This window comes from Pelobates fuscus, chromosome 2 (assembly GCF_036172605.1).
Source record: "Pelobates fuscus isolate aPelFus1 chromosome 2, aPelFus1.pri, whole genome shotgun sequence".
NCBI classification, from domain to species: Eukaryota; Metazoa; Chordata; class Amphibia; order Anura; family Pelobatidae; genus Pelobates; species Pelobates fuscus.
In genome coordinates, this window is record NC_086318.1 from 178,537,373 (window position 1) to 178,681,551 (window position 144,179).

Below are 144,179 nucleotides of genomic sequence, written 5' to 3' on the forward strand. Positions count from 1 at the left end.
TGCGTATGTTGCCTTTCAGAACATAGGGCTGCCCAGGAATGAAAATTACCCCCATCATTATATACTACTTGCAAAAGTAAAAAACCCAGGGTCAAAATGGGGTCCAGTCTTTTTTCAATAGCCACTTAGTCATAAACTTTGTGCAAAATTAGTGTTCATATTAGTTTTTTGCATTTTTGACACACAAACAGCACTTTCACTAATTATATCATCACCATTATACATTTTAGTGCTCTAAAACACTAATATTTGTGTTCAACAATGTCTCATAAGTAAAACAGTACCTCCCATGTATAAATATTTTATGGGATTTTGGAAAGGTAAAGGGTCAAAGGGGTATAGGGCTTGCCCGTTTCAGCCTTCATAGCCGGAAATTTTATAACGTGATTTCCTGAACCTCTGTCGAATTTGAAAGAGTGTGGCAGCCTGGGTAATAACATTTACCTCATCATGGCAAACCATTTTCAAAAGCAGGCAACCCAGAGTATTTCAAATGGAGTATTTTGAGATGTTTGGTTAAGCCACTTTATCACAAATGCAGACCCTATTTAGTGGTTCATCTTTTATTTGTGCTTGTTCGCACACATGAACTCCATTTTCACATTACATTTAATAACCCTCATATGAGTTACATAGTTACACAGGCTGAAAAAAAACATGTGTCCATCAAGTTCAGCCTTTCAGTTATTGCTGTTGATATAAAAGAAGGCAAAAAAAACAGTTTTAAGTAATTCCAATTTTGCAACAAATAGGGCAAAATTCATTCTTGACCCCAGAATGGCAGTCAGATTTATTATTGGATAAAAAAGCTATTACCTCACAAATTAATAATTATATCCCAGAATATTATTTTTTTTAGCAAGTATGCATCCAGTTGCTGTTTAAACATCTGTATAGACTCTGATAAAACCCATTCTTCAGGTGAGCATTCCATATCCTTATTGTTCTTACAGTAAAGAAACCTTTTTTTTGCCTTAGACTAAATCTCCTTTCTTCTAGTCTAAATGCATGAGCTTGTGTCCTATGTATAGTTTATGAACAGATTTCCAGACAATGGCTTGTATTGGCCCTGAATGTATTTCTATAATGCTATATTTTCCCCTCTGAGGTGACTTTTAATTGTGTTAACCTTTATTCATAACTAAAATGTTCCATTATTTTTTATTAATTTTGCAGCCCACCTCTACACTTTTTCAAGTGCCTTCTAAAGAACAGGTGTCTTACTGGTTTTAGCAACAGCTGATAGATATTGCACATTCTTACTTCGTTTGTTATCTATAACAATTCCCAAATCCTTCTTGTGTGCTGCTACACCTGATTCACTACCATTTAGGGTGTAAACTGCTTGTGCATTCTTTACTGCAAAGTGCATAACTTTTTTCTACATTAAACTTCATCTGTCATTTCAGTCCCCAGTCCCCAAATCTATCTAAATCAGTCTGCTGCAAAGTAATATCTTTCTCACATTTGTTTACTATCTGCAAACAATGAAACATGACTTTCAATGCTTATTTGTAATATCATTTTTAAATATATTAACCCCTTAAGGACAGCGGGCGTCCTATGCCGTCCTTAGAGACCTGACTCTAAACGCCGGCGGGCTGCATAGCACATCCCCGCCATCCTTTCTACTTACCAGGTCCCAGGCGATCCCACGCGGGCGGTCGCGGTGTGAGGACTCACCTGGCATCCCAGGGAGTCCCCCTGCTTCCCTTCCGGCCCTCCTGGGCCATGTGATCGCGAGGTCCTTGCGAAGACCTCACGATCACATAGATGGCATAGTGTCAGCAGTGCCAGCAGGGGGAGTGCCTGTAATTACAGGTACTCCACCTGCTGCCTGTAAAAAAAAAAAAAAAAAAAAAAAGATTAATACAGTGTAAAATGCAATTATATGTACTTAGATCATATATATATATAAATATATATTTATTATATATATGATCTAAGTGTATATATATATACACATATACATACATACACATATATACACATACATAGAAGCACACATATTCTAAACTCCCTACTGGGATTGTCTCTAAAACAAGTCGTTGAGGAGCCAACTCGAAAAGAGGCCATACTAGATTTAGTGTTAACAAATGGAGATTTGGTATCCGATATTACTGTAGGTGAAAGTTTAGGATCCAGTGACTGAGTCACACCACACAAAAACAAAAGTTTTAGACTTTAGAAAAGCAGACTTTTCTAAAATTAGATTATGTGTAAAGGAGTCATTATCAGACTGGAGCAATTTAAATTGAGTCCAAGAGAAATGGGATTATTTAAAAGTTGCACTACTGAAGGCAACAGAAAATTGCATTAGGCTCGTCAGTAAAAGAAAAAATTCAAGAAACCACTGTGGTACTCCGCAGATGTGGCTAAAATAGTAAAAAACAAAAAGTTTGCATTTAGTAATTATAAAAAAAAACAGAGTGAGGAAGACAGAATGATCTATAAGATTAGGCAGAAAGAGGCTAAGCAAGTTATAAGAGCTTCCAAATCACACACAGAAGAGAAAATTGCACAGTCAGTAAAAAAAGGGGGACAAAACTTTTTTTAGATACATAAATGAGAAAAGAAAAGTAAAACAAGTATCAGTTAGATTGAAAACAAAAGAAGGAAGGTATGTAGAAGAGGATAAAGGTCTAGCTGACTGACTCAATGAATATTTTTGTTCGGTATTTACAGATGAAAATGAAGGAAAGGGACCTCAGTTAAGAAAAAGGATAACTGAGTCATTTATTACACGTGAGTATACAGAGGAAGAGGTTCTATTTCAACTGTCAAAAGTAAAGACAAATAAGTCAATGGGACCTGATGGAATACACCCAAAGCTATTAGTGGTGTACTAGCAAAACCATTAACAGATTTATTTAACAAATCATTCATAACAGGAGTAGTCCCAGAAGATTGGAAGTTGACGAATGTTGTGCCCATTCACAAGAAAGGTAATAGGGAGGAGTCGGGCAACTATAGGCCAGTAAGCCTTACTTCAGTAGTGGGGAAAGTGATGGAAACCATGTTAAAGGATAGGATTGTTGAACAACTAAAAACACATGGATTTCAAGATCAGAGACAACATGGATTTACTTCAGGGAGATCATGCCAAACTAATCTTATTGATTTTTTTGATTGGGTAACTAAAATTATAGATCAGGGTGGTGCAGTACACATTGCTTACCTAGATTTCAGTAAGGCTTTTGACACTGTTGCACATAGAAGGCTTATCAATAAACTACAATCTTTAAGTTTGGATTCCAATATGGTTGAATGGGTAAGGCAGTGGCTGAGTGACAGGCAACAGAGGGTTGTAGTCAATGGAGTATAATTGAAGCTTGGGCTTGTCACCAGTGGGGTACCTCAGGGATCTGTACTTGGACCCATTCTCTTTAATATTTTTATTAGTGATATTGCAGAAGGTCTTAATGGTAAGGTATGTCTTTTTGCTGATGATACTAAGATATGTAACAGGGTTGATGTTCCAGGAGGGATAAGCCAAATGGCTAATGATTTAGGTAAAGTAGAAAATTGGTCAGTTGTGGCAACTGACATTTAAAGTGGATAAGTGCAAGATAATGCATCTTGGACGTAAAAACCCAAGGGCAGAGTACAGAATATTTGATAGAGTCCTAACCTCAACATCTGAGGAAAGGGATTTAGGGGTGATTATTTCTGATGACTTAAAGGTAGGCAGACAATGTAATAGAGCAGCAGGAAATGCTAGCAGAATGCTTGGTTGTATAGGGAGAGGTATTAGCAGTAGAAAGAGGGAAGTGCTCATGCCATTGTACAGAACACTGATGAGACCTCACTAGGAGTATTGTACGCAGTACTGGAGACCGTATCTTCAGAAGGATATTGATACCTTAGAGAGAGTTCAGAGAAGGGCTACTAAACTGGTTCATGGATTGCAGGATAAAACTTACCAGGAAAGGTTAAAGGATCTTAACATGTATAGCTTGGAGGAGAGACGAGAAAGGGGGGATGTGATAGAAAGGGAATCAACACAGTAAAGGAGGAGACTATATTTAAAAGAATAAAAACTACCACAACAAGAGGACATAGTCTTAAATTAGAGGGACAAAGGTTTAAAAATAATATCCGGAAGTATTACTTTACTGAGAGGGTAGTGGATGCATAGAATAGCCTTCCAGCTGAAGTGGTAGAGGTTAACCCCGTAAAGGAGTTTAAGCATGTGTGGGATAGGCATAAGGCTATCCTAACTTTAAGATAAGACCAGGGACTAATGAAAGTATTTAGAAAATTGGGCATACTAGATGGGCCGAATGGTTCTTATCTGCCATCACATTCTATGTTTCTATGTTTCTCATGTACAGGTTTTATGCTGTTTTCAAAAGTTACACAGTCCAATATTTGGCTTGTGTTTCAGTTTTTTTACATTGAAATTCGTCAGATTGGTTACGTTGCCTTTGAGACCATATGGTAGCCCAGGAATGAAAATTACCCCCATGATGGCTACCATTTCCAATAGTAGACAACCAACGGTATTGCAAATGGGGTATGTCCAGTCTTTTTTAGTAGCCACTTAGTCACAAACTCTGGCCAAAATTGGCGTTCAAATTAGTTTTTTGCATTTTTCACACACAAACAAATATTAACACTAAATTTGGCCAGTGTTTGTGACCAAGTGGCTACTAAAAAAACTGGACATACCCCATTTGCAATACAATTGGGTTGTCTACTATTGCAAAATGTATGCCATCATGGGGGGTAATTTTCATTCCTGGGCTACCATACGATCTCAAAGGCAACATAACCAATCTGGCGAACTTCAATGTGAAAAAACTGAAAAATGTAACATGCTATATTTGACCCTGTGACTTCCCAAAACACCATCAAACCTGTACATAGTGGGTACTGTTTTACACGTGAGACATCGCTGAATACAAATAGGTGTATTTTATTGCAGTAGAAGCAAACAGTATTATGACATTCACAGTTAAAATGTCATGTAGAACTAAAAAATGTTTTACAAAATCTTATTTTCTCAAATATTTTTATATTTTATTCATATTAAATTATGTTTCACACCTAAATATTTGATGTTAAATGAAAGCCCTGTTTCCCCTGAATAAAATGATACATAATAAGTGTGGGTGCACATAATATGAAAGAGGTGAATTAAGCCTGAAAAGACATATAGCGCAAAGGTTTTGTTTACGATTTGTCTTGAACGTGAACATTTGGCTCAGTCCTTTAGGGGTTAAATAGAAGAACTCTGAAAGACACCACTTACCACTTTTGTCCAGCCACTTTTTTGTTTAACATTGTTTCACAAATATAACAGTACCCCATGTACCAGTTTTCCAGGTTTTTTAAAGAACTAACATGGCCAAATATATTAGATGCCCATTTTAAAGTTAGACCACTATACACCCTGTTCCAAATTATTATGCAAATGATATTTTTCTAATTTACCTAAATAATTGATGTAAATAACAGTCAGCATAATTCTCATGTTATCAACTATTAAGAGTACAATTCAAATATTATTGCACAAACCTCTCTAATTTTTACATTTTTTTTAAACATAAAAAACTTTCAATGCACTGTTCCAAATTATTACGCACAGTAAGTTTCAAAACACTTTATAGGTTGTAAAGAGCGGAAAATTGGCATTTGTTGTGTTTGCAGCATATTTACTGAAATCAAAAGCTATTTCAATCAAACTTATAACAACATTTTAACTTTTTAAACATTTTAACATAGGACCCCTTATTTGATAGCAGCTTCACAAGTCTTGCATCCATTGAACTTGTGAGTTTGTGGACAGTTTCTCCTTGAATTTGTTTGCAAGATGTCAGAACAGCCTCCCAGAGCTGCTGTTTGGATGTAAACTGCCTCTCACACTCATAGATCTTTTGCTTGAGGAGGCTCCAAAGTTTCTCAATAGGATTGAGGTCAGGGGAGGATGGAGGTCACACATTTAATAAAACAAAATACAACATATCTTGCTATTGAATAATAAAAATGCAACATTTTTAAAACAGAAATAATAAAAAATCAACATCCACTCATACCATAATAATGGCCAAAATATTAACTTAAGGATGTATTTACTAACAGTGAACTGGAAAAATGTGCCACCTAAGATATTTTGTCCTAAATTTTGTGAATTCCTTTCAGTTTACAACAATTCACTGTTTAATGCATTAAGTACTGTTCCATTAGGTGGTAGAAACATGTGCATTTACAAAATTAATTGTTATACCCAAATTGCATTTGAAGAATATACTGATAAATCAAAGTAAGGTTTTATAGCTCAATAAGTAAACCGATTCACTAATAAAACTGAATAAAGAACATAAAAATGACAAAAATTTAGCCAAGAAATGTAACCTTGATTCATTAAAAACGAAACTTCAGTGAACTGAAAACCAAATTGCAAAATTCAGGCTTCTATAAACAAGCTGTAAGAACAGTTGAGTTGGCGAATATTTCCAAATCAGGTAGTTAATCCTATATTTGGCCATGTGATTTATAATTTACTCAATGTCTGTGCTTATTAAATAAATCCATAATCACCATATTTATATATTGCATTTACAAGGTTCATATGTATGCATTCATATGTAATGTTTGCTTTGTGTGTGGTTTAATAATGGCTACAGCATTACCCCTCCAATTTTCTCCCACTTTCCATTATTCTCTTTCTCCTATCCAATGTATGTTGACCTGCTATTATAAATTTAAATAAACATACAACTTGGTTCTGAATAACCCCAGGCACCTAGTGTTTTGTTTCTGTTTGTTTGTCTGTTTTTCTCATCTACATTACCTACACCTGAATACACACCCCTAGTGTTGCCTAGTAAATAATAAAAAAAAAAACAGAGCATTCATATGAGCCAGAAGCCCAGCAGATACCTATGTGAAAAAATAACTCAAATGTCAGTGGTCCATGGAAGGTTTTGTATAAGACATCCAGTATAAAACCTCTCACATTATATTTAGAGTCAATAAAAGAAGGTCATGGTCATGACCAGGGATAGGCAACCTTTGGCACACCAGATGTTGTGGACTACATCCCCCAGAATGCTCTTATACCCATAATGCTGGCAAAGCATCATGGTATGTGTAGTCCAAAGCATCTGGAGTGCCGAAGGTTGCCTATGCCTGGTCATGACCATTCAATGACCATCCAGTCTATTTAACCATTTAAAGTTCAGAGGTCAGGCTGCATTTCTCAGACATAAGTCATTTTGTGAACTGATTATTTGTACGTACTGTGTATACTGAGTAATTTTAGACTTCCTATTCATATTTCCTTAGTTTCAACGAAACCAAAGAGTTTCATCTCTGTTTGTGAGATGCTTCCTCATTTGACCTCCTTACCTTATAGAGTTTTGAATACCATTGTTAAGCTTCAGCAGGAGCCCGCTGAGGGACCCCACTAATTTAGAAGATAAAAGCCTAAAAGTATAGTATTGAAGACAAGCAAGTAAGAAAAAAAAGCAACTGCTACAAATGTTTTGTACTATAAATATGGCATCTATAAATGCTTACAAATATAAAAATCAGAGTAAATAATATGGTCTAATGTATGTATAAGAATGTAGGTTCCTAAGACAAATATTATTTAGATGATCAACTACAAATAAATCTATTTGACAGTGTGTTTGAAAGTATGTGAAAAAATAAAAGATATTGAATTTGTGCTTGTGCGCTAGTTTGAGAAGGTGTGAAAGATAACAGTACTACATGCTTAAAAGAGTAAAAGGTTTAACTCTTATCTGAATGGAACATGAAAGCACATATTTGCTGTAAATGTCAAGTAAAGATGTTAAAGATAAATGCAGTTATATAACATTTCTATAAGATGTGGATACGTACGCTGGTACTCTGGAATTATTTTTGCTACTCCTGAAGAGCTACTTAAACATATTTTAGAAAGTGACTAAACCTGCACAGATAATAATAACACAACTAATATTAATAGCAATTACAATATTCAGAGGTAAATAAGATGAAATCATTATCCAAACTTCTCAAAGATGAGTAAACATCCACTAGAGTTATTCTGGTTGTGGTATGCTAATACGAAACACTGTACATATAAAAAGACTTTTAATGCACAATGTTCATGCATAGACCACTGTAAATACTTTTCATTTACACTTTACATCAGTTGTAATGGCTAAAATGGATCTGCAGTAAGTATTACTAATTTGGTCCATTAACTTACTTTTATCTTCAACAAGCAGTGTTTTTTGTTTAACCCCTTAAGGACCAAACTTCTGGAATAAAAGGGAATCATGACATGTCCCACATGTCATGTGTCCTTAAGGGGTTAAAGTAACAGCACAAGGACTATTGCCATAGCCAGACGTGTACCTAGGTTAGATGACACCTGGAAATATATATTGGCATCACCCCTACTTCTAGACTTTATAAAAAAAAAATGTTTCTCACTATGAACCCCACAACCACCTTTATTTAGAAAAATTTAACGCGCATACATACAGTTATATACAGACATTCATATTCACACAAACACATTCATATACATACACAGACTACACCCAAACAGAGACACAAACTAATAAACAGACTCGTACTCATATACACAGACTCATGTACACAAACACACATTCATATTCACACATAGACTCTCAAACACACATACTTAAAGGAATACAAATCTGTATTCCTAACCTTATAGTGCCCCTGTCCCTAGTAATATCCAGCCCCATTCCGCTGGTCTGAAGAAAAAATATTTTAAAATCATTTTTTACTTACCTGTTTCCAACTATAAAACTCCCTCAATACTGATCACTGCCTCTCCTCCTGCAAAATCATCGAGGCGGCATGGCTTCGTCCTGTGATGGTCCAATCCAATGTTCCACATAGATGAGGACCTGATGTGCATGCGCGCCAAGCTCTATGCATACATCCAATGATTCTCATAGGCAGGTACAGAATTCTATACTGGGACTGTATCCCCGGAGTCTAGTGTTTTTTCTGCTTGGATCAGTTTCCGTACTACTTTTTTACTACTTTCTTACAGTTTATATCTGGGTGTGTGTGTATCTGCAAGTCTGTCTGAAATCTATATGCGTTGTGTCTGTACGTCTCTATCTATGTGTCAGGCATGTATGTGAGTATGTGTGTGTTTCAGTGTGTATGGGTAACTATGTGCCAGTTTGTATCTGTGTCAGTTTGTGAAGTGTATGTGTATATGTACATACATCAGAGCATTCAAATACCAACACTATACACAGATGCATGCCTGCTTTTAAATGGCAACACTACATACGAATACACAACTGCATTATTATGACAACATTACACACAATTACAACCCTCCATACAAATATATGCTTACATTAAACCCACAAACATTGCACAGTGTTCACAAATACAACCCTGCAAGTATAGGCAAATTGTAGATACCAAGCTGTCAAAGCATTATGGGAGATGTATGACAGATGGGGATCTGCCTGTGCCCCCCTTAGAACCAAGGCCCTCTCTACATTAGTTCTGTCACTGGTTATTATTACATCACGGATCATTCTAGGAATTAAATGGATAATTTATGCACCATAACCACTACCAAGACTGGCACAACCATATGGCGGCACAGACAGATACCTAAGGGTCTGTATGGGTCACTCAATGCATATTGGCCTCATAGACCATGCTAGATGATCTTCTTTATCCTCTACCAGGTCTGACAGGAAGCTGCTCGCTGGGAGAAACGGGCAAATGTCAAACCAGGTAGGGAATAAAGAAGATCCTCTACTGCAGTCCACATGGCCATTCTACAAAGGAGAAGAGGGGGGAAGATACACAGACAGGATGGAAACTGGAAAAGACACACACAGAGGAGCAGGCTGAGGGAGCAAAAGAGAAATGGAGTTGATGTTGAGAGGCACACAGAGGGCTGGGATAGGAGAGACAAAGTGCTAGTGAGAAAGAGATACATAGAGAAGCTAGGGAAAGGGAAGAAAGAGACATACAAATGGTATGGGGAAGAAAAACACAAAAGAAGCTGGGGAAGAGACACAAAAAAGGGACTGGAAGGAGAAAGAGACACACATGGGACCTGGCACATAGTCACACAGACACACACAGTTACAGTTACACACATACATGCATATGGAGTCCAGTCAAACAGATTCCATCAAACTGCAAACTTTTTAGTGGAATAAACACAAGATAATAATGTTTTGGCCAATAAAGATGACCTTTCTCAAGTCATATCATCATTAAATTACAAATTCATATAAATATCCCCACCATCAGTGCAAAATGTCCTTCCCCTGATTAAATTACAAAATAAATCTACCTGTGAAAAAAAACTCTTTGATGCTCAACCCCACATTGAAGAAACATGCAGCACATGACGGCAATCCTCTTTAGGTCACTGTGACAAAGCTGCTGTACCCCAAATAAGTACCTCAGTCAGGTCAGCTTCCTCTCTGCTACTCTGGAGCACATCAGACCTATCTCAGATGGCTTCTTGCACTGGACCAGGCTGCAGCTCTCTTCCTCCAGGCAGGTATCGTCCCCTCTACCTTTGCCTCTTCTGTTCCTCTCCCAGGCAGGTATCAACACCTCTGCTTTCAATGTGTACAACTGCTGCCTTTACAAAGACATTTGTGGCTTTTTTTTTAACGTGTCCCAGGAATCAGGGACCAAAGCAGCCAACCAAAAGGTCCAAACTATGGAAAAACACATATATACAGATGCAACTGGTCATTTTTCTCCTAATTTTCCTAATATACAACTCACAACTTATTGCATTTTTCAGTTAATGTAGGTGTTCTGAAGTCAATATCCTGTCCCTGAATGCTTTTAAATGTAAACACTTACTTTTTCAGACAAAAGGCAGTGTTTACATTGCTGCCTGGTGACACATCTAGCGACAGTTACTCAGACAGCCGCTAAAGGTGCTTCCTGGGTCAGTGCTTCACACTGTGCAGCACCTATGTTAATGTTCCCTATACGGATGCATTGATTCAATGCATCTCTATGAGAAGTTAAATTGGCGCAGTGGTATTTTGCAATGCATGCGCAATAGTCTCCAAATGCTTTCCTATGGGGTAGCATTGGATTGGCTGAGATCGTCAAGATTGAGTATTTCAGGGATGGAGGTGGGGCCAGCCATGGCATGGGAAAAAAGGTAAGTAAAAAAAAATCTTCCCATGTGATTGGAGGGAACACACACACTCACTGACCGACACACACACACACCCACAGACATAAACTCAGACTACCTAACAGACAGACAGACACAGAGATAGACACTCAGACTAACACTCTGACAGACACACACACTCACAGACATACTCACAGACACACTCAGAAAGACTCAGACAGACTCACACAGACACACACACTCACTCACTCTCAAGTAATTACTGTTTTATTTAAATTTAAATCCACCCAGGCTCCCTACCTTTAGAGAGCTGGAGTGGATATGCTTTCCCTGGGGTCCAGTAGGGCTAGTGTCAGCTCCCTTTCGCGCACTGTTTAGTGAACCGGGGGCCAGAGTGATATCATTACCTGCTCCCGGCATCACTGCAAGCCGCGCAAGGAGAAGAGGAGGGAGATTACATCTAAGACACTTAGCCGCCCGTCTCCCTCTACTCTCCATTACCTGGCCGCTCCCCTCTGTCAGCCGCCCACCACCCTCCCACAGCTCTCCATGGGATGGCACCCCCACTCTCATGGAACTGAAATCAGATACAGAAACTCCCGAACACCGCTGAACTTTCATCATCGCCTGCGTTCGTTTCTCTTCAGTTTAGAAGGGTACTGTTTGGTGGTGTTCATCTAGATGAAGGGAACAAACTCTAGGGTAAGACTACTGACACTGTTCAGTAGTTTGTTCGTTTGCAAACTACCGAACTAGACCGGCCGCACAGCCTAATTCTCTGGAACTGTTTTGGGCATTAAATCATGCGGTCAAACGAGACTTCCAGTAATTTCCTGAACCCCTGCTCTGATCTGGGTGATTTTTGGATATGTTGTTTACCCAGATCAGGGCTATCAGGGGATGTGACATTTATGGGGATATGTTAATGTGTTGAGGTGTTTTATAGACTTTGTATAAATGTGTGTTTTTTCTGTCTCGGGATAATTACGTTATTGTATTATCTACCTTAATTGTATCACAGGCAGAGGGGAGGGATTGTGTACTGTGTGTGGGAGTGTCGTTCATTGTTACACTGTTTTTATTGGCTTGCATGTTTTGTGTCCTGTGCCCAACAAGGTCCACCTGGGCGTCAACCTTGTTGGGAAACTTGTATAAAAGGCCAGTGTGTCGCATTAAACCAAGAGAGTTCCTGCTTGACCCTCCACACGTAGTCTTGTCTCATGATTGGAGGGGAACTGCTATAATCACACTGGAGATTGCTATATTCTGTATACTCCCCTGGGTTCTAATCACTAGCTCTTCTAAGAGCTGTTCATGTTACGCTCTCTAGGAGGAGAGGTCTTTTCCACACGGTTCTGGATGTCAGAGGTTGATCCAGGGTGGAAGGAAGACGGCGAGATTCCAGTTAAGCTACGGCGGTTGTGGAGTCTGTGGTGCTTGTGGTGCCCGGTGCGGTGCTTATAGTCCTTGGCGTCAGCTAGGAAGCATCCGTTGACGGAGGTGCCCAGTCGGGGTGCCAGGTGATACGTCACATATATATATATATATATTTATTTTTAATATAATACACATATATTAATATACATTTGTGCAAACATATAGATGAATAATACTCCCACAAATTACCAAATCACATAGATAAAGCAAAACTATATATATTTTTTTTTATTCAATCTGTTATTTTAAATTTTTAAAAAAAACAGACATAGACAGACACATGGATTTTTAATTAATGGATACTCACTGGCACACACACTGGTGTGTAGTCACTGATGCCCACACATACACATACTGACATATACTCTTCAACAGACACTAGCACACAGACAAACTAATGCTGCATCCCATACAAACACTGGAACGCAATCACTAATGCATACATACTCCCTGACATACACACACATTGATCCATACTGACACACACATTGATCCATACAGACACACACACTTCAAAAATACACACACTCACAAATACACCCTCAAATATACACACACTCTAAAAATGTGTAAAATTAACATGAAATACCTGGGTGCCACTGCCCACTGAGCGTACCTTGCTCCTTGAAATGATCTTTATTCAGCTCCTTCCTCCAGCTCTCTCACAGGCCTCCCTGCCTGACAACACTTTACACACAGGAAGCAAAACTTTAGACGACCTGCGTGGGCTGTCCTGCTCATCCTGATTGCATCCTGTGTGTGATGGCTTTCAGGCAGGGACCGGGACTGCCATCCTCCCTGCACTTACTCCAGACAGGAGTTGCTCATTGTCTCACTCGCGAGCAGCATTGAGTTCAATTTCAAGTTTAATTTCCAGCACCTGCTGCTTGCGAGTGGATAAAGGAAAGTGTTTTCTAGAGGTGACCTATGCTCCTCAGGCCCCCAATGTGAGAGTGTGTGTACTGGGTGGGGGTAGGAAGAGCTGCTGAACTGTGCGGCTCCAAGTGCCACGGCCCACCGTGAAATTTCCAGGTATCCCGGTGGGCCAGTCCGGACCTATTTTTAGATAATCCACCTGGTAGGCTTATTGTATCATCTGTAGACGCACTGCTGTCACCTATAGCTAAGATCCTAAACTGAGCTTTAAGACCATGTCTATCTCATGTAAACTTATTTGTGAAGGACACATCAGAGGTGTTAAAAAAATGGGAGCAGGTAGAATACAATAAGGATACTTGGCAAGTGACATTAGATGTCACAAGCCTGTATATGTCCATCCAACATGAGGAAGGGATGTCAGACGTAAAAACAGAACTAGAGGTTTTGGATTTATCAGAAGATAGCTCTAAGTTCTTGATTGAATTGTTTAAGTTGGATCTTTCAGAAAATTACTTTTTGTTGGTAGATAATTTCTATTTGCAACTGAAGGGAACTTCTATGGGCTATAATGTGGTACCCACATACGCCAACATTTGTATGTGTCGATGGGAGAAAAAACATGTATATGCACATGTTTTGTTTGTACAACGTGCCAACTGTTGGTGGTGCTACAATAACGATGTGCTGGTGTTGTGGAGTGTCACATTTGAGTTCATACTTTTATTTTATGATTTTCTCAATCAGGTTCATGTGGATTTTAAGTTCTTTATATAACATGATTTCAATAGGATCTCATTTCTAGATACATTGGGGGTTATAAATAATAATATAGTAAAACTGAAATGCAAATACATTTTTTTTTTTAAACACTCAAAAAAGAGGACTGCGTAAATTGTTACCTAAATTAGTGGGTACATCTTCCAGTTGGGCAATGTCTTCTATAGTGACTTTAACTATCCCTTGGAGTTTTCTTATGGAGTGTGATGGTAGCTTTATGTCTGTTAAGTAATACATTCGATGTCAGAACACTCTTTATGACACAATGCATATACTGTAAATATTAGTAAGGTTTCTTTTAACCCAATGATCTCCAGTCATGTGTTTTTTTGTAATACTTTGTGGGAAGATTAGAGAGTTTCATGCTGACAAGGCACTTTCTATACTCAAATCGCCTACTAAACATGCTTAACAGTCAAAATGAGATTGCTAGTCAAGCCAAATAGAAAACTTAACATATTTTACACAATGAAATTCAGTGTGAAACGTTGAATCACCTGCCTGTACGGGATTATGCAATAAACTACAAGGAGAATTTTCATTATTAGGACTAGTGCTGCCTTTCATATGTTGTTTCTATCTGTGACCTGGATAAGCACCTGGCCAAAACGTAAATATTAATATTGTGTGTGTGTGTGTGTGTGTCTGTGTGTGTCTGTGTGTGTATATATATATTTATAATGTTTTACTTTTTTTGCACAGCATGCAGTAAACTAATTAGTAAAGGACTAATTTCAACAATGAGTCAATTCTGAATATAAATTTAGCCTGACATCTACTACTCTGCCGTGAGCAGTCTTCAATCAAAACATTTAAACATTTAAATTTAGAAAGAAATGTCATATTAACTGTCCCTAATTGGTACACACTTGAATTGTCCTCTAAGTGCTTGTACTTAATACTTAGAATCACACGAACGTTGATTAATGTTCAATGATTCATAAAACATATTCTTATTATTTTTAGAACAATAATATGTTTCTGCCTTGTTAGCAGCAGGACGTGCAGATAAGTACATGTTAGAAGAAACAAAACTAAATTAAAAACGGAACACTGTAAAACAATGCAAATACAACTGTTGCAAGAAAAAAGAAGGGTGGGGAGTACTACTTCTCTATCTTGATTAGAATTTCCAGTGTAAATCCCCAGTCAAGGCTTAAAGCCCCTCCTCTCATCAGTGTGTGATTAATAGAGGAGGGGATTACCTCACTACACTCTCCCAGGCAAGCTCAGCACCATCAGCACTCTGGAGGCCAATCTGCAGCCTGGGGCTCAGCTGCCACTGCAGTGTGACATGAGAGTCCCCGTCCCTGAGCCCAGGCAGCTGCATTGCTAGCAGCCCAGAGCCCAGCCTGGCCAGCCCACAGCTCCCTGCCACTGACACCCGCAGCAAGAGCCGTGCCAATGGGCAACCTCCTCAACGGGGTCAGCTTCAAGGAGCCCACCACAGTTGAGGACTGCGATTCCACCTGGGAGACGGACTCCGGGGGGGAGGAAGAGGAGGAAGCCGAGCACGGAGAGCGAGCAGACGGCAAGCAGGAGGAGAAGGCGGAGAGCGGCGGTGCGGATAGTGCAGCTGAGGAGGGCACCGGGGAGCTGTCCGGCGGGGCAGACGGGAAAGCTGGCCAAACGAGAGAGGGTACAGCGAGCCCATTGGCAGAGCAGGTACAGCACTCAGTGTGTGTGCCACATGGCACAGGCTGCCCGAAACACCTTGCTAAAGCTCTTGGTGACATGGGGGGGGGCTTGTCCTGGCTGGTCTGCTCCCACTAGGACATGGGAGATACATGTTGTAACATGCTGAGTGGTAACCTGTCATTATTAGTGGAATAGAGCATCATTCTATAATGGAACACTCAGGGGCATTGGTTAAATCCAAAATAGTGATGTACTGCATGGGAAAGGATATTGGGGTAAAATAAGTAGCACTACAAATATCTATCCATCCATTTATCTATCTATATTTCTCTCTGTATCTATCTATCTATCTATCTATCTCTCTGTATCTGTCTGTCTATCTCTATGCTTGCACAGTTATAAATGAACTGCTAGTTATATAGTTTTCACAGACAGGAATTGAGTTCCTCAGACCTGGGTTTAGTTTCTTTGTTGTTTAGAATAAAAGCTGGATGTCAGTGCTTTATCTCAATGCATTACATGATGGTTATAGGGTGAAATACTGCTCACGTTTATTTATTTACATTGCTCATGTAATCCATTGCCAGAATTTCAAGGCTATTGGCATTGCTGTAGATACATTCTCTTAGTTTAGGAGAAATAAACAGCGTTTAATAAATGTAGCTTGGTTATAGTTACTCGAACTCTGCCTATGACTTGGGCTGGTTTTCGGACTCTGTGTAGATGATTCTGGTAAATTGCATCACATGCGGAACTACCCGGTATATCTAATCAAGTCCTTACTCATTGACTTCATATGGCTACATGCAAACTTTATTCATTCATCTTATGAGGGAATCTGAGGCTATAAATGCCATAAACTCAAAAGTGTGATTGTCAGTTAAATGTTTGTTCTGGGGTCACTTTCTGACACAGCTGCTCATTTTGTATGCATTGTGATAAATGCTTACTGATTGGAAATTAAAACAAGAAGCCACCATTACTTTAAGTAGATCACTCATTGAGTACTATAATAGCCACTCCCAAGAATGTTAAAAAAAAAAATAATCCTATATTTTTCCTTTCTTTTTGCATTTTAGGTTTATAGAAATTCTACCAAAGATTTTATTTAGAATTCTGCTTTAAATTCATGTAAATGTATTGTTTTTTGGTATACTGAAAATACTTACAAACCTATAATACTATATGCTGTTTGAAAAACAAACAACAATAAATATGATTTGTGTTATGTTTGGTGACATAACATAATGGTGCTGGATGACAAAAAACAACAACAATTTGCGTATTTATTGACAGTAAATGATTGCAAGTTTAAATGGTGATTTTGAATTTGCAAATGTATGCCAAATACCAAAGTTTGGGGTTTAGCCAAGTTGAATAATTTTTCAATACAGCTGTTTTTGACAAATTTGACAAAATTAGTATACTGTTTATAGTTTACGTTCTTATTCTTTTTTTATATTATTATTATTATTATTATTATTATTATTATTATTATTATTATTATTATTAATATTTATAAAGCGTCAACAAATTTGGCAGCACTTTACAATATATATGTGCCTCAAATCAGACAGATTGTAATTGTGTCTCTTTTCTGTTAAAGATATTCCTAATGCCCTTTCAAAACTGAGACATTCTGTTGAATCATGTGGCCTTTCACAACATTACATAATGGAACTTGTATCAGAAAAGAACAAACATATATTAAATTACAAAGCAGTAGAACCAAGTATGAGGATTGTAGAGACATATTAAATACAATGGCATAGAACTTCCTAAAAATTGTAATCACCAGTGGAAAAATAATCAGCTTTGTTATTATGAAAGGGGTATAAATTTAATGTTTGTGTATTTTTTTTCTGCATATTGCATATTATTGTTTGCAAAGTTTTGTTGCAGTGGTACTCTTGAAAAGTTAAAGGCTATGCATAACAAAGTAATATAATTGAAGGAAAAAAGTCCATCAAGTTCTACTTTTGAGAGAAATTGTAAGGAATTCAAAACAGACAATTTGGAAAAATATTCCCAAAGGTAGTTATGCTTTCTTTTCTGCTGTATGGTCCATAATTTTAAATTAATAGTAACTGCAGCACCGGATGCTGACCAACAATCCAGACTGGATCGAATAAATTGCAAAATCAGTTTATTCCTCCCAAACAACAATTAAAAAAAAAAAAAAAAGTCAAGCAGTGCACAAAAGGGGACACAAAGAAACAGAGGTGCTAACGCGTTTCATGCCGACAAGGCTCTTTCTTTATCGGCCCGAAACATATAAGAGTCTCTCTCTGTGACCCAATTTGTTAACTATTTAGCCCTTTTTTATTTTAATGGTTGATCAAATAAATTGAATTTGCCATTTATTTGATTGAGTTCAAATATCTGTTCTTCGGTTAGGACTCAGTGCTGCAGTTACTATTGGTTTTCAGTGGGGGGTGGGTAGAACTACTTTTTAAAATATTGTGAACAATGTCCAGATTTTACAGTACAAATTCCCCTCTACACTACTGAACGGTTTTGCACAATTCGAACAAGAGCATTCGGACTAAATATTGTATAACTGACTTAATTTTAACTGGTTTTATCCAGTTTACCTAATCTTCTATTGACTTGACTCCAGGATTATTAACATACTAAAATCACTTAATTGTACAGCGTTGATCATTGCATTGCAGAAAGAATGTCTGCAACCACCTATGGTTGTTTCTGAAGATTCACCTTTCTAAAGGTTACATTTATTCTGTTTATTGATATTCCAGCCATGGTATGGTTTGGATTATAAATAATAAACCTTTTAAATGGCAGTGTTGAAGCAAGAAAGGTTGTAATAAATAATGCAAATGTTATATCAAAGTTGCAGTGCTATTTAAAATCCTGCTAAACATTGACTAATGACCATTAGTGATGTCCCGAACAGTTCGCCAGGAACCGTTCGCCAGCGAACATAGCGTGTTCGCAGTCGCGAAAACGCGCAATGTTCGGTCCGCCCCCTATTCGTCATCATTGAGTAAACATTGACCCTGTACCTCACAGTCAGCAGACACATTCCAGCCAATCAGCAGCAGACCCTCCCTCCCAGACCCTCCCACCTCCATGACGAATAGGGGGCGGACCGAACATCGCTAGTGTTCGCGACCGCAAACACGCTATGTTCGCCAGCGAACGGTTCCCGGCGAACTGTTCGGGACATCACTAATGATCATGATCGTTTTTTAGTTTGCTAAATATTCAAAGCAATTCTTGGCAATTCTTAGATTTTTTGCTGGGGCAAAATTACTCATTGATCAACTTGAATGAGATCTGAATTGGTGCTCAACTGAGCCCATCCACAGAATTCCACAAACACTGCCTTAACATGGGGCAGACTAGGGATTGGATTCTCTTTGCAGAGGAAGGGTTTACTTATACTGAATTGTAATTTTCACATAGATGTCAATGGAGGAATTGCTATTATTAGTAAGCACTGTTAAGAGAATCCAGCCCATTGTGTTGTCATAAGTCTGTGAAAACATTTCAATGATGGACTTTATGGAGGTATGGATTTTATGGAGGTGTAGGGATTATTGTGCAGATATGGAAAAACTTCTGTCATACAAGATTGTGGGAGTTAGCTTCCTCTTGGTTAATAGGAATACTGTGTAAATGGACACTATAGGCACCCAGACATCTCATTGAAGTGGTCTGGGTGCAATGTCCCAGTCCCCCTTAGTCTTGCAATATAAATCATCAATATAAATCATTGCAATTCTAGTGAAACTGCAATAATTGCATTGCGGTACTAGGACTTCCTTCAGTGACTGTCAATCAGACAGCCACTAGAGGCACTTCCTGCTTGCTAGGTGACTTTTGCTTGCCTAACTGACGATGGACGGCCTAACGCTCTGCATGAGGACATCCAGCATAAGTTAAATCTCCATAGGAAAGCATTGCAGTAATGCTTTTCTACAGGGAGGGCCTAATGTGCTCACGGCACTCGCTGCATGTGCGCATTTGTCCCCGACCCCCTGTCTGAAGACGTCCAAGGACACAGACTATTGACCCAGTGCTAAGGGAGCTCAACGCTGCAATCAGGTTAGTACAGAAAGGGTTTATTGACCCTTTCTGAGCCGGGAGGTGAGGGGGGGTGTGAGGGAGGGGATCCAGAGAGAAGTATAGTGTAAATTTTACAGCTTTGTATTCCTTACTCTATAGAATCCGTATTCCCTTCCAATGCTGTGCATAGGTGAGGGAATGGGGTGTAGGATAGTAACCAGTCTTTCCTTGGTAGATATTAACATTTTTCTTGCAACACTCTCAACACTTTCTACCACCCCACCTGGGAGCTGAGGCTAGGCTCATGGCTGCCCAGGAAAGCGCTCTGTGTGGGCATATCCACTGGAGAGAGAGAGAGACATGTGCCAGCAGGGTATCTCTGGAACTGTGAGTCGGTCTCACAGCTGCAGAGGAAGTCCGTGCCGACCAATGGGAGTAGGTGCGCCCATTCAAATTGGGTTCGAGACAATCTCCTGGTTGGTCGGCGTGAGAGAGCGTTGTTTGGTCGCTGCGTAGCGCAGATGACCAATCAGAGAAGCAGTGCCCGTTCAAATGGGGTTTTGCTCCCCTTCTCCTGATTGGGCGGTGAAACCCCCCCTCCTTCCCGAGCACCTATTGGTGCAACCGGGTTTCACGTCCTTTCTTCTGATTGGGCAGTGAAACCCCTCTCCTCCCCAAGCACTGATTGGTGCAGCCGAGTTCTGCACCCTTTCTTCGGATAGGAAACTCCTTTCCTTCCCTGAATACTGACTGGCGCGATTTGGTTTGCGCCCTTTCAGCTGATTGGTTGTTGCTTGGTTTATTCGCTGGACTAAACCAAGCAACACCATGGAACTTATTTCAGGGAAGTACAGAGCCTCGAGCCCCAGACTTTCAACGCTGATATCTCGGGCTCTGTACATCCGATCGCCCAGCTTTTTGCAGGAATCCCAGATGGGACCCGGAGCACCGAACCTCAATGTGTACCCCCCCCCCCCGAATGTAATGTGTTTTCATGTGTATCCCTGTGTACTGTTGGTATCTCCCAGGGTGAGATGGCTATCTGTAACCCAGCCCCCTCCTGCCTGGGACTAAGGGAAGTGTATTGTGTTGAATGGAGACCCCCTGCATAAAAGAAACCTGTTTTTAAAAAAAGTTGTTTTTTTCACAATATTTTAACCTCCAAATCTGTGTGTTGTCCTGTTATTGAAGGGAAGGAAGTCTGCTGTTCCAGCTTGCAGGGGATGCAATGGGGGAAAGTCATAGTAAGGATTAAGAGCTTCCAGGGCTGAGTGTCGTCTCCGCCTGAGAGCACATAGAGCTAAGTCCCCTAACCATGTAAGAGTTCCTGATCGGCTGAAGGAAGGGGACTAGCGGGAGCAACCGGTCAGGTTATCGAGGCGTCCCATTACAATTATATTTCAGAGCCCAGCAGAAAAGAGATCCTATCAGCTCTGTTAATTAACTCCTCACTTGGAGTACACGGGCCATAATGATGGGCGTCGTCTGGTTAAATGAGGGGATGGACCCAAAGTTAATTAAATAAAGAACACATTTACTTTCTTATTTAAACTTTTTACTACTGAGACTGTTTGCAGTTGTGTGCTTAGTGTATAACTGACTGAGTGAAAATCTTTTAAAATGGAATAAGGAATGCAAACATTGGCTAAGCATTTTTTAAAGTGGCTTTGTCACCTTAACCCCTTTTTTATTATTATTTGATCTATATATTCACGTTTTTCTTTCTTTTTATGAAGTTAGAAATTAGGAAAAGTTGGGACGTTTTGTTATGTATAATTATTGAGTTGGCAAAACATGAAATGGCGTAACTTTAGTTAAACTCCACTTTCTTTGTCTAGTCTGTCCGAGATACTCACCTCCTCACAGTGTCCTTTCTTGATGTGATGTCATTGAGCTATGAACAATACAATACACAGCCTCTAATAAAAAAAAAGTTTAAATTTTTACAGCACAGTTTGTACTCTAATCACACACAGGAGGCTGCTACGGGCCCTCATATATATATATATATATATATATATATATATATATATATATATATATATATATATTATTAATAGTTTTTGGGGTGATTTGTTTCACATTTTTTTCATATTTCCACTCATAATAATTTATACACATCTAGTGCAATTAAATAAATAAGAACTCAAAATAGATTCATATACCAGTTCTGATTGTTAAATGCCTGATATGTCTTGGATCTAAATGAATGTTTGGTAGTTAACTTTGAGCTTATACACACTCCCACACTAATGCTAAACCAACCATACCCCTTACCCAATTTTTAAACTAACTCTACCAGTATATGTACCCTAAACTTACCCTTAGACTTAAACCTACGCTATCCTTAACCTTAAAACAACATTAACTGAAAACTAGCATTATCCCTTACCTTTGTCTAACGCTAACTGTAACCCTATAGATAACCTTACCCTAACACTAAATCTAGCTCTAATCATACCCCTAAATCTAACCTTAATTCTACTCTAACCACACCATTAACAGTAGCCCCAATGAAACCCTGTGCTAAAATAAATTCTGATATCACAAGATGGTTTTCCTAGTTAAAACAATAGATAGCCATCTACTGGCTGTTTTCATGAAAGGCGAACTTCCAGGGTACACCTGTGGGTCCCTGGTGTGAGCGAGATTTAACCCTGTTCACAACAAAACTGCAGAGTGTTCCATGCCGTCCTAAAGGTATTAAAGCCCACTTTGTTTTGCAGTGAATTTTGTCTTAATGACTCTAATAAAGTTAAACTGTTTGTTTTTTGAATGCCTGTGGGGGTCCTCCATTCTTTCTTCCCCTGTGTGTTTTAGAGAACATTATGTGGCTAATTTCTATATGCTTTTATTGTGGACAGCAAGTGGTGGAGAAGAGATGAGCTGTCCTTAGGAATGAAAGCTTCTCCACACTTGCCAGTGCAACAATTAATGTGAGGAGAAATAAATTAACTTTATTGAGAAAGACACCAGTTTGGTAAGCCACTGTTCCAGACGAACACAGGTGCAAGTAATCTTAAGCTGACTGTATCACTGTTGCGGACCCGACAATACCACAGTCTATCGGGAAAGTTCCCAGTGACCCATGGTTCTGATAGGCTGACATTGAGGCCAACCACCAACCACCTGCTGCCCAGAGGCAGTAGCCTAGGTGTCTCTGAAGGGAATCTGGCCCAGAGCAAATACCTTCACTCATTGAGGGTAGAAAACTGGGATGGGAGAATAATATACTAGTAAATTAGGTTTATTCACTAGACTTGAATTGTAGCAAAGTATTATCCAGATTACACATTTGAGGCTAAAATAACTGATTTTGAAATTTCTCTTAACTTATTTATAGTCATAACTTCCCTATTTCATCCTACATTTTGCAATTCAGATAGAAATTGGTACAAATAGACAGTGTTGTAAATGGAAATGTCCTTGAGAGGCCTGAGTAATGACTGTGCTAGATATTAAAGGAAAATGAAGGAAACCACAAAAGAGACAATAGTGACCCCCTTGCAAGATCCAACACTGGAACTCAGAATTTCACTTTAAGTAGTATAATGCTCCAAGGCAACTGAACTGCACTTAAAGGACCACTATAGTGCCAGGAAAACATACTCGTTTTCCTGGCACTATAGTGCCCTGAGGGTGCCCCCACCCTCAGGGCCCCCCTCCCGCCGGGCTCTGGGATGAGGAAAGGGTTAAAACTTACCTTTATTCCAGCGCCGGGCGGGGAGCTCTCCTCCTCCTCTCCGCCTCCGATCCTCCCATTCGGCTGAATGTGCACGTGCGGCAAGAGCTGCGCGCGCATTCAGCCGGTCTCATAGGAAAGCATTATCAATGCTTTCCTATGGACGCTTGCGTGCTCTCACTGTGATTTTCACAGTGAGAATCACGCAAGCGCCTCTAGCGGCTGTCAGTGACACAGCCACTAGAGGATTTGGAGGCTGGATTACCCATTTATAAACATAGCAGTTTCTCTGAAACTGTTATGTTTATAAAAAAAATGGGTTAACCCTAGCTGGACCTGGCACCCAGACCACTTCATTAAGCTGAAGTGGTCTGGGTGACTAGAGTGGTCCTTTAATCAAGCTTTCCCATAGACTTGTGAACTATGACCATCAGCTTATTCACCAATAGGTCCTCTTCTATATTAGCCTTCACCACTTGCAATGTAGTAACCTGAACCTTTAACCAACCACACAAAACATGTTTTGTTAAGAATATTTGAATCATGATTTACTTCTATAATTTCAGGATTCTTGGAAACAAATTAAGCTCCTTTCATTGTACATCTGGGAGGCTTCCATACTGTGGACAAGCATGAAAACATCCGTTATCAGAACAGCATTGGGAGCACTTTCAAGAGAACTCCCAATGCGATGCACATGCTTATGAACAATGGTACACCCGGTGATCACTGTTCATTGAGTGAACCAGTGATGTCACAGGTAACACACTAAGGCTAAGGACAGCTTTTGTATATGAAGCCCTAAAATACTACTTCAAGAGTGTTTTTTTTTTTTTTTTTTAAATCCTTTATTCTGGGCACCGAATGCCAACAGGTCCAGTGAAGCAAATCATAAATTCTTTCATCCCTGGAGAAAGAAATGTGGTTTACTGCTACTTTAACCTTTCAAATAACAGTTAAAAATAGAGAGTGCCATGCACAATATAGTGATTTCAGCACTTAAGAGATTATGTGAAGTGTTCAAGGATAAGTGCGAACAGTTAAACTCTCACAGCAATTTTTCAGATTTAACGGATAAGTGGCATGCTTTCTGTTATGCTTTAACATGTAACAGTCATTCCATATCTACTTTTTAGAAAAGTAAACTAAGCTTTGTAGAAACTAAGCCTCCTGACCATAGGGCTATGTATACTATTCTTTTTACAAATTTGTTTTCTGAAGTGACTTATAATATTTGTTATTGTGATTGCAAGCTACATGTTTAAGTAAATACTTGTAGATTAAAATCTTCTATGACCTTTATGAAGATCATCGGTTACCAAATACTGAACATCTAATTATAGACTCATGGACATTATTCCCGAGTTGTCTCTGCCCTGCGAACGTTTTTCACTGAGTGTTAGGACTTTGCTGGATATTGCCACAAAAACATTAGGTAGGTTGATTGAATAGGTTCACACCAATTTTGACAATCCATTTCTATATGGACCTCTAAATGCAAAAAAAGGGATTGCCGTGTCAAAATACAAGTGCTGATCTCCAAATTCTTAGAGTTAGAAGTATTGTTTATAATGTCATAATGTGCTGTAGCCTAATTGACTATAGAAATTCATTTACATGAGTTCCCAATGAACAGTTCTTTTGTGCATATTGCTTTCAGAGGAAGTTGGTAACCTGATTGTGACTGTAGCAGCAAGCATAGCTTTATTATTCTCAACACCATTAAAGGATTACTCCTCCAGTTGTTTGAGCTTGTGTGGCTTACTATTTTGTTACTGAGCCATTATTGCTCCTGTGTGTTCAGACTTGGCAATAATAAAATTTACAGAGTTATTCATTAAAGTGAGACTTGCAGGGAATTAAAGGTAAATTCAATTGTAAAGGGACACTACACTGCCCAAATACAAAAAAAACTAAATCAATATTTAATAGAAATATATATGTAATAGAAACCCCAAATTAAAATGCATGTATTTAATTATGCATTTTTTTCTTTGTGAGTATACCTAAAAACAGCTGACAAAAGCTGCAGATCTCTTTTCTACTGCCTTAGCAAGCCCTCCCCTTCTAACCCTGCCCAGACTTTTTGTAGCTGTCCAATCACAGACTTTGCAATGCAGCTCAGTGACAAGTCTTTGCAAGTCAGGTGCTCTGGGCAATTGCTGACCTATTGCAGCTCTACTGAGCTAACCAAACCAGGAAATAACAGGACCGGTTGTCTGACTCACAGCCAAGGAGTGTAACAAAGTTATTTAATAAAAGTGCACATTTCTATTGAAATGTATACTTTTAAATATGATTCACTGTTTGCACTTACAGGGTTATTACTAAAGTGAGAATTATAAGTGAATTTCAAATCTAAAGCCAGAGCAGCTGAATAGAAAGCATAACTGACTGATTTTTCCTGTTTGGCTATACTCACCTAAAATGTGAATTTTTTTTTCTGAATTCACCTTGAATTCTAACTTTAGCGAATAACCCTGATACAGCGTTTCAGCAAGCTAAAGTGCTGTAGGGGTCTGGAGTATCCTTTTAGTGAATAAGCCTGTTACTATTTGTCAGGGAGATAGCCCGCTGAGGCCTGACAAGGGAGCATGGAGGCGGCCCGCTGACGGAGAATGCAGTCATCAAGGAGGGGAGCATAAAGGCAGGCCACTGTGGGTGAATATGGGCAGGGAGGGAGATGTTATCTTCCTGCTCTCCTTGCTCTGCTCCCTCGCTTACCCTGCAGTGATGCCGAAGGCCGGGATATGACCTGGGATATCACTCTGGTCAAACAGCGCTTCAGCTCTCCCAAAGATAGAGAGGCTGGTTGGACATAAATTGAAATAATATTAAAAAATAATGTGAGCGTCTGAGAAAATGTGTGCGTGTGTCAGGTATCAGTGTGTGTGTCTGTCAGTGAATGTGAGTGTGTGTCTGTCAGTGAGTACGTGTGTGTCAAATCAGGGAGTGAGTGTTTGTGTCTTTCTGTCAGTCAATGAGTGTGAGTATGTGTTTCTGTCGGCTAGTGTCTGTTTAGGTGATTGGCCCCCATCCGATTGCATAGGACAGGTGTGTTTACTCGCCCTTTTTCACAGGCCCTGTCGTGGCTGGCTTCATCTCTAATCTTGATGATCTAAGCCATGCCAATGCTTTTCCATAGCAAAGCATTGGGAGGCTATTGCGCATGTGTGAATCATAATTTCCTTATAGAGATGCATTGAATCACAGTGCCTCTCTATAGGGAACATTCAGCACCTCCATGCAGAGCAACTAGGAATCACGTCTAGTTGGCTGTCTGAGTGACTGTCACTAAAAGTGTTTTAGGTAGCAATGTCTTGTTTACATTGAAAAGCTTGCAGATACAGGATATAGACACCACTACATTAAGCTGTAATGGTACTGGTGACTACAGTGTCCCTTTAAGAATTATATTTTTTTCATTGAAAATTAGGCTTTGTTTTTAAAAAAAACTGTCTACTAACTTTTTAAGATGGCTCCTAGATTCCAAGTAATTTGTCAAGACCTGCCTAACACCTTAGTGTTCCTTTAAAGGTTTTCTATGCCAGCAGTCTGCTCTAATCAGCTGTTTTCCATAGCGCTCATTGCTGATGTCGCAAGATGCATTTTCCTCAAACTATAAATCAGCACCAGTAACATAATGCTCATCCATTTCTGTCTTTCATTTAACTTTGTATCACTACTTTACCATATATATACACGTCTCTTATATATTTATTTATGTGAATACCAATAATAATAATCATAATAATAATTTATGGGTCACCAGCTCTCAGCTTGTTAAATGATATATTATAGCAGACATTTGGCTCTTTTTGAACTATGTCATAATTTTAAACAAAACTAAAGCAATTTAAATGTATGTAATATATTTAAATGTATGTAGTATATTGAAAATATGCAATATCTAGGAGGGGTAAAAAAAATAAAAATGCAGTATTTTCTTTTTGATGGAATGTATGCTTTATGGAAGATTTTGAGGATGAAAAGATCCAATCTCAGCCTTATGGTACCTGTATGGAAATTAAACTCTGGGTTCCATAAATCCATAGATTTACATTAAAAGATATAGAAAACTATTTTTTATTCCTTAATGGTAAAGATTTTGTTCCTCGCTGTGTTTTATCACATCAAAGCAATCATGCATGTAAGGGCACAATATATAAATCTAACAAAGTGATGTTATGTTAGAAATGTGTACTAATAAATGTATGTTTCTTTGCTTCTATCTATTCCTCTGACTATGACCAAACATAAAACTACATAAATTGTGTGAGTAAAACGTTTACCTGATCCATAAATTTTACACATAAAAAGGGATTTTAAGTCTAAAAATCACTGCTGCCATTGACATGAATCACTATTGCTGTATTATATGATGTTAGTATATCTGTTCAATATTTCAGTGGCACTGTGATTTATATATATATTATGTATAACATGTAGTGGTTATTTGCTATATATAGCATGTACTGATTTGCACATAACAACATGACAATGCATACATTTTAGATATTTGTTATTAAGTGTTCTTGCATAGCAAGACCACTTAATGTTATCTCACATATATATTATTATTATTATTATTATTATTAAGTGTTCTTGCATAGCAAGACCACTTAATGTTATCTCACATATATATTATTATTATTATTCTTATTATTCTTATTATAGCCAAATTTGCCACCCTAACTCCTCCCACAGTTTTTACACTACATAGACAAAAATATACCAAAACGTGCAGATTGTTCCCGATCGGATTGCTATTACTTTGTGGAACGTTTCGCCGAATGGTTCACGGAATATCGTCGTTCTTCTGGCGAGATTTGTCCCATAGGAATGAATGGCAAAGCTAGAGTGGGAGCTGTCAAAAGCTGAAAAATCAGGACATGATTTCTAAACTGCCACCACTCCCTCATTTTCAGGCCCACCTACACAAATCTTATATCAAAACGTTCAGCTATCCCTGCTGCCACTAAAAATGTCCACAGCTAAGCCATAGTCCTGATAGTTTTCACAATATGACCATTTGTTTGCAACTCACGCCTTCCATTGACATTCATTGAAACTCCACTCTGCAAAGCTCACATTTGAAGGGCAATTTCTAAACTGCGACTGTGCCTTCATTGTTAATATCTCAGAGACATACTATACATCAAAATGTAGGTCTGGGTCTTGTGATTCTCACAATATAAAGCTCTTCACTATAGGATTTATAGTTTTTAAAATACGACCGTTTGAAGATGGCAACCGCCAAAATACTCTGACCTGTGCAAGGCTGCAGCAGCAAGTGATGTCATAGACAAAGCCTTTTACACCTGCTAATTTTTTATAACTGTATGTTTTAATGTAACTGTGAAGCACTTTGGGCAACAACATTGCAATTAAATGTGCTATATAAATAAATACTAACAGTTACTCCGCCCACTCTAGTTGTAGACTACTGATGGAGGCAAGAACACTTCACACAATTTCCCCAGAAATTGTAGCTTTTCTAGTTATTAAGTGTTCTTGCATAGCAAGACCACTTAATGTTATCTCACATATTTATTATTATTATTATTATTCTTATTATAGCCAAATTTGCCACCCTAACTCCTCCCACAGTTTTTACACTACATAGACAAAAATTTACCAAAACGTGCAGATTGTTCCCGATTGCGTTGCTATTACTTTGTGGAATGTTTCGCTGAATGGTTCTCGGAATATCGTCATTCTTGTGGCGAAATTTGTCCCATAGGAATGAATGGCAAAGCTAGAGTGGGAGCTGGCAAAAGCTGAAAAATCAGGACATGATTTCTAAACTGCCACTACTCCCTCATTTTCAAGCCCACCTACACAAATCTTATATCAAAACGTTCAGCTATCCCTGCTGCCACTAAAAATGTCCACGGCTAAGCCATAGTCCTGATTGTTTTCACAATATGACCATTTGTTTGCAACTCACGCAGTCCATTGACATTCATTGAAACGCCACTCTGCAAAGCTCACATTTGAAGGGCAATTTCTAAACTGCGACTGTGCCTTCCTTGTTAATATCTCAGAGACATACTATACATCAAAATGTAGGTCTGGGCCTTGTGATTCTCACAATATAAAGCTCTTCACTGTAGGATTTATAGTTTTTAAAATACGACCGTTTGAAGATGGCAACCGCCAAAATACTCTGACCTGTGCAAGGCTGCAGCAGCAAGTGATGTCATAGACAAAACCTTTTACACCTGCTAATTTTTTATAACTGTATGTTTTAATGTAACTGTGAAGCACTTTGGGCAACAACATTGCAATTAAATGTGCTATATAAATAAATACTAACAGTTACTCCGCCCACTCTAGTTGTAGACTACTGATGGAGGCAAGAACACTTCACACAATTTCCCCAGAAATTGTAGCTTTTCTAGTTATTATTATTATTCTTATTATAGCCAAATTTGCCACCCTAACTCCTCCCACAGTTTTTACACTACATAGCCGAAAATTTACCAAAACGTGCAGATTGTTCCCGATCGGATTGCTATTACTTTGTGGAACGTTTCACCGAATGGTTCACGGAATATCGTCGTTCTTCTGGCGAAATTTGTCCCATAGGAATGAATGGCAAAGCTAGAGTGGGAGCTGTCAAAAGCTGAAAAATCAGGACATGATTTCTAAACTGCCACCACTCCCTCATTTTCAGGCCCACCTACACAAATCTTATATCAAAACGTTCAGCTATCCCTGCTGCCACTAAAAATGTCCACAGCTAAGCCATAGTCCTGATAGTTTTCACAATATGACCATTTGTTTGCAACTCACGCCTTCCATTGACATTCATTGAAACTCCACTCTGCAAAGCTCACATTTGAAGGGCAATTTCTAAACTGCGACTGTGCCTTCATTGTTAATATCTCAGAGACATACTATGCATCAAAATGTAGGTCTGGGTCTTGTGATTCTCACAATATAAAGCTCTTCACTGTAGGATTTATAGTTTTTAAAATACGACCGTTTGAAGATGGCAACCGCCAAAATACTCTGACCTGTGCAAGGCTGCAGCAGCAAGTGATGTCATAGACAAAGCCTTTTACACCTGCTAATTTTTTATAACTGTATGTTTTAATGTAACTGTGAAGCACTTTGGGCAACAACATTGCAATTAAATGTGCTATATAAATAAATACTAACAGTTACTCCGCCCACTCTAGTTGTAGACTACTGATGGAGGCAAGAACACTTCACACAATTTCCCCAGAAATTGTAGCTTTTCTAGTTATTATTATTCTTATTATAGCCAAATTTGCCACCCTAACTCCTCCCACAGTTTTTACACTACATAGACAAAAATTTACCAAAACGTGCAGATTGTTCCCGATCGCGTTGCTATTACTTTGTGGAATGTTTCGCTGAATGGTTCTCGGAATATCGTCATTCTTGTGGCGAAATTTGTCCCATAGGAATGAATGGCAAAGCTAGAGTGGGAGCTGGCAAAAGCTGAAAAATCAGGACATGATTTCTAAACTGCCACTACTCCCTCATTTTCAAGCCCACCTACACAAATCTTATATCAAAACGTTCAGCTATCCCTGCTGCCACTAAAAATGTCCACGGCTAAGCCATAGTCCTGATTGTTTTCACAATATGACCATTTGTTTGCAACTCACGCAGTCCATTGACATTCATTGAAACGCCACTCTGCAAAGCTCACATTTGAAGGGCAATTTCTAAACTGCGACTGTGCCTTCCTTGTTAATATCTCAGAGACATACTATACATCAAAATGTAGGTCTGGGCCTTGTGATTCTCACAATATAAAGCTCTTCACTGTAGGATTTATAGTTTTTAAAATACGACCGTTTGAAGATGGCAACCGCCAAAATACTCTGACCTGTGCAAGGCTGCAGCAGCAAGTGATGTCATAGACAAAACCTTTTACACCTGCTAATTTTTTATAACTGTATGTTTTAATGTAACTGTGAAGCACTTTGGGCAACAACATTGCAATTAAATGTGCTATATAAATAAATAATAACAGTTACTCCGCCCACTCCAGTTGTAGACTACTGGTGGAGGCAAGAACACTTCACAATTTCCCCAGAAATTGTAGCTTTTCTAGTTCAAAATGTTATTCTCTAATTATTTTTCAGATTAAACAATGTTTATGGTAAGCAGCATGAAAACTTTGCATCATTATAAATATTATGTTGTAGAGCAGAATTATAAAAGTACTGGCATTTTAAACCCCTTTATATTTTCATTTAGCCCTTCCGATACCTATCCCCAAATATAGAAGTATAGCTATGTCCCAGGCATATCTCTCTATGAAATCAAAAGAAGTACAGTATTACCAGTGGAACACACATATGCTCAAATAAACCAAGAAATTCTCATACACCTTTAGTGAGTACCCTTCGCCCTCACAACCAACAGAATATACATACAATATAAGGTGGAGTATCTTCTTGTTTAAAGTGAATTTAAAGTAACCTAGAGATGAAACAAAAAAAGACACATAATGGTGCAATATTGTCTAAATCTCCTATGAATATCAGGGAAGTATGTGGAAATAAACTCACAAAGCAGGAGCCTATAGTGTGAGGCTCAATCTTCCAGCGTTGTGGGATTTAGGTTCCCACTCCCTTCTTTATACTGCCTGGAGGTGATGAATAAGGTGCTGTCCTCTAATTTGTCAAGACCTGCCTAACACCTTAGTGTTCCTTTAAAGGTTTTCTATGCCAGCAGTCTGCTCTAATCAGCTGTTTTCCATAGCGCTCATTGCTGATGTCGCAAGATGCATTTTCCTCAAACTATAAATCAGCACCAGTAACATAATGCTCATCCATTTCTGTCTTTCATTTAACTTTGTATCACTACTTTACCATATATATACACGTCTCTTATATATTTATTTATGTGAATACCAATAATAATAATCATAATAATAATTTATGGGTCACCAGCTCTCAGCTTGTTAAATGATATATTATAGCAGACATTTGGCTCTTTTTGAACTATGTCATAATTTTAAACAAAACTAAAGCAATTTAAATGTATGTAATATATTTAAATGTATGTAGTATATTGAAAATATGCAATATCTAGGAGGGGTAAAAAAAATAAAAATGCAGTATTTTCTTTTTGATGGAATGTATGCTTTATGGAAGATTTTGAGGATGAAAAGATCCAATCTCAGCCTTATGGTACCTGTATGGAAATTAAACTCTGGGTTCCATAAATCCATAGATTTACATTAAAAGATATAGAAAACTATTTTTTATTCCTTAATGGTAAAGATTTTGTTCCTCGCTGTGTTTTATCACATCAAAGCAATCATGCATGTAAGGGCACAATATATAAATCTAACAAAGTGATGTTATGTTAGAAATGTGTACTAATAAATGTATGTTTCTTTGCTTCTATCTATTCCTCTGACTATGACCAAACATAAAACTACATAAATTGTGTGAGTAAAACGTTTACCTGATCCATAAATTTTACACATAAAAAGGGATTTTAAGTCTAAAAATCACTGCTGCCATTGACATGAATCACTATTGCTGTATTATATGATGTTAGTATATCTGTTCAATATTTCAGTGGCACTGTGATTTATATATATATTATGTATAACATGTAGTGGTTATTTGCTATATATAGCATGTACTGATTTGCACATAACAACATGACAATGCATACATTTTAGATATTTGTTATTAAGTGTTCTTGCATAGCAAGACCACTTAATGTTATCTCACATATATATTATTATTATTATTATTATTATTAAGTGTTCTTGCATAGCAAGACCACTTAATGTTATCTCACATATATATTATTATTATTATTCTTATTATTCTTATTATAGCCAAATTTGCCACCCTAACTCCTCCCACAGTTTTTACACTACATAGACAAAAATATACCAAAACGTGCAGATTGTTCCCGATCGGATTGCTATTACTTTGTGGAACGTTTCGCCGAATGGTTCACGGAATATCGTCGTTCTTCTGGCGAGATTTGTCCCATAGGAATGAATGGCAAAGCTAGAGTGGGAGCTGTCAAAAGCTGAAAAATCAGGACATGATTTCTAAACTGCCACCACTCCCTCATTTTCAGGCCCACCTACACAAATCTTATATCAAAACGTTCAGCTATCCCTGCTGCCACTAAAAATGTCCACAGCTAAGCCATAGTCCTGATAGTTTTCACAATATGACCATTTGTTTGCAACTCACGCCTTCCATTGACATTCATTGAAACTCCACTCTGCAAAGCTCACATTTGAAGGGCAATTTCTAAACTGCGACTGTGCCTTCATTGTTAATATCTCAGAGACATACTATACATCAAAATGTAGGTCTGGGTCTTGTGATTCTCACAATATAAAGCTCTTCACTATAGGATTTATAGTTTTTAAAATACGACCGTTTGAAGATGGCAACCGCCAAAATACTCTGACCTGTGCAAGGCTGCAGCAGCAAGTGATGTCATAGACAAAGCCTTTTACACCTGCTAATTTTTTATAACTGTATGTTTTAATGTAACTGTGAAGCACTTTGGGCAACAACATTGCAATTAAATGTGCTATATAAATAAATACTAACAGTTACTCCGCCCACTCTAGTTGTAGACTACTGATGGAGGCAAGAACACTTCACACAATTTCCCCAGAAATTGTAGCTTTTCTAGTTATTAAGTGTTCTTGCATAGCAAGACCACTTAATGTTATCTCACATATTTATTATTATTATTATTATTCTTATTATAGCCAAATTTGCCACCCTAACTCCTCCCACAGTTTTTACACTACATAGACAAAAATTTACCAAAACGTGCAGATTGTTCCCGATTGCGTTGCTATTACTTTGTGGAATGTTTCGCTGAATGGTTCTCGGAATATCGTCATTCTTGTGGCGAAATTTGTCCCATAGGAATGAATGGCAAAGCTAGAGTGGGAGCTGGCAAAAGCTGAAAAATCAGGACATGATTTCTAAACTGCCACTACTCCCTCATTTTCAAGCCCACCTACACAAATCTTATATCAAAACGTTCAGCTATCCCTGCTGCCACTAAAAATGTCCACGGCTAAGCCATAGTCCTGATTGTTTTCACAATATGACCATTTGTTTGCAACTCACGCAGTCCATTGACATTCATTGAAACGCCACTCTGCAAAGCTCACATTTGAAGGGCAATTTCTAAACTGCGACTGTGCCTTCCTTGTTAATATCTCAGAGACATACTATACATCAAAATGTAGGTCTGGGCCTTGTGATTCTCACAATATAAAGCTCTTCACTGTAGGATTTATAGTTTTTAAAATACGACCGTTTGAAGATGGCAACCGCCAAAATACTCTGACCTGTGCAAGGCTGCAGCAGCAAGTGATGTCATAGACAAAACCTTTTACACCTGCTAATTTTTTATAACTGTATGTTTTAATGTAACTGTGAAGCACTTTGGGCAACAACATTGCAATTAAATGTGCTATATAAATAAATACTAACAGTTACTCCGCCCACTCTAGTTGTAGACTACTGATGGAGGCAAGAACACTTCACACAATTTCCCCAGAAATTGTAGCTTTTCTAGTTATTATTATTATTCTTATTATAGCCAAATTTGCCACCCTAACTCCTCCCACAGTTTTTACACTACATAGCCGAAAATTTACCAAAACGTGCAGATTGTTCCCGATCGGATTGCTATTACTTTGTGGAACGTTTCACCGAATGGTTCACGGAATATCGTCGTTCTTCTGGCGAAATTTGTCCCATAGGAATGAATGGCAAAGCTAGAGTGGGAGCTGTCAAAAGCTGAAAAATCAGGACATGATTTCTAAACTGCCACCACTCCCTCATTTTCAGGCCCACCTACACAAATCTTATATCAAAACGTTCAGCTATCCCTGCTGCCACTAAAAATGTCCACAGCTAAGCCATAGTCCTGATAGTTTTCACAATATGACCATTTGTTTGCAACTCACGCCTTCCATTGACATTCATTGAAACTCCACTCTGCAAAGCTCACATTTGAAGGGCAATTTCTAAACTGCGACTGTGCCTTCATTGTTAATATCTCAGAGACATACTATGCATCAAAATGTAGGTCTGGGTCTTGTGATTCTCACAATATAAAGCTCTTCACTGTAGGATTTATAGTTTTTAAAATACGACCGTTTGAAGATGGCAACCGCCAAAATACTCTGACCTGTGCAAGGCTGCAGCAGCAAGTGATGTCATAGACAAAGCCTTTTACACCTGCTAATTTTTTATAACTGTATGTTTTAATGTAACTGTGAAGCACTTTGGGCAACAACATTGCAATTAAATGTGCTATATAAATAAATACTAACAGTTACTCCGCCCACTCTAGTTGTAGACTACTGATGGAGGCAAGAACACTTCACACAATTTCCCCAGAAATTGTAGCTTTTCTAGTTATTATTATTCTTATTATAGCCAAATTTGCCACCCTAACTCCTCCCACAGTTTTTACACTACATAGACAAAAATTTACCAAAACGTGCAGATTGTTCCCGATCGCGTTGCTATTACTTTGTGGAATGTTTCGCTGAATGGTTCTCGGAATATCGTCATTCTTGTGGCGAAATTTGTCCCATAGGAATGAATGGCAAAGCTAGAGTGGGAGCTGGCAAAAGCTGAAAAATCAGGACATGATTTCTAAACTGCCACTACTCCCTCATTTTCAAGCCCACCTACACAAATCTTATATCAAAACGTTCAGCTATCCCTGCTGCCACTAAAAATGTCCACGGCTAAGCCATAGTCCTGATTGTTTTCACAATATGACCATTTGTTTGCAACTCACGCAGTCCATTGACATTCATTGAAACGCCACTCTGCAAAGCTCACATTTGAAGGGCAATTTCTAAACTGCGACTGTGCCTTCCTTGTTAATATCTCAGAGACATACTATACATCAAAATGTAGGTCTGGGCCTTGTGATTCTCACAATATAAAGCTCTTCACTGTAGGATTTATAGTTTTTAAAATACGACCGTTTGAAGATGGCAACCGCCAAAATACTCTGACCTGTGCAAGGCTGCAGCAGCAAGTGATGTCATAGACAAAACCTTTTACACCTGCTAATTTTTTATAACTGTATGTTTTAATGTAACTGTGAAGCACTTTGGGCAACAACATTGCAATTAAATGTGCTATATAAATAAATAATAACAGTTACTCCGCCCACTCCAGTTGTAGACTACTGGTGGAGGCAAGAACACTTCACAATTTCCCCAGAAATTGTAGCTTTTCTAGTTCAAAATGTTATTCTCTAATTATTTTTCAGATTAAACAATGTTTATGGTAAGCAGCATGAAAACTTTGCATCATTATAAATATTATGTTGTAGAGCAGAATTATAAAAGTACTGGCATTTTAAACCCCTTTATATTTTCATTTAGCCCTTCCGATACCTATCCCCAAATATAGAAGTATAGCTATGTCCCAGGCATATCTCTCTATGAAATCAAAAGAAGTACAGTATTACCAGTGGAACACACATATGCTCAAATAAACCAAGAAATTCTCATACACCTTTAGTGAGTACCCTTCGCCCTCACAACCAACAGAATATACATACAATATAAGGTGGAGTATCTTCTTGTTTAAAGTGAATTTAAAGTAACCTAGAGATGAAACAAAAAAAGACACATAATGGTGCAATATTGTCTAAATCTCCTATGAATATCAGGGAAGTATGTGGAAATAAACTCACAAAGCAGGAGCCTATAGTGTGAGGCTCAATCTTCCAGCGTTGTGGGATTTAGGTTCCCACTCCCTTCTTTATACTGCCTGGAGGTGATGAATAAGGTGCTGTCCTCTAATTTGTCAAGACCTGCCTAACACCTTAGTGTTCCTTTAAAGGTTTTCTATGCCAGCAGTCTGCTCTAATCAGCTGTTTTCCATAGCGCTCATTGCTGATGTCGCAAGATGCATTTTCCTCAAACTATAAATCAGCACCAGTAACATAATGCTCATCCATTTCTGTCTTTCATTTAACTTTGTATCACTACTTTACCATATATATACACGTCTCTTATATATTTATTTATGTGAATACCAATAATAATAATCATAATAATAATTTATGGGTCACCAGCTCTCAGCTTGTTAAATGATATATTATAGCAGACATTTGGCTCTTTTTGAACTATGTCATAATTTTAAACAAAACTAAAGCAATTTAAATGTATGTAATATATTTAAATGTATGTAGTATATTGAAAATATGCAATATCTAGGAGGGGTAAAAAAAATAAAAATGCAGTATTTTCTTTTTGATGGAATGTATGCTTTATGGAAGATTTTGAGGATGAAAAGATCCAATCTCAGCCTTATGGTACCTGTATGGAAATTAAACTCTGGGTTCCATAAATCCATAGATTTACATTAAAAGATATAGAAAACTATTTTTTATTCCTTAATGGTAAAGATTTTGTTCCTCGCTGTGTTTTATCACATCAAAGCAATCATGCATGTAAGGGCACAATATATAAATCTAACAAAGTGATGTTATGTTAGAAATGTGTACTAATAAATGTATGTTTCTTTGCTTCTATCTATTCCTCTGACTATGACCAAACATAAAACTACATAAATTGTGTGAGTAAAACGTTTACCTGATCCATAAATTTTACACATAAAAAGGGATTTTAAGTCTAAAAATCACTGCTGCCATTGACATGAATCACTATTGCTGTATTATATGATGTTAGTATATCTGTTCAATATTTCAGTGGCACTGTGATTTATATATATATTATGTATAACATGTAGTGGTTATTTGCTATATATAGCATGTACTGATTTGCACATAACAACATGACAATGCATACATTTTAGATATTTGTTATTAAGTGTTCTTGCATAGCAAGACCACTTAATGTTATCTCACATATATATTATTATTATTATTATTATTATTAAGTGTTCTTGCATAGCAAGACCACTTAATGTTATCTCACATATATATTATTATTATTATTCTTATTATTCTTATTATAGCCAAATTTGCCACCCTAACTCCTCCCACAGTTTTTACACTACATAGACAAAAATATACCAAAACGTGCAGATTGTTCCCGATCGGATTGCTATTACTTTGTGGAACGTTTCGCCGAATGGTTCACGGAATATCGTCGTTCTTCTGGCGAGATTTGTCCCATAGGAATGAATGGCAAAGCTAGAGTGGGAGCTGTCAAAAGCTGAAAAATCAGGACATGATTTCTAAACTGCCACCACTCCCTCATTTTCAGGCCCACCTACACAAATCTTATATCAAAACGTTCAGCTATCCCTGCTGCCACTAAAAATGTCCACAGCTAAGCCATAGTCCTGATAGTTTTCACAATATGACCATTTGTTTGCAACTCACGCCTTCCATTGACATTCATTGAAACTCCACTCTGCAAAGCTCACATTTGAAGGGCAATTTCTAAACTGCGACTGTGCCTTCATTGTTAATATCTCAGAGACATACTATACATCAAAATGTAGGTCTGGGTCTTGTGATTCTCACAATATAAAGCTCTTCACTATAGGATTTATAGTTTTTAAAATACGACCGTTTGAAGATGGCAACCGCCAAAATACTCTGACCTGTGCAAGGCTGCAGCAGCAAGTGATGTCATAGACAAAGCCTTTTACACCTGCTAATTTTTTATAACTGTATGTTTTAATGTAACTGTGAAGCACTTTGGGCAACAACATTGCAATTAAATGTGCTATATAAATAAATACTAACAGTTACTCCGCCCACTCTAGTTGTAGACTACTGATGGAGGCAAGAACACTTCACACAATTTCCCCAGAAATTGTAGCTTTTCTAGTTATTAAGTGTTCTTGCATAGCAAGACCACTTAATGTTATCTCACATATTTATTATTATTATTCTTATTATAGCCAAATTTGCCACCCTAACTCCTCCCACAGTTTTTACACTACATAGACAAAAATTTACCAAAACGTGCAGATTGTTCCCGATTGCGTTGCTATTACTTTGTGGAATGTTTCGCTGAATGGTTCTCGGAATATCGTCATTCTTGTGGCGAAATTTGTCCCATAGGAATGAATGGCAAAGCTAGAGTGGGAGCTGGCAAAAGCTGAAAAATCAGGACATGATTTCTAAACTGCCACTACTCCCTCATTTTCAAGCCCACCTACACAAATCTTATATCAAAACGTTCAGCTATCCCTGCTGCCACTAAAAATGTCCACGGCTAAGCCATAGTCCTGATTGTTTTCACAATATGACCATTTGTTTGCAACTCACGCAGTCCATTGACATTCATTGAAACGCCACTCTGCAAAGCTCACATTTGAAGGGCAATTTCTAAACTGCGACTGTGCCTTCCTTGTTAATATCTCAGAGACATACTATACATCAAAATGTAGGTCTGGGCCTTGTGATTCTCACAATATAAAGCTCTTCACTGTAGGATTTATAGTTTTTAAAATACGACCGTTTGAAGATGGCAACCGCCAAAATACTCTGACCTGTGCAAGGCTGCAGCAGCAAGTGATGTCATAGACAAAACCTTTTACACCTGCTAATTTTTTATAACTGTATGTTTTAATGTAACTGTGAAGCACTTTGGGCAACAACATTGCAATTAAATGTGCTATATAAATAAATACTAACAGTTACTCCGCCCACTCTAGTTGTAGACTACTGATGGAGGCAAGAACACTTCACACAATTTCCCCAGAAATTGTAGCTTTTCTAGTTATTATTATTATTCTTATTATAGCCAAATTTGCCACCCTAACTCCTCCCACAGTTTTTACACTACATAGCCGAAAATTTACCAAAACGTGCAGATTGTTCCCGATCGGATTGCTATTACTTTGTGGAACGTTTCACCGAATGGTTCACGGAATATCGTCGTTCTTCTGGCGAAATTTGTCCCATAGGAATGAATGGCAAAGCTAGAGTGGGAGCTGTCAAAAGCTGAAAAATCAGGACATGATTTCTAAACTGCCACCACTCCCTCATTTTCAGGCCCACCTACACAAATCTTATATCAAAACGTTCAGCTATCCCTGCTGCCACTAAAAATGTCCACAGCTAAGCCATAGTCCTGATAGTTTTCACAATATGACCATTTGTTTGCAACTCACGCCTTCCATTGACATTCATTGAAACTCCACTCTGCAAAGCTCACATTTGAAGGGCAATTTCTAAACTGCGACTGTGCCTTCATTGTTAATATCTCAGAGACATACTATGCATCAAAATGTAGGTCTGGGTCTTGTGATTCTCACAATATAAAGCTCTTCACTGTAGGATTTATAGTTTTTAAAATACGACCGTTTGAAGATGGCAACCGCCAAAATACTCTGACCTGTGCAAGGCTGCAGCAGCAAGTGATGTCATAGACAAAGCCTTTTACACCTGCTAATTTTTTATAACTGTATGTTTTAATGTAACTGTGAAGCACTTTGGGCAACAACATTGCAATTAAATGTGCTATATAAATAAATACTAACAGTTACTCCGCCCACTCTAGTTGTAGACTACTGATGGAGGCAAGAACACTTCACACAATTTCCCCAGAAATTGTAGCTTTTCTAGTTATTATTATTCTTATTATAGCCAAATTTGCCACCCTAACTCCTCCCACAGTTTTTACACTACATAGACAAAAATTTACCAAAACGTGCAGATTGTTCCCGATCGCGTTGCTATTACTTTGTGGAATGTTTCGCTGAATGGTTCTCGGAATATCGTCATTCTTGTGGCGAAATTTGTCCCATAGGAATGAATGGCAAAGCTAGAGTGGGAGCTGGCAAAAGCTGAAAAATCAGGACATGATTTCTAAACTGCCACTACTCCCTCATTTTCAAGCCCACCTACACAAATCTTATATCAAAACGTTCAGCTATCCCTGCTGCCACTAAAAATGTCCACGGCTAAGCCATAGTCCTGATTGTTTTCACAATATGACCATTTGTTTGCAACTCACGCAGTCCATTGACATTCATTGAAACGCCACTCTGCAAAGCTCACATTTGAAGGGCAATTTCTAAACTGCGACTGTGCCTTCCTTGTTAATATCTCAGAGACATACTATACATCAAAATGTAGGTCTGGGCCTTGTGATTCTCACAATATAAAGCTCTTCACTGTAGGATTTATAGTTTTTAAAATACGACCGTTTGAAGATGGCAACCGCCAAAATACTCTGACCTGTGCAAGGCTGCAGCAGCAAGTGATGTCATAGACAAAACCTTTTACACCTGCTAATTTTTTATAACTGTATGTTTTAATGTAACTGTGAAGCACTTTGGGCAACAACATTGCAATTAAATGTGCTATATAAATAAATAATAACAGTTACTCCGCCCACTCCAGTTGTAGACTACTGGTGGAGGCAAGAACACTTCACAATTTCCCCAGAAATTGTAGCTTTTCTAGTTCAAAATGTTATTCTCTAATTATTTTTCAGATTAAACAATGTTTATGGTAAGCAGCATGAAAACTTTGCATCATTATAAATATTATGTTGTAGAGCAGAATTATAAAAGTACTGGCATTTTAAACCCCTTTATATTTTCATTTAGCCCTTCCGATACCTATCCCCAAATATAGAAGTATAGCTATGTCCCAGGCATATCTCTCTATGAAATCAAAAGAAGTACAGTATTACCAGTGGAACACACATATGCTCAAATAAACCAAGAAATTCTCATACACCTTTAGTGAGTACCCTTCGCCCTCACAACCAACAGAATATACATACAATATAAGGTGGAGTATCTTCTTGTTTAAAGTGAATTTAAAGTAACCTAGAGATGAAACAAAAAAAGACACATAATGGTGCAATATTGTCTAAATCTCCTATGAATATCAGGGAAGTATGTGGAAATAAACTCACAAAGCAGGAGCCTATAGTGTGAGGCTCAATCTTCCAGCGTTGTGGGATTTAGGTTCCCACTCCCTTCTTTATACTGCCTGGAGGTGATGAATAAGGTGCTGTCCTCTCACAGGTAAGTTGTGGTAGTAAAAAGTGCTTTATTAATAAAGTGCACAAAAGATATAAAAATCACAAGACCTTACTATTGAAGGAAATCTTGTAGAGATTGTCTCTGATAGCAAAACGCGTTTCGCCTCCTGTGGAGGCTTCCTCAGTTGCTGTGGATCTTTGCTGTAAGTGTTCTCTTATGTAGTTTGAATTTCGCGCCCTTTTTCCTGACTTGATTGTTTGATCGCGGCATTTTTCCTTCCGCGTTCCACTGGTGGAACGCATTAGTTCGGGCATTTCCGGTTTCGGCACTTGCGTTCCAACAGTGGAACGCATGCGTTGTGATTCCGATTTTCGTGTGATGGAATATGTCTCTGCGATCTACTTTGCTTCATTTCCGGCTAGCAGTTCTTTATGCCCATAATCAGTCTCATGAGAAGCTGGCAGTCCATTTTAAACAATTATTATGGTACAAAAACGGGTCTCTCAAAAACGGAGTTTTAGTGGAGAGAGTAAAAATGAAGTAAATACATATACTGGATTAAAAGTTATGCAAAATACAAATATAGGCAAATTTTTAAATGAACAGGCAATTTAAAAATACACTGTAAAATTACTATATAGATCTGATGGTGCAGAGAAAACTAGATAGATAAGGCATATAGGTAAAAAAATTATTAATCGTGAAGCAAGAGTAAAATAAGTTTTAAAACATTCCTAAAATAGACTTAAAAATGAGAAAAACCTTTATATAAAAAAAGGGAAGACCTGCTATAAAAGGAACTGGGTGTTTAAAAATGGCAAACCTCAAAATCCAAATTTAGGCCATGGGGGATGAGAGTTTTAAAAGTGTATATAAATTTCATTTCTTCTTTCTTCTCTCTATGACCTGGATCACTGGTGGCTTGGTGCTCATAAGGTTCATGTTCATGCCAATATTTGTTGTTATTGAGGAAGCTGGGGTACACTGTTTGCCTGTGCCGTGTGCTCATGTCAGTCTCATTAGCAAAGTTCTGACATTTGGCAGTCATGTACCAGAACTTGTGATTAGTGATGAGGTTGGCTGGGGCAAACATCACAGTGATCGGTCACCAATGTCAGCACTATTACAGGTTCTGGGAGGGAGCATATATTATGTGTGTATATGTCTATGCAATTGTGTAGGGTTGTGTGTCTTTGGGAGTGTGTAGCTTTGTCTATCTGCATCTAAGGGTGTCTGTGAGTAAGGATTTGTATGTGTCTATGTGTAAGAGTACGAATTTTTGCCCAAATTCTGTCAGTACGAATTTGCTGCACCCATTGGAGACAATGAATAGGCCAGTATCCAATTATTAAACTGACTCTGTGCATAATGTGTGTATGTGTGTGCCTCCCTCTGGAAAGAGGCGAGCAGTAGTCTTATCCTTGTGCTGTTGACAGATCTGCAGATCACAAGCATTTAATCTGCCAGCCGCCCAGGTATGGGGAGAGCTAGGATGTTTCCCTTTAAACAGTTTCCTAAAATGGTTGTTGTTATATATTGTCCCTCTGTGTAGAGCAATAAAGATTTTTTTCTTTCGTTGTATACCGTCATTCAACATTATTGTGTCAGTTTACCCACCCCAATACAAAATGTTTCAGAACTTCTTATACCCTATAATTTTACATAAATGCCTCACCAACATCTCTATAAACATTGTTCTCATTCACATGGTGCCATTTTATAGGGTTTCCAGGTGTTGTCCGAGGGTCGCCATACATTATCCCACCTCGATCACTTCCATCATGTTTATGTATTTATTTTGTTGCTCATGTCTTATATAAACCGTGATTTCAGACTGATCTGTGTCTTGCCATGGTTCTTGTTGCCTGAGAGTATGTTTCATTATTGTTTTTCATTTTCATGATTTTTTTTTTTTACTTTTATCTAGCGCTCATCACTGCTCTTTTCTAACTGTATTTCGAACCTTGACTTGTTAACTGTTTACATTATTATTATTATTATTTTATTATTTATATAGCGCCAACAAATTCCGTAGCGCTGTACAGACACATAATTGAGATCAGACCACTGGACGTACAGGAACAGAGGGTGTTGAGGGCCCTGCTTGATGAGCTTACATGCTAGAGGGAGTGGGGTATAGTGACACAAAGGGTTAGAGTAGGGGAATTAAATAGTTTGTTAGAGAAAAGTTTATTAAGTGCTTGGTATGTCATTTTTGACAGTTGCAGGAAAGAAGTCATGGGGTGGGGGATAAGAAACCTGCTGACAGTGTAATTGATACGCTTTAATGAAGAAGTGAGTTTCAAAGATTTTTTGAAGGAGTGGAGGCTGGGTGAAAGTCGGATTGACGAGGGAAGGGAGTTCCACAGAAGAGGTGCAGCCCTGGAGAAGTCTTGAAGGCGAGCATCAGAGGTGGGGATCCGGGCAGAGGATAGGCGTAGGTCTTGGGCTGAGCGCAGGGGTCTCGATGGGACATACTTGTGTATGAGGGAGGATAGGTATGTTGGAGCAGCATTATGTAGGGATTTGTAAGCAAGCGCCATAATTTTGAATTGGGCCCTATATCTAACTGGAAGCCAATGCAGGAACTGACAGAATGTGGAGGCATGGGAGGTGCGACCGGACAGGAAAATAAGCCTTGCAGCCGCATTCATTATAGATTGCAGCGTTGCAAGCTGGGAACATGTAAGACCGGTGAGAAGGGGATTGCAATAGTCAAGGCGAGAGAGAACAACAGCATGAACCAGTACCTTAGCCACGTCCGGCGTTAGATATGGGCGGATGCGCGCTATGTTCTTAAGTTGGAAGCGACAGGATTTGGCTATCGATTGGACATGGGGAGTAAAAGAGAGGTCAGAATCAAGAAGAACCCCTAGGCAGCGAGCTTGCGAGGTAGAAGTGATAGTTGCGCCGTTGACTTGGATGGAGACAGACACAGGAGAAGCAGCACTTGAGGGAGGAAAAACCTAGAAGTTCTGTTTTGGACAGGTTGAGTTTAAGGAAGTGAGCAGCCATCCATTTGGAAATAGCACAGAGGCAGTCAGAAACACGAGTCAAGGTGGATGGAGAGAGATCAGGGGAGGACAGGTAGATTTGTGTGTCATCTGCATATAAATGATATTGGAAGCCAAAGGAGCTGATGAGTTTATCAAGGGAGGCAGTATAGATAGAGAACAATAGGGGGCCGAGGACAGAACCTTGGGGGACGCCGACAGAGAGGGGTTGGGGAGAAGAGGCAGTGCCAGAGAAAGAAACACTGAAAGCGCTGGGTAAGAGAGGTAGGAGGAGCACCAGGATAGAGCAGTATCCCGTAGACCAAAGGTACAGAGAATGTGAAGAAGCTGTTGATGATCAACAGTGTCAAAGGCGGCAGAAAGATCAAGGAGGATTAGGATAGAGTATTGGCCACGAGGTTTAGCAGCAATTAAGTTGTTGGATACTTTGGTCACAGCAGTTTCAACAGAGTGACCAGCGCGGAATCCAGACTGAAGGGGGTCAAGCAAAGAGTTGGATTCGAGAAAGTCAATCTGGCGTACACAACTCTCTCGAGGATCTTGGAGGCAAATGGCAGTACATTCGTTTTATATGACTTTAGTTAGTTTATTGTCCCTTATTTACTGCTTGCATATCTTTTGGTTTTCTCTCTTCAATTTTGCTTATTAAACCTAGCCAACTTTTAGTATCAGTAATACATCTATCAATCCCTTCATCCTTTTATATATTTTCCTTTAGTTTGACCTATTTTCCGCACGTTGAAGTATGACAATTCTGATATCATCAACCACTTTCCATCCTATGACAAATTATATTTTTTCAACCGTTTTTTTGACTGATTTTATAAAATCTGCATTTCTTTATCAACTAATATTCTTTATTGGTCATTGGTCATTGGTCGCCACCTTCCCAATCATTATTGCCCATGTAGTATGCAGCGTGGCAGTGTTATAATTCCTTCCTAATAATAAGTTATGAAAATCAGCATCATTAAATGATGTAAACCTAAACTCAAAGTCTTAAACCTCCCACACCTAATAATAATGTATTACATATTTGAAAAGTTTTGCTTTATTTTTTTGTTTCTTTTTCCTCCTGATGTATTTTTCAACTAAGGCAGAGTAAAAGTCAAGAGTTCTTATAAGTGGGTGATGCAGAGTTTGCCTCTACAAACTAGTTGGATTGCCTCCACATACAATATCACCCCATAGTCTAATTACAATTCGGATACTAAAAAAGGACAAGTGAATATAAAGGCGCTAATAATACTTGTCCTCTGATTAAATTTATAGGACGTAACACAATATTTTAGAAAAAAGCAGCAATCTAAACAGTTTTTAGCTCATAAAAAAAGAGACAGTAGATCCACTTCACAGATTTATTGCACAGGATACCATATAGCATCTTCATCCAAAATCCCCCCTTTTATACAGTGCAGTGCAGTACAGTTCATATACCAACAGTAAAAAGCCAGCTTCTTTCACCAAGGTAACCGTGTTGCTGCAATCAAAGACTTCCGGGGGGCGGAGTTGCGTACAAACGTGCGTTCATGCGTGGTCTAGTGTGATGAAGCATTTCGCCATATTCCCGGCTTCTTCAGACCTGCCCACTCTTGCCTGTCGTAGTCTTTTATACACATCCTTATGGGCGTGTTTAACTTCCCTCCGTTCCAATCATGTAATTGGGAAAGCGTCCATGTGAGAATCATTGTAATCTCTCTAAAGTGCAAGCATACTAAATCTTTATTAAACATATACATAGCAATTAAAAGCTCAAAAAGAATATAATTAAAATGTATTAATATGGAAATAATTACAATCTCTTCTAAATTAATCACATCTTAAAGGAACAATATAAAACCCCAAAAAATATATAATGCATATAAAAATGTATACTTATATTGAACATATTTAAAATTCTCTCTCTCTCTCTCTCTCTATATATATATATATATATATATATATATATATATATATATATATATATATATATATATATATATATATATATATATATATATATATATACAACCTGCTATAAAAAGAGAAATTCCCAAGAATGTAAGGCCTCTTGGGTCTTTATTGTGGTATTTTGAAAAATGTGCAGAGACACTATGTTGTTCATATCCTTTGGTAATATTATTCACATGTTCATATATTCGCTTATGTAGGGGACTTATTGTCTGTCCTACATATTGAAATCCGCATGGACATATTAACAAATAAATTAAGTTTTTACTAAAACGTGCTAAAATCCTTTATAAAAAATTACATATCGCTAAATTTAATTTATTTATACCTTTTAAGAGTTACATTTTTACTACATCTGCATCTTGCACATTTATTACACGAATAAAAGCCTTTCTTGTCATCTAAAAATGTTCTTGGGATTTCTTTTTTGGGGTGGTTAAAAGTGAAAATACGTTTAAAATTTGGTGCTCCTCTAAAAGTGATGAGTGTGCATTTTATCTATTATATTTTTGCTTTCTGTTATATAGATTTACACTGTTCGTATTTCTTTTCCTCTTTTTTTTAATTTAAATTCTTTATTTTTGTGGTGCAAATAATGAACATACGCTCTTGCTATGCCACGACAGCATTAACAAGGATTGTAATACACACAGTTTAACAGGTACTTGGCATATACGATTACTGCACACATTTTTAGGTAAAGTTGTAATATAACAGGCTTGTCGAACATGTCTGGGGTATAGGGAGAAGCCTCTCAGAAATCATTGCCTATCTAGACATGTTGAAAAGTATAAGAAAATAAATGGCAAAACAGGCTTACGAGGCAGGATTATGGAGAATAGATTCCTAGAGAACAAGCTAAACATATATCTATTTGGCATTAAGAAGTGTTGACTAGGCCAGCAGACCAACCACTGTGTGTAACATACATGCTTTGAAGGTTCGAGTTAGATTGGTGAAATGCTCTGTAGTATACTGAGGCTATAGACATTTGTCAAAGGTATGTACGGCTTAGTGCAATTATTAGTGGGATTACTAGTCTCAAACTATGCTAGCCTGTAGGGTATAATATGGAGACATGCTGGTCTACAAGGTATATCTACTAAGGGCATTGTAATAACTTTAGTCCCTCCAGGCACATGTCCGGGGTGCCAGCTCGTTAAGTAGCTCAGAGGCATGTTAAGGGTGCATACTAGGCAAAATCAGATTTACGGCATCTGCAGGAGAGAGTCCAAGCATTCGAATGTGTAGATCTCATGCTACAGTCCTCCGACCTGCGTGCACCTCCCGGTGGAGGGCTGATGCGTCGATGGTGTGACTGTTTCAGCCGATGCCCTGCTTGCGCAGGGGTGTCATAGCTGGAGAGGGTGTCTGACTGAGGGCCGCTGTGGTCGTCCTCGCGTGTGGCAGTTCAGTCTCTTGGGTAAGTCTTCTCAGGGGTGCTGTGGATGTGCGGCATGATTCAGGTTTGGGTCTCTTGAGTGGGTTCCCCATATGGTGGGAGCTGGTCTTCCGGAGGTTGGTGTGGCTGCAAGGGGGTAGTCCCTGTTGGGGAGTAGGACTACTCACCGCTGGTCTTGGTCTGCGGTTTCAATGTTTGTGTCGGGTCGTCCGCCTCCTCCCTCCCACCATCCAAGCCTTGCCTTTGCCCCGGTCTGGAACTGCGGATCTCTGCTCGGGCTCGTTGCTGGTGGGGGTCTCCACTTCTGTGCCCCCCTGGTGGTAGATTTTGACCCAAAAGGCAGCAAACAGGCGATCTAGCCTTTCCTTGAGAGGGGGTAGTGGGGCCCTCTGGGTTACACGTGGTGGCCGCCATGCTTGTCAGTGCTGTTCCCAGCGTGGGACAGTCACTGTTGTAGTGTTGCCGCTGTGTCTCAGGCTTTGGTTGCCGGGATATCCCTCACTGGCAGGGGGGGGGGGGGGGGGAGTGTGCCGGGGAGACCTCCAGGTGTGTGGCTGCAGTCAGCGTAGGGATTGTCCGCCTCCCTCACTTCAGGTCTATCCCCGGGTAGAAGCCGCTGCTGTCGGTCGAGATACTTGGTGCTTGACTTTGCAGTTTTGGGCTCCCTTCTCCAGGTCGCTTAGCTGTCAATTTGCCCCAATTTTAGCCAATTGTGACCCTTTTTGCACGGAGCCCTTCTCATGGGCGACCGCTCAGCATGGCTGCTTGGCTCCGCCCCCCAGTCTGTCCTTTTCCTCCTTTTTTATGATACATGGAAATGACCAACATACGCATTTTAAGTGAGTACTTTGTGTATTTTTGATCAGTTTACACATAATAGTAACAACCCCTGGATGTTGGGCTAAGGTATCATCTCCAGGACGTACTTGGAAACCAGAGTAATCTGAATGTACCTTTCCTGGTTAAATACTTTGTTATTATTATGTGCACAATATATGTGTTAAGAAATGTTATGCAAATCACATTTTTACACATTAAATCACTTGTTGTATTTTAAAATAATTTTGTCTTAAAGGCACAGCGCACCTATCTAGATTTCTTGTAATTACAATTCAGTGCTGAGAATTTGGTGTTTAACACAGTGATATATAATTGAGACTTTAATGGTGTTAAACAAATTGATGCTATTTGGAGAACTTTTTGATGTTATGTCTTCAAACAATAAGACATATATTCTTATTCCTATTCCTATAAAATGGTACTGAAAACGAAAAACAAGCAGTTTTTTATACTTTGAATTGCGTTTGGAGAATGAATAAAGTGTGTGGATTTTATATAGGAATATTTTAATCATAATTTACACAGGTATTGCTATATAAAATATATCCAATGGATTTATTTGTCACACTTTCATGTCATATAGTGGCATAACTGTAGACAGTGGAAAGACAATGCTCACCTAGCAGAACGTGCGGCATGATTCAGGTTTGGGTCTAGCACCTAGCAGAACTTCCTATTCAATCTAATTTGCATATTCCGGAGAGATTCTGTTTCTACGTTAAGCAGCTTATATAGTGAATCCTGGGTTAAAGGAAAAGCAAAATCAGTAGACCAACTTAATGACATCTGCTCTGTTTTGGAGCTTATCGTTTTAAGCTTTGGCACGGACTTTACAAAATTGGCAGAGGTTTGAAAGCAAACAAGTAATACATTTATAATAAATGTACAATAAATAATACAAAATAGCATCCCCAGCAACTTTAAGGACAAATCTTATGGTCACACTATTTCAGAAAAACACTATGAAGTTTGTTTCCTAATCTCTATTATTTTAGATAAGAAACTGGGCCATGTTTAATTTATAATTCACAGGTCACTATCTCAGTAGTGTGTAAGGGACGCATTGTGTGTTTCTGTGTATTTGTGTAAGGGATGCATTGTGTGTTTCTCTGTATGTGTAACGGATGCATTGTGTGTTTGTGTGTGTGTGTAGTGTGTAAGTGTATAAAGGGGCATTGTGTGTTTCTGTGTGTGTGAGGGATACATTGTGTGTGAGAGAGAGACTTTGTGGAATGTAAGATATGGGTGTGTAGGATTGAGAGGGCTAGCCACCACACGTGAAGGCTGAGAGCCTTCTGCCTCCCACATACTGTGGCCACTGTGGATATAGTGCCCAGGCTCACCTGGCTCTTAAATGTGTAGAAGTTTTACACTTCTGATGACTACCCTTATTGCCCTTTTACTCCTCTAACTTGAGTACCATAATGTCTCAATGTCTAATGTCTCAAGCACTCTCCTGTTTCAATAAATAAATCAATAAATACTGTATGTAATATCTTCTTACCTGTGTTTTACATGGATTAAAAATACTTGAGTTTGTCTATCATTGTCAGTAATTGTTAGTGGCAGAAATACAGAAGGGCTCGACTAGTTACCTCCTGAAAAAACCTAGACACTTTTGAACCATACATATCACAAAAAATATCATTAACAAGAGTTGTCAGTGAAAGAGAGGTTAAAAGAGTAAGCTTGGAACATGTCTCTAAGCAATATCAATTTAACCCCTTAAGGACCAAACTTCTGGAATAAAAGGGAATCATGACATGTCACACATGTCATGTGTCCTTAAGGGGTTAAAAAGGATAAGCTGATAACATTAAAAATACATCTATATTATACAGTACACTACACTATACCACACTGTAACGGAGCTTCCTGTACCCCCGGTTGGGTACCTCCGCCAACGGATGCTCCTAGCCTGGAAATTATAGACCTGTGCTGGAAAAGTATTTGAAAGGTTATTAAGGGATAATATTCAGGAATTGATTGAGAAGACTGTGGTTATCTGCATAAATCATCATGGTTTTATAAAACATAGGTCATGTCAAAGTAAATAAGGGACCACTATAGTGCTAGGAAAACAAACTCGTTTTCCTGGCACTATAGGGTCTTTAGGATCCCCCAGCATTTCTCAATGCTTTGCTATGGACGTCAGCGTCTTTTCACTGTGATTTTCACAGTGAGAAGTGCAGAAGCGCCTCTAGAGGCTGGATTAACCCTCAGTGTAACCATAGCAGTTTCCATAACTGCTATGTTTACAGTTGCAGGGTTAAAACCTGGGGCACCTGGCACGCAGACCACTTTATTGAGCTGAAGTGGTCTGGGTGCCTATAGTGATCCTTTAATTTAATTCTATGAAGAAGTAAGTAGAAGTAGAGATCAGGGTGTTGCAGTAGATGTAATCTACTTGGATTTTGCAAAGGCGTTTGTAACGGATCACCTGGCACCCCGACTTGGTACCTCCGTTAAAAGATGCTCCTAGCGCTTCCAGAGGACTCCAAGCACTCCACCAGACACCATAATCACCGAATCCAAGAAACCTTTAAATTCTCCCAAGCGTATGAATGCTGTAGACCATTGAATAGGAACCATACGAATAGGCTTGTACCCCTAGCAGTCAACTGGAACAGCATACAATAAATCCTTCCCCCAATAATGAGACGACACATCACTTTGAGGTTAAAACAGGAACTCTGGACTGTCTCATCCAGCCTGGCTTTTATTACACTAATCCACATACAGGCCACACCCAGGGGGAGGCATAAAATAACCAATCACATACATGGTTCAGCCCACACATCCCCTCCCCTCAGATAACATTAAACTCAATTATCCGGTACACTTTTTCAGCCAAGTTCTGGATGTACCCCAAAACCCGGGGGTACACCTTTAAATCCAGCATCGCTGGATAGCCCTTATTCAGGGGGACAACATATCCAAAATTCAAGTAATTCGGATGAATGGTTCGTGAGATATGGGGTTCCAAAGATTTGACCGACCGCATGGGTAAAGTATCCGAAAACAGTTCCATGCATTTTGGCCCTGCGGTCGGTCACAAACAAGGGAATGAAAACAGGCGAATTGCCTGTGTTATAGAGCCTGGAGAGGGTTTGAATGAATTCCCTTGTTTATGGGGCTCTTTCTCCCCAACGGCGGGTCATTCGGTAGTTTCCATACGAATTTCTGGAAGTATGGAGGTCTCAGCGGTGTTTGCCTAGTCAAGTGTCCGATTTTAGTTCCAGACACTCGACGGCAAAACACCGCTGTTCGGTAGTTTAAGATGGCCGCCGCCACGTGTTTGTTTCCTGAATGGCGGCCACCCAGAGGACACAGAACACATTACATGATTGCCAATTACCCGTTTGCAACATTGTTGCAAACGGTAATTGGAGGCACACTCATTCCTGGGTGGTCTGGTTGTTCGGTAGTTTCACTCAATATACTGAATGGAGTGATTCTACCGAACAATCAGAATGCTGCATACAAATCACCCAGGATAAACTTAACACATCTATAAATACATATATAATATTACAGGCAGTACACTTGAATATGCTTCACAGTCTTAAAGGGACAGTAGTCCCAAAAGTCCCAATATGTCCATAGATGCTGTTAAAAGGGCCAGTAGCAGCAATATACAGTACAATATGCCCCAAATAACCCAGGGGCCATAGTCAGTAGGTAGGAGGCTAGCAAACAGGCTTCTCCAGGGCCCAGTGGCGAGGTTGGTTTCGCCACATTTCTCCCCTTTTCCAAACATACTAACAGGGTACCTGACCTCTTGCCGGTCAGTGCCCTTGTTAGTCCAGCAGCCCACCCACAAAACAGAAACAGCAGTACAGTCCACCCACAATGAATGGTTACTACACCTGAGTAATGGAAAAACTTGTCCAGGTCCAGGTGCCTCACCCCGGCTGTGTGGGGGACTGGTAGGCTGTTTTGGTGGGTTGCTGAGTGGGCAGAGACCAGCGGTACTCTGCCCTGGTGCCAGCACTACTACAGGAGTAGTCTGGTTGGAGCCTGGTTGCTGGAGACCGACTGTCTCCCCTTTAGCTGCGCAGCTCTGCTGCTGGAGACCGACTGTCTCCCCTTGAGTTACACAGCTCTGCTGCTGGAGACCGACTGTCTCCCCTTGAGTTACACAGCTCTGCTGCTGGAGACCGACTGTCTCCCCTTTAGTTACACAGCTCTGCTGCTGGAGACAGACTGTCTCCCCTTTGGCTAAACAGCCCTGTTGTGGGGGGGCAGGACCGACCGTCCCTACCCCCTGTGCTGGAAGTGCAGAGACCACGGTCCCATCTGCACAGGTGTGGGGCTTACAGTCTCCCCCTGGTACATTAAGCTGCCGCTGGGGAGAGGTGGTAACTAGCTCCTCTCCCATTAGAACACTCTGCCCATTGATGATCCGCCGCTGGGGAGAGGTGGTAACAATCTCCTCTCCCATTAGAACACTCTGCCCATTGATGATCTGCCGCTGGGGAGAGGAGGTAACAATCTCCTCTCCCATGCCTACTTTCAGTCTTTGTGGAGGGAGACCGACTGTCTCTCCTCCCAATTCAGTGTCCTGCTGCTGGGGAACGGAGACTGGGCTCTCTATTCCCAAAAAATCACGCTGCTGCTGGGGGGTAGGACCAACTACCTCTGCCCCCTGCAACTCAGCCTGCCGCTGGGGAGGGAGGACGCTGCTCTCCTCTCCCTGCACTTCACACTGCCTTCCCGGCATATCACTCTGCTGCTGGGGGGTAGGACCAACTACCTCTGTCCCCTGTAACTCAGCCTGCCACTGGGGAATGGAGACTGGGCTCCCAATTCCCTGCAATTCACACTGCCGCTGGGGAATGGAGACCGGGCTCCCAATTCCCAACAAATCACACTGCCGCTGGGGAGGGAGGACGGCCCCTTCAGCTCCCTGTAACTTGGGCGCAGAGACCACGGTCCCATCTGCGCTGGTGAGGGGTTTACTGTCTCCCCTTGGTGGGTTAGGTTGTCGGTGGGGAGAGGGGGTAACAAACTCCTCTCCCTTACACACCTTCAACCGCTGGGGAGAGGGGATAACAGGCTCCTCTCCCTGCACCGTAGACTGCCGCTGGGGAGCAAGAACGGCACTTTCAGCTCCCTGTAACGCACACTGCCGCTGGGGATCTGGGCCGACTGCCCAGCATCCCTGTAGGGCCGGTAGAGAGACCGCAGTCCCATCTCCACCTGCCATCTGTGGGTCTTCCCAGGACCAATCCGTGAGGCCCCGCAACATTTGTGAGTAAGGGCCCGGTGGAGAGACCTTGGTCCCATCTCTACCTGCCTGTTGTGGTTCCTCACAGGACCAGTCTATGAGGACCCCCACTTCGGGTTCCTCCCGCCGCCTCAGGGAAAGACGGCTAACCTCCTCGGATGCAGCCTCTACTCGGCTGCTGTACCGCTCCTGCTGCTGAGCATACTTCCTCTCTTTTGCCAACCGGAATTCTCGGTCCAGCCTTGTGTTTCGCTCAGCCATGACCTGGTTCCAGATCACCCGGCGTGTCTCCATGGGTATATCATCCCCATACTCGGCCACTCGCTGCCTCACCTCGGCCAGCCAATCATCTCCAGAGCCAGAACCTTCCATACTTGTCTGCTCCCAGGGGCGCTGCACGACTGCTAGCGTTGCCCTCAATTTGTAATCCAAACGAACTGTGTCTCCGAGCTGCTTTACCTCGCACTAGGACGCCATCCCACCGCTGCCACCAATGTAACGGATCACCTGGCACCCCGACTTGGTACCTCCGTTAAAAGATGCTCCTAGCGCTTCCAGAGGACTCCAAGCACTCCACCAGACACCATAATCACCGAATCCAAGAAACCTTTAAATTCTCCCAAGCGTATGAATGCTGTAGACCATTGAATAGGAACCATACGAATAGGCTTGTACCCCTAGCAGTCAACTGGAACAGCATACAATAAATCCTTCCCCCAATAATGAGACGACACATCACTTTGAGGTTAAAACAGGAACTCTGGACTGTCTCATCCAGCCTGGCTTTTATTACACTAATCCACATACAGGCCACACCCAGGGGGAGGCATAAAATAACCAATCACCTACATGGTTCAGCCCACACATCCCCTCCCCTCAGATAACATTAAACTCAATTATCCGGTACACTTTTTCAGCCAAGTTCTGGATGTACCCCAAAACCCGGGGGTACACCTTTAAATCCAGCATCGCTGGATAGCCCTTATTCAGGGGGACAACATATCCAAAATTCAAGTAATTCGGATGAATGGTTCGTGAGATATGGGGTTCCAAAGATTCGACCGACCGCATTTGTAAAGTATCCGAAAACAGTTCCATGCATTTTGGCCCTGCGGTCGGTCACAAACAAGGGAATGAAAACAGGCGAATTGCCTGTGTTATAGAGCCTGGAGAGGGTTTGAATGAATTCCCTTGTTTATGGGGCTCTTTCTCCCCAACGGCGGGTCATTCGGTAGTTTCCATAAGAATTTCTGGAAGTATGGAGGTCTCAGCGGTGTTTGCCTAGTCAAGTGTCCGATTTTAGTTCCAGACACTCGACGGCAAAACACCGCTGTTCGGTAGTTTAAGATGGCCGCCGCCACGTGTTTGTTTCCTGAATGGCGGCCACCCAGAGGACACAGAACACATTACATGATTGCCAATTACCCGTTTGCAACATTGTTGCAAACGGTAATTGGAGGCACACTCATTCCTGGGTGGTCTGGTTGTTCGGTAGTTTCACTCAATATACTGAATGGAGTGATTCTACCGAACAATCAGAATGCTGCATACAAATCACCCAGGATAAACTTAACACATCTATAAATACATATATAATATTACAGGCAGTACACTTGAATATGCTTCACAGTCTTAAAGGGACAGTAGTCCCAAAAGTCCCAATATGTCCATAGATGCTGTTAAAAGGGCCAGTAGCAGCAATATACAGTACAATATGCCCCAAATAACCCAGGGGCCATAGTCAGTAGGTAGGAGGCTAGCAAACAGGCTTCTCCAGGGCCCAGTGGCGAGGTTGGTTTCGCCACAGCGTTTGATACGGTTCCACACAATAGGTTACTGTTCAAACTCAAAGAAATTGGTCTAGATGAAAATTCCTGTTCCTGGGTAGAACATTGGCTTAAAAATAGAGTACAGAGATTTGTCAATAATGGTAAATTTTCAAGCTGGACAAAAGTGGTGTCCCTCAGGGTTCTGTTCTGGGACCACTTCTATTTAACATATTTATAAATGATCTTGAAGTAAGCATTGAAAGTCAGGTTTCGGTGTTTGCTGATGACACAAACCTCTATAAAGTAATAAGATATGAGTAATATATTACTTTGCTGCAGAGGTATTTAGATAGACTGGGGTACTGGCACTCAAATGGCAGATGACATTTAATGTAAAAAAAATGAAAAGTTATGCACTTTAGGGTAAAGAATGCACAAGCAATTTATACCCTAAGTGTTCGTGAATTTGGGATAGCAACGCATGAGAAGGATTTGGGGCTTGTTATAGACAACAAACTAAGGAACAATGTGCACTGCCAATCAGCAGTGGCTAAGGCCAGTAAGGTATTGTCACGTATAAAAAGGGGCATTAATTCTCAGAATGAGAAAATAATTGTGTCTCTTTATAAATCACTGGTAAGACCATATATTGAATATACTGTGCAATTTTGGGCACCTCTTCTAAAGGCCGATATTATGGCAATGTAGAAGTGCAGAGGCAGGCTACAAAATTAAAAAAAGGAATGGAACATTTTAGCTGTAAGGTAACATTAACAAATTTAAACCTCTTTAGTTTAGAAAAACGATACCTCAGAGGGGATATGATGACATTATACAAATATAGCCAGGCCAGTTCAAACCATTGTCTGGAAATCTATTCACAAACAAGACTAAACATAGGGCACAAGGTCATGCATTTAGACTGGAAGAGAGGAGATTTAGTCTAAGGCAAAGGAAATGTTTGTTTTTTTACCATAAGAACAATTAGGATGTGGAATTCTCTGCCTGAAGAAGTGGTTTTATTCACAATTAAAACAGGTAGGCACACTTAATAAGTTAATAAAGAACAGAAAATAACAACTAAACTCGGGTGCTCACTTGTATAAAGCCGTATTCCAAACAGGCCAAAAGAGTTACATTTATTGCTTGAACAAGGAGCACAACCACAAATAGTATATTACATGGGTCGAATTAATAGTCTCTCATAAACAGTATCAATGCATAAAAAAGACAATAAATGTCCAATGAAGAATACAATGTGATATCTATAAGTTCTAAAGTTGCATACAAGCAAACTGCATAATGCATAAAAAATTATATATAAGTATACAAGACGGCTATATGAGATGCCAAATTCAATAACCCCCCAAAAAATAATAAATAACACAAAAAAAAGACAACATACCAGACCTAGTGAGAAGAAGGACAAGAGTCAACCAATACACCCCCAATGTTTCGGCAGAATGCCTTTATCAAGGGAGCCTATACTAAAGGAGTGAACACCACCCTTATATACCCCTAAGCAAAAAGAATGGAAAACACCTGAGAGAATGGGTGGCCACCCATCAAGATTGAGATCCTCCCAACCAAAAACAGCTGTTACTTATGGTTGCCAAGGAAATTAATTAACAAAACATAAACAGAAAAAATAAATGAGAGGTTTGTAAATCCTTCCCAAAATTGGAACTGAGTCCACAAAACTGGATATCACATCAAGTGTCTATGTATAAATTAACATAAGTCTGTATAATAAACATGAAGCCTCATCTAGCAACAGAGGCATATATGAAAACTTGTAATATATAATAAACCCCTAAAGGAAATATAGGGAGCTTACCCACCCATAGGAGAGACCAAAGTCACCCTCCGTTATGGCAATAGAATGATCAGCAATTAATTTCAAAAATAAGCATTAGCCCAAGTCCGAGCTAGAATAGTGGATTGAAAGTGAGGCTTGGACCTCACACCCGGAAGTAGGGGAGACGCACATCCAATGGAATGCATCATGCGTTCCAACCAAGGTCGGACGCCAGAAAGACCGAAACGCAAGGTGCGCATGCGCGAAAATGGCGCTTGGAACGCATGATGCGTTCCAGCAGTGGCGAAATGAAAAAAAAACAAAATAAAAATAAATGGAACGTATATCAATACTCATGGGAGTCCCACACATCATTGCCCGCATAAAATGAGCAGGTATGTGTGGAAGTCCCAGAAATGTCCGAAAATACATGTGAAGAACATAAGGCATGGAAAAGCAGAAAAGCATAATATCAAAAGAATAGAGAAGGAACATGAAGAATACACAAAACACACATAATCCCACATAGATAACCCAAGGAACCAACCACACTAGTAGATGGTAAACATCCCAGTCATACACTAGGGTATAAAGATAAAAAAGAACCAGTAGTTTACATTTATGATATCTGAAGTCCAAGCCAAAACAGTAAATGAATCAAACCAGACTCAAGATCAGGGAAGCATGCAAAACTAGTCAATGCTCCTCCTGACTAATATAAGGTTGCTGGACCCCCAGAGCTAAAGGTGCCATATATGTAGCTAGTCACCCAAAAGTACACAATAACAAAATAACAATAAAGGAAATACACAAATAAAAAGATACTGATCAAAACATAATATATGAAAAAAACAGACACATCATTCAAAATAGTGTTATTCCAAGAATCAGGACATAGTGTAGCTCTTCTGTGTAGTCATATTTCATCCGTAATGAGTAATAAAGTATGGACTGTAAATTGATCCATCGTGGTAGGAGGAGTCATACCATCCGAGGGCCACCCTCACGTGAAAAAAACAAAAAAGGAAGCAACTAAAAAAGGAAAAGAAAAAATGATTTATCGTGATATAACAATAAATATAAAACAATCACGGCAGAGGTAGAATTTGGGGAGCATCCTCAATGATGCTCAAAACTTAAAGATGGACAGTGGTAGAGAATTCCCCGCAAAATATGACCTACGTGGATCCAAGGGTATTACCTGAAAGGGTTGAAATCAGTCTTCATTCAACCCATGTGGGAATAATGTATCCAACCGGTAAATCCATCGAAGTTCCGCCCGTTTGAGAGAATCTGTAAGAGAACAACCAGCAAAGGGAATCTTAATTCGTTCTGTAGCCTGGAACCGCAACTGAGCTACCGAATGGCCCGAATCAATGAAGTGTTTGGCCAAGGAAATGTGTCGCTTATTAGTATGAATAGTACTTTTGTGTTCACCGATGCGGACAGTTAGGGGTCTTGTAGTTTGGCCAACATAGCCAAGACCACAAGGACATTTGATGAAATAGATCACTCGATCTGTTTGACAATTGAAAAATTAATTTATAGTGAAAGATTTACCTGTTCTCAGATGTGTGAACACTGGGCCAACCGTCACATTGTTGAAGTTGGCACAGTGTCCGCATCGGTGCATACCCTTAATTGGTGTCAACCAGGTAGTAGGAGGCTTAGTAGGTAATCTAACTCTAGAAGGTGATACCAGACTTTTGATGTTCTTGGATCTCTTATATCCATCAAAGGTCTCTCTCTGAAGAGATCACAAGTAAGTGGGTCACTTTGTAAGACATGCCAGTTCCTATTAATGACATGTTTAACATAACCAGATTTAGTCGAGTAGGTAGTAACGCATGGAATGCGGTTGGAGGTCTTACTCTTGTTCTTACCCTGGGGCTTCAATAAAGAATTTCTCTCCAGGCTTTTGACTCTATCAAATGTTTCCTGTAGTGAAGTCTCACAGTAACCACGACAGCGAAAGTCTTCTATCATCTTACGTGCTTGAGTATCAAACCTTGATTCTTGCGACACAATCCGTCGAACCCGTGGTTTTATCAGAGTATGTACAGATGTTTAAACAGCAACTAGGTGCAAAAAACACAATATTCAAGGATATTTTTCAATTGTAGAGTAATTGTTTCTTGATCCAAGGACGAATTTGACTACAATTCTGGGGTCAAGAATTTTTTTTAGTTTGTTGCAAACTTGGAATTTGTTCAAACTTGTTTTTTTACCTTTTTTTGGATCAACTTGGAATTTTTTCAAACTGGGGTTTTTACCTTTTGGATCAACAGCAAAAACAGATGTGAGGAAGGTTGAACTTGATGGACACATGTCTCTTTTCAGCCTATAACTATGCAACTATATATATTTCTGCCTGAAGAAGTGGTGAAAAAAAAGCATAAATCCATTGTATAGTTAAAAAAAAATATGAATATTAAAAAGCAGATAGCATTTAATATATTGCTTTAAAAAAATCAATAAAACTTTGTTACATCTCCCCTATTATATCTGTTTCTCCACCTTATAGTACTATGTTTTGCGATAGAGAAGGACTTTAACGCTTATAACAATGAATGACAGGGAAGCAGGTTTGAGGAACTACATTTTGCCTTTTGGACCTCACAGTTCTATTTGCTAAGTATATGAGCTAAACAAACTAAAAATCCTGGGAAGTGATGTCTTCTCTTTAACACTTAATTTTGTGGGTTTTTTTTGTTTTTTTTCAGAACGACAGCAACACAGCTGAACCGAACATCAAACCAAAGAGGAGTTTTTATGCAGCAAGAGATCTTTACAAATATCGGCACCAATACCCAGTAAGAAAAATTGTGACACTATTTCAGTGGCTTCATGTTCCCTATACAATGTTAGTATGAAATAAAAAGTCTGCTTTGTAGTGTCATCGTTTATGTTGGTGGCCATGATGGATAATCTGTGCGAGTCTGAAATAATAGTATTAGTAAACACTTTGCAGTCACTCTTACTATAGCAAGTTCCAATATCTGTGTTTTTTTAATTTTCAAAGAATATTGAGCCATATAGTAGCCATATAAACACAATCACTCACTCTGATTATTGGAAGAATGTGAGTAAGAGAATTATATTGTTGATATTCCACTTATTGCATGACTCGTGAACATGATGACATTTTCATTGCTGTCTCTTATTTACTGTCCTGTGGTTTCACATGCCATTGCCAATTATCGTGTCACAAACAAATGGCGTTGGCTTGAAAACGCAGCAACAGTACCTTTTAATGATTGCAGTGTTGTGTTACTTTATATGAAACCTGGTTTGAAATGGCTTGACGTTTAAATAAGCATCTTTTGTGCTCTAGAAGCTCAGCTGTCATTTTGTATTAATAATGTAAACTAAACCTGCTGCAATGTTGGCATAATCTTTTGTTTACCTGCAATAACCTTACAAAAATAAATAAAAATTGTAGTTTAACTTTTCAAGTGCTAAAAGATTTAGCAATGCATTACAATGTAATACTCCTATTTTCTAGTTTATGGTTTACATTTGTGAAACCTTTCGTAGAGATCTACAATACCTCCAAGTTTTTATAATTTGTTTGAATTATAACGTAACAATATGAAATATTTCTTTCTATGTATGACTTAACCCACCCTGACTATTGACGGGTGAATGTATGCTCTACTTTATCCATTTCATAGCGCTGCACTATTTGCACCTGGTGTTTTAGGGGTTAGCAACTTAAACACCTGGTTTTGTGTGGTTTTTAAATTATTTCATTTAGTGTGTGATTTTGGAGCACCCACACAGTGTTTCAGCTGCTACACTAATTATACTGTAATACATTACGTTAGAAGCGCCTATATTTCATACATTTGTTTCTATATATATATCTAGTAACAATACGAGTCTGAAAATGTATCTGAAAATGAAACAAACATGACACATAGGTAGGTACCATGCAAGTGATGATGATGATGGTCCTGCTAAAATGAGTACATAATACAGATTAAAGAACAGTACACACATAAAAATACAGTTTTTCATTCTATAATGCTACTTAAAATCACATATTTCAGCAAACAAATATGGGGATTCAGTTTTACCATATCGCCATATTGTGTTAAGCCACCAAGACGTCACGGTACCCAAATATTGGTGGATCCTATACTAATTCCAATATGGGAGACAAATTAAATTGTGCTAAATAAGCTAAATCCAAAGCCATGTGATAAAAACACAATAAAAAAAAATGCAATTAAAGTGATAGTGCTCATATTTCATAAGATAGGAAGGTCGCAGAGACAAAATTAGCTAGCAAATAGTCACACAATGTACAGTTTCTCAAAATAAGTGCTCCGATGGGGGCTAGAATACACAGAGAACGCAACTTATGCTGACATTTAAATACAGCAGGGTGGATAACTACATGCAATTTTATTTTTTGCACCTCACATACATATATTTGCTAAATAGAAGTGAAGAAGTGAACATACGATTAAAAAATACCGGGTCAATCTATTTTTATGTTTTCATTTTTCTCAGAAAATATTGAAATATGATAAAATAAAAGAAAACTGTAAAAATATGTCCAGACGCTGTAACTCCTAGTCTGTTGAGTTTTGTAAAGCTGTTGTCTTCAAGATGGCTTAATGAGATGGTTTTAACCAGAGGGAAACACTTATTTCTTACATGCAATATATTGAAAATGGCATGTCAGTGATGCAGGGGACAAGTGTATTTTGTTTCTTGCGAAAATGAATTTAGTTAATTACAAGTGCATATCCAGATTTCATAACTAAATCTCAGCATGGGCCCTAAATCTCAGCATTGACCCCTTAAGTAAGAAACTTGAGGCTTTGCTTTGCTTCCAGTGTAGCAATGGACTTCAATATCCAAGCTTCTCCCCCCAAACACTATGGAACTAATTGCTCATTCTTAGACCTATTTTGTTCAAAACCGATTGATGTAAAAATTTACGTGTTCCTGATATGCCTTTATTTTTTTGTAAATTCAATAAAAACAATGTACAGAAAATTGGCTATTGTAAAAAGAAGAGATCCTGTAGCTTACATTTAATTAATGTCCTACATGAAGGTGTCAATTGCAGAAAGGTTGAAAGAAGTTTCATATCTTAAGCACACATTTTGTATGTTTGTTAATTTTTATGTAGATAAATATAATGGGAACTATTTTTTCCAGCAGAATTTCAAAGATCTTCGTTCTCAAAATGATCTGTGCAATCTCAGATTTTACATGAACAAGATCCCTTTTAAGCCTGATGGTATGTTTTTTATTGCTATTATATACCTCGGTCAAACTTATTCTGTATTTATGTTTATTGTTGAAAAGCGTTGATGGAAAAGTATTTGGCTACAGATTCAATTAATCTAACTTTAATTAAGGTCTTGCCTGCCTAACCAAGGATTATCTAAAATTACTTGCATTAAAGGCATATTCTAAGCATTAAAACAGTTTTAGTCTTTAAACTAAGCTCCTGTAGTCTCACTGACAAATTGTCTGCCATCTAGGAGTTAAATCGCTTTTGTTTCTGTTTATGCAGCCCTAGCCACACCTCCCCTTGCTGTGACTGATACAGTCTGCATGAAAACAAAATTGTTTCATTTTCAATCCGAAGTTAAGTAGCTTTAGAAGTTTTTATCTCCTGCTCTGTAAATGAAACTTTAATCACACACAGGGTCTAGGAGGCTATTAACAGAGCAGGAAATAAGACATTTTAGATTAAGTAGACTGTGCAGTACAGGAACCTAGAATATCTAAGTTCATTTACAGGAAGAGTTTAGGAAAGTTGTGTAAGTCACATGCAGGGAGGTGTGACTAGAGTTGTAAAAACAATGGGATTTAATACCCAGAGAATTGAGCAGTGAGACTGCAGGGGCATGCTCTACACACCATAACGGCTTCATTAAGTTAAAGTTGTTTTTGATGCCTATAGTATCCATTTAAGTGTATACAATGTAAAGAAATAAAAAATGTTTAAACTCTGTTATCATAATTGGATAGATCAAGAGAAAAACTGGGTTTCTTGTGCCTTCATCTGATTGTGCAAAGGTCAGTACGATATAACTTCAACAGAACTGGACCAGCTAGCACCAAGTACAAAAAGAAACAAAAATCAGTACCCTCCACTAAATCCAAAATATAATATAAAAAATAAAAATAAATAAAATAAATAAATATATATAAATATATATATATATATATATATATATATATATATATATATATATATATATATATATATATATATATATATATATATATATATATATATATATATATATATATAGACACCTGTGTAGCGGAATGCAGTAAGCCTGTCCTGCAAAATGCCTGTGTGACTGTGTCCGTATAATTTTTCCCTATGTTAAAATTGCTGTTCGTCTGTTTATTATGTGAATTATATGTTATTCGGTAGTTTCCATCCGTACTACATACTTATGGAAACTACCGAACGGAGGGGCCACCCCGGAGAGAAGTGTGCCAGCAATTAAGGCTCACATTCTTTCCCAAACCACAAGTTAACCGGCATTAACCTTGTGTCTGGGTGGCCGCCATTCGGCATGCGTACACGTGGCGGCGGCCATCTTACGCATGAAAATCCCAGCGGTGTTTGGTCGTCGAGTGCCTGGAACTCAAATCGGACACTCCGACAACCAAACACCGCTGAGACCTCCAGAGCTCCGTAACTGCCGAACGGAGAGACATAACGAATCCCCATTCGGTAGTAATAAAGTACCGAATGAGGGAATCACTATCTAGGCGAATGTAAATGTGGATGGCAATTGTAAATGTCTATTTTAACTACTGAACGGAGACCGACCGCAGGGCCCATTCTCATGGAACCCTTTTCGGATACCAACTCGTGTGCGGTCGGTCAAACTTCACTTGCCGGTAACTGCCGAACCCCTGGTCCGATCTGGGTGAATTTTGGATATTATATTCACCCAGATCAGGGCTACCCAGCGGTACCCTGATATTAAAGCTATATGATATTTTAGAGGTACATCCAAGTTTGGGGTAAACTACTGTACAACTTAAGGGGATTATGACCCACTCTGAGGGGAGGAGATGTGTGGGAGGTAACAAGAATGTTATTGGTTACTATCATAATTGTTGTAGTTCCCTCCCTTGCATGGGAGCAGGCTTTATAAGAAACCCTGGAATAAACGATTGCTAGTTCTACTCCTGAAACTGTGTGTCGTCCAGTTATTGGGAGTGCTGTGGGGATATTACTGTACCGTTTTACCTGCTGGAAACTCTGCTGTGGATTTACTAATGACTTGTTCCTGAGCCTCCCTTGGATCTAAAGTGGAGAATAGCTGCGAGAAATCAGCTCTCCGCTACATTGGTTGGCAGCGCTGGGATCCAGACTCACAGAGGAACAAGGATTAATGGAGATTGACCTTTCTACGCTAAAAAGAACCACCTTGAAAGATCTTCTGGAAGCAAAAGGTGTTTCTGCCAGCAGCAAATCCAAAGCAACGCTTATCACCGAAGTAATGGCAGAATACAGAGCAGAGGAGGTCCAGGCCACGGAACAAAGACCTGAAACAGAACAGGAGGAGTTCCAAAGGCAATTACAATACAGACTGGCCTTCTATGGGGAAAACCCACCCACAGAAATCATCTCTAAAACCATGACAGAGGTGCAGGAATTTGTAAAGAGAAACAGGAGACCACAAACACCAGAAAGAGGTACCGCAGGAGCTATAGCACAAGAGGGTAAGCCCAAAATTCCCTACCAAGCGTTTAAAACGTATGTGGAAGCAGAGGAGGATATAGATGCCTTCCTACAGGACTTTGAGAGACTATGTACACTGCATAACATACCAAGGGAAGAGTGGGTACCCATATTAGCGGGACGGCTGTCAGGAAGGGCAGCGGAAGCCTACCGCACTGTACCAGATGTGGAAATTAGGAACTATAACCGGGTGAAAGAGATTATCTTGGCCCGGTATGCAATAACAGCAGAGGCATACCGGAGACGTTTCAGGGAACTGAAAAAGGTGGACAAAGATTCACATGCGGAGTGGGCTTGCCGACTAGAAAGGGCAGCCCTTGGGTGGATGCAGTCGAGTAAAGCGAGGTCCATGGAGGACTTATTACAAATGCTGCTGTTGGAGCAGTTTTATGAGGGGATATCCTCAGAACTGCAGGAGTGGGTGAGGGACCGTAACCCCACCACCCTCACCGAGGCTGCCAAAAAGGCAGATGACTTTATGGATGCTCGCAGACAAACCAAGACAGTGGGTAACAAACCGGCCATGCGGCCACTGGGGGTAAATTCATTTTCTCCTAACCCTCAACCCCCACCAAGATCCCTTCCTCCACCAGCACCAGCCGCAGCGCAGCCGAGATACCGCACACCTGCTTCTGTGCAATGCCACCGATGCCAGAGGTGGGGACATTACCAACGAGATTGTCCGCAGTCCAGGGAACGCAACACCTGGATCCGACCAGGGCCCCCACCACCACCACCGAGAGCAGCAGCGCATCATTACCAGGACGAGGTACCACTTCCCTACAGCTCTGCCGTTCCAGTCACGACTGTGGAACAGTGGGAAGTGCTGCATGAGGCCAACCCCTTACAGGCACAGGCGGATAACCGCCAGCACCATAGGCAAACCGTATATCTGGAAGGGAAGCCTATGCAGGGGCTCAGAGACTCAGGAGCCACCATCACCCTGGTGCAAAGCCATTTGGTTCCAGATAAGGCTAAACTGAATAAGACTGTGGCTGTCAGGGTTGCAGGGGGAGCCGTGTATCGGCTAGACACAGCCAGGGTACATTTGCATTGGGGTGCGGGGTACGGGAATGTGGAAGTGGGACTAATGCCGCAACTACCTGCTGAGGTGGTCCTGGGGAATGACCTGGGCAAACTCACCTCCGCATTTGAACCACAACCTACTGAAGAAGCACACCCAGTAGTCACCAGGCAACAGGCCCGCACCCAACAAAATCACGCACTGCCGGAGGTCCAGGTAAGAGATTCCTCCCCTTCCCTAGACTGTATCCCTTGGGCCCCTCCTGACGAGTTTGTAGCCGAGGTAGTCACTGACCCCACTTTACAGGTATACCGAGACAAGGTCACCTCTATCCAACCGGGGGCGGAGGGGGAAAGATTTGTATGGGACCGACAGTTATTATACCGGGAATCAAGTAAACAAATAGACGGGTCAGACCCCATTACCACAAGACAGCTGGTGGTACCTCAGAGGTACCGAACCGAATTACTCCGGATAGCGCACGATATTCCGCTATCCGGACATTTGGGGGTCAGCCGTACCAGATATCGATTGACCCAGAGTTTCTTTTGGCCAGGGATTAGCCAGGAGGTACGCAGGTACTGTAATACCTGCGACACGTGCCAGAAGGTGGGAAAGAGGGGGGATAAGCATAAGGCGAAGCTGCACCCCCTACCCATAATTGAGGAACCCTTTCATAGGGTTGCCGTAGATATTGTAGGTCCCTTCCGGAAACCTAGCCCCTCGGGCAAACGGTACATCCTGACTGTAGTGGACTATGCCACGCGCTACCCCGAGGCGGTAGCTTTAACTAATATACATGCAGAGACGGTGGCTGAGGCGCTGATGCAGGTTTTCTCCCGGATGGGGCTACCCAGGGAGATCATCTCGGATCAGGGCACTCAGTTCACGGCAGAGGTTACCCAACAACTCTGGAAGTTCTGTAAAATTAAGCCTATAATTAGTGCTCCGTACCACCCCCAGACTAATGGGCTCTGCGAACGGTTCAATGGCACCTTAAAGCAAATGCTCCGAACCTTCGCAGAGACTCACCGAGACTGGGAAAAATTCCTGCCGCACTTACTGTTTGCTTACAGGGAAGTGCCGCAGGAATCTACGGGATTTTCCCCTTTTGAGCTGCTATTCGGGAGGAGAGTAAGGGGACCCCTAGACTTGATTAGAGAGCACTGGGAGGGAGACCGTAGCGTGGACGGTACCCCTATTGTACCATATGTGTTGGCCCTCCGAGATCGCCTGGAAGCACTCACCAAGACGGTAAAGGAAAACCTACAGGCAGCTCAGACGCGGCAGCGCACCTGGTACGATAGAGGCGCCAGGGACCGCAGCTTTCAGGTCGGGCAGAAAGTTTTAATTTTAAAACCTGTTCGACACGATAAGCTACAGGCCGCCTGGCAAGGTCCTTATAGAGTGGTAGAACAACGATGTGACACCACGTATATAATTGGCCACTGCGCAGGGAATGGGGGGCGACGCATGATCCATGTGAACATGCTGAAACCTTACCAGGAACGTTCAGAGGAGGTGACAGCGATCTGCGCCCCCACCTCTGAAGAGAGCGACAGCCTACCCCTCCCCGATCTGTTAGAAGACGGACAGCTGGCTGGGGATTTAGGAGCAGTTGTATTGGGGGATCGGTTGAGCCCACAGGAGCGTATCGAGGTACAGCAGCTACTGCAGGAAAAGCAGGAAACCTTTTCTAATGTACCTGGATACACCCCTCTGGCTACCCACCGAGTAGACACCCCAGGTCAACTCCCCATGCGCCAGACCCCGTACCGCATCCCTGAAGCGGTCCGGGAGAATATGCGCAAAGAAATTGAGGAGATGATACAGTTAGGAGTGATTGAGCCCTCAGATAGTCCCTGGGCATCTCCAGTGGTCCTCGTACCAAAGCGGGACGGCACGACCCGCTTTTGCGTGGACTACAGGAGACTGAATGAGAAGACCGTATCCGACGCATACCCGATGCCTAGGATCGATGAGTTACTAGACCGGATGGCCAGGGGGCAATACCTTACCACGATTGATCTGTGCAAAGGGTATTGGCAGATTCCCCTGGCCCCGGACGCCATCCCCAAGTCCGCCTTTGTCACCCCATTCGGCCTGTACCAATTTAAGGTCATGCCGTTTGGGATGAAAAACGCGCCAGCTACCTTCCAGCGGATGGTGGACCGTCTCCTAGATGGGTTCCAAGACTATACCTGCGCCTATCTCGATGATATTGCCATATTTAGCGATACCTGGCAGGAACACTTGGCCCATATAGGAGCGGTCCTAGACAGGATCAGGGAGGCTGGTTTGACCCTAAAGCCAGCTAAGTGTAGTATCGGGATGGCCGAGGTACAGTACCTGGGCCACCGAGTGGGCTGTGGTAAGCAGAAGCCGGAACCCGCCAAAGTAGAGGCGGTATCCCAGTGGCCTACCCCGACGACTAAAACCCAGGTGTTAGCCTTCTTAGGGACAGCAGGGTATTATCGGAAGTTTGTCCCCAATTATAGTGCCCTGGCCAAGCCCCTCACTGACCTGACCCGTAAAAACCTTCCCCGCCAAGTAACCTGGACCCCGGAGTGTGAGCAGGCATTCCAAAACTTGAAAGATGCACTTGTTAATGCCCCTGTCTTGGCCGCTCCCAATCCAACTAAACGTTTTCTTGTCCACACAGACGCTTCTATGTTTGGATTGGGGGCAGTATTAAGCCAAGTCGGGGCCGATGGCGGAGAACATCCCGTGGCTTACATCAGTCGCAAACTTTTACCCCGGGAAGTAAGCTACGCCGCCATCGAGAAGGAATGCCTGGCTGTGGTGTGGGCCTTGAAGAAATTGCAACCCTATTTGTATGGACAGGCTTTTTCGCTGCTCACGGATCACAACCCGTTAGTCTGGCTGAACCGGGTGGCGGGGGACAATGCCAGGCTGCTGCGCTGGAGTTTGGCGCTACAGCCTTTTGACTTTAACATTCAATACCGCCCGGGTAAGCAAAATGGAAACGCCGACGGGTTGTCGCGACAAACTGATCTGGAGAAATGATCCGTGAGCACCCCGGTCATCCCCAAGCCGATCCGTGGTGGATCAGACTGTGTATGCCGGCTTGTGGGCAAGGGGGAGCAGTGTAGCGGAATGCAGTAAGCCTGTCCTGCAAAATGCCTGTGTGACTGTGTCCGTATAATTTTTCCCTATGTTAAAATTGCTGTTCGTCTGTTTATTATGTGAATTATATGTTATTCGGTAGTTTCCATCCGTACTACATACTTATGGAAACTACCGAACGGAGGGGCCACCCCGGAGAGAAGTGTGCCAGCAATTAAGGCTCACATTCTTTCCCAAACCACAAGTTAACCGGCATTAACCTTGTGTCTGGGTGGCCGCCATTCGGCATGCGTACACGTGGCGGCGGCCATCTTACGCATGAAAATCCCAGCGGTGTTTGGTCGTCGAGTGCCTGGAACTCAAATCGGACACTCCGACAACCAAACACCGCTGAGACCTCCAGAGCTCCGTAACTGCCGAACGGAGAGACATAACGAATCCCCATTCGGTAGTAATAAAGTACCGAATGAGGGAATCACTATCTAGGCGAATGTAAATGTGGATGGCAATTGTAAATGTCTATTTTAACTACTGAACGGAGACCGACCGCAGGGCCCATTCTCATGGAACCCTTTTCGGATACCAACTCGTGTGCGGTCGGTCAAACTTCACTTGCCGGTAACTGCCGAACCCCTGGTCCGATCTGGGTGAATTTTGGATATTATATTCACCCAGATCAGGGCTACCCAGCGGTACCCTGATATTAAAGCTATATGATATTTTAGAGGTACATCCAAGTTTGGGGTAAACTACTGTACAACTTAAGGGGATTATGACCCACTCTGAGGGGAGGAGATGTGTGGGAGGTAACAAGAATGTTATTGGTTACTATCATAATTGTTGTAGTTCCCTCCCTTGCATGGGAGCAGGCTTTATAAGAAACCCTGGAATAAACGATTGCTAGTTCTACTCCTGAAACTGTGTGTCGTCCAGTTATTGGGAGTGCTGTGGGGATATTACTGTACCGTTTTACCTGCTGGAAACTCTGCTGTGGATTTACTAATGACTTGTTCCTGAGCCTCCCTTGGATCTAAAGTGGAGAATAGCTGCGAGAAATCAGCTCTCCGCTACAACCTGATAATGAGCAGGAAACACGTCAAGTGACCTCTGGCTGTTTGCTTTCTCGCGTTTATGAGCTTTGTTATAATTTATTACGAGCTGATAGAATATTCACCTTTTTGGTATTATTGGAGTGCACTGACTTTATTCTATTTTATTTTTGTGCAATTGGTTGTGGATTGAATGAGTCCACTCAGGGCACCTGCACACTGATCCTTCTTCAGGACAAAATAAAGGAAAATGTGGATATCATACCTTCTTACCAGTTAGTTCATCCTTCATGTTATTTTATCTTTAAGAAATACTCATTAAAGGAATACTCAAAAGTTAAAAATGATATTGGAGAGATCCCTCACTACAATAAATGCCAGGACCACCCCCCATGTATGAAAAAAAATTACCTCACCTTTTTCTCCAACAGCAAATTCCGTCTTGCCTCTATAGCAGACTACTCCGGGGAGATACACTTCAGACAAAGTTGGTGCATGCCAACAGTGGATTAATACTTGGTCCTGAAGAGCTTGGGACAACTAAAACTTAAATACCACTTGAAATATCATTGTTCCTTAAGGAGTAATCTGGAGAGTGCCAGTGAGATCACATATATATTTTAAAGCTTTATGCTTTAGGTATTTGACAACAGTCATCCCATCTCAAACAGTGTCATTAGGTGTGATCACAAATATATCACTCTTTGGCATATTTTTTACAGGTGTTTATGTTGAAGACATTTTAAATAAGTGGAAAACAGACTACGAAAGACTTGAACATAATCATACCTACATACAGTGGTAAGTACACGGATGTCGATCAGCAAAAAAATCAAATCAAAATTAAAATATGTTATATGTCAATTAGTCAAAAGAAATGCAGTACCAGTATATGGAAAAACACCTCTTTATTATATGTTTCTATGTTTCTAAAATTTAATTATTTTACCTTTTTTTTTTACCCATATACAACGCATCATGAAATCTAAAATAATATTATTTTATCTTTTTTACAGGCTATTCCCCCTGAGAGAACAAGGGTTAAATTTTTATGCTAAAGAACTGACCTCATATGAAATTGAGGTAATAAACAATTATTAGGAAATCAAATTGTCCTGATATGCAGCAACTTTGTTATTAAATCTGATAAAGATTTCACCTATACACCTTCTCACTAACATACTGCCTGCACACATTCCAGCTTAAAAGCAATTTGTTTCTTCCTGTTCTATGAATATTCTTTGGTCCTTGGAAAGGAAATTTAATTGTTTGAAAGAACAGTGCCATTTATGTCTGTGCCTCAGCTTTGAGGACCGCTGCTTCTTTTAATGGCTTGCTGTGAAGCTGTGCAGAGAAATATCTTTGATGTTCTTAATAGCTTTAGAAATTCCCAAGTGACACCTATTAATGCATCAAGAAGCACAAACATATTATTACACAAACAAATGCTATTGCAAGGCTCACATTTAATTTCACAAGTGTGCATATTTTAATAAGTGTTCTCATTTATTTTTTATAAACTAAATGAAAGTCACATAATGGCAATATATATTAGAAAAAACTCCATCAATCAGTAAGCACTGGTTTTCAGTTGATTACTCCCCTGGAAAACAATAAAGTAATCTCTACAGATTAATAAACATTAAACCCGTATATTATAATGTCTTGGTTCCAAACAGTCTTATATGAATAGGCCTGCAACATTTTACTTAGTGATGGTCAATTTTGTTTTGATTATCACTGCAGGTAGGGCTAGCATAAGAACATAAGTTGGTGGATTTTGAATTGCCATATAATTAATTGCGTTGTTTGGAACGAGATGAACATATTTTGTCTACACTAAAAACTTTCTTAACTGGAATATTATAAACACATTTAGACACAAGTTTTAGAGCTGTGAAGCTTTGTGATACCCTTATCATATGTATCACACATTGCTGTGATTTTTTTTTTAATGCCATGGGGCTCTGTGATACACATGTATATATTGAATATTCTGGGTTCCTAGTAATGAAGGAGGAAGCTACGGATAAATAGAAAGGTTTGTGTCCAATAGAGAGAATGTTTGATTGTATGATGTAGCTTATTGTACATTTTCTGTCTGTGTGTACATTTTCTATTATATTGATGTATGTTCATTAACGTTACAGTGTGTATGCAGCTATGGTCCATATTTTATCTCCTGGGGATGTAATGGCAGTATCACACCTGTGCTTGAAACCAGGCCTGCTATGTGTTATTGAATGTGTCAGAGTCAACACATTTACTTGTATTGTGAAAGGGGGGGGAGAGGGGCGGGGAGGGGAGAGGGATTCAGTACTGCGCTGGCATACACTTGCGATGGATAATTTATTCGTCTTGTTTTTTATGTTTGACTACTGTTATGGTTTCCAGCTGTAAAGGGCATCTGCAATATTCCATAGTATTTTTTATGATGAAATGACTGGTTTTAACTTCACTAGTAATAAACGTTTTTATTGGCACTAGGCAGAAGAATTAGATAATATTATTTTATTATATTATTATGTAAATAAAAAAATATTTTTTTACAAAACTGTGATGCCTGTGTAAAACTTTTTTTTTTTTTTTTTTTTTTTATATCAAATTTGAAAAGTGACAGAAGTGCTCAGCAGCTGCATTATTTGTCTTAGTCGTGCTAGTACCCAGGCACTTATCAGAATACCTTCATCAAATCAACCTACAATGATCATTAAAACCATGTGCAGTCATGTAGGTCCTCCAAAACAGGCATGGATTCACAAGACCTCTGAACATGTCCTGTGCTATCTGGCACCATACATTAGCAGCAGATCCTTTTTAAGTCCTGCAAGTTGCGAGATAGGGCATCCATGTATCAAATTTATTGTTCCAGCATTACCCACGTATGCTGAATTGCATTAAGAACATCAAGTCTGCCCAATTTTCTAAATACTTTCATTAGTCCCTGGCCTTATCTTATAGTTAGGATAGCCTTATGCCTATCTCACACATGCTTAAACTCCTTTACGGTGTTGACCTCTACCACTTCAGCTGGAATGCTATTCCATGCATCCACTACCCTCTCAGTAAAGTAATACTTCCTGATATTATTTTTAAACCTTTGCCCCTCTAATTTAAGACTATGTCCTCTTGTTGTGGTAGTTTTTCTTCTTTTAAATATGCTCTCCTCTTTTACTGTGTTAATTCCCTTTATGTATTTAAATGTTTCTATCATATCCCCCGTCTCATCTTTTCTCCAAGCTATTCATGTTAAGATCCTTAAACCTTTCCTTGTAAGTTTTATCCTGCAATCCATGAACCAGTTCAGTAGTCCTTATCTGAACTCTCTCTAAAGTATCAATATCCTTCTGGAGATACGGTCTCCAGTACTGCGTACAATACTCCAAGTGAGGTCTTACTAGTGTTCTGTACAATGGCATGAGCACTTCCCTCTTTCTACTGCTAATACCTCTCCCTATACAACCATACATTCTGCCAGCATTTCCCGCTGCTCTATTACATTGTCTGCATACATTTAAGACATCTGGAATAATTGCCCCTAAATCTCTTTCCTCAGTGTTGAGGTTAGGACTCTATCAAATATTCTGTACTCTGCCCCTGGGTTTTTACGTCCAAGATGCATTATCTTGCACTTATCCACATTAAATGTCAGCTGCCACAACTCTGACAATTTTTCAGGTTTACCTAAATCTTTTGCCATTTAGTTTATCCCTCCTGGAACATCAATCCTGTTAAATATCTTAGTATCATCAGCAAAAAGACATACCTTACCATGAAGACCTTCTGCAATATCACTAATAAAAATATTAAAGAGAATTGGTCCAAGTACAGATCCCTGAGGTACCCCACTGGTGACAAGACCATGCTTTGAATATACTTAATTGACTACAAACCCTCTGTTGCCCGTCACCAAGCCACTGCCTTACCCATTCAACAATATTGGAATCCAAACTTAAAGATTGCAGTTTATTGATGAGCCTTCTATGTGCAACAGTGTCAAAAGCCTTACTGAAATCTAGGTAAGCAATGTGTACTGCACCACTCTCATCTATTATTTTAATTACCCAATAAAAAAAATCAGTAAGATTAGTTTGGCATGATCTTCCTGAAGTAAAACCATGTTGTCTCTGATCTCGAAATCCATGTGTTTTTAGATGTTCAACAATCCTATCATTTAACAATGTTTCCATTACGTTCCCCACTACTGAAGTAAGGCTTACTGGCCTATAGTTGCCCGACTCCTCCCTACTACCTTTCTTGTGAATGGGCACAACATTTGCTAACTTCCAATCTTCTGGGACTACTCCTGTTAACAATGATTGGTTAAACAAATCTGTTGATGGTTTTGCTAGCACACCACTAAGCTCTTTTAATAACTTTGGGTGTATTCCATCAGGTCCCATTGACTTATTTGTCTTTACTTTTGACAGTTGAAGTAGAACCCCTTCCTCTGTAAACTCACATGTAACAAATTACTCATTTGTCCTTTTTCCTAACTGACCATTCCTGCACAGTTTTTGCAGTGTGGCACGGTGCATTATTCTGCTGAAAGAAGCCACTTGCCATCAGGGAACACTATTAACATAGAGGGGTGTACATAATCTGCAACAATCTCTATATAGGTGATAAGTGTCAAAGTAACATCCACGAGAATGCCGGACACAGGGCATGTGCAAGTATTCTCAGACACTAAGCAAATATCTACTTTGCTGTCCCCTTAAACGATAAAAGGGACAGATCAAGCACCATCATAATTAACTTATGACCTTTGCATAGGGTGCCAGGAAGTGCCAATGTGACTTCACATTAAGCTGCATTGGGAAGTCTGTAATTGGACAGCCAAAGAAAGGTCTGGGCTGGATTACCATGGGTTGGGGTTGTAAAAGCTGCAACTGTTTTTAGATATAACCCCAGTGAAAAATTCATGCTTAAATAGACACATTTCATTGGGGGTATGTCTACTAGACAATATATTTTATTGTTTTTTCATTTTTATTTTTTTTATTTGGGCAGTAGAGTGTCTCTAAATACACAGTCCAAGTAAAGAATTCAGGACAACTACATATGCAATGCACAAAGTGACACATTGCAAACAAAAGGTTCAACACACACAAACATGCACAGTGCAAATAAAGAGTTCAATAAACATACACACGGGCAGGAAGTACAACGTTAAAGGCGCGCGCACACACACATACACACATCAAGCAAAGAGATCAGAGACACACATCCACAGTGCAAGAAAGGTGGCAATACACACAAACCTATACAGCAGACAAGAGTCAAACAGAACAGGTAAGTAGTCAAAACATAACTAAAAAACCCTGGAGGGAAGGGACAGACACTTTTACACTGCAGGGAGGTTGTTAGAAAATACCCCTATAAATATAAACAGCTACTTTAGAACTACAGTAGCTCTTCTGTGACCAGGCCAGACGGGATAGCCTTTGCTCGCTATATGCATTAATGAACCTTGCGCTACTATGGCACTTAAACCGATTCACTTGTTGTCCTTCCTTGCACCACTTTTGGTAGGTACTAACTACTGCATACCAGGAACACCCCACAGTACTTGTCATTTTGGAGATTCTCTAACCCATTTGTTTAGCCATTACTATTTGGCCCTTGTCTAAGTCACTCAGTTCTTTTTTGCTTCTCCATTTTGTCCTGCTTCCAACACATGAAATTCAAGAACTGACTGTTCCCTTGCTGCCCAATATATTGCAGCTCTTGACAGGTGCTATTGTAACGATATAATCAATGTTATTCACTTCACTGTCAGTGGTTTTAATGTTGGGACTGAACATGTGTGTTTATAAATAGGATTACATTTTAAAAACAAGTGTCTGTACATGCAAGATAAATCGTCTTTGATATGAATAATAAATGTCATATATTTTATATGCTTTCGGATGAAGACATATAGCACAACTTTGGGTTCTTTTTTTAAAGGGTTGCTTCAAGCACCATGACCATTTCAGTGACATGAAGTGGTCATGGTGCCTGGAGTCTGAATGTGCAGCATTTTACTTTTAAAAACTGCATTTATCAAGTTTAAACCTTTGCTGCCGAATGTACAACTCCACCTACAGCAGCATCATATGGGCTTCATTGCTATGCATAAAATTGCATTCATTGGCTGATGCTCTCAGCCAATGGATGACCAGTGAGAGCGACAGCTCTGCTGAAGTACAATGCTGTCACTGGCCACCTGGGGCCTAGGTAAGAGGGCAAATCATTGCAAAATGGTTTGCTCCAATACTGGTAAGAACAGCCAGGGTACTCCTGGCATCATGCCCACCACTGCGAACTGGTTATCATACTTGAAGCAACCTTTTAATAATTGCCAGCTGAGTATAAGAGGCAGTGTTACAGTGCAAAGACCTACATTTCCTTTGTTTATCTGAAGTTTTTTAGGAACTCACACCAAACACAAATGCCTGCACTAGAATATTGTATATATAATACAATGCAGTAATTTAAATATGATTGTTTTAATCAAATGTGTGTGTTTACAGTATGTAGGATTTGTTTGTAATATTCTATGTGTCTTGCAATCAATCTCTCTGTAGTGGTGTCCATTGTTTAAATCTACATTTCTATATGTCCGTCCGTCCGTCTGTCTATCTATCTGTATGTCTGCTTGGCTATCTAATATCTATCTATCTATCTTTCTATCTATTGATCTGTCTGTTTGTCTGTTCGTCCATCTGTCTGTTTGTCTGATTGTCTATCTATTTGTCTGTTTGTTTGTCTGCCTGTCTACCTGTATGTCTGCTTTGCTTTCTAATATCTATCTGTCTATCAACTATATCTCTGTCTGTCTATATATATATATATATATATATATATATATATATATATATATATATATATAGTTCTGTAAGTTGTATTACTTTCCATTCCCAGCTATTTTTTTTCAGCATATCTACTCTCCTGTTTTGCTTCTAAGGAATTCAAAAAGACCAAGGAAGCCGTAAAAAGATTCATTTTGGCTTACAAGATAATGTTGGATTTCTTTGGTTTAAAATTGATGGACAAGAATGGAAATGTCTCACGAGCAGCAAACTGGCAAGAGCGATTTCAGCATTTGAATGAGTATGTTATTTTTTTAATTATTGACAGATTACGTTACATGAACTTACCCTAAAGACAAATTCTGTCATTTTGTTCCATCTTCTTGGAATGCCTCATATGAATAGATATTATGAATAGTTTCCCACATTTATGGTTTAATTGTTCACAGTTCTGGATCATATAATCATGTTTTAGATTTGAATATTTTCTATATTGTTGGGTTCAATAGTGTAAAAAGGTTAGAAGTGAACGCCTGCCTTACTATAATTTGAGGGCACCTTGCATATTGTAATGGGTTGAAAAGAAAAGAACTACTGATGCAGCAACTATGTCAATTTCAAAATATTTTTCTAAGGATATAAGCCAGATGGTTTCAAAGTATGGTGCTCATTACTCAACCACTAGGTAGTTGTATCATGGAGTAAAGGTGTTTATTATAATTGCTGTTAGTGCATTTCAATGTCTTAAGTGGGACTTTCAAGAACTGTACCATTATGGATTAGCAGCCAAATGGGACCCAATCTAAAGAGTTACATGCATTGATGTAACAGAATTTCAGAGGACCTTTACTGCATATCTATGAGATTCACTAGAAGAATATGTCAGTGAAGTCTGTGAAATAACTTAGCATCCATTATGTGTCTTTAATTTTAATATTTGCAACTATTATCTGATTTAGTTAAAGATAGTGACACGTGTAAGAAACATTATGTTCTATGTCACACAATGCCCTTTTACAGTTTCTCACAGTACAGTTTTTAGCTCCCCCTTATTACTGTAATACTAAAATTACTGCCATCTTTTGTCATCCATACAATTGTACATCTCAATGTGCTTTTTGCTCAAAGAAAAACATAGCATCAAAAGAAAGTAAAAGTATTAATAAAACGATGCAGAAAATCTTCTGGCTATTCGAACGTGCTTACATTTTAATCCTTTGATTACCTGGTAAAATATGATTTCCAGGTGTAGTTTAAAAAAAAAAAAAATATATATATATATATATATATATATATATTTTTTTTTAAATACAGTAAAACCAGTACAGGGTAGGTGGAGGAGACTGTGATGGGATCTTATTATAAATCCCTAACCATGAGATGGGCTCCCATCTGCTGGTGGATTAGAATGGATGTTGCCATAAGCATTGAAAGAGCAACTCATAACCCTCCCTTCCCAGCCGTGTCCTTTTTTTCCCTCCCCTCCCTTCCCCCTCTTTTATTTTCCTTGATTTTCGCATTAATCTTCTCTACTCTTACACTAGTAACGATAGGTTGAAGAGGACCCTGCTTAAGCGAACTTACAGTCTATAGGAGGTGGCGTGTAAAACACAATAGGAATGGAAATAGCAATCAAATGGGTGTCATCAGCGTACAAGTGGTAGTAGAATCCAAATGAGGTAATAAGTTTGCCAGGAGAGGCAGTATAAAGAGAAAATAGAAGGGGACCAAGGACGGAGCATGTTTGAGGTCAGCAGGGACCATGCCAGAAGAGAGAGAGCAGTTGACGATGTGTGTTAAAGAAGGCACAAGACAAGGGGAGAGGGATCTGATAAGGTGAGATGAGACAGGATCAAGCAGGCAAGTGGTGGGCCACCTCTTGTTCAGTAGCTGGGGAGAAAGTCTGTAGGGTAGAAAAAGCATGATCTATGTGTGGTTGAGAAAGAGAAAGGCAGGGTGGGGAGAATTCTTTCCTTAGCTGTTCAATCTTGTCGGTAAAGTAGCATGCAAAGTTATTGACTATAAGGCTAGTTTGAGGAGTGGCCACAGCAGGGCGAAGACGAGAGTTAAAGGTGTCAAAGAGTGCCTGGGATTGTGGGAGCATTAACTAATGAGAGAAGAAAAGTATGACTGTTTGGCGAGGGCAAGGGCTGCTCTGAATGAACCTGATATGAATCTATACTGGAGAAAGTCTGACTGGGTGCGAGACTTCCTCCAGAAGTGTTCAGCACAACGGGAGCATTTTTGCAAGTAGCGTGTTGATTTAGCATGCCATGGTTGGGGGTGTGTCCTCCTTGAGGTGCATGTTTGGAGCGAGGCTGCAGTGTTCAAGACAGATGGGAGGGTAGTGTTATATGTGGAGATGGCCAGTGATAGACAGGAGAGGAAAGGGATCGATAGGAGTTGTGAATCAATATCAAATCAGCTGACAGCTGCTGGAGGTCAATAGAATTAAGGTTCCTCCTGAGGGGGGCTTAGGCTGAGGTTGTTGGATGAGGGGGTATTCGAGACCAAATTATAAGAGGTGGTGGTCAGAGAGGGGAAATGGAGGTTGAGGGTATTGCCAGCTACATGGGTGGGAGAATTAGCCCACTGCAATAGCCCAAGGAAGGAAGTAATTGAAAGTAGTTTAGAGGCTGCTGAGGTCAGGGGTGAGTTAATGGGAATACTGAAGTCCCCCGAGAATTAGGTATGGTGTGTTAGAGGAAGTAGGGTAGCCAGGCAGCAAGATGGTCAAGGAAGTGAAGAGGGGAACCAGGAGGGCGATAAATAACGGCAATGTTAGCGGAGAAGGGTTTGAAAAGGTGAATCAAATGGATTTCAAATGATGCGAAAGAGAAGGAAGGGGGGTGGGTAGTGGTTTGAAGGAACAGTGAGGCGAGAGTAGAAACCCTGCACTACCACCTTTACATTCAGAGTGTCTTGGGTAAGTTGAAGGCCACCAAAAGATAAAAATGCAGGGGTAGCAGTGTCAGAGGGTGAGAGCAATCTTTCTGTTAAGGCTAGTAAGTCTAGGGCTTGTAAGGTATACGTAGAGTGCATGGGATGAATAGATAGGGGAGGGAAGTAAGTGGGGGAAATGAAGATGGTGTCACCAGGGACAGGTGAGCAGAAGGCTATGGATATTTTGGTGATAAAAGAAGTTAGAGTGAAAGTGCAAAATAGAAGGGAGAACATTATTTAGAGAAAATGTGTTTTGTTGTATAGATATGAAGATTATACATATATACACATACACATATACCTATGAGTGTTTAAACCATGGTTAAGGATTCAGTTTGTTAACAGAGCAATTTCAGGTGAGGAGAGGTTTAGCGTTTTTAGAGGTTTAGTGTTTTGAAAACCAGCTGATCTGCACTATTTATAAGTATGGTTATGATCATAGGGTTGGGTGGTGCGGGGAGGGGAGGGCGGGCCACCTTCCAGAGATGATACCTCTGCTTAGGCTTTTCTGCAGTGCTTGGTTACTTTTCAGATCTGGGAGTTGCTAATCAATGCTGTTATCTGGGGCCCAGTCTGAAATATAAAGTCAAGGGTTAGAAAAAAAAAAAAAACAAATGCGCTTACATGCTAGAGGGAGTGGGGTAAAGTGACACAAAGGGGTAAGAAAAGTAATAATCTTATTGTCTGAGAAAATGAGCTTAACCCCTTAAGGACCAAACTTCTGAAATAAAAGGGAATCATGACATGTCACACATGTCATGTGTCCTTAAGGGGTTAAATAGACACTCCGGTCACCAAAACAACTTCATCTTCTCAAATGGTTTAATCCCAAAGTGTGCCTCCAGCACTGCTCTGCACGTTCCCCAGACGACATCTGACTTCTAAATCTCAGATTCAGGAAGCATGGAGTGCCTCTGGGCAATGGTGCCACTGACTGACTTAGAGCGGTCAGTTGATGCTCTAAGCCAATCAGTAGCTCCCCATTGATAAAAAAAAAAGTTATGTTTTTTTTTTTCCTTTTTATCAATGGGGAGCTGTTGATTGGTTAGAAGAAGCTGAATGGAGTGTAGGAAGGACAAAATATCAATATATCCTATGTCACGGCTTGACAAATTTGCTTGGAATCTAGGAGCCAGCTAAAATTGTTAAGTCAGTTGTTGTTTTTTAAACTAACAAAGCTTTATTTTCAATGATAAAAATACAATTCTTAAAGGGACACTATCGTCACCAGACCCACCACAGCTTAGTGGTTCTGTAGTGGTTCTGGTGTCTATTTTAATGTATACTCTGCCTTTTCAGAAAATAAGGCAGTGTTTACATTTCTGCCTTGTAAAACATGGCCACTACAGGTGCTTCTTAGTCCAGGTGCTTCTTAGTCCAGTGCTGCACCTACATTTAGCACTGAATGCTCCCCATAGCTATTGGATTGGCTGAGATTATCAAGACTGTTTATCTCTACCATGGTGGCAGAACCAGCCATGGTGAGACTGGCACAAAAAATACCTTCCACATGCAATCAGAGAGGGGCAGGTCATCTAAACAGACACACTCACTGACAAATTCATACGCTCACTGACAGACACACACATTTTCTCATACACTCACTAATAGTATGACTGCTGTAATCTTCCTGCTCTTCCTGTTCTGCTCCCTGCTCCTATTTAGTGATCCCGGGGCCAGAATACGGTCATATCCTGGCTCCCATCATCACAGCAGGACACCTCACCACCTGCTCCATTGCCTAAAACCACCCAGCTCCATTCTCCCTCAGCCGCTCACTGAACGGGCTGACAAACTCCCAGACACCAGGGCAAAATTTCTAATCACCATGGCAACCTGACACCTGGGATTTGTCGAGTCCTGTCCTATGTTATTTACCGAACATTTTTTTAAAACTCTTAGTTACCAGACTTCTAGAGGATGTGTTAATAAGAAAACAACATTCTCTGTGTCGTAGAGTTAACCAGATCCTCACTTATTGCATCTAGTACAGCTGATTATCACTGGATAGATAGAATGTCATGACCAGGGCCGCCAGCAGAAATTTGGGGGCCCCTGACAAAGGACAAGGTCTGGGCCCCCCCAATCCCTCCCTCCCGGGCCCGCCCACGCCCTACCTAGTCCGCTCACAATGATGCAGGACTGAATGTGGTCTGTATAGTGGAAGTGAATTAGAATGTGTGTAATGGATGTAGTGTTTGTGTGTATTAGATACTGTTTGTGCAGTGAATGCAGAGTGTGTGTTTGTGTAGCGGATGCAGTGTGTATAGTGAACGCAGAGTGTATTTGAGTAGTGGATGTAGTGTGTGTACAGTGATGTAGTGTGTGTTTGTGTAGTGGATGTAGTGTTTGTATGTACTAGATGAAATGTGTTTAGTGGATGCAGTGTCTGTAGTGGATGTAGTTTTGTGTATTAGACGCAGTGTCTGTGTATAGTGAATGGAGAGTGTTTCAATTTGTGGTGGATGTAGTGTGTGTACTGTGAATACAGGATGTTTGTGTAGTGGATGCTGTAAATGTGTGTACATTTGCAGTGAATGCAGAGTGTGTGTTAATGCGTAGTGAATGCAGAGTGTGTGTTAATGTGTAGTGAATGCAGAGAGTGTGTGAGTGTGTAGCGGATGCAGAGTGTTAATGTGTAGTGAATGCAGAGAGTGTGTTAATGTGTAGTGAATGCAGAGAGTGTGTTAATGTGTAGTGAATGCAGAGAGTGTGTTAATGTGTAGTGAATGCAGAGTGTGTGTTAATGTGTAGTGAATGCAGAGTGTGTGTTAGTGTGTAGCGGATGCAGAGTGTGTGTTAGTGTGTAGCGGATGCAGAGTGTGTGTTAGTGTGTAGCGGATGCAGAGTGTGTGTTAGTGTGTAGCGGATGCAGAGTGTGTGTTAGTGTAGTGAATGCAGAGTGTGTTAATGTGTAGCGAATGCAGAGTGTGTGTCAGTATAGTGGATGCAGTGAATGTATTAGTGTGTAGTCTATGCAGAGTGTATGTATATATGTATTAGTGTATTAGTTTATGCAGTGTGTGTGTGTGTGTTGTGTTAGTGTATGCAGTGTGTGTGTGTGTGTGTTGTGTTAGTGTATGCAGTGTGTGTGTTGTGTTAGTGTATGCAGTGTGTGTGTTGTGTTAGTGTATGCAGTGTGTGTGTTGTATTAGTGTATGCAGAGTGTGTGTTAAGGTGTAGTGGATGCAGAGTGTGTGTTAAGGTGTAGTGGATGCAGAGTGTGTGTTAGTGTAGTGAATGCAGAGTGTTAGTGTGTAGTGAATGCAGAGTGTGTGTTAGTGTGTAGTGAATGCAGAGTGTGTGTTAGTGTGTGGCGGATGTAGAGTGTGTGTTAGTGTGTGGCGGATGTAGAGTGTGTGTTAGTGTAGCGGATGCAGAGTGTGTGTTAGTGTAGCGGATGCAGAGTGTGTGTTAGTGTAGCGGATGCAGAGTGTGTTAGTGTAGCGGATGCAGAGTGTGTTAGTGTAGCGGATGCAGAGTGTGTGTTAGTGTAGCGGATGCAGAGTGTGTATTAGTGTAGCGGATGCAGAGTGTGTGTTAGTGTAGTGAATGCAGAGAGTGTTAATGTGTAGCGAATGCAGAGTGTGTGTCAGTATAGTGGATGCAGTGAGTGTGTTAGTGTGTAGTGTATGCAGAGTGTATGTTGTATTAGTGTATGCAGTGTGTATGTTGTATTAGTGTATGCAGTGTGTGTGTTGTGTTCGTGTATGCAGTGTGTGTGTTGTGTTCGTGTATGCAGTGTGTGTGTTGTGTTAGTGTATGCAGTGTGTGTGTTGTGTTAGTGTATGCAGTGTGTGTTAGTGTATGCAGTGTGTGTTAGTGTATGCAGTGTGTGTTAGTGTATGCAGTGTGTGTGTGTGTTAGTGTATGCAGTGTGTGTGTTGTGTTAGTGTATGCAGTGTGTGTGTTGTGTTAGTGTATGCAGTGTGTGTGTTGTGTTAGTGTATGCAGTGTGTGTGTTGTGTTAGTGTATGCAGTGTGTGTGTTGTGTTAGTGTATGCAGTGTGTGTGTTGTGTTAGTGTATGCAGTGTGTGTTGTGTTAGTGTATGCAGTGTGTGTGTTGTGTTAGTGTATGCAGTGTGTGTGTTGTTAGTGTATGCAGTGTGTGTGTTGTGTTAGTGTATGCAGTGTGTGTGTGTAAATGTGCAATGTGTAAACTAAATGTAAATGTTTCTCCCCCCTCCCTGCTTACCTGTGTCCAGGGAGGGGGGAGATTCCATCGCTGGTGGTCCGGTGGGGGGGGCCGGCTCCCTGTTACCGCAGTCCGCAGAGGGGGCCCAGCACACAACTTCTCCTCCTATTCTCCTCTCTGCTAAGAACTCTCGCGACACCCGGTTGCCATGGCAACGCTCCGCGGGTCTCGCGAGAGTTCTTAGCAGCTAAGAGAAGAGGAGGAGAAGCTGTGTGCTGGGCCCCCTCTGCGGACTGCGGTAACAGTGAGCCGGGGGCCCGCGACTGCACACATAGATAGCGATATTCGCTACCTATGTGTGCAGGGAAAGAAAGTGGGGCCCAGGACTGCCAGAGCAGTCCGGGCCCCCCAGGGCCGCCGGGCCCGTGACAACCGTCATGGTTGTCGCCCCCTGATGGCGGCCCTGGTCATGACACAAGATGAGAATGAGAATTTATTTTCACAAGACTTTCAGTGTAATTTGCTGATTTATGTATAGCAAAGTGTAGCCTGGAGTCATGTTGCATTAAAGAAACTCTATAACAGTAAAAATAAATATATTTATTTTCAATGTTAAAGTATGACTTACTGTGTTCAGATTACTGGCTTCACTTTTATCTAAAAAAGAAACGTTTAAAAAAGCTGTAATTCAATGTTGGTGCAGTCTATACTATGCAACAGCTCCACCTATCAGTTATGATTACTTCTAAATAACAACTGGGGACATAGGACTCTCTGCCACTCCAATGTTTTTTTATAGTGAAGTACTGAATCAAATGCATCTCTCTGAGAGGTATTGAACATATTCGGTGTCATCATGCTGCGCATGATAATGCCCAAAGTGAAGACCTTCAATAATCAATTGTGTTCAAGGTGTGTTTTCAAGCCGTGTTTTAAGCAAAATGTAAGCATTGCTGTTTGTCATAAATAGCAATGATTTACATTGTCAGACAAAGACGCAGATCTAAGAGTCCGCTTTGACCATCATGAGTAATTTAAAAAGATGTTATTCCTTACTACAGTGGTAGAAAACTGTTTTAGAAAACTAGCATTTGTCGAACTCATGTCATTTACAGTACACTTAACTTTTATTTTTATAGGTCTCAGCACAATTACTTGAGAATTACCCGCATATTAAAAAGTCTTGGGGAGCTTGGCTACGAGAACTTTAAGTTTCCTCTTGTGAAACTCTTCCTTCATGAGTCAATTGTTGAAAACACAATCCCAAACATGAAACAAAGCGCTCTGGAATACTTTGTACATACAATAAAGGAGAGAAGGCAGAGGAGGAGACTTTTGCGTTTTGCTTATCGCCATTACAAACCTCCTGAACACTTTATTTGGGGTCCTCCGAGAAGACAGAAATTTAACGAATACAAAGTAATTAAAAAATCAACACCTCCAACGAGATCTCAGAAAAAGCCTCTCCAAAAATCAAAAGATACAGAGAGTTTGTGTGAACCTGAAATTTCAGTACTGACTGACTCAAAAACTGAAGTACTAGCTAAACAATCAACTGAAAATAACTTTGTCGAAGAAGCAGTAAAAATCAGTGAAGAAGCAACGGAAAGTGAAAATGGTTCAAAGGAACATTATGACAATGAAGAAACAACTGTCACATCTCATGAGAATGAATTGGAGAGACAGGATGCTGTTACTAACAACACTATGACATGTGATATACATGATGTTGTTATAGTGGACTCAACAGATGTGGAAAGCAAGGACTGCTTATGTAGCCTTTCACCTGCTAATCCTAACACAGTTGAGCTGACAGTACCTGCAGGAGAAAATCTAGAACCTACACTTGAGAGAAAAGATGAGGCAAAGTAGAAAGACTAGATGCTAGATTATTTTTTTTTTTTTTAATAAATTGCAAGGTGATATCCATACTATATATCCAAAAGGAATTTTTATATATTGTTTCAAGTTGTCATTTTAATGGTAACGTGTACAGACATTCTGAATCAGTAATGTCTATATTTTGCACAACCAAAATACGGTTTATATGAGTCAGTCTGGTGCTTCTAATATTGCATATTAATGTAATTCACAACGTTCTATACAGGATGTATGGGTAGAACCATTACGGGTTGCAAGGCTTCAGATGATACATCTGTGTCTTACAGGGTTATTTACTAAAGTGAGAATTCAAAATGACTTCTCAATGAATTTCAAATTTAAGGCTACAGTAGCTGACCTGAAAGTCTTGCTGTTTTAGGGAATATTTCCAATTTGGCTATTTTGACCTTAAATTTGAAATTCCCTTTAAATCTACTTTGATTATGACTTTAGTGAGTAACTCTGTGAATGTTATATATTTTTAAAGTCTAGATTGAAGGTTTTCTAATTGTATTATGTCCATGTAATATATATTCACATTCAGTAGATATAACCTGTGTCCTGTAGGTTAAGATGAATTCAAATTTCTAGATAATAAATATTATATTTTTATTATTAATATTACTACTGTTACTATGTCACTTGCATTACCTTGAGTATGCACATACGTTGAACTGTTGGTCTATTAAAATAAAAATTATTGATTCACCCATGTTGGAGTCTGTGTAGTGTTGTGTGTCCTTGCATTCTAGGTATCAGATTGGACATCAGAATGCTGTGACACGTTCACATTTGCCATAGATGCAGTTTTAGTTTTTTAAATGATACTGTCTCTTCCCAGGATTTTTAATATTACGTTTACTTTAAGATACACTCCAGGCACCAAAACAAGTAAATCTAATGAAGTTGTTATGGTACCATGAGGCCCCTGAAGGTATTCTTACCTCAAGGGATTAAACCATTCTTGAACGGCGCTGTTCACTCTCTCCAAAACGACATATGGCTTCTGAATGTTTACAACATTTTTCAAAAGTTATGTTTCTTTCCAAGCCAGTTTAGTAAATAGGGATTTAGTGATTGGCTGAGAGTGTCAGCTGACTACTTTCTTCCAATAAGTGGCTCCACTGCAATCTGCGCTTCCCAAATCTTAAAATTCAGAGGCAGGATGCCGCCTGGGGGCACATCTTCGCTGGAGGTAACTATGGGGTTGAACCGTTCAAGAAAAGTTTAACCTCTTGGGGTAAGAATGTCTCACCAGGGGGCCTCACCATTTAGATGAAGTTGCTATGGTGCTTTGGGTGTCCCTTTAACTCGTATATTTAGCAAACATGTATTTGTGAGGTGTGAAAAATAAAATTTAAATGTATAAATTACACCTCTTTATCCTGCAACTGGATGCCTCCCACTGGGCCCCTTGTCATTGTTACAAGCTTTATCCTTAGCACATGGCAGTTAGCATAAAGAAAGTATACAGAGAAGAGAGATTAGCCTAGCCAGAGGTGTAACTAGAAACCATGGGGCCCAGGTGCAAAAATTTCCCTGGAGCCCCCCTCGTACGTCTACATAGAAACATAGAATGTGACGGCAGATAAGAACCCGGTCCCCAGCAACTGTGTTAGTTCTGCCACTGAGCCTAGCCTTGGTGATGTTATAGTCTACATTTTAATAAAGACAGGAGGCAAATATTTGCATCACCTCCTTTACTGTAAACTCCCAGCAGCAAAGAACAGAACCAGTGAACAATTATAATAGTTATAAGCGATTTCAATGTTTTATTCAATAAAATATGTTTATGTCTCTTCTCAGTGTAATATAGCAAATGTCATTGTTAACTAATTACTTTGTTGTAATTAACCTTCTTTGATACACTGCTGAAATCACAGAAGGCTTTAGTAAAGTGCATCACTATATATTAAAACTGTACTTTTTTTCTGACTCGTATAACCTACTGGCATAGCTACAGTATCTAATGTGTATACTATGATGTTTACTAGCTGTATTCATGTTGTCATTAGAGTCGTATGCTTTCTTTAACTTAATCAATGTTTATTGCTCAAAGAAAAGAAAATGTTACTTGCGCTTTTTCCTTAATCCCTATGTATATTTAGACAAATGGAGGTCATTTAGTTGCTCCAATGGCCATTGGAGGGATGCCCGCCTGCCAACGTCAAGGCAGACCCCCCCTAAGCGGGTCCTAACACTGACCCTTCAGCCTGCTTCCTTGAGCTTCTGGCAAAGATATCTCTAATGAGACAGAAAGGGGTATTTTTTTATATACACCCCTTTACTTATTAACCCTTAATAGGGAACACATGGGATGGGCAGCAGCATTGTAACCAGGCTGTGTGATACAAAGTAAATACAAATACAAAAAGAGAAGTCCTGCGCTAAAGCAGCAAGGACTACAACACACATCAGCCCCAATATATAGTAAAAACCAAAGAAAAGAAAATGTTACTTGCGCTTTTTCCTTAATCCCTATGTATATTTAGACAAATGGAGGTCATTTAGTTGCTCCAATGGCCATTGGAGGGATGCCCGCCTGCCAACGTCAAGGCAGACCCCCCCTAAGCGGGTCCTAACACTGACCCTTCAGCCTGCTTCCTTGAGCTTCTGGCAAAGATATCTCTAATGAGACAGAAAGGGGTATTTTTTTATATACACCCCTTTACTTATTAACCCTTAATAGGGAACACATGGGATGGGCAGCAGCATTGTAACCAGGCTGTGTGATACTGTTATGGTACTTTTTGAAAGTAAACCAAAATGTTTAAAGTCTATCTGTTCCTGTCCAAATCAATAAAATTAAATTGCGTATATACGCTGAAGTAATTAAGTCTGACACACGAGGTTCAGGTTAAAATAACTTCGAGAAAGTTTATTGGCAAGTGAAGTAAAAGCGGGCGCGCAGGCCCTTTTAAGAGGCATTTTGCGTCATCATTGATTATTAGAATATCAGCAAATAAACATCATCAATTGGATTAATTGTTAAGTGACGGAGTTAGTGTCTTACCTATTGGTTAGTAAAATTAAGAGGTTAGTCCCGTGCCCACCCATCAGAGGTGGGATTATTCTGGACACGGGTGGGGGACAAGGGGGTCCTAAGCGTCATTTTACACGGTCAGTGATATCAGGCTTTATGTCCAGGTGCAAGGTCTCTTATGAATAGAACATTTCATTACTACTGTGTTCTGTGGCCTTCAAACTATACTATCTTACAAGCTCTTAAGGAGTAGCCAGCAAGTCTTAAGGAGTAGCCAGCACCTCCTGGTACTTGTCCTTGAAGGAAACACGGTCTTTGTCTACTGTATTAATTGGGTTGAGAAGTTCAGTCACGTAATGTAGTTTTAAAATGAACAAGTTAAGTCATGAGGACAAAATGGAGGATTGAAGAAGTCAGGTTAGGAGGACAAAATGGAGGACGAAGTCACAGTATAAAGTTAAAATGGAGTTAGTACAATAATTCAATACAAGTACAATAAAGATTTTTAATAATTCCACATCAGTCCCCCCTATGAAATGTTAGATTCTAAGAGATAAAACTTTATTATGTTAGTATCAGAAGACGTGTTAACCCAAAGGCACAGAAACCCCGTGGCCGCTAGCTAGATGTTAATGCAAAGTGCAAGGCTGTCCCTAGATCTGACCCTAATAGGCTAACCATCCGTCAGTATGGCTCTCGAACGCTTCACACCCAAGGGTATCCCATGGCAGCTAACCCACCACTTCTCCACATGGGGCCTTTACCATTCACTGACAGATGCTGTCCCTAATCTAGTCCCTTCCTAGAATTCCTGCACTTTATCGACAAAAGGGAATGTTTGCAGCGGCAGACAGGGTGAGTTGATGTCTTGAGATTCTTGGTCATCAACTTCGAGATGGGTAAAAGCGGGTGCCGCTTGGTCAACAGTCTTCATGAGGGATTTTCTCAGACATGGGAGGACACAACAAAAGAGAAGAGCAAAAATAAAAAGAAAAATTAGTATAGCCATACCAATCTGCATTAAAGCCTTTTGCCATCCTGTCATCCAACCAAACCATCTTTCCCAGGGATCTTTTATCCCAGAATTCCTTTTTAACTCTTCAGACAAGTCATTTAATTTTTCTATAGCTAGTGTGACTTTACCATTAGGGCCTGTGTTTTCTGGGATGTAGGTACAACATGTCATGGTGTCGGGCAAAATCTTACAAACCCCTCCTTTTTCGGCCAAGATCATATCTAGGGCCATCCTATTCTGAAAAGTCATTTGGGATGTGGCCTGTAACTGTTCGGCCAATCCCTGGAGGGCGTCTCTGGTGTAATTGACAAAACGCTGTTGATTATAATAAATGTAATTTATCCAATTTAGATTCTTGTTTGCGGTAACTATGGTAAAAATTGATTCAAATCCTGCAGCAACTTCATCCCTAGCTTTAAACTCATTGGGCACCCCCCTGGGCACTCCAATGGCATCAATATATACATGAGGATCAAAACTTCCTTTCACTGGGGCGTCACGTTTAACCTTAGTGTGGCTGAACTCATGGGTGTTGAGGTGTGTGTCAGAAATAATATGTATAGGCATAATGGCCTTAGTCAAAGTACACTCTCCCCACCATTCTGTGTCCATTCTGGATCTTAGCTGTAAATCCCCACACAACCAATAAATGTCTCCTAGTGACCTAGTGTGATGTTGCAGTAAACGTACAGGGACAGTTCTGTATGTAGCACAATAGCCTTTGGAAAAGTTACCTACAAATTTACCAATACCATCGTACATGGCATAGCAAGTGTAATTACCTTTATATACGGTAATACCATCAGGGGGTTTGACGTCTTTGGCTAGAAGAGGATACTCCTTTGTCCATGCAATACATATGGACCTGTTAAAATTATAGTGATAGGCAAAAAGGCTTAAAACACATTCTTCTATATCTACGGGTAGGATTAAAGGTACGGTACCCAGGTGAGGCCGGGCACCTCCACACACATAACATGCGGTTCTATTATGTTTATTAGCATTATATTTCATCCATTCTAACCATAAATTTACATCATTAAAACCTGTTTCAGCGGCCATGGTATCTTCAAAAGTGGGGTTAGCAATGGCCATCATGTCCTGAAAGGTCTGGATATGGGGTTTTAATGGGTTAGGGACCATATGGGTGGCCCCTTGCCACTCAGAAGAGTTGCACATATCTTTGAGGTAGAAATGCCCTAATTTCTGGTAGGAACCCTTTTTCCAGTACATTCCCATCACATACTGGTCTGCATCTGTTGGGCTTGGGCGCTCAATGTTAAGGATTAATTTCATTGGTGTGCTCCCCCCAGGCTTTCTCAAAGTCATTCTCTGGAGAAGCGATCTACCATGATCATCTACTTTAGCTACGGCACTTTTTGGTTTGTAACCCCAGGCAGGCCCGGCATTCCATCCCGCCGCCCCCCAGTGATCACAATTGTGCCCCCATTGTTTGTCAACTACACAAACATATGGGTCTTTCGAATGAGGGATATCTCTATAGATGCTCTGGATTTGTGGTGTGGGAAATGGGCATTCTACAATATCACAGTAGTCAAAGGTATAAGTAGCCACCTGGGTGCATGATGAATTATACCAGAAGGTGTACCCACTAATGTCTTTGGTAATGGCTACTTGCTGGGCCTTCATAAGGCTAATTAAGGAGAAGATGTACCAGAGATACATGTTTGTGTGATATTCGCTTCCTCTGGGGCAGGAGATTTCTTGCAGTGGGAAGCGTGGATCCAATTTGGCCTACCGGCCAATTTGACGGAGGTTGCGGTAATCAGGAGAACTTGGAATGGACCGTCAAATCTTGGTTCCAGGGTATTCTTCCGCACAAACTTCTTGACCAGGACCCAATCTCCGGGAAGTAGGTTATGGGAACCTGTATCCAATTCGGGATCTGGAATTGAAGAGAAAACTTGGGCATGTATTTTGTTTAGGACATTTGCAAGTTCAGTTACATAGTCTACTAAAACATCTGATTGGAGTTGCAACTGCTGCGGATAGTAACAACCTAGTCTGGGTGCTGTCCCAAATAGAACCTCATATGGGGACAGTGAATGCTTCCCTCTAGGTGTGTGCCTAACACTAAATAGAGCTATTGGTAGGCTTTCTGGCCAGGGCATCTTTGTTTCTTGTGACATTTTTAACATTCTAGTTTTTAGGGTGCCATTCATGCGCTCCACTTTACCACTACTTTGTGGGTGGTAAGGGGTGTGGAAGGCTAGAGTCACCCCTAGAGCAGTCCAAATTTCTTTAGTCACAGTTGCTGTAAAGGCTGGGCCTTGATCACTCTCAATAACTTCTGGGAGTCCGAATCTACATATAATATCTGTAAGTAGGCGCTTTGCGGTTGTTTTTGCAGTGATATTGGCCACTGGGTAGGCTTCTGGCCAGCCTGAGAACATGTCCACTATTACTAGTGCATATTCATGGGGCCCACTCTTGGGCATTTGGATGTGGTCAATTTGAATCCGCTGGAAGGGGTACATGGGCTTTGCCAGGTGTTTCGCAGGTACTTTAACTGGTTTTCCTGGATTGCATTTTGCACAAATGACACAGGCCTTGCAGAAGTTATTGATCAATGTTGTGATTCCAGGTGCTTCATAATACTTCTGTATGAGGGCGGCCATCAATTCTTTTGACAGGTGTGCAGGCCCATGTGCCCATTGGACAACTGCTGGATACAAATTTCTGGGAAGACAAATTTTGAAGTTGTTGTAATATATTCCGTCCTTTTGGACAGCTCCTTTCTTTTTCCATTTCTGGACTTCTTCAGGAGTGACTGCAGCTTGCTGTTCTTGTAAAATTCGCAAATCAGTAGGAAGAGTTTGCAGGGCAAAAATAGGGACTTCTTCTTCTTGTCCGGACACTTCTTCATCCACTTCCTGCAAATCCCTGGCCGCTAACTTAGCAGCCTGATCAGCCAAATGGTTGCCCTTTGCTTCATCTGTATCCAATTTCCCATGGGCCTTTACTTTCAAAACGGCCACTTCTTTGGGGAGTAGGAGGGCATCCATTAGCTCCTTGATTGCAGTGCTGTGTTTGACTGGTGTACCGGCGGTGGTAAGAAATCCTCTAGTCTTCCAAATCAGGCCGAAGTCATGTGCCACGCCTAGAGCGTATCTTGAATCTGTATAGATGTTGGCACGTTTTCCTTCGGAAATTTTGCAGGCTGAAGTCAGAGCCTGTAATTCAGCTTCTTGTGCAGACATTGCTGGTGGTAAGGATGATGATTTAATAACTTCATCTGTTGTGGTTACGGCATATCCTGTATGATATGTTCCTCCTTCATCGGCATATCTCGATCCGTCCACAAACAGGGTAAAATCCGGATCTGGTAATGGGTTCTCATGCACAGTTGGTAAGTGCACTGTTTCCATTTTCATCTGTTCAAAACAGTCATGAGGTGTTTCTGGGTCATAATCATTCTTTATGACCAGATCTTGAAATTCCTTTTCCAGGAAATGGCGTGGCCATGCTTCTAGAAGGTCAGTTGTTGGGTATTTGACAATACCATTTTCCTGTAGCTGTTCTTCAGTCATGGTGGCCCATAGTTTTGCCATGGGCCCAAGATCATTCCATGACCTTGTCTTCAACTTGGTAACAGGAATATGTGGGATAGCAGTATCCCAATGACGGTAAAGGTAGTTAAGTTGTTGAGGTAGCTGGATCAAGACCATACTATTGCCGTCAGAGTCACAATAGAAGTCTTGTGCAGTAAGCTTTACATCGGTCCGGTGGTAAAGCTCATCTTCATAGCAAGGTTCAGGGGTAATGTTTGGTTTGTACCACGTGGTGCAGAAGGCGTGATCTGGGCCTTCACAGAGAGGTTTTTCACCTTCATAAAATGTCAAATGTGGATGCATGACTTTCTTAATACATCCACAGAGCAGGTGAATGTAGGTTTCATCCGTGATAAATCCATAATAGATACCCCCCTCAGGGAGTGGGAGAAGAGTGGACGGATTAAGCACCTGACATCTTTGGATGGAAATGTTGTCAGGCAAAAGAAGATGACACTGTAAGCGCAGGTGTCTGGCTGGAGACACGTGCTTGAGCTGGACTTGGTTGATGATGGCAGAGATGTCATGAGGGGCCAAAACAACCAGAGGGTGGCCAAGGACCAGGTCTGAGGTCTTCTCTATGAGTTCTCTCGCAGCAAAAACAGCCCTGAGGCAGGAAGGAGTTCCTCTGGCCACAATGTCCAGTTGACATGAGAAATATCCAATAGGCCTCTGGCGGCCTCTTAAGTCATTAGTTTGGGTGAGCACTCCTGTTGCGTGGCCTTGTCTTTCAGAGACAAACAATTTGAAAGTTTTGGAGTAGTCAGGGAGGCCCAAGGCAGGAGCAGAAGCAATGGCTCGTTTGAGAGCAGTAAAATTGTCCATAGCTTCTTTAGTTAAACAGAAAGGGTCAGACTTAAGTGCGTCATAGAGAGGTTGCATGAGCAGAGAGGCTTCTGGGATCCATGCTCTGCAGTAGGAAATGAGGCCTAGGAAGGCATGAAGAGACTTAGAAGTCCTTGGAGGCGGAATATCCAGCACAGCTCTTACCCGGTCCCGAGTAAGATGTCTGGTACCTTGAGATAGGCAGTGTCCAAGGAAAATTACTGAAGGTTGGCAGAACTGTAGCTTGATGAGCGAAGCTTTGCATCCTTGTTCTGCCAAATAACAAAGCAGACTAATTGAGCACTCTTCGGTGGTGGGTATGTCATCTCCACAGAGCAGCAAATCATCCACATACTGAAGCAGAACAACTTCTGGGTGCTCGGCTTGCCATGGGTCAAGGATGGTGGCCATGGCCTTTGCAAATTGACTTGGTGAATTTTGTGCCCCTTGGGGCATGACAGTCCAGGTATACTGTTGCATCTCATGAGTGAAAGCAAACAGATATTGGCAGGATGGGTCCAGTGGGACACTGAAAAAAGCATTTGCTAGGTCAATAACTGTGAAGAATTTTGCAGATGGTGGGACTCCAGAAAGCAGAGTATGAGGATTTGGTACAAGAGGGGTGTCCAGGACTGTAGCTTCATTAACAGCACGGAGATCCTGAACCATCCTGTACTTCTCTGGCTCACCCTTCGGAGTTTTCTTCTTCACAGGAAATAACGGGGTGTTGCATTCAGATTTACATTTGACAAGGGCACCCTTCTCCAAGAGTGCCTTAATGTGGACAGAAATTGCAGCTGACTGTGCTGGTTTTAATGGATACTGTGGTTTTCTTGGTAACTTAGCTCCTGGAATAAGCTTTACCACCACAGGGGGAACATTTAGGTGACCTATGTCCTCTGGGCCTGAGGACCATAACTTTGCGGGCACCTGTGTTTTTAATTCCTCTGGGAAATTGGACCTTAATTCTGCTGTCTCCTCACGGGGCTTTTCTAAATGCAGCATCAGAGGCAAAGAGCATAGGGCTGAAGTGTCTGATACAGACAGGGGTGTAAACATTTCTACCTGTCCATCCGGGGTAAAAGTGATGGATGCTTGCAGGCGTGAGAGGACATCAGCACCTAACAGGTTAATGGGGCATGTGGAGGATACTACAAAGCGAGCGAGCAGGCTAGAGCCAACTCGTAGCGGGGTTGTTAGAGGGCTATGTCTCGGCTGGCCATCCACTCCAACACAAGAGACATCAATATTTGACAGAAAAGATGGGTCTGGCAAGTCTTGTTCTCGTAGAACACTACGGGCTGCACCTGTGTCAACTAGAAATGTGGTGGGGTGGCCTTCAATGGGCAGAGTCACTGTGGCAAGTGGTCCCCCCTTATCCCCTGTAGACACTGCCATTACAGGGGTTACAGACACAGGCTTGCCAGTTTCCTATTCATCGGGTTCCTCAACTATTGGGACCCCTTTTTCGGTCTTAGTGACCGGGGCAGGTCTGGATGGCTTTCTTATCTCTCTTTTGGGTTCCGGGCAATCACTTTTAAAATGACCTTTAGCTTTGCAATTAAAGCAGAAGCTATCCTCTGGTCTGGTGCCCCTGGGAACGGGGATACTGCGTGAAACCATAAGAGGAGCAGAGCTTGGCCTTTTGGGGGTCTGGGCAGATTCTAGGCCCCTAGCGACTAAAAGCAGGGTATCCAGGGGAACAACCTTATATTCAGGGCGTGCAGCAATAATTCCCTTGCGTATAGAGTCTTTAACGCCTTGGACAAACGCACCTGACAGCATTTGTGAATGAATTTTGTCAGTAAGATCAAACCCCAGATCTGTGAACATTTGATACAGTCTTGCATGAAACTTTTCCACTGATTCCCCTTTTTCTTGAACAACATCAGTAAGGCCAGCAGCCTGATCTGCAAGTTTGTCCTTAGCCCATTCTCTTAATTGGGTGCAAAAGGTTACCCCGGAGGGGTAATCAACATCACTGGAAAGCAGATCTGTACTGAGGTGACGGGCCATACTTGGCCAATAGGCATCCCCTGCTTTAATAGCACAAATGCTGAGTAGATCACGCCATGCGGCGGAATAAGTCTTTTGAATTTGAACTATCCCTCGGTAAAAAGGCATAGGTTGTTTTTCTGGGTCGGGGAGCGATTTCATTAATGCGCTAGCTTGAGTGGGGTTAAAGGCAACATATTTAGAAGGGGCCTGTTCTCCCCGACCCTTGTGGCCAAAAGGGTCATCGATAGAACGGTGAGTTGGGGCTCCCGCGGCAAGCTCCGATGAGACATGGGACACCCTGTCCATCTCGTCATCATCGAATTCTATGATATTGGCTCTTTTGCGTGGTGCAGGGCCCGAATGAGGTGAAAGGATCGGTGGTTGGGAACGAGCCCCAGATGCGGGGGTGGCTAGTGAGTCATAACCTGGGGATAGGTAGTCACCGGGGATAACCGGCATCAGGGCCGAACTGGGGGCCGCCATATTGGTGGCCGGAGAAGGTGTTACATTAGGGTTAAGGGAAGAAGCGGCGGCCATGTTGGAAGAGGGCACATCCGGGGCAGACTGTGTCGGACTGGGCATGACCGGGATCTGGGGAGTGGCTTGGGGAAGGGGTAGTGGATATCCGGGATAGGGCAGAGTCGTGGGATACGGGAAGGGGTAGGGCCAGGCTGGGGAGGGGAAGGAGGTGGGGTATTGGGCTGGGATGGAGATGGGAGGGGGAGGAGTCGGGGCGAGGGTGGAAGAGGTGGTTAGTTGGGCGGATGAGGAGGGGAGGGGGTCATGAACGGAGAGGGAACGTAGGGAAGGAATGGCAGATGAAATGTTAGTGGGAGGTACAGCAGGTAGCGTAGGGGTGGACGAGGATGATGGGAATGTTAGGGACGGGGAGGGGGAAAAGAAAGATCCATCAGAATTCAGGACCGGGCAAACAGGGGAGGTGGCGGGATGAGTGTTAGGAGGATTGGGAGCGGGGAACATAGTCAGCTGGCTATCACCTACTGCTGACTGAACCTTGGGGATAGATGTCCCCTGGGCGCCACTTTGGGGCGCTGGCTGAGGGTAGACCCCAGCAACACAATTCTGATGATACACAAACAATTTCACACCCTTGTGATTTATTTCTTCCTCAACCCAACCTTCTAGCTGAATAGCCTTCGCTACTCTGTACCATGCTTCAGCAGTCTTTAATAAACCATTATCTGTAAGCTTGCCTTTCATTTCTGCCAGTAACTTACGCCAACTTTCTGGTTGCAATCTTCCACCCGTTGGTACAGTAATTTTACATACTTTTGCAATCTTTACAACACCTTTAACCATCTCCTCACCCTCTCTGTTTTCTACCAAATCACATGCTAACCAGCCCTTATTGGGCTTGCTTAAATCCTGCCCCATAATCCCTTTACCCCTATACCAGCGTCCTAGATATAGGGAGAGAGAAGGAAAACGGAACAAGAACGTCTACAATGCTCGACTGCCACCCGAGAATCGTAAAACTTTCTCAGGTGCGTCTTCCCAAAACGTAGACTAGTCACTGAATCCGCCTACCCGGGGTGGTAGACACGGATTGGAGCGAGGTGAGAAGTGTGTGACCAATCACTTCTCCTTCAAGAGGAATGGGAGTGGATAGTATAATAATATAGGAAGTACAGAAAAGATGAGAGGCAAGGAAAATCCTTAGAGACAGACACAGGAGTTCATGAGACTCCTATTAAACAAACAAGACAACAATACAGTTGAAATACAGTGCATGCATCACAATTCAAATGAAATCAACAACAATTCCTTTCCTTTACTCGTGTGCTTACTCCAAAGTCACCTCCCTCAATCCCGTAGTATCTTACTACCAACGGCCAAGGATAACAACTAACACCGGTCCGAAATCCATATGCTTCCCTCGTCACAGCAGCCCACTAATAGTGTCTGCGCTACCCTCACTCTTGTAGTGCCCCTATAAAGACCCACTTTATAAGTCCCACTACTCCGTGGTGATGAAGACAGCAATGCCTGCCCGAATTCACACACCACAAAATAAAAATTGGAATGGCTCCAGCTCAGCGCTCAAAGCTGGAGGGTACCACCACTCTGCAAGCAGAGTAACGTGCACAGAGAAGCTAGCTAGGCTATCAAAGTGGCACAAGAAGGATCCCCAGGAAACTATGAGTCTACACAATCTCCACAGATCCAACACACCTCTTTTTCCCTACAGCCCCAGCCACGAGGCTCCTAAAAGAGTTAAACAGGAAAAGATGACCCCCAGGAACACATCCACAGGTCAACCCCCCTTTTTCCTTACAACCACAGCACCGTGGTTCCTAAAAGAGGTAAAACAGGCAACAGAAGACCCCCAGGAACGAATCCACAGGTCCACCCCCCTTTATCCCAAAAGAGGTAAAATACAAACAGATAAACAGACAAACCGAAGACCCAGGCAAGTCCCCTCAGGTCCACCCCCCTTTATCCCAAAAAGGGGAAAACAGGCAAACAATTCAAACACACCCAGGCAACAGATAGACTAAAATGCAGGTAAACAAGTGAGTAACGAGGCACCGGGCAAGATATTACCTGTCTTTGATGTCCTCCCGGGAAGCAGTCACAGACACGTGGACGGGTCAATCAAAGGGGCCGGAACGTACCGGTGGCTCTGCAGAAGTCTCTACCGTGTATCTGGAGGTGATCAATCTCCCTTCCTTCCCCCTGGATTCCTCCGTCCACCCTTGTCTTCCTTAGGACGGCTCACCGGCCAGACATAGCCCGGTGCCCCACGTTGGGCGCCAAGTTGTTATGGTACTTTTTGAAAGTAAACCAAAATGTTTAAAGTCTATCTGTTCCTGTCCAAATCAATAAAATTAAATTGCGTATATACGCTGAAGTAATTAAGTCTGACACACGAGGTTCAGGTTAAAATAACTTCGAGAAAGTTTATTGGCAAGTGAAGTAAAAGCGGGCGCGCAGGCCCTTTTAAGAGGCATTTTGCGTCATCATTGATTATTAGAATATCAGCAAATAAACATCATCAATTGGATTAATTGTTAAGTGACGGAGTTAGTGTCTTACCTATTGGTTAGTAAAATTAAGAGGTTAGTCCCGTGCCCACCCATCAGAGGTGGGATTATTCTGGACACGGGTGGGGGACAAGGGGGTCCTAAGCGTCATTTTACACGGTCAGTGATATCAGGCTTTATGTCCAGGTGCAAGGTCTCTTATGAATAGAACATTTCATTACTACTGTGTTCTGTGGCCTTCAAACTATACTATCTTACAAGCTCTTAAGGAGTAGCCAGCAAGTCTTAAGGAGTAGCCAGCACCTCCTGGTACTTGTCCTTGAAGGAAACACGGTCTTTGTCTACTGTATTAATTGGGTTGAGAAGTTCAGTCACGTAATGTAGTTTTAAAATGAACAAGTTAAGTCATGAGGACAAAATGGAGGATTGAAGAAGTCAGGTTAGGAGGACAAAATGGAGGACGAAGTCACAGTATAAAGTTAAAATGGAGTTAGTACAATAATTCAATACAAGTACAATAAAGATTTTTAATAATTCCACATCAATACAAAGTAAATACAAATACAAAAAGAGAAGTCCTGCGCTAAAGCAGCAGAGGACTACAACACACATCAGCCCCAATATATAGTAAAAACCAAAGAAAAGAAAATGTTACTTGCGCTTTTTCCTTAATCCCTATGTATATTTAGACAAATGGAGGTCATTTAGTTGCTCCAATGGCCATTGGAGGGATGCCCGCCTGCCAACGTCAAGGCAGACCCCCCCTAAGCGGGTCCTAACACTGACCCTTCAGCCTGCTTCCTTGAGCTTCTGGCAAAGATATCTCTAATGAGACAGAAAGGGGTATTTTTTTATATACACCCCTTTACTTATTAACCCTTAATAGGGAACACATGGGATGGGCAGCAGCATTGTAACCAGGCTGTGTGATACAAAGTAAATACAAATACAAAAAGAGAAGTCCTGCGCTAAAGCAGCAAGGACTACAACACACATCAGCCCCAATATATAGTAAAAACCAAAGAAAAGAAAATGTTACTTGCGCTTTTTCCTTAATCCCTATGTATATTTAGACAAATGGAGGTCATTTAGTTGCTCCAATGGCCATTGGAGGGATGCCCGCCTGCCAACGTCAAGGCAGACCCCCCTAAGCGGGTCCTAACACTGACCCTTCAGCCTGCTTCCTTGAGCTTCTGGCAAAGATATCTCTAATGAGACAGAAAGGGGTATTTTTTTATATACACCCCTTTACTTATTAACCCTTAATAGGGAACACATGGGATGGGCAGCAGCATTGTAACCAGGCTGTGTGATACAAAGTAAATACAAATACAAAAAGAGAAGTCCTGCGCTAAAGCAGCAAGGACTACAACACACATCAGCCCCAATATATAGTAAAAACCAAAGAAAAGAAAATGTTACTTGCGCTTTTTCCTTAATCCCTATGTATATTTAGACAAATGGAGGTCATTTAGTTGCTCCAATGGCCATTGGAGGGATGCCCGCCTGCCAACGTCAAGGCAGACCCCCCCTAAGCGGGTCCTAACACTGACCCTTCAGCCTGCTTCCTTGAGCTTCTGGCAAAGATATCTCTAATGAGACAGAAAGGGGTATTTTTTTATATACACCCCTTTACTTATTAACCCTTAATAGGGAACACATGGGATGGGCAGCAGCATTGTAACCAGGCTGTGTGATACAAAGTAAATACAAATACAAAAAGAGAAGTCCTGCGCTAAAGCAGCAAGGACTACAACACACATCAGCCCCAATATATAGTAAAAACCAAAGAAAAGAAAATGTTACTTGCGCTTTTTCCTTAATCCCTATGTATATTTAGACAAATGGAGGTCATTTAGTTGCTCCAATGGCCATTGGAGGGATGCCCGCCTGCCAACGTCAAGGCAGACCCCCCCTAAGCGGGTCCTAACACTGACCCTTCAGCCTGCTTCCTTGAGCTTCTGGCAAAGATATCTCTAATAAGACAGAAAGGGGTATTTTTTTTATATACACCCCTTTACTTATTAACCCTTAATAGGGAACACATGGGATGGGCAGCAGCATTGTAACCAGGCTGTGTGATACAAAGTAAATACAAATACAAAAAGAGAAGTCCTGCGCTAAAGCAGCAAGGACTACAACACACATCAGCCCCAATATATAGTAAAAACCAAAGAAAAGAAAATGTTACTTGCGCTTTTTCCTTAATCCCTATGTATATTTAGACAAATTAGAGATAGAGATATCTTTGCCAGAAGCTCAAGGAAGCAGGCTGAAGGGTCAGTGTTAGGACCCGCTTAGGGGGGGTCTGCCTTGACGTTGGCAGGCGGGCATCCCTCCAATGGCCATTGGAGCAACTAAATGACCTCCATTTGTCTAAATATACATAGGGATTAAGGAAAAAGCGCAAGTAACATTTTCTTTTCTTTGGTTTTTACTATATATTGGGGCTGATGTGTGTTGTAGTCCTTGCTGCTTTAGCGCAGGACTTCTCTTTTTGTATTTGTATTTACTTTGTATCACACAGCCTGGTTACAATGCTGCTGCCCATCCCATGTGTTCCCTATTAAGGGTTAATAAGTAAAGGGGTGTATATAAAAAAATACCCCTTTCTGTCTCATTAGAGATATCTTTGCCAGAAGCTCAAGGAAGCAGGCTGAAGGGTCAGTGTTAGGACCCGCTTAGGGGGGGTCTGCCTTGACGTTGGCAGGCGGGCATCCCTCCAATGGCCATTGGAGCAACTAAATGACCTCCATTTGTCTAAATATACATAGGGATTAAGGAAAAAGCGCAAGTAACATTTTCTTTTCTTTGGTTTTTACTATATATTGGGGCTGATGTGTGTTGTAGTCCTTGCTGCTTTAGCGCAGGACTTCTCTTTTTGTATTAATGTTTATTGCTCCACTATTAATGTTTTAAAGGAACACTCCAAACACATAAAGCACTTTAGTTCTCTGACATGGGTTATGTGTGAAGAGTGTGGCCTCGTTTTTTGGGTAGCTTCCATACCTGCCAAGTGTATCTAGTTAAGAGGGACAGTCCTGATTTTTGGCCAAAATGCCTCTGTCCAATTCTATCCTAATGTCCCACTTTTGTAAAAGCTCCATATTATTCATGTGTCTGAATATATAGCATTGCCCTGTAGCAATAATACTCACAGCAACAATAAATATGATTAGAAATCAGTCTGTATAAATCAAATACATTGGTCTTGTTTTAAATTATATCTTATCTGTCTAAAATTGTTATTGGTAATATCTCAGAATGTCCACACACCCACTCACACACCTAAAATGAACATGTCCCTGTCTGTCAATTTAAAATGTTGGGCAGTGTGGTATGGTTTAGCTAAATAGAGCTAAATCCAGAGGTAGGACGTTGCCCAGAGCTCCTCCCTTGCAAAGTCTTCTCATCAAGATCTCTCATGTAGAGGAAGAGTGTGTCAGGATCTACAGGAGTGAATGTCTGGATTTCATGGAACTAACAGAAAACAGAGGAGTTGGGAAAAAAGTTGCAGATATATGTTCTGCTAATGGCTAATAAAATTGTGTTTCCACGCCAAACTGCCAAATTGTAGTTTAAAAGAGAATATTGCTGAACGCACAGGTGAATGTCTCTTGTCTGTGTGTGTGCAGAGTGTATCCTTTATCATCTGACAAAAGGTGCAGATTTCAATATATATATATATTTTTGTATTTTTTTTTTTATATACAAATTAACCTTTTTAGCCACACTCCCTTGGCTGTCAATAAGACATGTCATTTTACTTCCTGGTTGTTTAGCTCAGTAAAGATAAACTGAAGCGGCTGCAATTGCCCAGTAAAATTGTAATGCTGAATGCATGATGAAAACCAATGAATCTTCCAGAATCTACAGACCTGCAGCGGTATATACGTTGAAGGCATTATTTACATCCTATAATTGTGAGTGGCCATTTGTCTTATATTCAAACACTGAGAACACACAGCTTTGCCATTCTTTTTCCCTAATATGATTCACCTCATTCATATACATTACTCTGATCAAATGTAAGAACACTCCAAACACCAAATGCACTTTAGCATGTATGCAGAGTGTGTCCTTCTATATCATTTGGTAAAAAAGTGCAGATTTGGTTCTGTTGGCATTCACCCTTACAAAATCTGTGTTTAATCTCTGCCTTGGTGCAATCCCGTGTTGATATATAAATTGAGTAAGGAAGGGAGTACTCACAGGTCTTTCCGTGCAAACAAAGTATTGTAGTTTATTTCAAAGTTTACATAACAGTGAAATTTTCTCGACCTACGTTTTGTCCCCTCAGGGTCTTTCTCAAGATCAAAATAACAAGTAAATATTTTCCTATTTAAACTATCACATTTACCTGTTATTTTGATCTTAAGAAAGACCATGAGGAGTCGAAACGTCAATCGAGCAAATTTTACTGTATTGTAAACTTTGGAATAAACCACAATATTTTGTTTGCACGGAAAATACCTGTGAGTGTTCCCTTCCTTACTCAATTTATAGTAAGGAAGTAACATGACAGGTTGTCTGATTGACAGCCAAGGGGGTGTAACAAGGTTATATATATTAACCTTGTTACACCCCCTTGGCTGTCAATCAGACATCCTGTCATGTTACTTCCTGGTTGTTCAGTAAAGATAAACTCAATAGGTAGCAATTACTTAGAGCACCTGTTTTGCATAGAGCTGCATTGGGATATCTGTGATTGGACAGCCACATAGAGTCAGAGCTGGGGAAGGTGTAGGGCTTGCAAAGGCTGCAGATAAAAGATCTGCAGCTTTTGCAAGTTATTTTTAGATATGCCACAATTAAAAATAAATAATGAAATGCATGGGGGTATATCTACTAAGCAGTGCATTTGTATGTGGCAGTGGAGTGTCCCTTTAAGTAGTGACTTTGTGGTTGTGTGTATCATCTTTATAACTGGGTTTATTAAACAGGAGTTTATTAAAGTAATACTAATTCTAAGGAACATGGACCCATGACAGTATTCCACAGGCAACATACACTTCCCGGGTGACATGTACAGTATCAGAAGGCTTAGGTCATATTATGTTACAAACATACAAAGCAACTTCAGCAGCTTCCTAGATGGATATATCAAAGAACACAGAAGTAAATGGTAACACTCCTGTCATCATGATGTATAGACATTGTCATATCACAAAAAAGGCGGATCGATCACGTTAACACGCAACAACTATAAGGTCAATACAAGAAAAGGTGAACTACATCGTGTATACACACTATATTTTACAATGAATGATATAATCAAAATAATATTTCAAGCTTTCCTCAACTATGAATTCTCCAAATGACTCAGCGATCAAAGAAAATGTGGTCACATGACCCAGTAGAAACACCAATTTGATATAGTAACAAAAACTACCTCAAAACAGGAAAATATACAGTACAATATATAAAGTCATATGTAATAACCTTCAGTGAAATGCACAGTGTTAATGTTTAGTTCTTATAACTAGTGTTGTCGCGAACCCGAAATTTTCGGTTCGCGAACGGCGAGCGCAAACTTCCGCAAATGTTCGCGAACCGCGCGAACCGCCATTGACTTCAATGGGCAGGCGAATTTTAAAACCAACAGGGACTCTTTCTGGCCACAAAAGTGATGGGAAAGTTGTTTCAAGGGGACTAACACCTGGACTGTGGCATGCCGGAGGGGGATCCATGGCAAAACTCCCATGGAAAATTGCACAGTTGATGCAGAGTCTGCTTTTAATCCATAAAGGGCAGAAATCACCTAACATTGACACCTGTCCTCAAAGCCCCTGATACACACTGACACAGAGCAGAATAGAGACTGTTCCCCGTCCTCAGAGACCATGATACACAGAGCAGAATAGAGACTGTTACCCCTACATAGGGTCACTTGGCAGATATGGCGGGGTCGTAGGAGGGGGAGGATGACTTTCACCTCTTCCCCTGTTACATTCCCGTTGTGCTGTGACATCACCCTTATACGCTGTGTAAAGCATACTATTTAATTTGATCAGCATGGCCACTTGAGTTTTTATAGTTTTCACGCTGCTTGTAGTTTATATATGGTTCACAAAAATCAAACAAACGATAAAGTAAACATGTAAGGATTCAGAATATTCTTTCAAACCCTTACACATTGTGTGTACGTATTTTTTGTCTTAAGTTTGTGGCTTTAAAGAGGTTTACGTTGTTTCTATGATGTGCATAACATGTTCTTGTAAATGTTTGTTAAATTTTTCCTGGAATTGTAATTTTTGAATCTGAATAAAGATAGTCAAATCCCTGATACACACTGACACAGAGCAGAATAGGGAATGTTCCCCCTACATAGGGTCACTTGGCAGATATGGATTGACACCTATCCTAATGATCCCTGATACACACTGACACAGAGCAGAATAGAGACTGTTCCCCCTACATAGGGTCACTTGGCAGATATGGATTGACACCTGTCCTCAAAACCCCTGATACACACTGACACAGAGCAGAATAGGGACTGTTCCCCCTACATAGGGTCACTTGGAAGATATGGATTGACACCTGTCCTCAAAACCCCTGATACACACTGACACAGAGCAGAATAGGGACTGTTCCTCCTACATAGGGTCACTTGGCAGATATGGATTGACACCTGTCCTCAAAACCCCTGATACACACTGACACAGAGCAGAATAGGGACTGTTCCCCCTACATAGGGTCACTTGGCAGATATGGATTGACACCTGTCCTCAAAACCCCTGATACACACTGACACAGAGCAGAATAGAGACTGTTCCCTGTCCACAGAGACCATGATACACACTGACACAGAGCAGAATAGAGACTGTTCACCGTCCACAGAGACCATGATACACACTGTAACGGATCGCCTGGCACCCCGACCGGGTACCTCCGTTAAAGGATGCTCCTAGTGCTTCCTGAGGACTCCAAGCACTCTGGCAGACACCATAATCACCGAATCCGAGAAACCTTTAAATTCTCCCAAGCGTGTGAATGCTGTAGACCATTGAATAGGAACCATACGAATAGGCTTGTACTCCTAGCAGTCAACTGGAACAGCATACATTAAATCCTTCCCCCAATAATGAGACGACACATCACTTTGAGGGTAAAACAGGAACTCTGGACTGGCTCATCCAGCCTGGCTTTTATTACAATAATCCACATACAGGCCACACCCAGGGGGAGGCATAAAATAACCAATCACATACATGGTTCAGCCCACACATCCCCTCCCCTCAGATAACATTAAACCCAATTATCCGGTACACTTTTCCAGCCAAGTTCTGGATGTACCCCAAAAACAGGGGGTACACCTTTAAATCCAGCATTGCTGGATAGCCCTTATTCAGGGGGGAAACATATCCAAAATTCAAGTCATTCGGATGAACAGTTCGGGAGATATGGGGTTCCAAAGATTTGACCGACCGCATGGGTAAAGTATCCGAAAACAGTTCCATGCATTTTGGCCCTGCGGTCGGTCACAAACAAGGGAATGAAAACAGACGAATTGCCTGTGTTATAGAGCCTGGAGAGGGTTTGAATGAATTGCCTTGTTTGTGGGGTTCTTTCTACCGAACGGCTGGTCATTCGGTAGTTTCTATACGAATTTCTGGAAGTATGGAGGTCTCAGCGGTGTTTGCCTAGTCAAGTGTCCGATTTTAGTTCCAGACACTCGACGGCAAAACACCGCTGTTCGGTAGTTTAAGATGGCCGCCGCCACGTGTTTGTTTCCCGAATGGCGGCCACCCAGAGGACAAAGCATACATTACACTGATTGCCAATTACCCGTTTGCAACATTGTTGCAAACTGTAATTGGAGGCACACTTATTCCTGGGTGGTCTGGTTGTTCGGTAGTTTCACTCAATATAATAAATGGAGTGATTCTACCGAACAATCAGCTGAATGCTGCATACATATCCCAGGTTAAACTTAACACACAAATAGACATATAATATTACAGGCAGTACACTAGAATATGTAGCACAGTCTTAAAGGGACAGTAGTCCCAAAAGTCCCAATATGTCCATAGATGCTGTTAAAAGGGCCAGTAGCAGCAATATACAGTACAATATGCCCCAAATAACCCAGGGGCCATAGTCAGTAGGTAGGAGGCTAGCAAACAGGCTTCTCCAGGGCCCAGTGGCGAGGTTGGTTTCGCCACACACACTGACACAGAGCAGAATAGAGACTGTTCCCCGTCCACAGAGACCATGATACACACTGACACAGAGCAGAATAGGGACTGTTCCCCCTACATAGGGTCACTTGGCAGGTGTGGATTGACACCTGTCCTCAAAGCCCCTGATACACACTGACACAGAGCAGAATAGAGACTGTTCCCTGTCCACAGAGTCCATGATACACACTGACACAGAGCAGAATAGAGACTGTTCCCCGTCCACAGAGACCATGATACACACTGACACAGAGCAGAATAGAGACTGTTCCCTGTCCACAGAGTCCATGATACAAACTGACACAGAGCAGAAAAGAGACTGTTCCCCGTCCACAGAGACCATGATACACACTGACACAGAGCAGAATAGAGACTGTTCACCATCCACAGAGACCATGATACACACTGACACAGAGCAGAATAGAGACTGTTCCCCGTCCACAGAGACCATGGTACACACTGACACAGAGCAGAATAGGGACTGTTCCCCCTACATAGGGTCACTTGGCAGGTATGGATTGACACCTGTCCTCAAAGCCCCTGATACACACTGACACAGAGCAGAATAGAGACTGTTCCCTGTCCACAGAGTCCATGATACACACTGACACAGAGCAGAATAGAGACTGTTCCCCGTCCACAGAGACCATGATACACACTGACACAGAGCAGAATAGAGACTGTTCCCCGTCCACAGAGACCATGATACACACTGACACAGAGCAGAATAGGGACTGTTACCCCTACATAGGGTCACTTGGCAGGTATGGATTGACACCTGTCCTCAAAGCCCATGATACACACTGGGGGGAGCTACTGCCCTCCCCAACCCCTGCGCGGTGGGTGGGGGCCATAAATCACAATGGGGGGACCTACTGTCCTCCCCCCCTCGGCCCCCACCCCTGCGCGGTGGGTGGGGGCCATAAATCACAATGGGGGGGCCTACTTTCCTCCCCCCCGGCCCCCATCCCTGCGCGGTGGGTGGGGGGCATAAATCACAATGGGACGGACCTACTGATAGGAGTGGAGTATTGTTCATATCAGTTTAATACCTTCCGCGTCTCCTATCAGTGGACGTGTATATGGCAGCCATTTTAGGAACCGCACACCTGGGACCCGGGCAAGGTCACCTCTTTCAACAGGCGACATGATTTGGCCCTGTAAAACTATCCTGGATATTCTCTACAATTTCTATGGATATGGCATTGATTTATGTAACAGGGAGATGGAAGAAGATGCTTGGTCGGTCCTCTTACTTGAAATTTGGGGCACTGCGCGGGCAAGCTAATGTGCCACCAGATAGGAGTGGTGAGTTTAGTATTGTTCATATCAGATTAATACCTTCCGCGTCTCCTATCAGTGGACGTGTAAATGGCAGAGATTTTTAATTGTTGAATCACCTCCCCTTTTTAGGCAAAGGTGGGAAAATGCTTAGACCACTGGTATATTGGTGCCATCTTGGAGGATTTTTTTTGGTTTGGTTTTTGAAGCCACAGTGCTGCACCAGTGGGCCTAAAAATTAGGCATGTACACATGCCTGAAAAATTTGGTATTGTTGCAGACGCTGCTGTAGCAGCGGCCAGAAAAATTGATGTTTGTTTCACAGGCAGAAAGTGCCCTAAAACATGGCGGCTTGAACCCTAGTTGGTGGCGGATAAGTCACGCAAGTCAAACGTCATTCAGAGCTAAAATACAGCAGCGTGTGGACCATTTTTAGCCCAAGGCAGCTCATCTCATCAGGCCTTTTTTAATCGAATGTATCGCCCAGTGTCAGTCCCTTCGGGATCCATCCCTCATTCATCTTAATAAAGGTGAGGTAATCTAGACTTTTTTGACCTAGGCGACTTCTCTTCTCAGTGACAATACCTCCTGCTGCACTGAAGGTCCTTTCTGACAGGACACTTGATGCGGGGCAGGCCAGAAGTTCTATCGCAAATTGGGATAGCTCAGGCCACAGGTCAAGCCTGCACACCCAGTAGTCAAGGGGTTCATCGCTCCTCAGAGTGTCGATATCTGCAGTTAAGGCGAGGTAGTCTGCTACCTGTCGGTCGAGTCGCTCTCTGAGGGTGGATCCCGAAGGGCTGTGGCGATGCATAGGACTTAAAAAGGTCCGCATGTCCTCCAACAACAACACGTCTTTAAAGCGTCCTGTCCTTGCCGGCGTGGTCGTGGGAGGAGGAGGAGGAGGATGACTTCCACCTCTCCCCCTGTTAGATTCCCGTTGTGCTGTGACATCACCCTTATACGCTGTGTAAAGCATACTTTTTAATTTATTTTTCAAATGCTGCATCCTTTCCGACTTGTTGTAATTCGGTAACATTTCCGCCACTTTCTGCTTATACCGGGGGTCTAGTAGCGTGGACACCCAGTACAGGTCGTTCTCCTTTAGCCTTTTTATACGAGGGTCCCTCAACAGGCAGGACAGCATGAAAGACCCCATTTGCACAAGGTTGGATGCCGAGCTACTCATTTCCCGTTCCTCCTCCTCACTGATGTCATTGAAGGTATGTTCTTCCCCCCAGCCACGTACAACACCACGGGTACCAGATAGGTGACAACGAGCACCCTGGGATGCCTGTTGTGTTTGGTCTTCCTCCTCCTCCTCCTCCTCAAAGCTACACTCCTCCTCTGACTCCTCTTCCTCACAATCCTCTTCCAGCGTTGCCGCAGGTCCAGCAAGCGATGCTGATAAGGCTGTTTCTGGTGGTGATGGTGACCACAACTCTTCCTCTTCCTCTTCACGCTCATCTACAGCCTGATCCAGCACTCTTCACAGGGCACGCTCCAGGAAGAAAACAAATGGTATGATGTCGCTGATGGTGCCTTCGTTGCGACTGACTAGGTTTGTCACCTCCTCAAAAGGACGCATGAATTGCGCATGAGCGTCCAGTAACGTGGCAAAAAAATTCCCAGCTCCCCAGAGGCTGTCCTAGCACCCCGGTCATACAAATATTCATTAACAGCTTTTTCTTGTTGGAGCAGGCGGTCGAACATTAGGAGTGTTGAATTCCAACGTGTAGGGCTGTCGCAAATCAAGCGCCTCACTGGCATGTTGTTTCGCCGCTGGATATCGGCAAAGTGAGCCATGGCCGTGTAGGAACGCCTGAAATGGCCACACACCTTCCTGGCCTGCTTCAGGACGTCCTGTAAGCCTGTGTACTTATGCACAAAGCGTTGTACGATCAGATTACACACATGTGCCATGCACGGCACATGTGTCAACTTGCCCAACTTCAATGCCGCTATCAAATTTTTTCCGTTGTCACACACCACTTTGCCGATATCCAGTTGCTGCGGAGTCAGCCACTTTTCCACCTGTGCGTTCAGGGCGGACAGGAGTGCTTGTCCGGTGTGACTCTCTGCTTTCAAGCAAGTCAAACCCAAGACGGCGTGACACTGCCGTATCCGGGATGTGGAATAGTACCTGGGGAGCTGGGGGGGTGCCGTTGATGTGGAGCAAGACGCAGCAGCACAAGAGGACTCAGCTGAGGAGGTTATGGAAGAGGATGGAGTAGGAGGAGTAGAGGAGGTGGCAGCAGGACTGCCTGCAATTCGTGGCGGTGTCACCAACTCCTCTGCAATGCCACGTATTCCTTGTGTGTCAGCTGTCAGCAGGTTTACCCAATGCGCAGTGTAGGTGATATACCTGCCCTGACCATGCTTTGCAGACCAGGTATCAGTGGTCAGATGGACCCTTGCCCCAACACTGTGTGCCAGACATGCCATGACTTCCTTTTGCACAATCGAGTACAAGTTGGGGATTGCCTTTTGTGAAAAGAAATTCCGGCCGGGTACCTTCCACTGCGGTGTCCCAATAGCCCAATAGCTACAAATTTTTTGAACGCCTCAGACTCAACCAGATTGTATGGTAAAAGCTGGCGGGCTAATAGTTCGGACAAGCCAGCTGTCAGACGCTGGGCAAGGGGGTGACTTGGTGACATTGGCTTCTTACGCTCAAACATGTCCTTGACAGACACATGACTGTGGGCAGATGAGCGGGAACTGCTCAAGGCGGGAGACGGAGTGGCGGATGGTTGAGAGGGGGCAAGAAGGACAGCAGTGGTTGACGTGGCTGAAGATGCTAGAACAGGAGGAGGATGGCGACTTAGAGTAGGCGTGCTGCTTGTACTCATGTGTTGATCCCATAGGCGTTTGTGATGTGCGATCATGTGCCTACGCAAAGCAGTTGTACCTAGGTGGGTGTTGGACTTCCCACGACTCAGTTTCTTTTGGCACAGGTTGCAAATGGCATCGATGTTGTCCGAGGCAGACACACAAAAAAAATGCCACACTGCTGAGCTCTGCAATGACGGCATTCTGGTGGTGGACACAGCATGCGTTGATTGGCGTGCTGTCGGGCTGACCCCGGGTGCCGATGCATGCTGTCTGACTGTGCCACTAGCTCCTTGCGACAACCTCCCCCTGCTTCCAACTCGTCTCCTCCTCCTCTCTGTCTCCCCATCTGAACTTTCGCCCTGTTCTTCTTCTTGCCGAGCGGGCACCCACGTGACATCCATGGACGCATCGTCATCATCAACCGCTTCGCTTGTATCTGACAACTCAGAAAAGGAAGCAGCAGCGGGTACAACATCATCATCACACTGTACGTCCATGTGTGTAATGCTACCTGACTGAGACATATCACTGTTATCTACATCCTCTGGCAATAATGGTTGCGCATCACTCATTTCTCATTTCTAAATAACTCCTCTGACAGATAAAGTGAAGTGGCTGTGGTGCTACTGTTGGTGGTGGCAGCAGGCGGGTGAGTGGTATCTTGAGAGGTTCCCGAAGCTAAGCTGGAGGAGGATGGTGCGTCAAGGTTCCGAGCGGAAGCTGTAGAAGATTGGGTGTCCTGTGTTAGCCAGTCAACTATGTCCTCAGAACTTTTCAAGTTCAGGGTACGTGGCTTCTGAAAACTGGGCATTATTCTAGGGCCAAAGGGAATCACAGCACCATGACCACGACGGCCACTGCGGAGTGGCCTGCCTCTGCCTGTCATTTTTTGGGGGATTAGTGGTACTATGCGTGCAAGCTACTGTGAGACCAGATATGACTGGCAATGTGCACTTGCAGAGGTTGGCAGAGTACACGCTGTAGGCCTGACACACCTGCTTGAAGACAACTAACTGCTATTCAATCTATAACAGTGAAAAAAGTTTTTGGGTTTTAAATGCACGCTATTGTGACACCAGATATGAGTGGCAATGTGCACTTGCAGAGGTTGGCAGAGTACACGCTGTAGGCCTGACACACCCGCTTGAAGACAAGTAACTGCTATTCAATCTATAACAGTGAAAAAAGTTTTTGGGTTTTAAATGCACGCTATTGTGACACCAGATATGAGTGGCAATGTGCACTTGCAGAGGTTGGCAGAGTACACGCTGTAGGCCTGACACCCGCTTGCAGACAAGTAACTGCTATTCAATCTATAACAGTGAAAGTTTTTTGGTTTTAAATGCACGCTATTGTGACACCAGATATGAGTGGCAATGTGCACTGGCAGAGGTTGGCAGAGTACACACTGTAGGCCTGACACACCCGCTTGAAGACAACTAACTGCTATTCAATCTATAACAGTGAAAAAAGTTTTTTAGTTTTAAATGCACGCTATTGTGACACCAGATATGAGTGGCAATGTGCACTTGCAGAAGTTGGCAGAGTACACGCTGTAGGCCTGACACCCGCTTGAAGACAACTAACTGTCATGGTGGTAGTCCGGTGCCCGGGACCCAGACACAGTGTCTAGGGGCGGCACGTGGACAGGGACCCATTATGCCTGATGTTAAGTAGGAGTCACAGTGTGGAGGTGGATTAGCAGGGTCTGGTTCAGGGCAACCGCACGCCCCCTGGTGTTGAGCACCAGCGTTTGTGCAGCCACATACCAAGACCCTGAATCAGCTTCAGCGGATACCAGGATCTAGGAGCATGGAAATTAGCAGACCTCCCAGGAGCTGAATAGGGAGGCTTTGCAGCAAGATTGTATCCAGTACTAGAAACAAGGCAGGACTAGATATTGGCACCAAACTTGAAAACAAGACAGAACTAATAGAACCCAGACCCAGAGAAGGATAGTAAGCTGAACCCAGAACATATACACAAGACATGAGGAAAACATGAACATAACATGGCCATGACCGGACAGGACTGTACATGGACTGGGTATACAAACTGAAACAAGACAAGATAACATAGGCAAAACAAGAGGAGAAATAACTAAGTACTACATATGAAAATCATGTGGATTTAGTCACACTATATGGTCATACATTGCATAAGCCTGCCAACAACGCCAATGTACCCCATATCTGGCAGGTCCTACACTGCCTAATGTATGCTAAAACATCCTAAGTAGACATATATAGCACTTACCTGCAAGAAAGGGCAGAAGCTTTGAGCAGCTGCCTGCAGGACTCTGAAACAGAAAGGAATGATGGAACACAAACGGGTGTGGCAACATAAAACAAACATTTAAAGGAAACCTCGAGACTTGGAAATCCAGGGACGAACTATAGGAATGAACCCAGAAATCCCAGCATAAAGAAAACCAGACATACTAGAAAACCAAAAAAACCAAGGAAAACTAAGCAAGAATAGCAAAAAGAGTACTAGATACCAGAAGCCAAGTCAAGACATCAGAACAGAGCAGAGCAGATCATGACACTAACTGCTATTCAATCTATAACAGTGAAAAAAGTTTTTTGGTTTTAAATGCACGCTATTGTGACACCAGCTATGAGTGGCAATGTGCACTTGCAGAGGTTGACAGAGTACACGCTGTAGGCCTGATACACCCGCTTGAAGACAAGTAACTGCTATTCAATCTATAACAGTGAAAAAAGTTTTTTGGTTTTAAATGAATGCTGTTGTGACACCAGATATGAGTGGCAATGTGCACTTGCAGAGGTTGGCAGAGTACACGCTGTAGGTCTGACACACCCGCTTGAAGAAAAGTAACTGCTATTCAATCTATAACAGTGAAAAAAGTTTTTTGGTTTTAAATGCACGCTATTGTGACACCAGATATGAGTGGCAATGTGCACTTGCAGAGGTTGGCAGAGTACACGCTGTAGGCCTGACACCCACTTGCAGATAAGTAACTGCTATTCAATCTATAATAGTGAAAAAGGTTTTTAAGGTTTTAAATGCACGCTATTGTGACACCAGATATGAGTGGCAATGTGCACTGCAGAGGTTGGCAGTGTACACGCTGTAAGCCTGACACCCGCTTGAAGACAACTAACTGCTATTCAATCTATAACAGTGAAAAAGGTTTTTGGGTTTTAAATGCACGCTGTTGTGACACCAGATATTAGTGGCAATGTGCACTTGCAGAGGTTGGCAGAGTACACGCTGTAGGCCTGACACACCCACTTGAAGACAACTAACTGCTATTCAATCTATAACAGTGAAAAAAGTTTTTTGGTTTTAAATGCACGCTATTGTGACACCAGATATTAGTGGCAATGTGCACTTGCAGAGGTTGGCAGAGTGCACGCTGTAGGCCTGACACACCCGCTTGAAGACAACTAACTGCTATTCAATCTATAACAATGAAAAAAGTTTTTTGGTTTTAAATGCACGCTATTGTGACACCAGAAATGAGTGTCAATGTGCACTTGCAGAGGTTGGCAGAGTACACGCTGTAGGCCTGACACACCCGCTTGAAGACAAGTAACTGCTATTCAATCTATAACATTGAAAAAAGATTTTTGGTTTTAAATGCACGCTATTGTGACACCAGATATGAGTGGCAATATGCACTTGCAGAGGTTGGCAGAGTAAACGCTGTAGGCCTGACACACCCGCTTGAAGAGAAGTAACTGCTATTCAATCTATAACAGTGAAAAAAGATTTTTGGTTTTAAATGCACGCTATTGTGACACCAGATGTGAGTGGCAATGTGCACTTGCAGAGGTTGGAAGAGTACACGCTGTAGGCCTGACACCCGCTTGATGACAACTAACTGCTATTCAATCTATAACAGTGAAAAAAGTGTTTTGGTTTTAAATGCACGCTATTGTGACACCAGATAAGGCTGTTTCTGGTGGTGATGGTGACCACAACTCTTCCTCTTCCTCTTCACGCTCATCTACAGCCTGATCCAGCACTCTTCACAGGGCACGCTCCAGGAAGAAAACAAATGGTATGATGTCGCTGATGGTGCCTTCGTTGCGACTGACTAGGTTTGTCACCTCCTCAAAAGGACGCATGAATTGCGCATGAGCGTCCAGTAACGTGGCAAAAAAATTCCCAGCTCCCCAGAGGCTGTCCTAGCACCCCGGTCATACAAATATTCATTAACAGCTTTTTCTTGTTGGAGCAGGCGGTCGAACATTAGGAGTGTTGAATTCCAACGTGTAGGGCTGTCGCAAATCAAGCGCCTCACTGGCATGTTGTTTCGCCGCTGGATATCGGCAAAGTGAGCCATGGCCGTGTAGGAACGCCTGAAATGGCCACACACCTTCCTGGCCTGCTTCAGGACGTCCTGTAAGCCTGTGTACTTATGCACAAAGCGTTGTACGATCAGATTACACACATGTGCCATGCACGGCACATGTGTCAACTTGCCCAACTTCAATGCCGCTATCAAATTTTTTCCGTTGTCACACACCACTTTGCCGATATCCAGTTGCTGCGGAGTCAGCCACTTTTCCACCTGTGCGTTCAGGGCGGACAGGAGTGCTTGTCCGGTGTGACTCTCTGCTTTCAAGCAAGTCAAACCCAAGACGGCGTGACACTGCCGTATCCGGGATGTGGAATAGTACCTGGGGAGCTGGGGGGGTGCCGTTGATGTGGAGCAAGACGCAGCAGCACAAGAGGACTCAGCTGAGGAGGTTATGGAAGAGGATGGAGTAGGAGGAGTAGAGGAGGTGGCAGCAGGACTGCCTGCAATTCGTGGCGGTGTCACCAACTCCTCTGCAATGCCACGTATTCCTTGTGTGTCAGCTGTCAGCAGGTTTACCCAATGCGCAGTGTAGGTGATATACCTGCCCTGACCATGCTTTGCAGACCAGGTATCAGTGGTCAGATGGACCCTTGCCCCAACACTGTGTGCCAGACATGCCATGACTTCCTTTTGCACAATCGAGTACAAGTTGGGGATTGCCTTTTGTGAAAAGAAATTCCGGCCGGGTACCTTCCACTGCGGTGTCCCAATAGCCCAATAGCTACAAATTTTTTGAACGCCTCAGACTCAACCAGATTGTATGGTAAAAGCTGGCGGGCTAATAGTTCGGACAAGCCAGCTGTCAGACGCTGGGCAAGGGGGTGACTTGGTGACATTGGCTTCTTACGCTCAAACATGTCCTTGACAGACACATGACTGTGGGCAGATGAGCGGGAACTGCTCAAGGCGGGAGACGGAGTGGCGGATGGTTGAGAGGGGGCAAGAAGGACAGCAGTGGTTGACGTGGCTGAAGATGCTAGAACAGGAGGAGGATGGCGACTTAGAGTAGGCGTGCTGCTTGTACTCATGTGTTGATCCCATAGGCGTTTGTGATGTGCGATCATGTGCCTACGCAAAGCAGTTGTACCTAGGTGGGTGTTGGACTTCCCACGACTCAGTTTCTTTTGGCACAGGTTGCAAATGGCATCGATGTTGTCCGAGGCAGACACACAAAAAAAATGCCACACTGCTGAGCTCTGCAATGACGGCATTCTGGTGGTGGACACAGCATGCGTTGATTGGCGTGCTGTCGGGCTGACCCCGGGTGCCGATGCATGCTGTCTGACTGTGCCACTAGCTCCTTGCGACAACCTCCCCCTGCTTCCAACTCGTCTCCTCCTCCTCTCTGTCTCCCCATCTGAACTTTCGCCCTGTTCTTCTTCTTGCCGAGCGGGCACCCACGTGACATCCATGGACGCATCGTCATCATCAACCGCTTCGCTTGTATCTGACAACTCAGAAAAGGAAGCAGCAGCGGGTACAACATCATCATCACACTGTACGTCCATGTGTGTAATGCTACCTGACTGAGACATATCACTGTTATCTACATCCTCTGGCAATAATGGTTGCGCATCACTCATTTCTCATTTCTAAATAACTCCTCTGACAGATAAAGTGAAGTGGCTGTGGTGCTACTGTTGGTGGTGGCAGCAGGCGGGTGAGTGGTATCTTGAGAGGTTCCCGAAGCTAAGCTGGAGGAGGATGGTGCGTCAAGGTTCCGAGCGGAAGCTGTAGAAGATTGGGTGTCCTGTGTTAGCCAGTCAACTATGTCCTCAGAACTTTTCAAGTTCAGGGTACGTGGCTTCTGAAAACTGGGCATTATTCTAGGGCCAAAGGGAATCACAGCACCATGACCACGACGGCCACTGCGGAGTGGCCTGCCTCTGCCTGTCATTTTTTGGGGGATTAGTGGTACTATGCGTGCAAGCTACTGTGAGACCAGATATGACTGGCAATGTGCACTTGCAGAGGTTGGCAGAGTACACGCTGTAGGCCTGACACACCTGCTTGAAGACAACTAACTGCTATTCAATCTATAACAGTGAAAAAAGTTTTTGGGTTTTAAATGCACGCTATTGTGACACCAGATATGAGTGGCAATGTGCACTTGCAGAGGTTGGCAGAGTACACGCTGTAGGCCTGACACACCCGCTTGAAGACAAGTAACTGCTATTCAATCTATAACAGTGAAAAAAGTTTTTGGGTTTTAAATGCACGCTATTGTGACACCAGATATGAGTGGCAATGTGCACTTGCAGAGGTTGGCAGAGTACACGCTGTAGGCCTGACACCCGCTTGCAGACAAGTAACTGCTATTCAATCTATAACAGTGAAAGTTTTTTGGTTTTAAATGCACGCTATTGTGACACCAGATATGAGTGGCAATGTGCACTGGCAGAGGTTGGCAGAGTACACACTGTAGGCCTGACACACCCGCTTGAAGACAACTAACTGCTATTCAATCTATAACAGTGAAAAAAGTTTTTTAGTTTTAAATGCACGCTATTGTGACACCAGATATGAGTGGCAATGTGCACTTGCAGAAGTTGGCAGAGTACACGCTGTAGGCCTGACACCCGCTTGAAGACAACTAACTGTCATGGTGGTAGTCCGGTGCCCGGGACCCAGACACAGTGTCTAGGGGCGGCACGTGGACAGGGACCCATTATGCCTGATGTTAAGTAGGAGTCACAGTGTGGAGGTGGATTAGCAGGGTCTGGTTCAGGGCAACCGCACGCCCCCTGGTGTTGAGCACCAGCGTTTGTGCAGCCACATACCAAGACCCTGAATCAGCTTCAGCGGATACCAGGATCTAGGAGCATGGAAATTAGCAGACCTCCCAGGAGCTGAATAGGGAGGCTTTGCAGCAAGATTGTATCCAGTACTAGAAACAAGGCAGGACTAGATATTGGCACCAAACTTGAAAACAAGACAGAACTAATAGAACCCAGACCCAGAGAAGGATAGTAAGCTGAACCCAGAACATATACACAAGACATGAGGAAAACATGAACATAACATGGCCATGACCGGACAGGACTGTACATGGACTGGGTATACAAACTGAAACAAGACAAGATAACATAGGCAAAACAAGAGGAGAAATAACTAAGTACTACATATGAAAATCATGTGGATTTAGTCACACTATATGGTCATACATTGCATAAGCCTGCCAACAACGCCAATGTACCCCATATCTGGCAGGTCCTACACTGCCTAATGTATGCTAAAACATCCTAAGTAGACATATATAGCACTTACCTGCAAGAAAGGGCAGAAGCTTTGAGCAGCTGCCTGCAGGACTCTGAAACAGAAAGGAATGATGGAACACAAACGGGTGTGGCAACATAAAACAAACATTTAAAGGAAACCTCGAGACTTGGAAATCCAGGGACGAACTATAGGAATGAACCCAGAAATCCCAGCATAAAGAAAACCAGACATACTAGAAAACCAAAAAAACCAAGGAAAACTAAGCAAGAATAGCAAAAAGAGTACTAGATACCAGAAGCCAAGTCAAGACATCAGAACAGAGCAGAGCAGATCATGACACTAACTGCTATTCAATCTATAACAGTGAAAAAAGTTTTTTGGTTTTAAATGCACGCTATTGTGACACCAGCTATGAGTGGCAATGTGCACTTGCAGAGGTTGACAGAGTACACGCTGTAGGCCTGATACACCCGCTTGAAGACAAGTAACTGCTATTCAATCTATAACAGTGAAAAAAGTTTTTTGGTTTTAAATGAATGCTGTTGTGACACCAGATATGAGTGGCAATGTGCACTTGCAGAGGTTGGCAGAGTACACGCTGTAGGTCTGACACACCCGCTTGAAGAAAAGTAACTGCTATTCAATCTATAACAGTGAAAAAAGTTTTTTGGTTTTAAATGCACGCTATTGTGACACCAGATATGAGTGGCAATGTGCACTTGCAGAGGTTGGCAGAGTACACGCTGTAGGCCTGACACCCACTTGCAGATAAGTAACTGCTATTCAATCTATAATAGTGAAAAAGGTTTTTAAGGTTTTAAATGCACGCTATTGTGACACCAGATATGAGTGGCAATGTGCACTGCAGAGGTTGGCAGTGTACACGCTGTAAGCCTGACACCCGCTTGAAGACAACTAACTGCTATTCAATCTATAACAGTGAAAAAGGTTTTTGGGTTTTAAATGCACGCTGTTGTGACACCAGATATTAGTGGCAATGTGCACTTGCAGAGGTTGGCAGAGTACACGCTGTAGGCCTGACACACCCACTTGAAGACAACTAACTGCTATTCAATCTATAACAGTGAAAAAAGTTTTTTGGTTTTAAATGCACGCTATTGTGACACCAGATATTAGTGGCAATGTGCACTTGCAGAGGTTGGCAGAGTGCACGCTGTAGGCCTGACACACCCGCTTGAAGACAACTAACTGCTATTCAATCTATAACAATGAAAAAAGTTTTTTGGTTTTAAATGCACGCTATTGTGACACCAGAAATGAGTGTCAATGTGCACTTGCAGAGGTTGGCAGAGTACACGCTGTAGGCCTGACACACCCGCTTGAAGACAAGTAACTGCTATTCAATCTATAACATTGAAAAAAGATTTTTGGTTTTAAATGCACGCTATTGTGACACCAGATATGAGTGGCAATATGCACTTGCAGAGGTTGGCAGAGTAAACGCTGTAGGCCTGACACACCCGCTTGAAGAGAAGTAACTGCTATTCAATCTATAACAGTGAAAAAAGATTTTTGGTTTTAAATGCACGCTATTGTGACACCAGATGTGAGTGGCAATGTGCACTTGCAGAGGTTGGAAGAGTACACGCTGTAGGCCTGACACCCGCTTGATGACAACTAACTGCTATTCAATCTATAACAGTGAAAAAAGTGTTTTGGTTTTAAATGCACGCTATTGTGACACCAGATATGAGTGGCAATGTGCACTTGCAGAGGTTGGCAGAGTACACGCTGTAGGCCTGACACACCCGCTTGAAGACAAGTAACTGCTATTCAACAGTGAAAAAAGTTTTTGGGTTTTAAATGCACGCTATTGTGACACCAGATATGAGTGGCAATGTGCACTTGCAGAGGTTGGAAGAGTACACGCTGTAGGCCTGACACCCGCTTGATGACAACTAACTGCTATTCAATCTATAACAGTGAAAAAAGTGTTTTGGTTTTAAATGCACGCTATTGTGACACCAGATATGAGTGGCAATGTGCACTTGCAGAGGTTGGCAGAGTACACGCTGTAGGCCTGACACACCCGCTTGAAGACAAGTAACTGCTATTCAACAGTGAAAAAAGTTTTTGGGTTTTAAATGCACGCTATTGTGACACCAGATATGAGTGGCAATGTGCACGTGCAGAGGTTGGCAGTGTACACGCTGTAGGCCTGACACCCGCTTGAAGACAACTAACTGCTATTCAATCTATAACAGTGAAAAAGGTTTTTGGGTTTTAAATGCACGCTATTGTGACACCAGATATGAGTTGCAATGTGCACTTGCAGAGGTTGGCAGAGTACACGCTGTAGGCCTGACACACCCGCTTGAAGACAACTAACTGCTATTCAATCTATAACAGTGAAAAAAGTTTTTTGGTTTTAAATGAACGCTATTGTGACACCAGATATGAGTGGCAATGTGCACTTGCAGAGGTTGGCAGAGTACACGCTGTAGGCCTGACACACCCGCTTGAAGACAAGTAACTGCTATTCAATCTATAACAGTGAAAAAAGTTTTTTGGTTTTAAATGCACGCTATTGTGACACCAGATATTAGTGGCAATGTGCACTTGCAGAGGTTGGCAGAGTACACGCTGTAGGCCTGACACACCCGCTTGAAGACAAGTAACTGATATTCAAGCTATAACAGTGAAAACACGTTTTTGGGTTTTAAATGCACGCTATTGTGACACCAGATATCAGTGGCAATGTGCACTTGCAGAGGTTGGCAGAGTACACGCTGTAGGCCTGACACACCCGCTTGAAGACAAGTAACTGCTATTCAATCTATAACATTGAAAAAAGATTTTTGGTTTTAAATGCACGCTATTGTGACACCAGATATGAGTGGCAATATGCACTTGCAGAGGTTGGCAGAGTAAACGCTGTAGGCCTGACACACCCGCTTGAAGAGAAGTAACTGCTATTCAATCTATAACAGTGAAAAAAGATTTTTGGTTTTAAATGCACGCTATTGTGACACCAGATATGAGTGGCAATGTGCACTTGCAGAGGTTGGAAGAGTACACGCTGTAGGCCTGACACCCGCTTGATGACAACTAACTGCTATTCAATCTATAACAGTGAAAAAAGTGTTTTGGTTTTAAATGCACGCTATTGTGACACCAGATATGAGTGGCAATGTGCACTTGCAGAGGTTGGCAGAGTACACGCTGTAGGCCTGACACACCCGCTTGAAGACAAGTAACTGATATTCAATCTATAACAGTGAAAACACGTTTTTGGGTTTTAAATGCACGCTATTGTGACACCAGATATCAGTGGCAATGTGCACTTGCAGAGGTTGGCAGAGTACACGCTGTAGGCCTGACACACCCGCTTGAAGACAAGTAACTGCTATTCAATCTATAACAGTGAAAAACGTTTTTTGGTTTTAAATGCATGCTGTTGTGACACCAGATATGAGTGGCAATGTGCACTTGCAGAGGTTGGCAGAGTACACGCTGTAGGTCTGACACACCCGCTTGAAGAAAAGTAACTGCTATTCAATCTATAACAGTGAAAAAAGTTTTTTGGTTTTAAATGCACGCTATTGTGACACCAGATATGAGTGGCAATGTGCACTTGCAGAGGTTGGCAGAGTACACGCTGTAGGCCTGACACACCCGCTTGAAGAAAAGTAACTGCTATTCAATCTATAACAGTGAAAAACGTTTTTTGGTTTTAAATGCATGCTATTGTGACACCAGATATGAGTGGCACTGTGCACTGGCAGAGGTTGGCAGAGTACACGCTGTTGGCCTGACACACAGACGCTTGCAGACAACTAATTGCTATTCAATCTATTACAGTGAAAAAAAAGTTTTTGGGTTTTTAAATGCACGCTATTGTGCCACCAGATATGAGTGGCACTGTGCACTGGCAGAGTACACGCTGTTGGCCTGACACACAGACGCTTGCAGACAACTAACTGCTATTCAATCTTTAACAGTAAAAAAATGTTTTTGTTTTTAAATGCACGTTATTGTGACACCAGATATGAGTGGCACTGTGCACTGGCAGAGGTTGGCAGAGTACACGCTGTAGGCCTGACACACAGACGCTTGCAGGCAACTAACTGCTATTCAATCTATTACAGTGAAAACAGTTTTTGGTTTTTAAATGCAAGCTATTGTGACACCAGATATGAGTTGTGGCACTGGGCAAGTGGGCACAGTATCCACTGTGAGCCTGACACAGAAGCTGGCAGGCAGGCAACTGCAATTAGATTACACACAAAAAAAGCAGACTGATGTTCTAGCCCTAAAAAGGTCTTTTAGGGGTGCTGTCCTTACAGCAGAGATCAGATGAGTCCTTCAGGACTGTAGTGGACACTGAATACACTAGCCTAGCTATACATTTCCCTATCAAATGAGCAGCAGCTACACTTTCCCTCCTCTATCTAAGAATGCAGCTTCAGAATGAATCTAAAATGGATGCTGTACAGGAGGTGGGAGGGTCTGGAAGGGAGGGTCTGCTGCTGATTGGTTGGAATTTGTCTGCTGACTGTGAGGCACAGGGTCAAAGTTTAGTCAATGATGACGAATAGGGGGCGGATCGAACCACGCTATGTTCGCCAGGAACTATTCACCGGCGAACAGTTTGGTACATCACTACTTAGGACTCTATGTATCAAGTTATCTTATCCAAAAGCACTCTCTAGTGGTTCTAGATATGGTCACCACAACTGAGGGTGTATGACAGCAATAGTGCATTTTTAACATCTATAGAAAAAAGTATTCAAGAAAAGAGTGTTTATCCAAGTGATACTAATACAAAAAAATTTAATAGCTTCTAAACAAATAATACTCATGTCAACCTAGCTTCTAATCTAACACTTGGGCTAGTTTTGGCAAATAACTCTTACCGTATATACTCGAGTATAAGTTGAGTTTTTCAGCACATTTTGTGTGCTGAAAAAGCCCCACTCGACTTATACTCGAGTCATTGTCTGTATTATGGCAACTTACATTGCCATAATACAGACCAGGACCGCGGGCTCATTACAAGCCCGGCGGTCCTGTTGGGGGCCGGCAGGAAGCATTTACTTACCTTTCCTGCAGCTCCTGTCAGCTCCCAGTGTAAGTCTCGCGAGACCCGCGGCCGTCAGAGCGTTGGCACGGATTACTGTGGCAACGCTCCTCGTGGCACGCAGACCGCAAGACTTACACTGGGAGCTGACAGGGGAGCTGACAGGAGCTGCAGGAAAGGTAAGTAAAGGCTTCCTGCCAGCTCCCCCCCTGCACAGCCCATGCCACTGGATCACCAGGGATTAAGATAGCCCCCCTCCCTGACCAGTTAACAAGCAGGGAGGGGGGACAAAAACAATATTAAATAATACAATAATAATAAATAAATAAATAATATTAAAATTTTAAAAAAATATATTTAAAAATAATAATAATAATAAAAATGCCCTCCCCCACCCAGTTCACACTCACTACACACTACACACACACACACTGCATTCACACAAACACACACTCTGCATTATATACACACAGAGTTTGTATGAGTGTGTGTGTATATAATTATAAAAGTCACAGAATTTCATAGCCCCAAGTTTTACCCTCGACTTATCCACGAGGCATAGCATATTTCACAATTGTTGGTCACAAAACTGCACTCAACTTATACATGAGATCGATTTATACACGAGTATATACGGTAGATCTTACATTAGTCAACTGACACATTATATTTGCTTGGTGCTCAATTTTGGACTGAATCATAGGAAAGCATAATGAAGTAAAAGTGGCAGGAAAAATATTGTGTCTTAATATGATTTTGTGGATTGTGGATTCTGATCATAATAAACATATATAAGTATGTAAAGAAAATCATGATTGGAATATTATACAGCATTTTATGAGACAACTGTGCAAAATGTATAGAATGCAATAGAGAGGTGCTGCCAAATAGATGCTGATTATGCATTTGGAATAAAAAAGCAACTTGAGGAAACAACAAAAGAATTGCAAGTGAAAGGGGAAAGAAAGAGTCAAGACTTGACTAACCCTTGTTTTCATGGTCTCAATATAGAGAACAGCATTACACTTCTGATACTAACTTTTTAATTGTGAAGCTAACTTTTCCCATACTATATATATATATTATTTAGTACAATGTCACTAATGTAACAAAGCAAAAGTAAAATCAAATTATGAGGTCCAGGGTTATTTCAAGTCTGCTTTGACTAAGATAACATTTAATAATTATATAAAATATTTAACCAGCAAGTTTAGAGACACACGTGGAAAATTATTTAGGACCATACGGGGTAAAAGAAGTGGGGACAGAGACAAAAGGTAGTTTAGTCAAAGTGACCCCAGGGGTAGGGAAATGAGACACAACAATTTAGAGAAGTGTGGGTCAGAGACACAAAGGGTAAGTGGGAGCAGAGACACAGGGTTTAGGGGTAAGCGTGTAAAGGAGACACGCGGAGTTGATGAAGTAGGAACAGACACACCAGAGAAGAGTTAGGCCTAAAGACAAAAAGAGTAAGGGAAATGGAGACAGAGATACAAAGGGTAGGAGAAGTAGGAAAAGAGACAAAAGGTTTAGGGGCAAAATGTGTCAAAGACCCAACAGGTAGAGGAAGTAGTGAAAGGGACACATGGGGAAGGAGATGCAAGATACAGGAGTCAAATGTCTTCTATGATTAAACCTTGAGTATTTTGTGAAACTAGCAGACATACTGGAACAAAATAAAAGCTGTAATCCATGTGTATTCAAAGTCATCTTGGAAGCTGTATAAGTATTCACAAAGTAAGTACATGGAACAAAAACACAGGGGGAGCAGGAACCAAACACATTCCGGACCAAACATCCATACTCATATTAATATGAGTGTAAATTAAAGGAACACTCTAGGCACTATAACTACTTCATCTTATTGAAGTTGTTATATTGCCTTCAATCTTACACTCCACCCCCACCCCTGTACTACTTGGAAGCACTGCTTTAAACCATGCCTCCAAGACCATCTGAGTATGAGAATCAGGAATGTTACTTCCAGGCTCTCATAACATAGTATACTGTGAATCACGCATATATGGACAGTGTCATCATGGTCTTCCATAGAGAACCATAGAGTGCTGCCATATGCCTACTGTCCCCAATGCTCCTCCTTGAACAGCATTGGATTTGACTGTCATCCTGGAGGCATGAAATCAGCTAAGGAAGAGTCCGCGGCAGCACCAAGGAAGGCTTTGCACTGGGGAAAAGGTGAGTAATTCATTTTATTGCTGCCAATAATGTACAAAAATGAGAAAGAACGCCCAGGACAACCAATAGTTTCCAGTATTAACTCCATAACATCTAACATTTCAATCACTATATACAAACATACCCCACGAGGTACAATGTGCACTCATTAAAAACATCTTTGAGCAGGACAATATTATTGTAAAATCTAATTCCTTATAGAAGGTATTCAAATTATTTTACAAAGTAACTTTTTTTGGTAAAATTATTAGTTTTGCTTACAAAGACAAGGCATCAGGTTCACGCCCAACTATGCCAACCTCTTTTAGTCAGATTAGAAAATGGCACTATTTTGGGAGAGGATTATTGGGCTGCAAATCTGGTGCTATACTGTCAATATATCGACAACCTCTTTTTTTTATATGGGAGTGCCAAGAAACAACAATACTGTCTGATGATCTAGAAAAAAACAGACAAATGTAAAAAAAATAAGATTAATACTTTAATATACTAAATAAAGCTGATGTGTTAAAAGATAAGCTAATAGTTAACACAGACCACTTCAGCTTAATGAAGTAGTCTGAGTGCCAGGTCCAGCCAGGATTAACCATTTCTTCTATACACATAGCAGTTTCAGAGAAACTGCTATGTTTATAATAGGGTTAATCCAGCCTCTAGTGGCTGTCTCATTGACAGCCGCTAGAGGCGCTGACAACAAATGGTTTTCTTGATTGGACCCACTGTCCCTTCAGAGCAATCTCTGGATACATCAACACAGCCCTTTGCTATAGTAGATAACATGTAGACTGCAACACACAGACATGCATACAGAGATGCACTCACACATACATACAGATACGCACACACATACAGACACATACATAAGACTGTATGTGTGTGTGTCTCTGTATGTATGTGTGTGTATGTGTTCATGTGTCTGTGTGTGTGTGTGTGTGTGTGTATGTATGTGTCTGTGTATATGTCTGTCTGGGGTGTGTATGTGTGTGTCTGTATGTATGTGTGTGTCTATCTGTGTGTATGTGTGTGTGTATCTATGTATGTGTGTGTGTCTGTCTGTATGTATCTGTCTGTGTGTATGTGTGTGTCTGTCTGTGTGTATGTGTCTGTATGTATATATGTGTATGTGTGTGTGCCTCTATGTATGTCTGTGTCTGTATGTATGTGTCGGGGGGGGGGCCCACGGATCAGTTTCGAACCGGGGCCCCATGTATTGTGTGTACGCCACTGCTTTAAACTCTCTCTCCAAAAAAACCCACATAATATTAAAATTAGATTATTTTTTTTGCTGATTTTCATATGACGAAAAACACTGGAAATTGTAATAGTGAGTTTAATATATTTCTGTGGATTGAAAGCTTAAATACTTGTAGTGTGAGAGCTTTTCCTTGTTCCCTAGTACTTTGTCTTGCCTCTGGTGTCTTGACACACTTTTAGCTCTGTCCACTGGCTGTCTTCTATAAAATTGTACTCAAAGATTCTTCATTTTCCATTTTTTTGTTTGTTTGATTTTTTTTTTTTAATTCACGCAATAATAATTGCACACAGAACTTTTAAAATAGTAAAACATGTCTTATTTAATTTAGACAAAATAGAAAAAAAATCTATCTGTGATGGATAGTTATTTTTCTGACATTCCAGATGCCATGGATTATATTTAAAATTTTGCTCTGTTTGCTGCGGGAATCTTGCAGTTATTATTTAGCATTAGGAATGGTATAGGTTGCCTACATATGCTCTATGAAATATAGAAAAAAACTCAATATATCTGGAAGTTAGATAAACTTCTAAAATTGGTGTAGATCCTCTTTACACTCATCCAGGACTGGACTTGCCATCAGGTAAACCGGGCAACTGCCCGGTGGTCCGCAATGGCCATGGGCCGACACCAGTTGGGGGAGATCACAGGATCTCCCTGGCCAGTCCATGCAGGCAGTGATGTATAATAGTTTTGTGCTGCCCTAGGCATGACAAAACTAGGGCACCCCCTCCAAATTTATCTTCCTGACAGACACACACCCTCACTGATGCATGCACTGAAATACACTCACTTACAGATACACAGTCATTGTCACACACACTGTTTAACCAACACACACTTTCACTGAAACATACACATTCACAGACATAAAGAGTCACTCATTCACAGTTACACACACTCTCACATTCACCGACAGACACACATGCACACTCACACGCATACATACACTGACAGACATGCATAAACACAGTGACAGACACACACTCTCAGTGACAGATACACACTGACAGACACACACACACACTGACAAACACATATACACTCTAACTGACAAAAAACACATACACACTCTGACAAACATATATACACTCACTAACACACACACTCTCACTAAAAGACACCGGCTAACTCTCACTAACAGACATACACCAACACTCACTAACATACAAACACTAACACTCACTAACAGAAACACACCAACACACTCACTAAGAGCACATACTAACACACTCACTAACAGGCACACACACTCTCACTAACATACACACACATACACACTCACTTTCAGATACACACTAACACCCTCACTAACAGACACACACTAACACACACACACTAACACACTCACTAAGAGACACACACACTAACACATTCACTAACAGACACACACACACTAACAGACACACTCATTAACAGACACAAACACACACTCACTAACAGATACACACACATACTCGCAATTTAAAACAAAAATCAAGTTTAATCTACCCAGTCTCCCTGCCTTTGGGAGTGCTGGAATGGATACTGGATTCTTCCTTGTGGTCCAGTGGGCTGGCTGCAGCTTGGCGTGCAGTCGGGCTGGCAGGCGCAGAGTGGAGGTGGGTGGCGAGGGAGCTCTGATCTTCCTGCTCAGCTTCCTCGTGTGCCTCTTAGTGATGCCGGGGCCAGAATTATGTCATATTCCGGCTCCGGCATCGCTGCGGTGCTCGCACCTCCCACATAAGGTAGATGCCAGCCTTGGGGGGGCCCTAAGGTTTCCAGCCGGCCAGCTCCAGGGTCCCTCAGGACATGAGACTGGCAAGGCATTTGCCAGGGCGTTTGGGGGTGTGTCTTTTTTTGCCGCCAATGCAAATGTCTTGTCAGCCTCGCGGTAGATACACCACTGCATGCAGGGCCGGCACTATCCGAGTGCCTTGCTGTGTGCCTTCATGGGCCGGCGCTTGGAGATCACTAACAAGCACAAACACTAACAAGCGGCCGCCAGTTGGGGAGAAAGAGGAGGACCCAGGGGAGCTCTAGCAAGCAGCTCCGCCAAGTTCCTCTCGCGAGGTCGGAGCGTTGCTGTGGTTTCCATGGCAACGTTCCGATCTTGCGACAGTCAACTCACCACCGCAACCACCAGTGATTCCGCTCCACTACGACCACCAGGGATTCACCTCTATGTCCTCCCTCCCAGGCACAGGTAAGAAGGCGGGGGGATATAAAATATAGATTTTATTTATTTAAACATATTTATGTATTACTTTCATCTTCCCCCCACTGCACACCAAACACACACACTAACTACACCCTTCACACACTTCACTCCTGAGACACTGAACCCTTCACACAGACACAAACATACACACAGTACCTTTCATACACACTGCACCCTCCACACAGACACACATACACACATCACCTTTCATACACACTGCACCCTTCATACATACAGCACCTTTCATGCACACTGCACCTTTCACACAAACACACACTGCACCCCTCACACACACACATGCACCTCTCACACACAGCCTCACACTCGGTGGCATACATAACGGGGTCGCAGGCGTCGCAGCTGCGAACGAGCCCGGCCCACCACAGGGCCCGGCCGCCCTGCGACCCGGTATGTATGCCACTGTGGCATACACCTCAGGGCCCCCCGAGGCTGGCAGGCTGGCAGGTGTGCGAGGGAGCACTCTCCCTGGCTCAGTGCTTCCTCTTCAGCTCCCTTGTGCACCGCGTACTGATACCGGAGCCGGAAGATGACGTCATCTTCCGGCTCTGGCATCAGTACGCGGCGCGCAAGGGAGCTGAAGAGGAAGCACTCCGCTGGCCCTGGTGTCACCGGGCAGGCGGGAAGGCTGGCGCGCGCAAGGGAGCACTCTCCCTGGCTGAGTGCTTCCTCTTCAGCCCCTCGCGCACCGCAGCGTGCGAGGGAGCTGAAGAGGAAGCACTCAGCGACCCGCCGGGTGACACCACGGGACCCCAGGGAATCCCCTCAGCTTTCCCACAGGTAAGGAGGCTGGGGGGATATTTTTTTTTTTAAAGTGAGTGTGTGTGTTAGAGTGTGTGTGTGTTTGTGTGTGTTAGTGTTAGAGTGTGTGTGTGTGTGTGTGTGTGTGTGTGTTAGTGTTAGAGTGTGTGTGTGTGTGTGTGTGTTAATGCTAGAGTGTGTGTTAGTGTTAGTGTTAGAGTGTGTGTTAGTGTTAGAGTGTGTGTTAGTGTTAGAGTGTGTGTGTTAGTGTTAGAGTGTGTGTTAGTGTTAGTGTGTGTGTGTTAGTGTTAGAGTGTGTGTGTTAGTGTTAGAGTGTGTGTGTGATAGTGTGTGTTAGTGTTAGAGTGTGTGTTAGTGTTAGAGTGTGTGTTAGTGTTAGAGTGTGTGTTGGTGTTAGAGTGTGTGTTAGTGTTAGAGTGTGTGTTAGTGTTAGTGTTAGAGTGTGTGTTAGTGTTAGTGTGTGTGTTAGTGTTAGAGAGTGTGTGTGTTAGTGTTAGAGTGTGTGTGTGTTTGTGTTTTAGTGTGTGTGTGTTAGTGTGTGTTAGTGTTAGAGTGTGTTAGTGTGTGTGTGTGTGTGTGTGTGTGTGTGTGTGTGTTAGAAGGTGTGTGTTAGTGTTAGGGTGTGGGTGTGTTAGTGTTAGAGTGTGTTAGTGTGTTAGTGTGTGTGTGTTAGTGTTAGAGTGTGTGTGTTAGTGTGTGTGTGTGTGTGTTAGAGTGTGTGTGTGTTAGAGTTAGAGTTTGTGTGTTAGTGTGTGTGTGTGTTAATGTGTGTTAGTGTCTGTGCGTTAGAGTGTGTTAGTGTTAGAGTGTGTGTTAGTGTTAGTGTGTGTGTGTTAGTGTTAGAGTGTGTGTGTGTGTGTTAGTGTTAGAGTGTGTGTTAGTGTTAGTGTTAGAGTGGGTGTTAGTGTTAGAGTGTGTTGGTGTTAGAGTGTGTGTGTGTGTGTGTGTGTTACTGTTATAGTGTGTGTTAGTGTTAGAGTGTGTGTTAGTGTTAGTGTGTGTTAGTGTTAGAGAGTGTGTGTGTGTGTGTGTTAGTGTTAGAGTGTGTGTTAGTGTTAGAGTGTGTGTGTGTGTGTGTGTGTGTGATAGTGTGTGTTAGTGTTAGAGTGTGTGTGTGTGTGTGTTAGTGTGTGTGTGTGTGTGTTTGTGTTTTAGTGTGTGTGTGTGTGTGTGTGTGTTAGTGTGTGTTAGTGTTAGAGTGTGTTAGTGTGTGTCTGTGTGTTAGAAGGTGTGTGTTAGTGTTAGAGTGTGTGTGTGTGTTAGTGTTAGAGTGTGTGTGTTAGTGTTAGAGTGTGGGTGTGTTAGTGTTAGAGTGTGTTAGTGTGTGTGTGTGTGTGTTAGTGTGTGTGTGTGTGTTAGTGTTAGAGTGTGTGTGTGTTAGTGTGTGTGTGTTAGAGTGTGTGTGTTAGAGTTTGTGTGTTAGTGTGTGTGTGTGTTAATGTGTGTTAGTGTTTGTGTGTTAGTGTTAGAGTGTGTTAGTGTTAGTGTTAGAGTGTGTGTTAGTGTTAGTGTGTGTGTGTGTTAGTGTTAGAGTGTGTGTGTGTGTTAGTGTTAGAGTGTGTGTTAGTGATAGAGTGTGTGTGTGTGTGTGGTAGTGTGTGTTAGTGTTAGAGTGTGTGTTAGTGTTTTAGTGTGTGTGTGATAGTGTGTGTTAGTGTTAGGGTGTGTTAGTGTGTGTGTGTGTGTGTGTGTGTGTGTGTGTGTGTGTGTGTGTGTGTGTGTGTGTGTGTGTGTGTGTGTGTTAGAAGATGTGTGTTAGAAGGTGTGTGTTAGTGTTAGAGTGTGTGTGTGTTAGTGTTAGAGTGTGTGTGTGTGTGTGTGTTAGAGTGTGTGTGTTAGTGTGTGTGTGTGTGTTAGAGTGTGTGTGTGTTAGAGTTAGAGTTTGTGTGTTAGTGTGTGTGTGTGTTAATGTGTGTTAGTGTATGTGCGTTAGAGTGTGTTAGTGTTAGAGTGTGTGTTAGTGTTAGTGTGTGTGTGTTAGTGTTAGAGTGTGTGTGTGTGTGTTAGTGTTAGAGTGTGTGTTAGTGTTAGTGTTAGAGTGGGTGTTAGTGTTAGAGTGTGTTGGTGTTAGAGTGTGTGTGTGTGTGTGTTACTGTTATAGTGTGTGTTAGTGTTAGAGTGTGTGTTAGTGTTAGTGTGTGTTAGTGTTAGAGTGTGTGTGTGTGTGTGTGTGTGTGTGTGTGTTAGTGTTAGAGTGTGTGTTAGTGTTAGAGTGTGTGTGTGTGTGTGTGTGTGTGTGATAGTGTGTGTTAGTGTTAGAGTGTGTGTGTGTGTGTGTTAGTGTGTGTGTGTGTGTGTTTGTGTTTTAGTGTGTGTGTGTGTGTGTGTGTGTTAGTGTGTGTTAGTGTTAGAGTGTGTTAGTGTGTGTCTGTGTGTTAGAAGGTGTGTGTTAGTGTTAGAGTGTGTGTGTGTGTTAGTGTTAGAGTGTGTGTGTTAGTGTTAGAGTGTGGGTGTGTTAGTGTTAGAGTGTGTTAGTGTGTGTGTGTGTGTGTGTGTGTTAGTGTGTGTGTGTGTGTGTGTGTTAGTGTTAGAGTGTGTGTGTGTTAGTGTGTGTGTGTTAGAGTGTGTGTGTTAGAGTTTGTGTGTTAGTGTGTGTGTGTGTTAATGTGTGTTAGTGTTTGTGTGTTAGTGTTAGAGTGTGTTAGTGTTAGTGTTAGAGTGTGTGTTAGTGTTAGTGTGTGTGTGTGTTAGTGTTAGAGTGTGTGTGTGTGTTAGTGTTAGAGTGTGTGTTAGTGATAGAGTGTGTGTGTGTGTGTGTGTGTGGTAGTGTGTGTTAGTGTTAGAGTGTGTGTTAGTGTTTTAGTGTGTGTGTGATAGTGTGTGTTAGTGTTAGGGTGTGTTAGTGTGTGTGTGTGTGTGTGTGTGTGTGTGTGTGTGTGTGTGTGTGTGTGTGTGTGTGTTAGAAGATGTGTGTTAGAAGGTGTGTGTTAGTGTTAGAGTGTGTGTGTGTTAGTGTTAGAGTGTGTTAGTGTGTGTGTGTTAGTGTTAGAGTGTGTGTGCTAGTGTTAGAGTGTGTGTGTTAGAGTGTGTGTGTGTTAGTGTTAGAGTTTGTGTGTTAGTGTGTGTGTGTTAATGTGTGTTAGTGTTTGTGTGTGTGTTAGTGTTAGTGTTAGTGTGTGTTAGTGTTAGAGTGTGTGTGTGTTAGTGTTATAGTGTGTGTTAGTGTTAGAGTGTGTGTGTGATAGTGTGTGTTAGTGTTAGAGTGTGTGTTAGTGTTAGAGTGTGTGTGTGATAGTGTGTGTTAGTGTTAGAGTGTGTGTGTGTTAGTGTGTGTGTGTTTGTGTTTTAGTGTGTGTGTGTGTTAGTGTTAGAGTGTGTTAGTGTTAGTGTGTGTGTGTGTGTGTGTGTGTGTGTGTGTTAGAATGTGTGTGTTAGTGTTAGAGTGTGTGTGTTAGTGTGTGTGTGTGTGTGTGTGTGTGTTAGTGTTAGAGTGTGTTAGTGTGTGTGTGTGTGTTAGTGTGTGTGTGTTAGAGTGTGTGTGTTAGTGTTAGAGTGTGTGTTGGTGTTAAAGTGTGTGTTGGTGTTAGTGTTAGAGTGTGTGTTAGTGTTAGAGTGTGTGTTAGTGTTAGAGTGTGTGTAAGTGTTAGTGTGTGTGTGTGTGTTAGTGTTAGAGTGTGTGTGTGTTAGTGTTAGAGTGTGTTAGTGTTAGAGTGTGTGTGTGTTAGTGTTAGAGTGTGTGTTAGTGTTAGAGTGTGTGTGTGTGATAGTGTGTGTTAGTGTTAGAGTGTGTGTGGTGTGTGTGTGTGTGTGTGTGTGTGTGTGTGAGTGTGTGTTAGTGTGTGTGTTTGTGTTTTAGTGTGTGTGTGTTAGTGTGTGTTAGTGTTAGTGTGTGTGTGTTAGAAGGTGTGTGTTAGTGTTAGAGTGTGTGCGTTTGTGTTAGAGTGTGTGTGTTAGTGTTAGAGTGTGTGTGTGTTAGTGTTAGAGTGTGTTAGTGTGTGTGTGTTAGTGTGTTTGTGTGTGTGTGTTAGTGTTAGAGTGTGTGTGTGTTAGTGTTAGAGTGTGTGTGTTAGTGTTAGAGTTTGTGTGTTAGTGTGTGTGTGTGTGTTAATGTGTGTTAGTGTGTGTGTGTTAGTGTTAGAGTGTGTTAGTGTTAGAGTGTGTGTGTGTGTGTGTGTGTTAGTATTAGAGTGTGTGTGGGTTAGTGTGTGTGTGTGTTAGTGTTAGAGTGTGTGTGTTAGTGTTAAGAGTGTGTGTGTTAGTGTATGTGTGTTAGTGCGTGTGTGTGTTAGTGTCTCAGAGAGTGTGTTGCTGTGTGTGTCTGTTACTGAGTGAGTTAGTTTGTGTGCGTCTGTTAGTGAGTGTGTGTTTTGTAAGTTAGTGAGTGTCTGTCTGTCAGTAAATGTGTGTGTCTTTTAGCTAGTGTGTATGCGTCTGTACGTGAGAGTGTGTGTGTCTTAAGCACTTACCTTTCTCCAGCACCGGACTCCCTTGGCGCTGGGGATCTCTCCGCCCCAATCCGCCTCTCAGCTCCAAATGCGCATGCGTGGCAAGAGCCGCGCGCGCGCGCATTCAAACTGCCCATAGGAAAGCATTACTCAATGCTTTCCTATAGACGTTCAGCGTCTTCTCACTGTGATTTTGACAGTGAGAATCGCGGAAGCTCCTCTAGCGGCTGTCAATGAGATGTCAAACTGCTATGTTTTCAGCTGCTTTGAGCTGATTTGATCTGGGTGTCTGACGTGATCCTTTAAGTGTATGTGTATCTGCATGCACTGGCGTACATACCGCGGTCACAGGGGTCACAGGTGTGACCAGGTGCCTGCCGCCATGTGTTGTGGCCCCAGCCCGTGCAGAGTAAGCGCGGGGGGACCCACGGATCGGTTTTCGCACCGGGGCCCCATGGGTTGTGTATACGCCACTGCTCACACTGCATCCCTCACACACACACAGGGCCGCCATCAGGGGGTGTCACGGGCCCGGCGACCCTGGGGGGCCAGGCCATCCGGGTCCCACGTGTAGCGGCAAAACTGGGGCCCGCACGCTGATGGGGCCTATCGGGTGGCCCACGCACTTAGGGCCACCCGATGGGCCCTATATCTTCAGGGGCACCGGTCAGCGCTGTGGCCGTGCAATAGCGTGACCGGGCCCCTTTAAAAAAAAAAAAAAAACGTAGCCGCAGAAAGTGCTGCTGGGAGAAAGTGGTCACTTCCTCCCAGCTCACTCCATGCGGGAGGAGAGCCGTGAAGAGGGAGAGCCGTGAAGGAGGAGAGCAGTGAAGGAGAGCCATGAAGAGGGAGAGCCGCGCCAACTCCTATCAGCCCCAGCCACCCTCCTGCAAAGAAAAGGTAAGAAACAGGAGGGTGGCTGGAAAATTAGCTCTGTGTATGTCTGTATGAATGTATGTCTGTCTGTCAGTCTGTATGAATGTATGTATATATGTATGTATGCCAGTATCAATGTATGTCAGTATGAATGTATGTATGTCATTATTAATGTATGTATGTATGTATGTGTGTATGGAAGTCGTTGTCTCTATGCATGTATGTCTGTCAGTATGTATATATGCCAGTATCAATGTATGTCATTATGAATGCACGTCGGTGTGTGTGTATGTCTGTATGTATGCGTGTATGTCAGTATGTATATCTGTATGTCAGTATGAATGTATGTATGTGCGTATGGATGTCAGTATCTGTATGCTGTAAGTATGTATGTCAGTATGCATGCATGTATGTCTGTCTCTATGGATGTATTTCTGTCTGTATGAATATATGTCTATCAGTATGTCTGTCTCTGTGTATGTAAATATGTATGAATGTATGTCTGTGTATATATGTATGGATGTCAGTGTCTGTATGTATGTAAATATGTATGTATGCATGTATGTATGTATGTCTGTATGTATGTATACCAGTATGAATGTATGTATGTCATTATGAATGTATGTCTGTGTTTATGTGTGTGTGTGTATGTATGTCGGTGTCTGTATGTATGTGTCTGTATGTCTTATGCATGTGTGTCTGTTTGTATGTTTGTATCTGTCTGTCTATCATTATGTATGCCTGTGTTTCTGTATATGTGTGTATGACTCAGAATGTGTGTGTCAGTATGTATGCCTTTATGCGTATATGTCTGTTTTAATATGTGTGTCTGTTAGTATGTATCTGTGTGTGTGTATTTTGTATCAGTGTGTGTGTTTGTGTCTGTGTGTTTATTCCTGTGGGCGGGATTTGGAGGCGGACCCTGTGGGCGGGCTTTAAGGCGGGCCCCCGGGGCCCAGACCCTGAGCTGAGTTAGGGGCCCCAAAATTTCTGGTGGTGGCCCTGCACACACACACACTGCACTTATTTGCTGTGACTCAAAAATGCCCGGGCGGAATTTCCCAGTCCGGCTCTGCACTCATCACAACCGAAAGGATGAAAAATTTTAATTACTTAGTTCAAATAGTACTGTATTCTAACTAGCTCCACAGCTTCCACTGCAGAATGTGTGGGATTGTAACATTGCTAATTTGCCATTATTGCTAATCGAGAAAATAAACTTAGGAATGAACAATTTTCTGTTTACATTATGAAACCATGATCATTAACTCATTGGTAATAATAAGCTTTACATGTAAAAAGAGGGACAGATAATATAAAATTAAACTTCAGATAAGAGCTAAAAAGTGCAACAGACATTATTCATGCGCTATTAATTAATATTGTCTTAATTTGATCAGAAAAATCTAAAAGTCAGATTATTCATTGTCTAATTTTTTTCTATATATTGTTTAATCCGGCTATATTATATTATAAATCCCATTACGGCCTATGCCACAATTAATAACATATATGTGAATGTGTATTAATTGCAGCAAGATTTGGGGATTTTATATAAAATTATCAGATTATGCTGATTCAGGAAGTTACTATAGCTAAAATGTATTTTTTGTTCAGTAGTTAAAAGATGTTGTGCCCATTGGTAAATAGTGATGTACCGAACTGTTCGCAGGCGAATAGTTCCTGGCGAACATAGCGTGTTCGCGTTCGCCACGGCGGGCAAACACATGCGCGGTTCGATCCGCCCCCTATTCGTCATCATTGAGTAAACTTTGACCCTGTGCCTCACGGTCAGCAGACACATTCCAGCAAATTAGCAGCAGACCCTCCCTTCCAGACCCTCCCACCTCCTGTACAGCATCCATTTTAGATGCATTCTGAAGCTGCATTCTTAGATAGAGGAGGGAAAGTGTAGCTGCTGCTCATTTGATAGGGAAATGGATAGCTAGGCTAGGGTATTCAGTGTCCACTACAGTCCTGAAGGACTCATCTGATCTCTGCTGTAAGGACAGCACCCCAAAAAGCCCTTTTTAGGGCTAGAACATCAGTCTGCTTTTTATTTTTTTTCTGTGTAATGTAATTGCAGTTGCCTGCCTGCCAGCTTCTGTGTCAGGCTCACAGTGGATACTGTGCCCACTTGCCCAGTGCCACCACTCATATCTGGTGTCACAATAGCTTGCATTTAAAAACAAAAAACAATTTTTTTCACTGTAATAGATTGAATAGCAGTTAGTTGTCTGCAAGCGTCTGGGTGTCAGGCCTTCAGCGTGTGCTCTGCCAACTTCTGCCAGTCCACTCATATCTGGTGTCACAATAGCGTGCCTTTAAAAAGAAAAAAAGTTTTTCACTGTAAGCTAATAGCAGTCAGTGTCCTTCAAGCGGGTGTCAGGCCTTCAGCGTGTACTCTGCAAACCTCTGCCAGTGTACTTTGCCACTCATATATGGTGTCACAATAGCGTGCCTTTAAAAAGAAAAAACAGTTTTCACTGTTATAGATTGAATAGCAGTTACTTGTCTTCAAGCGGGTGTCAGGCCTACAGCGTGTACTCTGCCAACCTCTGCCAGTGCACATTGCCACTCATATCTGGTCTCACAGTAGCTTGCACGCATAGTACCACTAAGCCAAAAAAAAATGACAGGCAGAGGCAGGCCACCCCACAGGGGCCGTCGTGGTCGTGGTGCTGTGATTCCCTTTTGCCCTAGAATAATGCCCAATTTTCAGAGGCCACGTACCTTGAACTTGAAAAGTTCTGAGGACTTAGATGACTGGCTAACACAGGACACCCCATCTTCTACAGCTTCCGCTTGGAACCTTGACGCACCATCCTCCTCCAGCTTAGCTTCGGGCACCTCTCAAGATACCACTCACCCGCCTGCAGCCACCACCAACACTAGCACCACAGCCGCTTCACTTTATTTGTCAGAGGAGTTATTTACACATCTGTTTGAAGAAATGAGTGATGCGCAACCATTATTGTCAGAGGATGTAGATGACAGGGATATGTCTCAGTCCGGCAGCATTACACACATGGACGTACGGTGTGATGATGATGATGTTTTACCCGCTGCTGCTTCCTGAGTTGTCAGATACAAGTGAAGCGGTTGATGATGACGATGCGTCCATGGATGTCACGTGAGTGCCCGCTCGGCAAGAAGAAGAACAAGGTGAAAGTTCAGATGGGGAGACAGAGAGGAGGAGGAGACGAGTTGGAAGCAGGGGGAGGTCGTCGCAAGGAGCTAGTGGCACAGTCAGACAGCATGCATCGGCACCCGGGGTCAGCCCGACAGCACGCCAATCAACGCATGCTGTGTCCACCACCAGAATGCCGTCATTGCAGAACTCAGCAGTGTGGCATTTTTTTTGTGTGTCTGCATCTGACAACAGAGATGCCATTTGCAACCTGTGCCAATATAAACTGAGTCGTGGGAAGTCCAACACCCACCTAGGTACAACTGCTTTGCTTAGGCACATGATCGCACATCACAAACGCCTATGGGATCAACACATGAGTACAAGCAGCACACAAACTCAAAGCCGCCATCCTCCTCCTGGTCCAGCATCTTCAGCCACGTCAACCACTGCTGTCCTCCTTTCCCCCTCTCAACCATCTGCCACTCCGTCTCTCGCCTTGAGCAGTTCCCGCTCATCTGCCCACAGTCAGGTGTCTGTCAAGGACATGTTTGAGCGTAAGAAGCCAATGTCAGAAAGTCACCCCCTTGCCCAGCGTCTGACAGCTGGCTTGTCTGAACTATTAGCCCGCCAGCTTTTACCATACAAGCTGGTGGAGTCTGAGTCGTTCAAAAAATGTGTGGCTATTGGGATACCGCAGTGGAAGGTACCCAGCCGAAATTTCTTTGCACAAAAGGCAATCCTCAACCTGTACTCGATTGTGCAAAAGGAAGTAATGGCATTTCTAGCACACAGTGTTGGGGCAAGGGTCCATCTGACCACTGATACCTGGTCTGCAAAACATGGTCAGGGCAGGTATATCACCTACACTGCACATTGGGTAAACCTGCTGACGGCTGCCAAGCATGGAATGCGTGGCTCTGCAGAGGAGTTGGTGACACCGCCACGACTTGCAGGCAGGCCTGCTGCCACCTCCTCTACTCCTCCTACTCCATCCTCTTCCATAACCTCCTCGGCTGAGTCCTCTTCTGCTGCTGCGTCTTGCTCCACATCAACGGCACCCCCCTCCCCCCAGCTCCCCAGGTACTATTCCACATCCCGGATACGGCAGTGTCACGCCGTCTTGGGTTTGACTTGCTTGAAAGCAGAGAAGAAACAGTCAAAATGCGTGGAGCCCAATGTAAGGATCCTGACTGGGATGCAGGCAACTCAGGTTCGATCCCAGCCAGACCCAAATACACAATATTGTGTAAAACCCACTGATGATCCTGACAGTGAGGAAGAGGAGTCAGAGGAGGAATGTGGCTTTGAGTACCCGTGGTGTTGTACGTGGCTTGGGGGAAGAACATACCTTCATTGAGATCACTGAGGAGGAGGAACGGGAAATGAGTAGCTCGGCATCCAACCTTGTGCAAATGGGGTCTTTCATGTTGACGTGCCTGTTGAGGGACCCTCGTATAAAAAGGCTGAAGGAGAACGACCTGTACTGGGTGTCCACTCAGCTAGACCCCCGGTATAAGCAGAAAGTGCGGAAATAAACTGGATTCCTTGTATGAAAGATATAGCTGGGTATATATCCCAATATGTTTGTGTAAATAGGTGCTCTGTGCCATGTATGTTTAACCCCTTAATGACACATGACATGTGTGACATGTCATGATTCCCTTTTGTTCCAGAAGTTTGGTCATTAAGGGGTTAAAGGAACTTTCCAAGCACCATAACCACTACAACATGCTAGCTGTCATTCCCTGCTTCCTTCCTCGCCTGTTAATACTGTGTCACAGTTGAGAGGACTTCTGGTGGAGGTCTGGCTGTTTTCTCTGTACACTCATATTCATAAAGTACAATTTGTAATTCAAAGCTTGCATTCTGGAATTTTACTGTTGAGAGGATGTTAGAAGCCGATAAAGGTTTAGGGGGCCTACTAGCCACAGCTGTTAGCAGTTCAAATGGGTAGTGATTCTGAGCTGCCAAGCTGGCCTGTGTGTGCAAACAACAGGTAGGCCCATGGCTGCAGTGCGATGTCTGTCCCTAGAGGATCCAGGATAAAGAACTAACGTAGAAAAACAAAATAGGACATGTAGCCTTACCGCTCCACACTTAGGTCTAACCCAAGCCGCACCCCTGTAAATACCCAAATACAAACCAATGGTCTAGACTCCTTTTTTAGACATATAAGCCTTAGATTTTAAGAATACAGTGTGAGAATGTATGCCACAAACCAATGAATTTGGATCATTTCCTGGAAAAGTAGCAAATAGGCAGGAATTTCATATTGAACATGTGAATATAAATTGTCAGCGCTTAAGTAGATAGTCCCCTTAAAAATAACAAGGGTGCATATATATGCAAATAGTATCTGAAATACTGTAATAAACTAAAAAAAAAAAAGGAACTGTGGTAAAAGGAAACTGAAGTATAAAACAATAATGGGATAAATGTCTCAAAAAAATGTGTCTCAAAAAAAGTCCAAAGTCTACAGGATCAGCGTGAACAGTCCTGAGAGGGGAAATCCAAAATTGTAGTGGTAAATAGGAACCCAGCAGTATGTAGAAATTCCTTAAGGCAAAAGGAGACAAAAAAATATATATATTGTGTAATTCTATTTTTTATTGTCCCCAGGTATAAAAAAGATCCCCCCCAACATAGAAACTCTTACACAAGATAAAAAATAGTACTCATCGTTGTAGACACTGCAGGAGAAAACCTCATAGCTGTTCAAAGTTCCAAACGAATCATCCGGTCTCCCAAAAGGGACAGCATCTAACTGGTGCACTCAGGTAAAATGTCCGTCGGTATGTCAATGGGAAAATGTTAGCGATAAGTCCGGTATCTATCGAGGGTTTGATAGAATAGGGTATGCTGTAGATAAAAATATTTCACACCTGATCAACGCGTTTCGCCCTTTTTCCGAGGGCTTTTTCAAGATAGGCGTTAAAACCGTTGCTGAGCCGTTATATACTTTGCCGTTATATACTTTGCCGGGCAACCAGAATATACTACTTTCCACCATACAACTTTAAGAAATAAATCATCCTTTTGTCCAATCAATCAAACAAGTGGCCCTATGTCAGCCTTTAATTTGGCAGTAGCTGCGGATATAGAAAAGCTACCAAAAAGAGTAGCCAAACATAAGCAAAATTTGAGTATATGGGAAAATAAAGCACTCAAAGAGCTTAGTGAGAACAAAAATATTATAATAAAACCGGCTGACGGGGGGGGGGGGATTGTGGTCCTAAATACAGAGGACTATGATATAGAATGTAGAAGAATTCTTGATGATCCCCTCACATATAAGCAGATTAAGGGGGACCCTACGTTAGACACTAATAAACGCCTGTTTGATATATTGGAGAGGGGAAGATTCTTGAATATACTGAGTAAAAAAGAATTGGAGTTTGCTATGGTTGTATATCCTAAAAAAACTGTATTTTACCAATTACCGAAAATACATAAGAGCCTATCAAATCCCCCAGGTAGGCCCATTATTTCTGGGATAGGGTCCCTGACATGTAATCTATCGCAGTATATAGATGCAATATTACAACCCTGTGTTAAAAAGGCGAAGTCCTACCTAAAAGACAGTGGAGACCTATTAAGAAATATAGAAGGTCTAAAATGGAAACAGGACTATCTAATGGTGACATGTGACGTTACTTCGCTGTATACTGTCATTAAACATGACCTGGGAATAAAGGCAATAAGAAAAACTTTATATGAGGATCCCAAAATGTTAATGGAACAGGTGGAATTCATAATTGAATGTATTGACTTCATATTGAAGAATACATTTTTCTGGTATGGTAATGATATATACCTGCAGACTAACGGTACCACTATGGGGACCGGGTTCGCCCCGAGCTATGCCAATATCTTCATGGCCCACTGGGAGAAT

General features: G+C 41.8%; 1 protein-coding gene and 1 long non-coding RNA gene across 3 annotated transcripts; both read left to right on the forward strand.

Annotated features, from left to right (window-relative positions):
* The first annotated feature begins 15,422 nt into the window (after positions 1-15,422).
* On the forward strand, positions 15,423-87,196 carry OGFRL1 (opioid growth factor receptor like 1). 2 transcript variants are annotated; one of them, XM_063441132.1, is made up of 7 exons: positions 15,423-15,877; positions 61,244-61,333; positions 63,696-63,777; positions 72,141-72,219; positions 72,435-72,501; positions 78,371-78,516; positions 86,434-87,196. In XM_063441132.1, exons 1-7 carry the CDS (start codon positions 15,617-15,619, stop codon positions 87,164-87,166), a joined length of 1,458 nt encoding a protein of 485 aa, XP_063297202.1. In that variant the 5' UTR covers positions 15,423-15,616; the 3' UTR covers positions 87,167-87,196. The 2 variants fall into 2 exon arrangements, with proteins under 2 accessions (XP_063297202.1, XP_063297203.1); XM_063441133.1 differs by having other exon boundaries at positions 63,699-63,777.
* Positions 87,197-89,020: 1,824 nt separating this feature from the next.
* Positions 89,021-103,774, forward strand: LOC134586985 (uncharacterized). Its single transcript, XR_010086607.1, has 2 exons — positions 89,021-89,194; positions 103,444-103,774. It is a non-coding gene; the product is annotated as an uncharacterized LOC134586985 (long non-coding RNA).
* Positions 103,775-144,179: the final 40,405 nt, after the last annotated feature.

Bases quoted from the DNA above. Each gene is read 5' to 3' on its own strand.
- OGFRL1 (XM_063441132.1), top strand. From the start codon at position 15,617: ATGGGCAACCTCCTCAACGGGGTCAGCTTCAAGGAGCCCACCACAGTT. The intron at 15,878-61,243 runs GTACAGCACTCA...GTTTTTTTTCAG, and splicing joins CGAGCCCATTGGCAGAGCAG to AACGACAGCAACACAGCTGA. The intron at 72,220-72,434 runs GTAAGTACACGG...TCTTTTTTACAG, and splicing joins AATCATACCTACATACAGTG to GCTATTCCCCCTGAGAGAAC.